The 129,383-nt window shown below is 44.2% G+C and overlaps 7 protein-coding genes and 2 long non-coding RNA genes across 17 annotated transcripts; 2 read left to right on the plus strand and 7 right to left on the minus strand.

The window, feature by feature from the left end:
- Nucleotides 1–14,289: 14,289 nt before the first annotated feature.
- Nucleotides 14,290–15,207, plus strand: LOC105885430 (olfactory receptor 7A17-like). The gene has a single exon (XM_012790342.1). It carries the CDS (start codon nt 14,290–14,292, stop codon nt 15,205–15,207), a length of 918 nt encoding a protein of 305 aa, XP_012645796.1.
- A 5,155-nt stretch (nt 15,208–20,362) lies between these two features.
- On the minus strand, nt 20,363–21,327 carry LOC142860996 (olfactory receptor 7A17-like). The gene has a single exon (XM_012790548.3). The coding sequence runs from the start codon at nt 21,313–21,315 to the stop codon at nt 20,386–20,388; it is 930 nt and encodes a 309-aa protein (XP_012646002.3). The 5' UTR covers nt 21,316–21,327; the 3' UTR covers nt 20,363–20,385.
- A 6,770-nt stretch (nt 21,328–28,097) lies between these two features.
- Nucleotides 28,098–37,963, minus strand: LOC105885539 (uncharacterized). Its single transcript, XM_075998385.1, has 5 exons — nt 37,921–37,963; nt 37,433–37,692; nt 32,218–32,344; nt 31,955–32,015; nt 28,098–31,542 (listed from the first exon to the last, which is right to left on the minus strand). Exons 1-5 carry the CDS (start codon nt 37,961–37,963, stop codon nt 30,393–30,395), a joined length of 1,641 nt encoding a protein of 546 aa, XP_075854500.1. The 3' UTR covers nt 28,098–30,392.
- A 267-nt stretch (nt 37,964–38,230) lies between these two features.
- LOC142860988 (uncharacterized) lies at nt 38,231–44,195 on the minus strand. The gene is made up of 3 exons (XR_002222584.2): nt 44,001–44,195; nt 41,007–41,124; nt 38,231–39,256 (listed from the first exon to the last, which is right to left on the minus strand). It is a non-coding gene; the product is annotated as an uncharacterized LOC142860988 (long non-coding RNA).
- Nucleotides 44,196–47,887: 3,692 nt separating this feature from the next.
- On the minus strand, nt 47,888–77,125 carry LOC109729229 (uncharacterized). 6 transcript variants are annotated; one of them, XM_020283926.2, is made up of 6 exons: nt 59,887–60,102; nt 58,051–58,104; nt 54,402–54,487; nt 53,057–53,183; nt 52,798–52,858; nt 47,888–52,543 (listed from the first exon to the last, which is right to left on the minus strand). In XM_020283926.2, exons 4-6 carry the CDS (start codon nt 53,088–53,090, stop codon nt 51,391–51,393), a joined length of 1,248 nt encoding a protein of 415 aa, XP_020139515.1. In that variant the 5' UTR covers nt 53,091–53,183; nt 54,402–54,487; nt 58,051–58,104; nt 59,887–60,102; the 3' UTR covers nt 47,888–51,390. The 6 variants fall into 6 exon arrangements, with proteins under 6 accessions (XP_020139515.1, XP_020139512.1, XP_020139514.1 ...); XM_020283923.2 differs by lacking the exon at nt 54,402–54,487; XM_020283925.2 differs by lacking the exons at nt 54,402–54,487; nt 58,051–58,104.
- A 4,747-nt stretch (nt 77,126–81,872) lies between these two features.
- On the minus strand, nt 81,873–91,056 carry LOC105885436 (uncharacterized). 2 transcript variants are annotated; one of them, XM_075998263.1, is made up of 5 exons: nt 90,862–91,056; nt 89,330–89,485; nt 87,056–87,182; nt 86,361–86,421; nt 81,873–85,699 (listed from the first exon to the last, which is right to left on the minus strand). In XM_075998263.1, the coding sequence occupies exons 2-5, from the start codon at nt 89,408–89,410 to the stop codon at nt 84,721–84,723; spliced, it is 1,248 nt and encodes a 415-aa protein (XP_075854378.1). In that variant the 5' UTR covers nt 89,411–89,485; nt 90,862–91,056; the 3' UTR covers nt 81,873–84,720. The 2 variants fall into 2 exon arrangements, with proteins under 2 accessions (XP_075854378.1, XP_075854379.1); XM_075998264.1 differs by lacking the exon at nt 89,330–89,485.
- A 5,786-nt stretch (nt 91,057–96,842) lies between these two features.
- LOC105885550 (uncharacterized) lies at nt 96,843–108,506 on the minus strand. Its single transcript, XM_075998262.1, is given in 6 exon segments — nt 96,843–98,564; nt 98,567–98,614; nt 98,617–99,788; nt 101,405–101,465; nt 101,671–101,797; nt 108,190–108,506. Coding segments are annotated over 6 exon segments (1,470 nt in total). The 5' UTR covers nt 108,193–108,506; the 3' UTR covers nt 96,843–98,505.
- Nucleotides 108,507–109,195: 689 nt separating this feature from the next.
- On the minus strand, nt 109,196–118,282 carry LOC109730011 (uncharacterized). Of its 3 annotated transcripts, XR_012915161.1 has the most exons (4): nt 118,113–118,282; nt 112,140–112,190; nt 110,262–110,336; nt 109,196–109,895 (listed from the first exon to the last, which is right to left on the minus strand). It is a non-coding gene; the product is annotated as an uncharacterized LOC109730011 (long non-coding RNA). The 3 variants fall into 3 exon arrangements; XR_012915160.1 differs by having other exon boundaries at nt 109,196–110,336; XR_002222587.2 differs by lacking the exons at nt 109,196–109,895; nt 110,262–110,336 and adding an exon at nt 110,842–111,486.
- Nucleotides 117,322–121,177, plus strand: ACP5 (acid phosphatase 5, tartrate resistant). Its single transcript, XM_012790558.2, has 6 exons — nt 117,322–117,493; nt 118,659–118,745; nt 118,969–119,229; nt 119,439–119,566; nt 119,693–120,038; nt 120,607–121,177. The coding sequence occupies exons 3-6, from the start codon at nt 118,969–118,971 to the stop codon at nt 120,847–120,849; spliced, it is 978 nt and encodes a 325-aa protein (XP_012646012.1). The 5' UTR covers nt 117,322–117,493; nt 118,659–118,745; the 3' UTR covers nt 120,850–121,177.
- Nucleotides 121,178–129,383: the final 8,206 nt, after the last annotated feature.

Raw genomic sequence — 129,383 nt, forward strand, 5'->3', positions numbered from 1 at the left:
TGTGCTATTTCCACATCTCAGCATCTCTCCATGGCTTTGACAGCCACAATACCGTGTTCTTCATCTTGAACTGGGTGATCTTTCAAGGGAGGGAGTCTGCTCAAGGACACCATCTGCTGTCCACCCTGCACTGCTTCTGCTGATATCAGAATTAAAGTGTCAATCCAACAACCAACATATAAGGTCTTGCTTATCCGGCTGCTGCCCACCTGATCCATCTTGTGTTTCATTTCCATCCTTTCTGTCTTCATTATTGGTCAAATATCAAGAACCATTTGTAATTTCCTAAACACATCTGAAAGCTTAATTAATTTCTACATTTGTCATTCTGTTGCCTCTTACTACTTCTCCAATGGAAGAATTCCACTCCTACTTCAAAGCCCGGGACAATAAGAGCTCATCTGTGAATCTTCCACTTACCTTCCCACAGGGCGAGTCAGCCACTTTAGGAATCACTTCACCATATGCTTTTCTTCAACCCCAGAACACAGTTTAGTGTCTACCACGCAGGAATTACTCAATAAACAAGTGTTGAATGACTGAAAAAGACAGTAGAATGAGGATAGATAGGTATTTATGTCAACAGAGTAGAAAAGAGAAACCATGAAACAAGAGGGAGTGCATTGGACAGGCGGAGAAACCATGATTGAGAACCAAAACCAGAGGTGACAGATGGAAAGAAAAAAGATATTTTAGTATATCTAGAATCTTCCTCCACAGCCAGGCATAGAAATATGGTAGGGCTTTCTATCACTAAATTTTCCTTTATGTGTTATCCTTGTTGATGCCTCTAAAGTTAACACCAATAAAAGGGTGCCCTGTGCCCTGGCACGTGCCCCAGAACCCGTGAAGATGCTTTGACTGGCCCAGATACTATCAGGGAATTATCTAAGTTCACTAATTAAGTTTTTTTCCTTGGTTGATGGATGAAGTTGAAAGTTCTGCCGCCCGGAAGGGCAGGCAGATGGAGCCACTGGGACATACTGTTGAGTTTTCTTCTCACCTGAGATTAGCAAATGAGAGGGTGTAGCAGAAGCACTTACAATTTCTGTGCCTTTGTGGTCTGAATTCCCATGAGTCTCATTAACGAAATATTCTTTTGGCTGTCTACTGCCTGAGAGATTTCAGTTCTCTGGAGGTAGAAGAGAAAAACAGAACGCAAAGGTGAGTGAGTTCTGGCCCGTAGGGGACAGCTCTGGAGCTCCCTGTACATCATTTTCCCCACTGGGCTCCTCCCTCCCAGGAGGAGGTAAACTTTCTTTCAGTGTGGTCCCTAGCATGCAAAGTATCCCGCAATGATTGCCTGCTCCATCTCTAGGATGCTTTTCCTTTTCCAAAGAGCAAAAGAACAACAGCTGCACATCGTTCCCTGACATCCTAGGGTTTTACCAAAATACTCTGGCCACACATGACTTCACACAGCCAGTTCATCACTGTATTTGGGGGGCATGAGGGTGGAACCTCTTTCCAGCTTTAGTGACGTATAATTGGCAAATAAAATTGTACATATTTTTAGGAGCTGGAGCCCATTCTTCTAAGTGAAGTATCACAAGAATGGAAAAACATGCACCATGTGTACTCATCATCAAATTGGTACTAATGGGTCAACACTTAAATGCACATATAGTAGCAACATTCACTGGGTGTCGGGCAGGTGGGAGGGGGAGGGGGGTGGGTAAATTCACACCTAATGGGTGTGGTGCACACCGTGTGGGGGATGGGCATGCTTGTAGCTCTGATTCTGGTGGGGCAAAGGCAATATATGTACCCTAAGCATTTATGCCCCCATAATATTCAGAAATAAAATTTTTACAAATGTACATATTTAAGGTATACAGTGTCATTATTTGATACGTGTATCTATTGTGAAATGATGATTACAATCAACTTAGTTAACACATCCATTACCTCACACGGTTACCTCTTCTCTGGTGAGAACACGTAAGATCTACTATCTTAGCAAATACCGTGTTTCCCCGAAAATAAGACAGGGTCTTACATTTATTTTTCCTCAAGAAGATACCCTAGGGCTTATTTTCAGGGGATGTGTTATTTTTTTTTTTAAGTACGGTACAACAATCTACATTTATTCAAATATAGTGAAGTCATCTTCTTCTGGAACATCATCATAACTCTCCAAACCCCGAATTCCATCCTGAATGTCTTGCGACTCTATTTCCTTTAGAACCATGGGCCCCAATCTCTCATGTTGAGCAACAGAGCTCTCATGGGGCAGATGGGAAGGGCTGCTCGTCTTCTTTCCCACTCTGCACGAAATGCACGGGTTGTGCAGATGCGCTGCGCAGCCACGCCCAGCACTAGGGCTTATTTTCGGGGTAGGGCTTCTAGTGCACAAATGCTTAGAAATCCTGCTAGGGCTTATTTTATGCATAGGTCTTATTTTCGGGGAAACACGGTATCAAGTACACAATATGCTATTAATATAGTCACCATGTACATTAGACCACCAAAACTTACTCATCTTATCACTGAAAGTCTCTACCATTTGACCAACATTTCTCCATGTCCCCAACTCCCAGCCCCAGGTAACCACCACTCTACTTTGTTTCTAGGAGTTTTTGTTGCATCTGTGCTCAGTCATGATGACAGAGCGGTTTTGGTTTTGCCTTGATCTTCATGATCAGAGTGACTTTTCCTGATGTTGATGGTCTATGAAGAAATTGTTAATGTTAAAGAACACCAAGACCCACCTGTGTGTACCTGGTCAGCTCCTGAATGTCACAGGGTTGCTTTTTATTTTCTCAGTAGCAAAATGACTGTAGATTTGGGATCATTATGTCTTGATAGCTTGTTCCTTTTGGGTCCTCCTCTATCTATGGTAATGCTGTTTAGCCCAGATTCTATATTGTCTGATATGACTACAGCTATCTCCCTATCTTTATTTTGACTGCTGTTTCTCTGACATATTTTTCCTTCGTTTCATTTTCAACTTTCTGTCTCATTTGCTTTTCTTTGCATCGTTAAAACAAGTTGCACTCTTTGTAAAATCCATTCTAAGAAATGGCGCTTTCTGGGTGCATAATGTGCTCTGTTTTTAAATAATTATTAATATAGTTCTACTATCTTATTTTAACTATGTATCATGTTTTCATTTGATTTCCTCTTTTCTGAGATAAATGTATTGAAGTCTGACATTCCCATCCAATTTCAAGAAGGTTAAAAAATAACACGCTCCCTCCTCCAATAAAAAGTGGTTATATAAACCTCTGAGTTTCCCACAGCGTTCCCGTGTTTCCTCAACTCTGGCCCTAGAAAGTTCTCATCTCGGTCTCTGGGTGTGTTTCTCAGGCTGATGCCGACAGCAACTGCCTTCTCAGTTGCAAGCAAGCAAAGACTTGCATTTTGTTGGGCAGTGATATTCTCACCCAAAATCGGATTTAAACAGCATTTCTTCCCTAAATATTGGAGGATCTTCTCCCTACCTCCTGTACTGTGTGTTGACGGGCAAAAGAGAAAGTGCTTCTGTGTTGAACTTTATCTGCCAGTCTCTGCTGTTTTCCTTCTGCCTTGAATTCCCCTGGAGCCAGAGATTGCAAATTTGCTGGCAAATCAGGGCAGAGTGTGCTAGTGGCTAGTCCATATTAAGGTGGCCACTGGTAGCTACATTTGAGTGGCCTGTTTTTTTATTGTTTCACTGTATTTTTAGTTTTAATGAGGTATAAAATTGGCAAATAAAAATTGTATATACTCAGGGTGTACAATGTGACATTTTGATATATATATATATATATACACACACACAGACACACATCGTAAAATGATTACAATCAAGCTGATTAACATATCCATCAACTCCTACAAATACCTTTTGTACATGTGCACAAGAACACTTAAGTTCTATTCTTAGCAAATTTCAAGTATATAATAAATTATTATTAACCGTGTTATGTCACCATGTTGTACATTATGTCTCCAGAACTTATTCATTTTATAACTCCAAATTCACCAACATCTCCCCATTCCTGCCACCTACCTCCTGACCTCTCATGATTTCCTCTTTTCCATTTTTGGTTTTAAATACATAAAATATATTTCTACTCTTTTTAACAATGTTGATCTGTTAATACCAATTTGATGGTGAGTACGTGTGGTGCTTGTTTCTCCATTCTTATGATATATGTTTTTTTTTAATTTAAAGAGGTTTTATTCTGAGCCAAATTTGAGGGTCATGGCCTGGACCCAGGCCCAAGAAGCCTTGGACAAGTGGACTCGCTGTGGTTGGGTTACAGTTTGGTTTTATACATTTCAGGGAGACAGAAATCACAGGTAAAGTCATAAATCAATACATGGAAGGCGTACATTGATTTGGCTCAAAAAAGTGGGACGTCTCAAAGCAGGGGCTTACAGGTTATAGGTGGGTTTAAAGACTCCTTGACTTGTAATTAGTTAAAGAAATGAAGCTTTTTGTCTAAAGGCTTGGAATTTTGTAACACCATAAATTTTTTAAAACAGGATTTAAAGTAGGACGGGTGGGGACAATCTCTTGTTGAGTGATGTCCTATGCATTTTAGGTGTTTAGCATTATCTCTTCACACACTGCCAAATATCCCACAGGCAAAATAATTTCTGGCTGAGAACCAGTGGCTCAGATTTTAGAAATGGAAACATCATGAACAAATTCCAGTTGAAGTCCCACCCCTTACTCTGTTAATAACCTTGGGCAGGAATTGAATACAGGCATTTATCCAATAAAATAAACCCATCCAAGCCCCATTCTGCAATGGAGAGTACAGTTCATGATGGTACTACTTCGTTGAATAAGCTTTACAAAAAATTAAATCATATAATCTCCATAAGATACTAGGCTCAGGTTATGGTATATAAAAAATTCTAAACATATCTCAATGTTTAATTTTAAAAATTAATGGCCAGGTGCGGTGGCTCATGCCTGTAATCCCAGCACTCTGGGAGGCTGAGGCAGGCGGATTGCTCAAGGTCAGAAGTTCGAAACCAGCCTGAGCAAGAGTGAGACCCCGTCTCTACTAAAAAAAAAAAAGAGAAAGAAATTAATTGGCCAACTAAAATATATAGAGAGAAAAAAATTAGCAGGGCATGGTGATGCATGCCTGTAGTCCCAGCTACTTGGGAGGCTGAGGCAGTAGGATTGCTTGAGCCCAGGAGTTTGAGGTTGCTGTGAGCTAGTCTGAAGCCACGGCACTCTAGCCTGGGCAAGACAGTAAGACTCTGTCTCAAAATAAAAAATTTATAATGAGGTCAAACTATCCCTATTTGCTGATGATATGATCCCACCCCTAGAAAACCCCAAAACACTTCTAGAATGGATAAATAAATTAAGTAAACTCTCAGGTTACAAAATAAATGTATGCAAATCAATAGTATTTCTATATACTAATAACAGTCAGCAAAGAGACAAATCAAGAACTCAATACCATCTACAATAGTTCAAAGAAAATAAAATATAGAGAAATAGACTTAACCAAAGAGCTGAAATAGTTCTACAAGGGGAACTCCAAAACATGGACAAGAGAAATCACAGATGATACAAAAATTTAAAAAAAAATGGAAAAACATCCCATGCTCATGGGTTAGAAGAATCAACATCATTAAAATGTCCATACTGCCCAAGTGATTTACAGATTCAATGCAATTCCCATAAGAATTCCAACATCATTTTTTCACAGATCTAGAAAATATAAACCTAAACTTCACATGGAACCACAAAGATCCTGGGTATCTACCCAAAGGAAAAGAAATCATTTTATCCAAAAGATATCTGCACTCAAATGTTTGTCTACTGCAGCACAATTCACAATTGCAAAGATCTGGAGCCAACTAAAGTGACTGTCAATTCATGAGTGGATAAAGAAAATGTGCTGTGTATATAATACCATGGAGTACTACTCAGCCATAAAAAAGGAATTAAATCATGTCTTTTACAGCAGCTTGGGTGGAACTGGAGACCAATATCCTAAGTGAAGCGTCTCAAGAATGGGAAAACAAATACCACAAGTGGGAGCTAAAGGAGGGGTACATATGGTGATAAATAGGTGTAACGGCCATTGGGAACTAAGAAGGGGGAGGGGGAGGGGGATGAGGGATAAAAATCTACATATCAGGTGCAATGACCACTATTCAGGGGACAGAAATCCCTGACTTCAGCATGATACAATTCCACCATGTAACAAAAATCACTCGTACCCCCTACATTTTTTTAAATTAAAAAGATAAAAAAATCTTATGATAAGGCACCAAAATGCCAGTTCTTAGCTTGTTCTAAATATGGAATTCCTAATTGTTTTGGCAAAAGTGTCGTGAAGCCAAGTAGGGGAATACTTGCGGTATTGCATCAAAAGAGCACAGATTTTCCTTTGTTGAAGAGGAGAAATGCAGTTTTCTGGAGCTATCAGGGGCTGCGTTCCCACCAGCAGTCAATGCTTTGAAGAACCTGGTCTCTTGGGAACAGAATGAGCAGGAAAACTTCTCTGTCCAGACCAATGTCCACAGGGAAATCAGGTGTTTACTGGCTGGAGTGACAAGAGGGAAATGTACCTAATTAGCAAATATAGGGAGCTGTGACTATCTGCTGTTGTCCGTCAGAGCATACAACCTTGGGCAAAATGGCACACAGTTGCTACTTAGGGAGTCTTGCTTCTGGCTAGAGTCTGTCCCTTCTTCCTTCTTGCTGTCTTGGCTGGGGCAGAGCCTAAGTTTCTATCATCGGCCTTCCAGACTAGAGCCCAGACTTCCGCACGGGGATTCTCCTCTCAGAATCCCCATCCAGGTGAGTCCGAGTTTCTGCAGGAAATGTTAAAAGAGAATGGAAGCCAACAATGTTTACCTGAGGTTACCTGACAGCCAATGCGACCTAGGTGAGAACCAAGAGATGGCTGCATTTGTTTGCTTGGTTGACCAATTAATGCATATTTAATTTATTTAACATGCTAGAAAGAGAAGTGTCTGTCAGACTCAGCAATGCAGAAATAATTATTGACAATTAAGTGATGAGTATTGCTTATTTTATTTTATTTTATTTTTGAGACAGAGTCTTGCTCTGTTCCCCGGGCTAGAGTGCCATGGCATCAGCCTAGCTCACAGCAACCTCCAACTCCTGGGCTCAAGCGATCCTCCTGCCTCAGCCTCCCGAGTAGCTGGGACTACAGGCATGCGCCACCATGCCCGGCTAATTTTTCTATTTTATTTTTAGTTGTCCAGCTAATTTCTTTCATTTTTAGTAGAGACAGGGTCTTGCTCTTGCTGAGGCTGGTCTCAAACTCCTGATCTCGAAAGATCCTCCCGCCTCAACTTCCCAGAGTGCTGGGATTACAGGCGTGAACCACCACGCCCAGCCAAGTGACAAGTATTGAAGTCCAACTGGTGAGACTGAAGAAGGAATGGGAGACGCATACTGTGACATCGGTAAAATTAGATCATATTCAAGGAGTTTTGCGGTTAAGATTAGATCATATTCGAGGAGTTTTGCAGTTAAGGGAGTAAGAAAATTGAGTGTGGACAGTTATGCGGTGAAGTGAGAGATTTTACTCTTAGAAAAAGTTTTAATATTGGGTGTATTTGAGTTTGTTCCTGTATTCATTAAAAGATCCAAACCAATGCATTGCTTGCAAATACTGCCTTGCCACAGTAGTTCATGAGTCCTACATCCATTTTGTGGTATCTATTCTTTTTTAATTTTTATTTTAGGATATTATGAGGGTACAAACATTTGATTACAATTTATGTCTTTGTCTCACCCAAGCGAGGATTAGAGGCATGCCCTTCCCTTCTACAATGCTTACTATGTCCATTAGTTGTGAATTTACCGCCCCCCAGCCCCCTAATCCCTGCAGAATATTACTACCGTGTGAGCACTATAATGTTGATCAGTCAGTGCCAATTTGATGGTGACTACATATGGAGCCTATTCTTCCAATCTTGTGAATTTTGTGGTATCTATTCTTATGCTGGGTATTTGGATGAAAAAAAAAATGCTTATTTAACAGATAAAAAGAAGTATTATAATAATAAGCTTTACTTTGCAATTGTTTCCTTTCTTGTGAGGCTGAGTACGTCTGTGAATTTGTTAGACATTTCCTTTCTCTACTGCAAATAGTCAGTGTGACAGCTTTGCTTTTATAAAGTGGGTTTGCAGTGTCTTTATTCTTGCTTTCGATTGCATTCTTTGAAGCATAAGAAGTGGAATTATTTACCCACTTGGCAGTTTGCCATTTGGTTCGTTTTTTGTATTTATAGATTTATTTGGAGGGGAACGTATGGAAAGTTTATCAGTTTTGTGTGGTCGGCTCTATCAGTTGGTCATATTGTATACATTTCCTGTCTCTCTGCTTTTTAGATAGGTTAGAATAGTTTTTAAAACTTTCTAGGCCGGGCGTGGTGGCTCACGCCTGTAATCCTAGCACTCTGGGAGGCCGAGGCGGGCGGATTGCTCGAGGTCAGGAGTTCGAAACCAGCCTGAGCAAGAGCGAGACCCCGTCTCTACTATAAAAATAGAAAGAAATTAATTGGCCAACTAATATATATATATATAATAAAAAAAAAAAATTAGCTGGGCATGGTGGCGCATGCCTGTAGTCCCAGCTACTCGGGAGGCTGAGGCAGAAGGATTGCTTGAGCCAGGAGATTGAGGTTGCTGTGAGCTAGGCTGACGCCATGGCACTCACTCTAGCCTAGGCAACAAAGCGAGACTCTGTCTCAAAAAAAAAAAAAAAAAAAAAAAAAAAAAAAAAAAAAAACTTTCTAAAAAAGTAACAAAAAAAAAAAAGAAAAAACTTTCTAAATTCTTAGTGGCAATAAATTGCCTTTTATATATATTTCCACCTTACTTCACACACCATTTTTATTACCAATTTTTTTTCCATTTTTGTGATCAGATATATATTTTCAAATAGTGGGCATCTTATGCTGCTATATAGAACATATTCTTTTGCATTTACCTCAAGATTTCCGAGCAAGTTTTAATTCATTTAAATTTATATAAGATGAAATGATAACTTTAAGATATTGATTACTCCACTGTTTTTAAAAAGTACATTTTTTATATTGTTTTATTTCCAAGTCTTTGCCAAGTTAATCTTGAATTAGAGACCCACAGTGATGTAACTAATAGCTGTTATTTTATATCTTTCCTTTGATCATTTATTTTAGGTTTTCATTCAGTTTTCTTTAATACAGTTTCGAATTCACTGTATGTCCTCGGGTTTTGTTTTCCCTGCCAGTCCTTTGATTTAAAATAGTCTTAATCTCTTAAGATGTGTTTCTGTAGAAATGCACAACTTCGTGAAACCCCAGCAGTGAGCTAAGCAGGTGAGGTCCTATCCCGCTTGGATTTCACACGATAATGGAATAGGCAGAGTGCGAGGAAATAAATGCAAGAGCGATGTAATGTCACCAGCGATTAGTCACATGGGTAGAGAGCATAGACTGTCCTGGCATGTGTAGACTTTTACAGAGTATCGTCCGAGGAGGCCGTTGCACGTTGAAAGAGAGACAGAACCACAACTAGATTGTGCCCATTGGATTTGCCAGAAAAGAGACCAAAACTCAAAGCCCAAGAAGAAAAAAATGCCACATTAAGAAAAATGAGACGCCTGTCATCCTAGCACTCTGGGAGGCCGAGGCGGGTGAATTGCTCGAGGTCAGGAGTTCGAAACCAGCCTGAGCAAGAGTGAGACCCCGTCTCTACTATAAATAGAAAGAAATTAATTGGCCAACTAATATATATATATATAGAAAAAATTAGCCGGGCATGGTGACGCATGCCTGTAGTCCCAGCTACCTGGGAGGCTGAGGCAGGAGGATCGCTTGAGCCCAGGAGTTTGAGGTTGCTGTGAGCGAGGCTGACGCCACGGCACTCACTCTAGCCTGGGCAACAAAGTGAGACTCTGTCTCAAAAAAAAAAACAAACAAAAAAACTATTCTTTCCTTTACTGCAGTGGATTCCAAACTTTATGAGTATGTCCCAGACTAAGAATTATCTTTTACATTGTGATCAAGCACATGTGCACACACAAATACACACACATGCACATACACGCACACAAAGGTTGAACAAAGACAGTATCATGAAACACTTTTGTAAGTACCCTTAACTATGTATGATGCACTCGAATATTTTCTTTTGCATTTTATTCATTCTATTCTGTTTAATTCTCACAAACCATTGTCGGACCCCCTAATAGGTCCTGCTCTCTGAATATGGAAAATATTTTGCTAGCATATTCTTCACATTTACATTAGCATCTCCCTAGTTCTTCTTTCTCTCTCCTCATCAGAAATTTCTGGGATACTCCATCCTCTCATTTGTTCATACAATGTATATTTATTCACCTTCCATTGCCAATGAAACTAAGTCAGGCGGTGAGGAGAGGGATATGTACATTTCTACATGGTTGGCAGCTCTCACAGTCTAGAAGTGAAAAAAGAAATGGAATTAAGTAGAGGCAACACCGTTGCAATCCATATGTCTACAGTAAGCCATGCTGCAAGTGTTGTTGAACTGTGAGATGTTAAAAAAAAAGTTCATGAAGGAGATGACTCCAGGCAGTATTGAAAGAATAAATTAAGTTTTCCAAAGGGAGTCAAGTTCAATATTTGAGAAATGAACGTGGGCGGGGGCAGAACAGTGTGAAATTTAAGCTAACGGGTCAGTCACAGGGACTGGGGGTTCGAAGCTACAGAACATTATTAAATACCTTCATTTTCCAGTGAGGAGTCATGGGGGGCTATGTCCAGAGTTTGGGTGATCATCTTTGTAATATAGAAAGATCTCTCTGGGTCAATGTGAATGTCTTTCCCATTGGTACCAGCCTGGGGTAGTTGGGAGAGACTCTAACAAACAACCCAAGTAAAAAAAAAAAAAAATGGGCAAATAATCTGAACAGACATTTCTCAAAAGAAGGCATACAAATCGCCAACAGATATACAAAAAAAAAAAAAAAAATCTTCAACATCACTAATCATCAGGGAAATGCAAATCAAAACCACAATGAGGTATCATCTCACCTCAGGATAGCTATTATCAAAAAGAGGAAAAAGAACAAATGCTAGTGAGGATGTAGAGAAACAGAAAGTTTTATGTACTGTTAGTGGGAATGTAAGTGAGTACTGCCACTGTAGACAACCATATGGAAGTTTCCAAAAAAAAAAAAAAAAACTACAAAGAGAACTACCCTGTGATCCAGCAATCCCACTACTGGGCATTTATACAAAAGAAAGGAAATCATAATTTAAAAGCTACATCTGCACCCCCGTGTTTATTGCAGCACTATTCACAGTAGCCTGGATAGGAAATCAGCCCAAGTGTCCAACAGCAGATGAATGGATAAAGAAAATGTGGTGTGTGTATCTATATATATATATGTACACAATGTTATACTATTCACCCATGAAAAGAATGAAATCCAATCATTCGTAGCAACGTGGGTGGAATTGGAGGACACTGTGTTAGGTGAAACAAACCAGGAACAAAAAGTTAAAAACACTGCATGTTCTCATTTATAGGCAGAAACCAAAAAAAGTTGATCTCGTAGAAATAAAAAGTAGAACAGAAGATTAACGAGCAGTTGGGAAGTGTAGGGGAAGGTTACTTTAATGGATAAAAAATTACAGGTAGATAGGAGGAAACAGTTCTGCTGTTTTATAGCAATGTAGGATGACCATAACTAACAATAAGATGAATATACTATATGCTTTCAAATAGCCAGAAGGAGGATATAGAATGTTCCCAACACAAAGAAATGACAAATCTTTGAGATGATGGATATACCAACCACTTTGATCTGATCATTATACATTGTATGTATGCAAACATCACTATGTACCCCATTAATATGTATAATTCTCATGTATCAATTAAAAATTAAAAATAATTTTAAAAAATATGTGGCTGAGTAGAACTCCATGATATACAAATACTGCATTTTATTAATTGACTCCTGTATTGATGAGTATTTGGGTTGCTTCCACATCTTTGCAATTGTGAATTGTGCTGCTATAAACATTCTAGTGCAGATGTCTTTTTTATAGAATGCCTTTTTTTCCCTTTGGGTAGATGCCCAGGAATTGAATTGCTGGGTCAAATGGTACTTCTACTTGCAGCTCTTTGAGGTATCTCCATGTTACTTTCCACAGAGGTTGTACTAGTTTGCAGTCCCACCAGACGTGTATGAGTGTTCTGACTCAGGTGGGGCAAAGGCAATATAAGTAAACTAAACATTTGTACCCCTGTAATATGCTGAAATAAAAAAATAAATTATGGCCAGGTGCAATGGTTCACGCCTGTAAACCTAGTTTTCTGGGAGGCTGGGGTGGGTGGATCACTCAAGGTCAGGAGTTCGAAACCAGCCTGAGCAAGAGCAAAACCCCGTCTCTACTAAAACTAGAAAGAAATTATTTGGCCAACTAAAAATATATAGAGAAAAAATTAGCCGGGCATGGTGGCGCATGCCTGTAGTCCCAGCTACTTGGGAGGCTGAGGCAGGAGGATCGCTTGAGCCCAGGAGTTTGAGGTTGCTGTGAGCTAGGCTGATGCCACGGCACTCCAGCCTGTGACTCTGTCTCTAAATAAATAAATAAATGAAAGATCTGGAATTGGAGAATGAGAGGTGGGAAAGGAATGATGACATTTGAGAAGTAGAAGGACAAAGTTAGCCTCATGTCATCATCACCAGTGATAACTGTTCATTTAACAGGAAGGAACTATGCTAAGCTTTTTAGATATATCGACTAAGTCTGTTGGCCGCCCCAGGGGATGGATACAACTATTCCCACTATATAGGAGAAGATACTCACATTGGGCCAGGGCAATATACGTAACCTAAACATTTGTACCTCCGTAATATGCTGAAATAAAAAAAAAAAAGAATACTTGGGTCTGCTCTACAAGTTCAAACAGCCACTATGTGGTAGATCTAAGATTCAAAACCTGGTTTTCTGATTCCCGTAAGATTTGCAGTTAATATCATTTATTAAAATCTTTGACTGTTTCATCTTTCCAAATTCTCTACTTTTGCCTATTTCCTTTTGTGAACTGGTGTGTTGACTCCTCTTGTTCATTTTCCTAATGCAGTGTGCAATCTGCAAGGTGACTTGACATTGTATAGACATCCCTCTTTTCTCTTTCAGATAAATTTCTTGTGCTTTATTACTTATTCTCCACATCAAGGGGATAAAACCAGAGTTGGAATGCCTGCAGAGCCCAGCAAACTTTCTCTTCCTTACAATTCCTCAGGGACCGCCTAAGTATATTAAGTATTTTTCCTCCTACCATGCTCATTTTAGCTTTCTGTTTATTAAGCAGATTTTTTAAATGCTTCTTTAAATCCAGGGCCCAAAATGGCCATATCATCATGGAGCATTGATGGGACATCCATGGGAGGTTATCTGGAATTTGCCTGTCTCTACATTCATCAGGGGAAATATCATCTGACGTTGACAGTTTGCCTTGCGTCCATTCTTTTCCTAATCAGCGTGGCTGGGGGTGAGAGGGACATGCTGGGAGCATGCTCCAGGAGGCTGTTGTGTGGTGTGTGTGTGTGTGTGTGTTTTGTGGGGCATGAACAGTCCTCAGAACAGGGGGACCTAATGTCATATATTCCCAAATGAGACTTTTATCTTTGCAATTGTGAATTGTGCTGCTACACACATTCGAGTGCAAGTGTCTTTTTTATAGGATGTCTTTTTTTTCCCTTTGGGTAGATGCCCAGTGGTGGGATTCCTGGATCAAATGGTAGTTCTACTTTTCGTCCTTTAAGGTATCTCCATGCTACTTTCCGTAGAGGTTGTACTAGTTTGCAGCCCCACCAGCAGTGTACGAGTGGTCCTATCTCTCCACATCCATACCACCATTTGGTTTTTTGGGGGGACTTTTTGATAAAAAGCCATTCTCACTGGAGTTAGGTGGTATCTCATTGTGGTTTTCATTTGCATTTCCCGGATGATTAGAGATGCTGAGCATTTTTTCATATGTTTGTTGGCCATTAGTTTATCTTCTTTTGAAAAGTTTCTGTTCATGTTTTTTGCCGACTTTTTACGTTGATCTAGGCAAAGAATTTATGAAGAAGACCCCAGAAGCAATCAAGGCAACAACAAAAATAAATAAATGGAAGCTGCCCAAATTAAAAAGCTTTGCACAGCCAAGGAAACAATCATTAGCATGAATAGACAACCTACAGAATGGGAGAAAATATTTGCATGCTATCCGTCTGATAAGGGGCTGTTAACTGGAATCTATAAAGAACTCAAGCAACTCAGCAAGAAAAAATCATGTTAGTTTTCTCTTCACTGATAGAACACATGGGACCAAGAAATAATACACGGATTTCAGAATTTTTTCTCCTGGGATTTTCAGAGGAACCAGAATTGCAGCCCCTCATATTTGGACTGTTCCTCACCATGTATTTGATCACCGTGTTTGGGAACCTGTTCATCATCCTGGCATTCATCTTAGACTCCCACCTCCGCACGCCCATGTACTTCTTCCTCTCTGTCCTGTCCTTTGTGGACATCTGTTTCACCTCCACGAGCATCCCGAAGATGCTGGTGAACATTCAGACGCAGAGTAAAGTCATTACTTATGCAGGCTGCATCACCCAGACGTACTTTTTGTTGCTTTTTGCAGGGTTAGATGACTTCCTCCTGACCGTGATGGCCTATGACCGGTTCGTGGCCATCTGTCACCCCTTGCGCTACACGGTCATCATGAACCCCAGGCTCTGTGGGCTGCTGGTTGTGGTGTCTGGTGTCATCAGCGCTCTGCATTCTCTGTTACAAAGCTTGATGGTGGCGCAGCTGTCCTTCTGCACACACATGGAAATCCCCCACTTCTTGTGTGAGCTTAATCAGGTGGTCCGCCTTGCCTGCTCTGATACATTTCTCAATGACATGGTGATTTATTTTGCAGCTGTGCTGCTGGCTGGTTGTCCCCTGGCTGGGATCGTCTACTCTTACTCTAAGATAGTTTCCTCCATACGGGCAATCTCCTCGGCCAAGGGGAAGTCCAAAGCCTTTTCCACCTGTGCATCCCACCTCTCGGTTGTCTCCTTGTTTTACTGCACAATCCTGGGGGTGTACCTCAGTTCTGCCGCAACCCACAACTCCCACTCCAGCACAACAGCCTCGGTGATGTACACGGTGGTCACCCCCATGCTGAACCCCTTCATCTACAGCCTGAGGAATAAAGACATAAAGAGGGCTCTGAAACGATTCATCTGAGGGAAGCTATAAAAGGACCAATTGTGTTGCAACTGAAGAAACAGCCGTGCTTGTAGAACTCAAAGCCTTGGAGCCAGAAACTGCGAAATTTTGATCAGATTGTGAAAGTAGAATCTAGTCCTTCTATTTATTTCCTGCAATTTCCACTTTTTTTTTTTACATTGACATCTCTATACAATTGAAATAACTTACTTCCTTAGGCTTTTTGTTCATTCTGATATCTGATAATTTTTTTTCTTTAGTTGTTTTCCTATTTTTTCCCCAATGTTATTCCCAACCTTGGATCAGAAATACCTGGAAATTCCTATTCATAAGACAACATGAATTTATTAAAGTATAATTTTTTCTCACATGGCATCTGTCATATCACCTTTCCTCTTTAAGTTTTACTAAAGGAATATTCATGAGTTGTACTGCTCCTTTAGAAAAAAATACACTTAGTAACTGAGGACACCTAAATAAATTTTTTTTCTCTCTTTTCATATTTTTTTTTACTTTTATTTTATTAATTCTTGCTTACCTCCAAGGTTCTGCTTGATGCCTAAATAATTTTATAGTGTAAGAAAATCTGAGACCATAGTTTTTTACTTGCACTTCTACTGCCATTTTTATAACCCTATTTTAACTGCTTTTCCTGAAATGTAGACTTTAACATACTAGTATTTTATAACTAGTCATTGAGTGTTAGTCTCTCGTTGGGGTCTTGTTCTCTTGCTCATGTCCACAAAGCTCACCACAGTCACTGGCAAAACTGGTTCTTTTTTTTTTTTTTTTTCAGCATATTATGGGGGTACAGATTTTAAGGTTTCAATAAATGCCCATTTCCCCCCTCCCCCCACAAGTCTGAGTCTCCAGCATAACCATCCCCCAGATGGTGCACATCTCACTCATTATATATGTATATACCTGTCCCCTCCCCCCTCCCACCTGCCCAATACCCTATTACTGCAGTACCTATGTGACCACTTAGGTGCTGCTCAGTTAATACCAATTTGCTGGTGAGTATATGTGGTGCTTGTTTTTCCATTCTTGGGAAACTTCACTTAATAGTATGGGTTCCAGCTCTAACCAGGAAAATATAAGATGTGCTATGTCACCATTGTTTCTTAGAGCTGAATAGTACTCCATGGTATACATATACCACATTTTAAAAACTGGTTCTTGATGGCATGTCTCCAAGTGGAGTCTACACAAAAGACAAATTTGAACAAGTAGCCTCACCCACTGTGGCTATAAAGTGGCAGAGGACCACAAAGGTGATGAAGCAAAGTTTTCAATCACATATTGCATTTTTTTTTTTTTTTTGAGACAGAGTCTCGCTTTCTTGCCTAGGCTAGAGTGAGTGCCGTGGCATCAGCCTAGCTTACAGCAACCTCAAACTCCTGGGCTCAAGCGATCCTCCTGCCTCAGCCTCCCGAGTAGCTGGGACTACAGGCACGAGCCACCATGCCCGGCTGATTTATATATATATATATATGTATTAGTTGGCCAATTAATTTCTTTCTATTTTTATAGTAGAGACGGGGTCTGGCTCTTGCTCAGGCTGGTTTCGAACTCCTGACCTCGAGCAATCCGCCCGCCTCGGCCTCCCAGAGAGCTAGGATTACAGGCGTGAGCCACCTCGCCCGGCCCACATATTGCATTATTATGCAAAATATTTCTTTTTCAAGTTGCACAGCCACCTGTTGGCATCCATGCGTGAGGGGTTTATTTAGTGGAGTGTAGGTTTGCTTGGTGGGTTTTATCTTTTTAATTGAATTATCGTCCCGTTTCTGCTTGAAAATGTCCAGTGCTACCTAAAAACATGGCTCTTTGTATTGCCATCAATGACATATCACCCCCCCTTTTCTAAATTTTGTCATCATCACAATGAATGAACAATACCAATACCATCCATTCTATTTCTCTCAGCCTCAGGAGCCTCCTCGATCTTCGTGATTAAAGGATGGCTCACAAGTGCGTTTGAATTCCAGGCCATTCACGTGACTCAGGGTCACAACTTTTCCTGCACAAACATGCGTTTCCTTCCAACTGCTCCTTGTTACCTGGGAGCAACTCTCCGTGTCGTCACTTTTGAATGCAGTTATCTGAAATAAAATTGAATCACACAGTAATTATGGACGCTGTCTTCAAATATCAGAACAAATGTCAAAAATAGAAATGGCAGATTATTATAACTGCCCCCAGTTCTGTTTGCTCCAATGATTGTATTAGTTAACTATTGCTGTGTAGGAAGACATCCTAAAATCAATTTGTTTAGCGTAATGCCATTAGTGTCTAATGGGACCAGGGGGGGGGAGTGGCCTCCCCAGGAGACTGTATTTAGCTGTGAGTCTCTGGGTTGTGTTTCTAAGGCTCATTCATGTTGTCACGTGTGCCAGTAGTGCACTTCTGTCCTGAGCCAATTTGTGGTCAGTTTATTCCATTTCAATGTTGAGGTTCGTGTTCTAGTTTACAGAAAAATAAGTTTAGATTGCTTCTAGATAATTGAGGCGAGTTTGGAGGGACATATGTGCTTCTGCAGGAACAAACTGTGACTCTGAGATAAGTCTCTATTCCCAGAGGCAATCATGGGCGGAAATTGAAGGTATTATATGAGTCATACTTTGATCATGAAGATTTGAGAGAATTTAGAGTATAAAAGTGAAAATAACACAACTGATGATGGTGTGAATACACATATTATTCACTTACCTGCACTCAAATGCTTATGAAAAAAATTTTAAAGGAGGATATATTTGTTAGAACAATGGAAGGAGCCATATTTGTGGGTAGCTCTGGAAAACTTTAAGTGGAAACAGCAAGATGATACAATGCAACAATATAGACTGTGACACCAAAACATTCACGTGGATGAACAAGCCTCATTACACATGGACACCAAGCTTCCACACTTTATTTTTATTTTTTTATTTTTATTTATTATTTATTTCTGAGACAGAGTCTCACTCTGTTGCCCGAGCTAGAGTGCTGTGGTGTTAGCCTCGCTCACAGCAACCTCAAACTCCTGTGCTCAAGCGATCCTCCTGCCTCAGCCTCCCAAGTAGCTGGGACTACAGGCATGCGCCACCATGCCCGGCTAATTTTTTCTATATATTTTTACTTGGCCAATTAATTTCTTTCTATGTTTAGTAGAGACGGGGTCTCGCTCTTGCTCAGGCTGGTTTCGAACTCCTGACCTTGAGCGATCTGCCGGCCGCGGCCTCCAAGAGTGCTGGGATTACAGGCCTGAGCCACCGCGCCCGGCCAGCTTCCACACTTTAATGAATAATGTGCATCATCAAAACAAATGTCCATAATAATCATACGTCTGACTGAAACTTTTGCTTATCATTATTAACGTCGTCTCTGAATCCAGGGCCATATGAAGTTGATTTATTGTACATTTTTCTTTCTGTATAGACTACATTGGGAATACGTATTTGATGAGCAAATTTTGTGTTCCTACTCTGTGCTACGGAATATAGCAAGCACTGTGGGTACAGAGCAGAATAAAAGACAGGTGCTAATCAGGACACTAAAATGTCATGACAGCTATAAAACACAGGATGAGCAGTCAGGTATGATAGAGGAAGGAGTGACAATCAAAACCACAATGAGGGCCGGGCGCGGTGGCTCACGCCTGTAATCCTAGCTCTTGGGAGGCCGAGGCAGGCGGATTGCTCAAGGTCAGGAGTTCAAAACCAGCCTGAGCAAGAGTGAGACCCCGTCTCTACTATAAATAGAAAGAAATTAATTGGCCAACTGATATATATATAAAAAATTAGCTGGGCATGGTGGCGCATGCCTGTAGTCCCAGCTACCCGGGAGGCTGAGGCAGAAGGATCACTCGAGCCCAGGAGTTTGAGGTTGCTGTGAGCTAGGCTGACGCCACGGCACTCACTCTAGCCTGGGCAACAAAGCGAGACTCTGTCTCAAAAAAAAAACAAAAACAAAAACAAAAAAAAACCACAATGAGACATCACTTGTCTCCAGGGAGAATGGCTTTTATCAAAAACAGCAAATGCTGGCATGGATGTGGAGAGATAGGAACACTCAAACACCCCTGGTGGGACTGCAAACTAGTACAACATCTGTGGATAGCAATATGGAGAAAGGTCAAAGGACTAAAAGTAGAACTACCATTTGATCCAGCAATCCCACCACTGGGTATTTATCCAAAGGGAAAAATGACATTCTATAAAAAAAAAATCTGCACTCAAATGTTTATAGCAGCACAATTCACAATTGCAAACATGTGAAAACAACCCAAGTGCCCATCAATACATGGGTGGATTAATAAAATGTGGTATATGTGTACCATGGAGTACTACTCAGCCATAAAATATGGTGATCTAGCACCTCTTGTATTATCCTGGATGGAGCCTAAGCCCATTCTTCTAAGTGAAGTATTATGAGAATGGAAAAACAAACATCACACGTACTCACCATTAAACTGGTACAAATCGATCACAACTTATGTGCACATATGGAGATAACATTCATAGGGTGTCAGGCAGGTGGGAGTGGGAAGGGCATGGGTAAATTCACACCTAGTGGGCATGATGCACACTAATTGGGTAATGAGCAAACTTATAACTTTGTCTCAAACTGTACAAAAGCAAATTATGTAACCAAAATATGTGTATCCCTGTAATATTCTGAAATTAAAAAAAAAAAAAGCCATATAGCAGAAAACAAAAAAGAAAATATCTGGGGGATGGGCATGCTTGAGGCTCTGACTTGGTGATGCAAAGACAATTTATGTGACCAAAGCATTTGTACCTCTGTAATATGCTGAAATAAAAACAGAAAGAGGCAGGAATGACAAACTCAAAAGTGAACATCTGTGGTATTAGATATTTGTCTACAATAAAATTATACAAATGATCTTATACTTGTCAAATGTGGTTGATTCTATAGGGATAATACAGTGTGAGATAAATAGGAATCTCCAAATTGTTTTGAACTGTAGTTTGAAAGTAACTTTGAGAAGATCAGTTGGATATCCATAGAGCAGGAATCTTTATATAAGAATAAATCCTATGAAGCAGTTAAGATCAAAGAAATTGAAACATGAGGAAATAAACAGAAGGAGCAAATTCTACTTGCACAATCTGAGTCATGAATCACCATTTCAGGCTCTAGGGCTTAGAGTACTGAAATCACACACACTTCTTGGAAAATGGTCTTTTTTTTTTACTGCTTCCCTCTGAAGAATTGTTTCAGAGCCCTCTTTATGTCTTTATTCCTCAGGCTGTAGATGAAGGGGTTCAGCATGGGGGTGACCACCGTGTACATCACCGAGGCTGGTGTGCTGGAGTGGGAGTTGTGGGTTGCGGCAGAACTGAGGTACACCCCCAGGATTGTGCAGTAAAACAAGGAGACAGCCGAGAGGTGGGATGCACAGGTGGAAAAGGCTTTGGACTTCCCCTTGGCCGAGGAGATTGCACGTATGGAAGAAACTATCTTAGAGTAAGAGTAGAGGATCCCAGTCAGGGAAACACCCCCCAGCAGGATAGCTGAGAAATACATCACCATGTCATTGAGAAAGGTGTCAGAACAGGCCAGGTGGATTATCTGATTCAGTTCACAGAAAAAGTGGGGGATTTCCAAGTCCGTACAGAAGGACAGCGGCAATACCATTAAGCTTTCTAAGGAGGAACTCAGGACACTCATGATCCAGGACACCAGGACCAGCAGCACACAGAGCCTGGAGTTCATGATGACCATGTAGTGCAGGGGGTGACAGATGGCCACAAACCGGTCATAGGCCATCACGGTCAGGAGGAAGCTCTCCAGCCCCGTAAAGAGTATGAAAAAGTACATCTGGGTGATGCAGCCTGCGTAGGAGATGGCTTTGCTCTGTGTCTGCACATTCACCAGCATCTTGGGGACAGTGGTGGAGACCAAGCAGATGTCAGAAAAGGACAGGTTGGAGAGGAAGAAGTACATGGGGGTGTGCAGGTGGGAGTCTGAGATTGTGGCCAGGATGATGAGCAGGTTCCCGAGCACGGTGGTCAGGTGCATGGACAGGAACAGCCCAAAGAGGACGGGCTGCAGTTCTGGATCCTCTGAAAATCCCAGCAGAAGAAATTCTGAAATGCGTGTGTCATTTTCTGGCTCCATCTGGTAATGATGGGAATACTAAGAGTGAGAAAGAGAGCATGACACATGCTTGCATTAGAAACCTGTCAGAAGTGCTATCACTTGTACTTTAAAGTCAAAAAGTTATTTTCTATTTTTAAATTTTTGTTACCTTTGACAAGTAAAATTGTAAGTATCTTGTGCAGCATGATGTTCTGAGGTATATAAAAATTGCGTAGTGGCTAACTCTAGCTATTAATTACTGACATCTCCATTGCCTCATGGAGTCATCATTTTTGAGGTGAAAATACTTAACATTCACTCCTTTAGAAGTTTTTGAGAATATAATATATCATCAACTATAGGTATCACAATGCTGTCCAGTAGGTCTCTTGGAATTACTCCTCTTATCTGACTGTGATTTTGTATCTACTGATCAACATCTCCCCACCCCTCACCCCAGCCCTCCCAGCCTCTGGTAACATCCATTCTACAGGAAGTTAATTTCTACGTTTTGTGCGAGGATCTGGTCCCTGTTAGGGGATCGCCTAGAATCTCTCAATAAGAATTTCTGCCCCACTCGCAGCCTTTCTCTGAGACTGTATATTCTAAAGGATTTTTCTTTCTTGTTTGTTTGTTTAGTGTGAGGCAGGGTCTCACTCTGTCACTGCTAGAGGGCAGTGGCCTCATCATAGCTCACTGTAGCCTCAAACTCCTGGGCTCAAGTGGTCCTCCTGCCTCAGCTTCCCAAAGTGCTAGGATTACAGGTGTGAACCGCCTCACCTGGCCTGTTTTCTAAAATTTTAATGAGAAAATCTTTCACACATTTGAGGAATATAAAGTAAATTTTGACACGTTCCAGGCACTGTCTAGACAATGAATGAACGATGCTATGAAACAAAAGTCCCTGCAATCTAACGGCCAGAGACAAAATACAAGCAAATAATAAAATTCACCACATGTTGCGTTAGATGGTGATGAATCCTACGAAGAAAAAGAAATAGATAAAAAGGAAACCATTGATTTTTTTTCTTTTCTTTCTTTCTTTCTTTTTTTTTTTTTACTGGGTATCTAGGAAAGAGCACCAGACAAGGTGACAATTCAACCAAGACCATGATGAAGACAGGATGGAGACACAATGCTCTCTGCAGAAGTGTGAGCGAGGCAGTAGAAATGACCATGAAAGACCCCAAGGAAACTGTTCCTTTCAGGTGTTCAAAGCCTCCAAGGAAGCCAGTGTGGTAGGGAAATGAGCAAGAGCAGAGTGATGACAGATGGTGTCTGAGGATGTCGAGGAATGAGGTGGCCTCCTGCCTATGAAACTTGAAGGCACAAGGAGTCCCTCTATCCAGACGTTGTTGCATTTGTACTTTATTAATATAGTTACAAAGGTGTCCCAGGAATTGCAATGCATGCCCCCTTTGTTTCCTGCTGTTGCCTTGAATCGTAGCCTTTATGGTATGAGAACCTCTGGAGCACAGAGCCCAGCTGCCCTTTCTCTGAAAGCTGCCCTAAGGCGTACACACACACACACACACACACACACACACACACACACACACACACCCTAATGCATCCATGCAGGCAGCACACCGTGCCCTCCCAGGGACATGTTACTCCCATGCTCTTCTAACTCCCGGTCACACTAGTAGAAAACAATGGAATATAGGCAAGTTGTCAATGTCAAATTATCTTTTCCTGAGAGAATAAAGAAATGGTGCTCAGAAATTCCATATGGGAGTTTGGACATCTCCCATATACATTTAACCTCGAGGCTTGATTTTGGTATGGCCGTTTTCTGCCTCGTGTTTAAAGAAATATTTTAAAAATCTGCCCAGTTAATAAAGAGAGAGAAGAATTAATTGGACCTCAAAGGGAGGGCGACCCAACAAACTCAGGTAGTCTGTAAGGGACAGTGAAGAAGAAATAACCTCCTTAGTTTGCAAGACATTCCAACTCCTGGCATATCCCCTAATGTCCAGCAAAAATATTAAAAGGCAAAGGTATGTTTGCTCCCATGATAGTTTCTTTGGCTGTGCAGAAGCTTTGTAATTTGAACAGGTCCCATTCATTTGCTTTTGTTGTTGCTGTGATTGCCTTTGGGGTCTTCTTCATAAATTCTTTGCCTAGGCCAATGTCTATGAGAGTATTCCCAACGTTTTCATCTAGAATTCTTATAATTTCATGCCTTAGGTTCAAGTCTGTTATCCATCATGAATTGATTTTTGTGAGAGGTAAAAGTTGTAGAAACAACCCAGGTGCCCATCAATACATGAATGGATTAATAAAATGTGGTATATGTATACCATGGTGTACTATTCAGCTACAAGAAGCAATGGTGATATAGCACCTCTTGTATTATCCTGGATACAGCTGGAACCCATTCTACTAAGTGAAGTATCTCAAGAATTGAAAAATAAGCACCATGTATACTCCCATCAAATTGGTTTTAACTGATGAACAATTAAGTGCACATATAGTAATAACATTCATCGGGTGTCAGGCAGATTGGAGGGAGGAGGAGTATGATGTGCACCATCTGGGGGATGGACATGTTTGAAGTTCTGACTCCGGGGGGAAAGGGAGGAAAGGCAACACACGTAACCTAAACATTTGTACCCCCACAATATGCTGGAATAAAAAAAGAAAAAAATATATGTAATTAATATGCACTACCTCACATTGTTATCATTTTTGTGGTGAGGACACATAGCATCCATTCTCTTAGCATTTTTCAAGAATAGTATTTTATCTTCGTTAAATATAGTCACCATGCTGTACAATAGATCTCTTGAACTTATTCTTCCTCACTGAAATCCTGTAACTTTTTACAAACATCTCCCATCCCTCCTTCCTCTCTTGCCCGAGCCTCTGATAACCACTATTCTACTCTCTAATTCTAAGACATCATGTCTTTTAGATTCCATATGAGTAAGATCATGCAGTACTTGTCTCTCTGAATGATTTCAGAAGGAGGCCAGTCCCTGCTAAGAAGGGAATGCAACCTAAACGAAGAGCCCAAGAGACCAAACTGTTGAGAAACAGCGTGGAGCTGAAGTTACCTCCAGACTCCGGGGCCCAGCCCACACGCTGAGCAGATTTTTGTTGATCTACTTGCCTTCACATGGAAACCATATCGGACCCCCTGACCTGATCGATTCCTGTGCATATTCCATATTTATTGATCACGCATGTTTTTCTATGGCCCGATAGATGATGCAGATGCTCTTCTCACTTTTCTTCATGGCATCATTTCTTTATTATTCTTGGGCTTTAGGTTTTGATCACTTTTTGACAAATCCAGTGAGCACACTCTAGTGTGTTCCAATGCACTGCATCTTAAAAACTAAAAGAAAAACTCCTTCACTTTACTGCACAACTCTGCACATATTCAATTTTCCTACCTACTTACTGCAAAACTCCTCAGCTATGTTCTAATTACAGGGAAAATACTTTGTAACTCCTCCTTCAGCCTCATCCAAATGGACTTCCATACTCATCACTTATTTGACAAGTATGATCCCTGCATTGCATTCTAAAAGAAACTTCTCCTTTTAACATCTTAAATAAATTAATGACAAAGTAATCAGTAGACTAGGGAAACAAACACATCAATCCGTCAGGTCTGGGTTAGATTGGTTTGGCTGTCAGGTGATCTTGGAAAAATGTTCTTGGTTTTCATTTTCTCTGAACCTTTCCTGCAGGGACTAGTGGGCTATCAGCTCACCTGTATCAGGTCCCTGAGAAGAAGATCTCTGTGTGGATTTCTGAGTTCTACCCTGGATGGTCAATGATGGACACTGAAGCTCTGTCCCCAAACAAGACAGTAGAAAGGACTGAAGCATTGGTCTTTAAGCCAGATGTAGGACTCCAAAATGAAAAGCACATCCCGTCCAGCCCAAGGTTGTACACTCTAAGGCACGAGAGCATAGGATCTATTTTGAGCTCTTTCAGCTCATTAGGTACATATCCCTCTTGTCACTCTAGCCCCTGAGCACCTGGTTTTCCTGTGGGACACTGGGTTGGGCAGAAAAAAAACTTTCCCTGCTCAGTCTGCGTTCCCAAGAGACCATTTTAGAAGTCAAGTGTATCCAGTCTTTATTTCTCCTTCTCTGTGAAATCTCCTGCTCTCCAAAGGGCTAAACTTTTTAGCACTTTTGCCCAATTTTTAGTTAAAATTTCCTCCTGGGCTCAAGCAATCCTCCTGCCTCAGCCCGCTGAGTAGCTGGGGCAACAGGTGCGTGCCTTCACACCCGGCTAATTTTTTTTTAATTATTTGTATGGATGGGGTCTTGCTATGCTTCTCACGCTGGTCTTGAACTCCTGGCCTCAAGCCACTTTCTTGCCTCGGCCTCCCAAAGTGCTGGGATTACAGGCGTGAGCCCCCATGCCCGTCCTGATACATTGTGTTTTTATGTTCGTTTGGGTCAAGATATTTTCCAATTTTTCTTTTGATTACTTCTTTGACCCATTAGTTTGAGAGTATGTTTAATTTCCACATATTTATGAATTTTCCAATTTCCCTTCTGATATGATGTCTAGTTTTATTTCACTGTGGTCAAAAAGGATACTTGGCTTGATTTCAAGATTGTTAAATTTGTGAAGTCTTGTTTTTGGAGAATGTTGTGTGTACTTGAAAAGAATGTGTATTCTGCTGTGTTGGGTGAAGTGCTTTGGGTGTGTTGGTTAGGTCTCTTTGGCCTGTAGTGTTGGTTAAGTCTCATATTTCTTTGTAGATTTTCTGTCTGGACCTTTCATCTGTTATTGCAAGTGAAGCATGTATATCTCCTACTGTCCTTGTATTGCTATCTCTATCTCCCTTTGATTCTTTCAGTGGTTGCTTTATTAATATTTATTTTTCTGATGTTTAGTGCATATATGTTTTTAATTCTTTTAACTTTGTGGCAATTGGACCCTTTTCTCACTATATATTGTCCTTCCTTTCCCTTGTGGCATTTTATTTGACCTAAAAGTTTATTTTATCTGATACTAGCATAATCATTCCTTTCTTTTGAATCTCTTTTTACAGCTCTTCAATGTCAGTGTAACCCAAACCCTAACCCATAAATCTAAAGTGAGTCTCCTGTAGACCACATACAGTAGGATCCTGTAATTTTTTTCTTCACTAAACTACCCTATGAGTTTTGTGGCTGGGGATGACTCCATTTAGATTTTTGATAGAGAAAGATTTATTATTGCCAATTTATTCATTGTTTTACATTTGTCCTCTAGTTCTTTTGTCCCTTTCCCTTTCTTGCTCTATCTTGTAATTCATTGATTTTGTTATAATCATACTCTGATTCTTTTGCCTTTTTTGTGTCTCTTCCATAGATTATATTTTGGTGACTATCATGAGGCTTACATAAAATGTATTGTAACAGTTGATCTTAAGGTGACCTTACAAGTTTAAACTCATACAAAAACTATAAATTTAACCCCTTTCATCATGCTTTATTTCAAAACTTCCATATTTCATCTTGTATATCAAGATACTTTTGTAATTATGGGAGTTTTTAAAAATACCTTTGTCTTTTGATACTGGAATTCAAAATGACTTACCTGCTGCTAGTATTCTTTCAGTTTGTTCTTTTTTATTTTTGAGAATGAATTTGAGATGTTTGATTTTCAGTCTTTGTTCCATTCTAACATAGTCACATAAGCCTCTTAAGTGTCCTCTAAGCAATGCTTTATCTGGTATAGAATGCAATTTTACACTTTTCCTTCCAAGTTCCTAAAAAGCACCTAGATACCATGTGCCTCACCTAGGGGCTCACATTCTATTCTCTAAGTAGAATGGTTTTCCCCCACTCTTAGCCTGGTGAGCTGCTCTCATATTCTTGGTCTTCTATGAAGCCTTTTTTGTGCTCACACATCTAACTGTGCATAGATCACCTCTTAGACTTCACAGTGTATCATGTGTATACTTGCCTGTTTTTTGAAGCAGGGAATATATGTGTTTTTGTATGTTGTTGGTATTTCTCAATTTTTTTTTTTTTGAATTAATAAATGAATTGAGGCCGGGCGTGGTGGCTCACGCCTGTAATCCTAGCACTCTGGGAGGCCGAGGCGGGCGGATTGCTCAAGGTCAGGAGTTCAAAACCAGCCTGAGCGAGACCCCGTCTCTACCATAAAAATAGAAATTAATTGGCCAACTAATATATATATATATAAAAATCAGCCGGGCATGGTGGCTTGTGCCTGTAGTCCCAGCTACTCGGGAGGCTGAGGCAGGAGGATCGCTTGAGCCCAGGAGTTTGAGGTTGCTGTGAGCTAGGCTGATGCCACGGCACTCACTCTAGCCTAGGCAAGAAAGCGAGACTCTGTCTCAAAAAAAAAAAAAATAAATAAATAAATAAAAAATAAATGAATTGAGATGGGGGAAGAATTGGAATTTTACAAAAATTGTAGTTTTATTCTCTGTCAGTAGAATTATTAGAAAACATTGGCTTTCTAATGGATTTTTAAAAGCAGCAGTCCTGGCCGAGGCGGGCGGATTGCTCGAGGTCGGGAGTTCAAAACCAGCCTGAGCAAGAGCGAGACCCCGTCTCTACTATAAATAGAAAGAAACTAATTGGCCAACTAATATATATAGAAAAAATTAGCCGGGCATGGTGGCGCATGCCTGTAGTCCCAGCTACTCGGGAGGCTGAGACAGAAGGATCGCTTGAGCCCAGGAGTCTGAGGTTGCTGTGAGCTAGGCTGACGCCACGGCACTCACTCTAGCCTAGGCAACAAAGTCAGACTCTGTCTCAAAAAAAAAAAAAAAAAAAAAAAAAAAAGCAGCAGTCCTGACTTTGCATATAAAGGAAGCAAAGAAAAGCGGACTTCAAAAGAATCTGTGATCACATCAATGTTTGAAAGGACATTTACTAACTAGTGGTCTAGTATAAGTGAATGATGACAGCAGTTTAAGTGAAATAGATGAGGCTGAAGGAGGGGGAAATCTGCAAGTTCTTTATTTCCTGTGAAGTAATGTTATCAGTGATAACTGTTCCTGGAAACAGAACAGTGTAGCCTCCCAAAGCTAGAGAATCTCAACTGTATCAATGCTCCTGAAAGATTAAGATGAAGACCAGTGACTTTGACAAGGAACAATTTCAATAAATAGTCAGTGTGGAATGCTGCCTGTGGGTATAAACAGACAATTCTTGAAAGAATTTTTGCTGGGAAAGGCAATAACAAAATGGGTGTTGAGTAAAGAAGATTGTGAGATTCAAAAGAGTTGTCTTTCATTTTTTATTTCAGATTTGAAGCTCTTAGAGTATATTTGTGTGCCATTGGAAATGATCCAGTAGAGAAGAACGTGTTGGCCGGGCAAGGTGGCTCACGCCTGTAATCCTAGCACTGGAGGCTGAGGCAGGAGGATCACTCAAGGTCAGGAGTTCAAGACCGGCCTGAGCAAGAGTGAGACCCTATCTCTACTAAAAATAGAAAGAAATTAGCCAGACAACTAAAAATATATAGAAAAAATTAGCCGGGCATGGTAGTGCATGCCTGTAGTCCCAGCTACTCAGGAGGCTGAGGCAGGAGGATCGCTTGAGCCCAGGAGTTTGGGTTTGCTGTGAGATAGGCTGATGCCACGGCACTCTAGCCCAGGCCATGGAGTGAGACTCCAGATCAAGAAAAAATTAGGATCAAGATAAAAATTCTGGCCGGGCGCGGTGGCTCACGCCTGTAATCTTAGCTCTCTGGGAGGCCGAGGCGGGCGGATTGCTCAAGGTCAGGAGTTCAAAACCAGCCTGAGCAAGAGTGAGACCTCGTCTCTACTATAAATAGAAAAAAATTAATTGGCCAACTGATATGTATATAAAAAATTAGCCGGGCATGGTAGCCCATGCCTGTAGTCCCAGCTACTCGGGAGGCTGAGGCAGGAGGATCGCTCGAGCCCAGGAGTGTGAGGTTGCTGTGAGCTAGGCTGACGCCACGGCACTCACTCTAGCCTGGACAACAAACCGAGACTCTGTCTCAAAAAAAAAAAAAAAAAAACAGTTAAGAAACTATTTTAAAGACATGTACAGAAATCTTAGTGGCCAAAAAAATACACATTGTTTTTACTCACAGAAAATGAAACATACTTTGAAATAAACTAAGGCATTGCATTCTGCTAAAAGTAAAAGGAGGCCGGGCGCGGTGGCTCACGCCTGTAATCCTAGCTCTCTGGGAGGCCGAGGCGGGCGGATTGCTCAAGGTCAGGAGTTCAAAACCAGCCTGAGCAAGAGTGAGACCTCGTCTCTACTATAAATAGAAAGAAACTAATTGGCCAACTGATATATATATAAAAAAAATTAGCCGGGCATGGTGGCGCATGCCTGTAGTCCCAGCTACTCGGAAGGCTGAGACAGAAGGATCGCTCGAGCCCAGGAGTTTGAGGTTGCTGTGAGCTAGGCTGACGCCACGGGACTCACTCTAGCCTGAGCAACAAAGTGAGACTCTGTCTCAAAAAAAAAAAAAGTAAAAGGAAACACTTGAAATTTCCAGATAAGAGGAAGGAAAGTTCTGGGTAAGGCCAGTCACTGCACAATGCAGCGGAGGAAGAGAAGTTCCCATTTAGCTGGTTTTGATGGCAGCGCTATAGCTGTCATGCTGAATCAGCAAGTGTCACTACCTGTACAAACAAAAGTGCTTGCAATAGAAATCACACTTTATGCCAATACAATATATAGACTAGGTGAGTTGAGCATCCTTAAGGAAAATGTAATGGTGGATGGATCTTAAATGTGCAGCCTATGGGGCATCTTTGGAAACCTACACCACTGAGAAAATGAAAGGCAAGTGATTTTGAGAATACCTTTGATTAGCAAGCAAGCCAAGTAATCAAGGAAAAGAGCTGGTAAGAGGTGTTCACATGGCCCATATGAATTGACTATCTCCCTGTATGGTGCCTCTAAAATGTAACTAATACCTTCCTCATGTCTGCCTCTGAAATCTTATGTAAGAAAGTCTATTTATGGACTGTGCCATGGAATCATCCAACTCCAATTGTAGGTTTTACTATAGTATCAGAGGTCGCTCTTCTCTACTCATAAGTCAGTTATCTCATGGGGCCTTTCTGCACTATGTTTGAAGAAAACTGGGACAACTGAATGCTTTCCCAATTCTTTACATTAATAGGATTTCTCTCATGTATTAATAGCATGAGCTCTTTCATGTTTTCGACAGGTACTGGAACGAATGAAGGCTTTCCCACATTGCTTACATTCATAGGGTTTCTCTCCAGTGTGAATCCTTCCATGTCTACGAAAGGAACAGATACAATGGAATAACTTCCCACACTGTGTACATTCATAAGGCTTCTCTCCAGTGCGAATCCTTTCATGTATTCGAATGGTCTTGATACAGCTGAAGGCTTTACCACAGTGCTTACATTCATAGGGTTTCTCTCCAGTGTGAATCCTTCCATGATATCGCAAAGAAGTGGAAGAACTGAAAGTTTTACCGCATTGCTTACATTCATGGGGTTTCTCTCCAGTGTGACTTCTTTCATGCCTTTGAAGTGAACCAGGAGAATAAAAGGCTTTCCCACATATCATACATTTGTGAGGTCTGTCTCCAGTGTGCATTCTCATGTGCCATCGAATGCTCTTCCGCTGAGCAAATGTTTTCCCACATTGCTCACATTCGTAAGGTTTTTCTCCAGTGTGCGTCCTTTCATGTACTTGAAAGGAACTGAAATAAATGAATCCTTTCCCACACTCCTTACATTCATATGGCTTCTCTCCTGTGTGAGTTATTTCATGTACTCGAACAGAACTAGACCTACGAAAAGCTTTACCACATTCTTTACATTTATATGGTTTCTCTCCAGTGTGAATTCTTTCATGTTTACGATACAAACTGAGATAAGCAAATGCTTTTCCACAAAGCATACATTTATGAGGTCCACCTCCACTGTGCGTTACCATATGTCTTTGAAAGCGTGTGGGAGAATTGAAGGTTTTTCCACATTCCTCACAATCATAGAACTTCTTTCCAGTAGGAGACCTTTCATGCGTTCCAAAGGAGTCCCAATAACTGAAGGCTTTCTCACATTGCTTATATGTATATGGTCTTTGTCTATATTCCTCATACTCAGATGGTTTGTGTCCTGTGTCAGCTCTGATAGCTTTATTTAAAGTTGAATGTCCAATGGAGACTTTTTTGCTTGCACTGCTTTCACATGGTTTTAATCCAGGAGTTTTCTTTTTCAGCATGTGATCTGAAACCCGATTCAACATTTCTCCACACTGACTACCTTTTTTCCTTATAAAGAGTCTCTCTCCAACAACACTTCTGTGGAAAATAAGAAGCGCATTATTAAGGCTTTGTTTATAAATTATTTTATTTATTAATAAGCATTATACTTGCATTTTTAACTTTCCCAAGGAAAGAGTAGGTTTTTGGTCCTTCATGAATTGTTTCAACATGAATAGACCGACCACATGCTCTGTAAAATGGCTAGTCCATACAAATTATAATAAAATAATATTTATGTAGGATTTCTTAATACTATCTCCAAGTAAACTATTTCAGAAACATCAAACATCTGTATCAAATTTAAATATATGTTTTCAGAGCAATTTTTCTAAGAATACATTAAAATGATGTTAGGATTATTAATTTTTATAGTTTTAAAAAAAAAATTTCCAGACATTTTAAAATTCTCTCCAGAGATATATTTATTTGTCCCCTGAATACAAATTACCTTAGATTTATCCTGGGATTTTTACACTCATCTTCCATGTTCTGGTCTTTCCACATTTTTCCTAAAATACACACCAGAAATATAGTCCTGAATTATTATAAATACAAAAGAAATATTAGATTCTACGTTCATGGTTCACTGTGGCCATGCCTGACTATGCACCAAAGTATTCTCTGTGCACATTCCAAATCACTGAACACCACTTATGAGCAAGAAAGTCTTGTTCTCTAAATCACTGAATGAGGGAATATTGTCACACTTACCTATAGAGGACAGGTTCCTCAATGTTTCCTGCATCACATCTCTATACAGATTCCTCTGAAAAGGATCCAGCAAAGCCCACTCCTCCAGGGTGAAGTTCACAGCCACATCCTCAAAGGTCACGGAGTCCTGAAACATCCCACATGTGTAGAGGAGGATGGGTGAGGCCCACAGCCCTGGGGACCTATACTCTATTGCTAAGAAGTTCACATAATGCTGTGGACTCCAAACATTTGTTCCATGACTTGGTCATGAGACTCTTGACTCTCCATCCATACTCACTTCCTCCCACACAGCAATTCTGATGCTAAAATGCAACTATTTGGCTATGTAACAGCAGAATACAAAAATGTGTCTTGTTGGTTAATCCAGGGAGAAAGATGTGTTGTTTGTGTCACCGCTAATGTCTCCTTGTTCAGTGGATCTGTGGCACCTGTCATAACAAAACCCTACTAGTTAGCATACAGAAAAAAGTTAGCATTAGCAATCCTGAGACTTTGCGTCTTTGATGATGCTTATTCAGAAAGTTTAACCTTTGATGGTATTTTGAACAGTATCTGACCATTGTAACTACTAAGAGAGTTGTAACTTACTGAAAGAGAAACCTATGAGCAGAAACTCTTGTGGGATAGGGTACTGGGCAGAAAAACCCCCATTATATTATTTGAATTCCCAAAGGCTCAATGGGGACAAGGCTGACAGGTAAAATGTCCAGGGCCCTAGTCTTAACAAAAAACAAAATATGACCAATCAAAATTAACAGATTTGAGGCCGGGCGCTGTGGCTCACGCCTGTAATCCTAGCTCTTGGGAGGCCGAGGCGGGCGGATTGCTCAAGGTCAGGAGTTCAAAACCAGCCTGAGCAAGAGCGAGACCCCGTCTCTACTATAAATAGAAAGAAATTAATTGGCCAACTGATATATATATAAAAAATTAGCCGGGCATGGTGGCACATGCCTGTAGTCCCAGCTACTCGGGAGGCTGAGGCAGAAGGATCACTCAAGCCCAGGAGTTTGAGGTTGCTGTGAGCTAGGCTGACGCCACGGCACTCACTCTAGCCTGGACAACAAAGCGAGACTCTGTCTCAAAAAAAAAAAAAAAAAAAAAAATTAACAGATTTGTGCTTCAGAGGACATTATCAACAGAGTGGAATAGGCAATACATGAAATTGGAGAAAGTACTGGCAAATCATGTGTCTGGCAAGGTATTAATAATAAGAACTGATTTTAAAGCTCCTAATTTTAAACCATAAAAAAAAATAGCCAAATAGCCAAACACCCCACATAAAAATTTTGGTGAACATGTGAAGAAACTGGATCCATGTCACTGTTCAAAGGAATATGAAATGGCTCAACCCCTGTGGTAAACAATATGGTGGTTCCTCAAAAATTAATGATAAAATTACTATGTATTCCAATAAGCCACATCTCAGTATATTTATATTCAAAAGAATTGAAAGCAGAATCTTGAAGAAAGTTATTTCAAAATCATTGTTTACACAGACAAGAGGTGGATCAACCCCAATGTCCATTGATGGAAGAATGGATAAACAAAATATGGCTATGCACATACATACAATGAGAAATAACTGAGTCTTACAAAATAACATCATGGCCCATGCAACAACATGCAAAAAACTTCAGGGTGGGACACCAAATAAAAAAAGCCAGTGATAAAAAGAAAAATGCAGTATTAGTCATTTTCGGTAAATTGTGTAAAGTAATTAAACTGAAAAATCAGGAAGTAGAATGGTAGCTGCCAATGCCTGAGAGGAAGAGGAAATGGGGAGTTGTGTTCAATGGGTATAAATTGTGATCATTACAAGATGAAAAATTTCTGAAGATGAGTCATACAATAAAATGAGTATGGTTAACACTACTCACTATCTATACACTTAAAAAGACTTAAGTTGGTAAAATTTTTATTATTATTATTATTTTTTGAGACAAGAGTCTTGCTCTGTTGCCCTGGGTAGAATGCAGTGGTATCATCATAGCTCACTGCAACTTCAAACTCCTGGGCTCAAGTGATCCTCCTGCCTCAGCCTCCCAAGTAGCTGGGACTACAGGCTAGCTGGGACTACAGACTCACACCAGGACACTTGGCTAATTGTTCTATTTTTAGTAGAGACTGGGTCTCTTTCTTGCTCATGCTGGTCTTGAACTCCTGACCTCACAATCCTCCTGCCTTGGCCTTCAAGAGTGCTAGGATTACAGGCATGACTACCACACTGGCCTTAGTTAGCAAATTTGTCACTGTTTTTTTACAACCTTGACAATAATAAATTATTGTTCTAAAGAACCAAATTGATTAAAAGATGGAGAAAAATTTGAACAATATTTCTCTGACATATTTACAAATAGTCAAAGCACAGGAAATAAAAAATAAATTTGTTACCCATCAAGACAAACATGCTGTGTTGTAGATGACAAATTCAAATATAGTAGGAATTGCTGATAAAGTGTATATATGAATTAAGCACCTCACCTTTAATTCATGTGTGTTCATTCTTGTCATTTCTACTTGGGGGCAGAAATAAGAACGTTATTGTCAACAAGATCAAATAACCTGAAATAACCCAAGTTCCATAGGCACTGCAATAGGTGAGTAAACTGGGTGACCCACGACTTCAGACTGCAGCAGTTTGCAACAAACAGATGCAAGAAAACCAGAAATAAACTGTATCAGCATAATATTAATGGCATATAAATGGCAATATTAAGTTACTGAAAGTTTGAAAGAGGTAAAACTCTGCATCTTGGTAAAGAGATGATAAAGCGGCCGGGCACGGTGGCTCATGCCTGTAATCCTAGCACTCTGGGAGGCCGAGACAGGCGGATTGCTCAATGTCAGGAGTTCAAAACCAGCCTGAGCAAGAGTGAGACCCCGTCTCTACTATAAATAGAAAGAAATTAATTGGCCAACTAATACATATAGAAAAAATTAGCCAGGCATGGTGGCACATGCCTGTAGTCCCAGCTACTCGGGAGGCTGAGGCAGTAGGATCGCTTGAGCCCAGGAGTTTGAGGTTGCTGTGAGCTAGGCTGATGCCACGGCATTCACTCTAGCCTGGGCAACAAAGTGAGACTCTGTCTCAAAAAAAAAAAAAAAAAAAAGAGATGATAAAGCTATAAAGAATAACAGAACAAATCACAAATTTGGTCACCTGTGGGTGCCAAACGGCAGTGAGATCAGGGAGATAGAACGGAACTGCTCTAGGACTACTGATTTCCCTAGGTGGTATGCCCTTGGGTATTTATATTCTTATTATTTCAACTTAGAATCACACAATTGATTTCAAGAACTCTATTTGCTTCTTCAGACCTTATCACACAATCCAATCTGCTTCAAATAATAAAATTCTTACACACAAATTACGGAAAACAATTCCTAAATGTTTGAGTAAAGACCAAATATAAGGCAGTGAGATTCTACAAAGGAAACCAAGAGGGAAGTGGCTCAGGGAGGCAGCCCACATAATCCCCAGTTCACAAGTGATTCCACAGTCCCATAGGTCAGGCGCATTCCCAAGCTTGGGACCCACCCTGACTGTGGCACACTCCAAGGCAGTGCCCAAGGAAATTTGAGGAGCCAGAAAACTTAATTCTACAGGGGGGAAAAAACTCACAAACTATAACTAACTAAATTCTTGTACCTCATAAACCAGGCTTGTATACAAAATGTTATGGTCCTGTTTTGCCTATATGAGAAAGAATTTCATTTTAAACTTTGGAGAATGAGTTCATTTTTCTGGAGTCTGTGTTTTCCCAAATGGCCATTCCCAGCCCTTTATTTGAATAAAGTCTTTAAAACTGGATTTTGACCTTTTCACTTACTTCAGGTTGACAAGTCCAAACAAGACAACTGCCTAACTGTAATCAATCAATCATTTAATCTGCATTGGTTCCTTATGAGCCTCATAAAAGCCTTTCCTTTAACCAGGGGTCCTCAAACTACAGCCCACAGGCCACATGTGGCCTGCCAGGACATTTATCCAGCCCACCGGGTGTTTTTGCCACCGCTGCCTGTCCTACTTAGCAGCCGACTGGTCCCAGGCCCCCAGTGCGCATGTGTAGAATGTGTGCTGCGCTCTCCAACAGCCCTCAAACGGTCTGAGGGACAGTGAACTGGCCCCGTTTAAAAAGTGTGAGGACCCCTGCTTTAACTTGTAAATGAAAAAAAATCCTAAGCACCCCCAACTGAGTGAACCGACCCCCTCTAGTCCTAGAGGACCCCAGGAAACTCTTAACACTGAGTTCCCTGCCCTGTTGGGAATGGTGGTCAGACATGTCTTGTTATACATCCTCCTTTTTGAAGCTTAGATAGGACTGACCCACATTAATGTTAAAACAGAGATCACAAGATTGACAAAACAAAGATTCCCTGTGGCAATAAGAAACCAAATTATAAACAAGACCTAAGGCCATGCAAGGCAGTGGTAATGTCTGTCATGCATTAGAAGCCACAAGATCTAGTTAAACTGCTCTTTTTTCAATGCTGGCATATCACTGGAAAGAGAAGAGACTCCCCTATCTTAAGCATCAATTCCTTGGGTGTCCAAATTTTCAGATAAAGCTTAATACCCTCAACCAATTGCCAACTAAAAATTGCTTCAACCCTACAGCTTGTAAATCCCCACTTCCAGATGTCCAGCCTTTAATCTGAACCAATGTATACCGTGCACGTACTGATTTATGATTTTACCTGCACTTTCCGACTCGCTGAAACGTATGAAACCAACCTGTTACCCGACCACCGTATTCAGGGTTCTTAGGTTTCTGCCCTTATTTTCTGCTCAGAATAAATGCATTCATTTTTGAGAGTTTGGGCTTTTTCCGTTAACAAGCCACGAGGCCTTAATTTAGTTTTTAAGAGCAGAAAGAAGTGACTGGGCACCCCACAGGCCGCAGCCCCTCCCACGCACGACCCCACACTCCGAGTCGGGACCCGGCCCGACGACCCTCCAGCCGTCACCGCACAGCCTGGGGACTCGCGGGGCTGCCCAGAGAGGGCTGCCGGGTCGGGGTGAAGTCGCCGCGGAGGGGCGGGATAGGGGGACGCCAAGGGGGCTGGCTCCCAGCCCCACCCTGTGGGGACAGAGGGACCGAGGGCCGACCGGGGGCGACTCGAGTCCGCAGACTACGGAGCGGACCGCGGGGAGGCCCAGGTCCCGCGACTGCAGCGAACGGTCGGATCCAAGCAGCCCCTGCTCCCTTACCCGGCCCCGCACGCTCCCCATTTCCCGGCCTCCAGGCGTCCCAGCGTCGCCTCTACGGCTCTTGCGACCAGTGCACGCCACAGGGGCGGCGACGGCGCGACAGAAGCTGGGGCGGAGGCACCTGAGGGCTCTCGGAGCAGCCGAGGCGGACCCCAAGCCCTGCGGGTGCGACCCACGCAGGAGTGGAGACAGGTTAAAGGTCGCCTCCTTCTTCCGGCGGTGCGTCGCATGGGCGGTTCGCGGGCCCGGTTTTAGCACCCCTGATTGGATGGGGCCTTCATGCCCCGCCCCCTAACGCCTGAGTGACGGCTGAGGCCGGAAACAGAAACCCGCGGAGACTGATCGACGGGTTCCAGCCACTGCCTGCCAAGCTCATCCGTCAGTGGATGTTTCCAGTTCAGTCCAACTTGCTCCAGGTTGCCAAGAGGGGCTCTGTGGTCTTTCTTACACCATGGACTGTGCCTGCCTCTCCCTCCGGGAGGTGATACGCGCCTGGAACGGAATTCCAGACTCGGTGTCCAGCGGCGCCATCCCTTTGCCTCAGGGCTGGAGGTGATCTGCGAACCGAGGGCGTTCTGGGCCTCGCAGCAGAACCGGCTCTGTGGCCCGGACCCCGGCGGAGTGGGGGACCCCAGTCTGTATGCGCGATGACTCCAGAGCTTCGCGTGGAACTGGGGTTGAAGGAAGAGCGGGTCGGTGGCACTGATGGGGTCGGGGATGAGGGTACTTGATGCCAGGAATAGTGACTTTTTTAGGACGTGGATGTTGGGAGGTCGGGCTGCAGCTATGGAAGGTGTAGGGGTAGGGGAAGGAGGCGCGAGAAAATGTTCAGAGCGTGGCCAAGACAGTTCAGGCTGAGAGGGAGGGACACCCTGGAGGGGATTAGGCTCAGGCCGCATAGTGGGGCCAGTCTGAGTATGTCGAGCAGACCCAGAGTGACTGGAGCTAGTGAGGGAGTTAGGAGGGTCCAGAGGAAGGGTTGGAGGCAGGAGTTAAGGGGCTGCAGTAGGCATGTTGTATGTGTCCTGTCAACCTGAAATAATGGAGAGGATCAGAATGCAGTTTCTTGGGTTTGTTTTTGTTTTTTACCTTTCAAACGAAGGCATAACAGAATCCAGTTTTAAAGAGTTTATTCAAGCGAGAAGTTGTGAATGGCCATTGAGGAAAACACAGACTTCAGAGAAATGGGCTCAGTGCTTGGAAGCTAAACGTTTTTGCTTACATAAGCAGAAAACAAATAAATCTATTATAACATTTTCTCTACAAGGCCGGTTTATGAGTTACAACAATTTGTTCTTTTCCAAGCTGCTTGTTTTATTTTCTTTCAGAAGGTTTCATTTCCTTCTCAATTTAATGCTAAGTATTTAATACTCCATGTTAAGATGTGACAGCCTTGAAATCCATGTGAGAAATGTACAAGGAAAATTAATCTATAATTGTTCCTACTCAACAAGGTTCTGTTGCCCACTGCATAGAACAAAGCCAATGCACTGAGGCAGCAGGGGTTGCAGTGGAGAAATACTTTCATATCGTATGTAGGGTACTGAGCAAAGAGGAGAAATTTTTTCTCACATCTGTCTTCTCCCCTGGAATTTTGGAGTCAGGGTTTTTAAAGATAGTTTATGGGACAAAAGGCTAGGGAACTGGGTTGCTGATTGGCTGGGGATGAGCTCATAGGGTTGAAGAAGACAACATAAACTGTCTTCTTGTGCTGAGTCAGTTCCTAGGCATAGGGTCCCAGGACCTGTTGAGTCAGTTCCTAAGTATGGTCTCTGGTCTGGTTGGCATCAGTTGGTCCCCTTGAACCCAGAGTCTGGAAAATATCTGAAAGACCAGTATTAGGTTTTACAACAGAGATGGTAATGTATAGATGTGAATAGGGAAGTTACCAATCTTATTATGATGGCAAGGGATATGTGACTCCTAAGGAGAAAGCAACTACAGGAAGTCAAGCTATGGAACAATGGCTGGTTAACTTTCAGCCGAGCCTGTACTTCTGTAGAAATCAGATGTCTACCACATGTCTTGCCTTATGGCACCATATTACATTAATATAGTGGAGTTCATAATAAAGATCAATAGTGAAGAGAGAATTGGTCTTCCTTGGCTCCCCTTAGTCATTTATAACATTTTACAAAACAGTGTAGGTAACGAAGAAGGCTAATCTCTAACCAGAGAAACAAAGGAGCCAGGTGACTCTGACCCCATAATCACATTGCTTTGAAGCTCCAAATAATTTACAGTTCCACCAGCTTAGATTTTGAATTACTCATTCTCTAAGAATAAATAAATTTGATGCTGGGCTTATTACTTTTGTTTGCGTGTTTTTAACATTTTCTCACATTCTGTGTCTATTCTATGTCTGTTCTCTTAGTAGACATTATTTTGTCTAGTCAGTGCAAATTACCTTAGATTTCTCTTGAGATTTTTGTGCTGATCTTCAGTGTTATGGTCTTTACATTTTTTTCTACAAAAAAACTATTATAAAATTATGAAAAAATTGTTAGATTCTACATTTATGATCCCCTACAACTGAGACACCAACACCCCACTATCGCATTTTCATACCTGCTAATCACAAGACCGTACACCTCCCAGCTTATCTATTTCAAAAAGCTAAGATAAGCAACATTTCAGCATCTTATCCAAGGCAGTTGATCCTACCACTTGCATGCTCATAACACCAGGAGAATGACCCATCATGACCCTTTGCTGCACTATACTACTCTACTCTTTGTCCCAGGAGGGGTTACCCTGCCATTTTTAAATCATGTAATGTAGATTTTAACATGATTTCTTGGCCGTGCACCATGGCTCATGCCTGTAATCCTAGCATTCTGGGAGGCCAAGGCAGGCGAACTGCTGGAGGTCAGGAGTTCGAAACCAGCCTGAGCAAAAGCGAGACCCTGTCTCTACCATAAATAGAAATTAATTGACCAACTAATGTGTGTGTGTATATATATATATGTATATATATATATATAGAGAGAGAGAGAGAGAGAGAAATTAGCCAGGCATGGTGGCGCATGCCTGTAGTCCCAGCTACTTGGGAGGCTGAAGCAGGAGGATTGCTTGAGCCCAGGAGTTTGAGGTTGCTGTGAGCTAGGCTGACACCACAGCACTCACTCTAGCCTAGGCAACAAAGTGAGACTCTGTCTCAAACAAACAAACAAACAAAAAAAACCATGATATCTTACTAAGCCCACACACCCTCCACATTTAATGACATTCACTTACCTCATGAATTATTCCTGTCACTCTCCATAAAACACCAGGAAGACCTACCCCCAGAGAGATAGCCAGAGAACTCTTCCTCCTGTGCTGTCTCCCTGTCTTGTGCTTGAGTATAATCCCCAATAATAAAGCCAAATAAAGCCATGTCTGGGAAAACTTGCTTGGCCTCATGTCAATTTCTACTGCATAGAGAGCCAAAGAACCGTGGTCAGTAACACAGCCATGCCTGATGTATTCACAAAAGTATTCACTGTCCACATTCCACACCATGGAAGAGTACTGACGAGAAAGAATTGCTTGTTCTCTAATTCACTGAGTGAAGGAATACTGTCATCCTTACCTATAGCTACCAGGTTCCTGAAGGCTTCCCACATCACATCTCTATAGAGATTCTTCTGAGAAGGATCCAGCAAAGCCCACTACTCCAGGGTGAAGTTCACAGCCACATCTTCAAAGTCCTAAAACATCCCACATATTCAGAATAAGATTGGTGAGATTGACAGCAGTGGGGACCTATATTGTACTCATAATAAGAAATTTACATGATAATGTAGACAGCAAACATTTCATGACTTGGTCATCACACTCTTATACTCCATATACGGTCACTTATTCCCATATACCAACTCTGACGCTAGAATTAAGCTATTGGGTAAAGCAACTGCAGAGTAGGAAAACATCTTTGTGGTGAATCCAGAAAGAAATATGTGTTACCTGGGTTGTCCTTAATGTCTCTCTGTGCAGGGGTCTGTACCACCTGTCATAACAAAGTTCTACTAATTGGCATGTAGACAAAGTTAGCATTAGCAATCCTGAGAGTGCATGAATATCCTTGAAAATGCTTGTTCACAACGTTTAGTCTTTGATAGTCTGGAAACCAGATTTTTGATGACACCTCACCAGCCTACCTGATAACAGAGCCAGAATTTCATTGAAACAGAAACCCATAAGCAGAAAGTTTTGTGAGAAACAGTTCAGGAGTAGGAAAATCTAAATGATAATTGATGAGTTGCTGAAGGCTGAACGGAGTATAAGGTTGACAAGTAGAAGAAAATCATCAGCCAGACGTGGTGACTCACACCTGTAATCCTACAACTCTGGGAAGCCGAGGTGGGAGGATCACTCAAGGTCAGGAGTTCAAAACCAGCCTGACTAAGAGCGAGACCCCTGTCTCTACTAAAAATACAAAGAAATTAATTGGTCAACTAACAATATATAGGAAAAATTAGCCAGGCATGGTGGCACATGCCTGTAGTCCCAGCTACTCAGGAGGCTGAGGCAGGAGGATTGCTTGAGCCCTGGAGTTTGAGGTTGCTGTGAGCTAGGCTGACACCACAGCACTCTAGCCAGGGCAACAGAGTGAGACTTTGTCTCAAAAAAAAAAAAAAGAAGAAGAAGAAGAAAATCATTTACCAAGAAAATCAGATATGATTTATCAATATTAAAAATATGTACACCAGAGGATATTATCAATCCAGGGAATAGGCAACCCATGAAAGTGGAAAAAATATGGGCAAATCGTGTATCTGGCACAGTCTAAATACAGAAAACATATGAAGAACTACCAAAAAAAAAAAAAATCAAACACCCCAAATTAAAATTTTAGCAAAGATGTCAAGAAAGTGGAACCCATTTTAGTGACCAAAGAAATGTGAAAAGGGTAAAATTCTATGGAAGAGAATATGGTGGTTCCTAAAACATGAATAATAAAATTACCATATATAATAGCAACTCATTTCCCATTGTTTACATTCAATTCAAAAGAAATGAAAGCAGAATCATGAAGAGATGTTTGAAACCATTGTTTGCAATAGCCAAGAAGTGGACCAACCCAAATATTCATTGATGGATGAATGGATAAACAAACTGAGGTAGACATATACCTTCAATACGATATTATTTACTCTTACAAAATAACATACTGATCCCAAATTTTCAGACAAAGCTTAAATACTCTCAGCCAACTGCCAACTGAAGACTCCCTAAACCCACCTGAGACGTACAAGCCCCTGCTTCAAGATAGCCTGCCTTTTAGGCCAAAGCAATGGATACTCTCCATGCACTGATTTATGACTGTACCTGCTATTCCTGTTTCTAAGAAATGTATAAAACTGTGAAAATTTTAAGTCTCAACCCCCACAGGCTGACTGAATGGACTCCCTCTGACTGAATGGACCCCTTTGTGGCCAAAGGAATATCCTAAAATTAAATTGTCTTCCAGGAGGAGGGAGGTCAGACATGCCTTATCATGCCCCTTTCCTTCTTGGAGACATCCATTGTAACCCACTAACAGGCCTAAGGGTATGCAAGACAACCTGCACGTCCTCAATTTACACAACCAATCTATGTCCCAAGGCTTATCTCTAGTAAACAGCTCCTATGTTGAAACATTCCAAGCCTTTAGACAAAGCTTCATGTCTTTAACCAATTACAAGCCAAAAAATCTTTAAACCCACCTATAACCTGTAGCCCCCCCCTTTCGAGATGTCCCACCTTTTGGGGCCAAACCAATGCATGCCTCCCACGTATTGATTTATGACTTTTCCTGTAAACCCCCCCCTCCCTGAAATGTATAAAAACCAAACTGCAACCCAGTCATATGGAGTCCACTTGCCCAAGGCCTCCTGGGAGTGGCTGCGGGTCACCGTCCTCAAATTTGGCTCAGAATAAATCTCTTTCAAATTATTTTACAGAGTTTGGCTTTTTTCCATTGACAATACCAAACTGTAATCCTATCAACTCGGGAACACTTACTGAAGCCTTCTAGGTCTTCCTCCCCACCCCACCCCCGACCCCATCCCCGTCCCCACCCCCCCAGCCTCAATCATTTATATTCAGCTCAGAATAAACCTCTTTAAATTATTTTACAGTTTGTTTGTTTTTCCATTAACAAACCACAAACTACAAAGGCAGAGTTTTTCTAATTCATGAATAGATGTTCGCTCAAGTCAACTTACTCATTTCTAACAGTGCTCCAGTTTAATTTTTAACGGCAGAAGGTAACAACTGGGGACCCCACCAGACAGCAACCCCGCCCCACGCGCGACCCCACACGCCGAGGCGGGACCCTCCCGCCGTCACCGCACAGTCTGGGGACGCGGGGCCGCCCGGACAGGGCGCCGGGCCGGGGTCGCCGCGCAGGGACCGGACAGGACGCCCGGGGGCCCGGCTGCCGGCCCGGCCCCACCCCGCGGGCCGGAGGGACCCCGAGGGACTCGGGTCCGCAGTCTCCGGAGCCGACCGCGGGGAGACCCGGGTCCAGCCACAGCCGGTTCCGACCGGTTCCAACCAGCGGGGGCTCCGCGTCCGGGGACGCCCGGCCCCGCACGCTCACCATTTCGGGCGACCTTCCAGGTGTCCCGGCGTCTTTTCTAGGCTCCCGCTGCCAGTGCGGGTCGCAGCGCGCGACAGAAGCTACGGCGGAAGCGCCTGGAGCCTCTCGGAGCACCTGAGCCCGGCCCGAGCGCGGCGGGCGCGACAACCCGCCCGAGACCGGAGAGGCTGGAGGTCGCCGCCTCCTTCCCGCGGCGCGTTTGAAGGGACGCCGCGCAGGCCCCGCCCCGGCGCCCCTGATTGGATGCTGCCCCAAGCCCCGCCCCCTGCGGCCTGAGTGACGGGACCGTGGACCTGCGAGCCATACTGACAGCTTCTAGCCTCAGCCTCCCTCAGCCCCAGCTCCCTCGCAGCCCAGCTCAGAAAACGTTTGCATTTCAGCCGAACCTCCTCGAGATTGCCCCGGGGGCCGTCCTCACTCCAGGGCGTGTCCCTGCCTCCTCCTCACGGAGGACGGGGCCAGAGTGTGCGCAGGGAATTCCAGACTCGGTGTCCAGGGCAGCGATCCTGTCCCCTCAGGGCAGGAGGGGAGCCCAGATTAGGCCAGGTGAGACTGCAACAGGACAGGGGGCCTGATGTCCTCCAGGGGTCGGGAATGTGGGATGGGGCACGGCCCGGGCTTCCCCACAGGCCCCTCCTCGCCCTCCTCACAGTGAGGAAGCGCTCCCTCCTCCAAGTCCTTCATTTTCACCAGCAGGAAACTCTCACCTGGAGTCAGTTTCAGCTTCAGACCTAAACGCACTGTCCAATTCATAAACGCTTCCTCCAGGAGACAGCCCAGACTGTTCTTTCTCTGAGCCTGACCTTGACAGATTTTCTTCATACATGAAAATTAGTCTGACTGCAGCGACCCTATGCAGGCCACAGCCAAGACACTGTCCAGAAAATGGCCCCCGGCTCCTGAACTTAAGGGTTTAGAGGTAGAGTCCCTGGTCATTGAGCACATCTAGGGGAACAAAGCACCCAAGATACAACTCCGGACACACAGAGGTCACGGTCAGAGTGACCCACTCACGAGATTCCCCTGCCACATCGAGATGATCCTTACTGAAAAGGTACAAACTGACCTTAAACCAGAAAAGGAGGTTGCACAGAAGCAAAAGATATCCCAAAAGAAACTGGAGAAACAAAAAACTTGTGGTGGCAATCACAGCAGCAACAAAAATAAATAAATGGGACATGATCAAGCTACAAAGCTTCTGCACAGCCAAAGAAATAGTCATGAAAGTAAACAGACAACCTACAGAATGGGAGAAAATTTTTGCATCCTATGCATCCGATAAGGGACTGATAACCAGAATATACTTAGAACTCACGAAAATTAGGAAGAAAAAATCAAATAACCCCATTAAAAAGTGGGCAAAAGACTTGAACAGAAATTTTTCTAAAGAAGACAGAAGAATGGCCAACAAACATATGAAGAAATGCTCAACATCTCTAATCATCAGGGAAATGCAAATTAAAACCACAATGAGATATCACTTAACCCCAGTGAGAATGGCCTTTATCAAAAAATCTCCAAACAATAAATGCTGGCGTGGTTGCGGAGAGAGAGGAACACTCCTACACTGCTGGTGGGACTGCAAACTAGTTCAACCTCTGTGGAAAGCAATATGGAGATACCTTAAAGCGATACAACTGAATCTACCATTTGATCCAGCAATCCCATTGCTGGGCATCTACCCAAATGATCCAGTGACACTCTACAAAAAAGACACCTGCACTCGAATGTTTATAGCAGCACAATTCATAATTGCAAGGCTGTGGAAACACCCCAAGTGCCCATCAATCAAAGAATGGATTAATAAAATGTGGTATATGTATACCATGGAGTACTATTCAGCTCTAAGAAACAATGGTGATATAGCACATCTTATATTTTCCTGGTTAGAGCTGGAACCCATACTACTAAGTGAAGTATCCCAAGAATGGAAAAACAAGCACCAGATATATTCTCCAGAAAACTGGTATTAACTGACTAACACCTAAGTGGACACATGGGTGCTACAGTAATAGGGTATTGGGGAGGTGGGAGGGGGGCGGGGGGCGGGTATATACATACATAATGAGTGAGATGTGCACCATCTGGGGGATGGTCATGATGGAGACTCAGACTTTTGGGGGGAGGGGGGGAAATGGGCATTTATTGAAACCTTAAAATCTGTACCCCCATAATATGCCAAAAAAAAAAAAAAAAAAAAACTTGTGGCACAAGAATAAATTCAGCATAAATTAAATGCAAATAAAGTTTAAACAAAAAACCAAAACCCCCCAAAAAACCCCACAAAATTGCAGACTGTACTAACTATGCCTTCATGATACCTCTATGATAAAGGTTGTTAAAAGCTTTTTGCATATAACTTTTTTGTATTAATTTGATCATGGTCTGACTGGTACAGTGTGTTAAAAAATTAAAATGCATATAGATACTCAGGAAGATAGTAAATGAGGGGAAAGAATGTAACTTATGTTCATTTTTCAAATTACTAAGGCCTGTTAGATAAAATTTTGTGCCGTTTCAAGTGAACTGGGTGAAAATCCGTTCTAACACAAATAAATAAGTTTTACCTGAAAAAACCACATATCAACCTAAGTTCATTTATCCTAAAAAGGATTTTTCCTATATTTTGATTTTGCTTCACAAAAAGGTAAAAATAGAAAACACATTTATCTAAAACTATCTCAAAAATCAATGTATTTTCCATATATAACCAGAATATCATATTCATAATTAATTATTCCCTAATATCAATTGATGGTATTAAAACCTTAATTATACAAAATTGAATTGCAAAAGGTAATATACTCCATTCTATGTAAAATATGTAAAAATGTAGAAATACATTTCCTCTTGTCCATTAAACACATAATAGAGTGTAACCTTGAAAATATTCATGATATTCTCTATGTGTATATAGCTCTCTCTGAAGGTAGCTCCAGAGTGAACAATGAGTCTTAAGATTGCCAAAATAACATTTCTAGTTGCTGAAACTCAGAAATGGCAGCTTTTCTAATCATAGACATCAAGACTCAAACAGGAAGCAACATCACTGTCTTTCAAAAGTGGTGACCTTCCCTGCTTATAAACACCCTTTGGGGCTGTGTGCTTATATTCTCTCTGTGGTGTTCCTTGGGCTCTTGAGGTTTGGTCAGATTGCTGCTCTGTTCTGTGATACCTGGGTTTAGGCTTTTCTGAAAAGGAGCTTGGCTGACACCTTCAAGTGTTTGGATTGCTCCATGCCATAGTCTAATATGTAAAACTAACATTCCCATGTTGCTGTTTACTCTGCAGTACTGGCCGAGGGCCATTGAAAAATTAGCATCAAGAGCATATTATATGCTGGGCACAGTGGCTCACACCTGTAATCCTAGCACTCTGGGAGGCTGAGGCAGGTGGATCATTGGAGCTCAGGAGTTTGAGACCAGCCTGAGCAAAAGTGAAACCCCATCTCTACTAAAAATAGAAAGAAATTAAGTGGCCAACTAAAAACATATAGATCCTAGCTCTTGGGAGGCCGAGGCGGGCGGATTGCTCAAGGTCAGGAGTTCAAAACCAGCCTGAGCAAGAGCGAGACCCCGTCTCTACTATAAACAGAAAGAAATTAATTGGCCAACTGATATATATATTAAAAAAAAATTAGCCGGGCATAGTGGCGCGTGCCTGTAGTCCCAGCTACTCGGGAGGCTGAGGCAGCAGGATCGCTCGAGCCCAGGAGTTTGAGGTTGCTGTGAGCTAGGCTGACGCCACGGCACTCACTCTAGCCTGGACAACAAAGTGAGACTCTGTCTCAAAAAAAAAAAAAAAACATATAGAAAAAATTAGCTGGGCACGGTGGTGCATGCCTGTAGTCTCAGCTACTTGGGAGGCTGAGGCAGGTCTGCTTGAGCCCAGGAGTTTGAGGTTGCTGTGAGCTAGGCTGATGCCACAGCACTCACTCTAGCCCGGACAACAGAGTGACTCTGTCTAAAAAAAAAGCATATTATCTGAGCAAGACTGGCTTGTTAGGAATAGTGATGAAGACTTTGTTCCTTCCTACGCTTGTTATTTGGACAAGTTATATAAACATATTGGTCTCACATGATACAGATTTTTTTTAAAAGACTATTATATATCTTTCTAAGGATTAAGTGAACTTAATTGAAGTATTTAATGAAAAACAGTGTTCAATACAGTTTAGGGTTTAGAGAATAAATAAGGCAAAAACAAGTCAAGAAGATTGGGAAGTGACCTCCCCTCACGAGGAAATGTCCTAAGGTGTTGGAGAGAGACCTGTCCTATACCTGCAACATGGAACAATGCTCCTCGGTGACCATGATGGATCAAGGGAAAAAAAAAAACAAACAGGTAATCATGTCTCTAAATTTAATAGAACATGTTCTAAATCACAATGGTGATCAAAATTCCCTTCCCCTAATTAATGTGAATGGTATGTAATTCTCATGAATTAGGTTTATGTCACTCCATTCCCCACCCCACTACCGCTAGAGTACAATAGAGCATCATTGTGGCTCATTGCAACCTCAAACTCCTGGGCTTAAGTGGTCCTGTTGCTTCAGCCTCCTGAGTAGTTGGGACTATAGATGTGCACCACCACACCCACCTAATTTTTCTATTTTGTAGATGACAAGGTCTCCCTCTTGCTCAGGCTGGTCTTGAACTGAACTCAAGTGATCCTTCCAGCTTGGCCTCCCAGAGTGCTAGGATTACAGGCAAGAGCCAATGCACCTGGTTCATACTCCATTCTTTCTGCCATCTAGGCAAGAATTACTATGATCAGGAAGGGTAGAATTAAACATTCAATACAGCTAAATTGAGATAAATGACTCACTTCTTTGAGTAGTGACGCTAAAACAAACATAAATTATGTAAGAAATTCTACTGAGAATCCTTACTGATACATTCTGCATTCATTTATGGCTTCCAGTCATATTTATTATAATCTCTTTGACAACAGGTATGGTATCTGGTGATCCTTGGCACGAGAGCACTCACAACAGCATGATTTAACTTTTGGGATTATGAGTAAATGAAAATTGAGGATCACGATAAAAATTTTATGTATATAAGCAAGAAAAGTAAAATTTACAGGACAAAAAACATATCTGAAATTTACATACAACATAATATGGAATCACAAGTCAAATGAATAACTTGGTAACATTTTCAACATGATCTGATCCAAGATGGTAATGGGACATTTTAACATAGCTTTCAGTAAATGAAAAAGACAATAACATCTGTTAGTACACAGGTTGTTAAAAACAGTTAAGAAACTATTTTTTAGAAACATGAACAGAAATCCTGGTGGGCAAATACATAGTTTTTAATCAGATATAATCAAACATAATGGAAAATGAAGTGAGACATTACAATTAGCTATGAATAACAGGAAACATTTGAAATTTCCTGATAAGAAGGTGCTTATTCTCTGATGAAACTACTTGAGGAGGGCAGTCACTCCACTATGCAGCAAAGGAACAGGCTCCCACTTACTTGGTTTGGATGGAGGCATTGTAGTTATCATGCTGACTTGAGAAAAGAGCCATTAACAATAGAAACAAAAGTGTTTGTGCAAATTACACCTTATACCAATCAATCAATAGACTTGGACAGTTGAGTATGAGATAATATTCCCACGTAGGACAGGCTCAATTGGTTCTCCAGTGCGGGAAGATCAGCTACTTCTCCCCATGAGAAATCGGGTACCTTAGGTAGACGTTGTCACAGAGAATAAGAAATTTATAGGAAATAGAATGGAAATAAAGGAATACAGAGAGATGAAGGTATACTTTTATAGATTTATATAAAGAAATTAGCATAAAAGAAGGGTACTCAGGGGTCCCCACTACATCCCAGTTGGCAGTAAAGACACGAGGGAAGTTTCACGTTGGTTTTATAAACATAGATATCAGTTACTGGTTGCCAAGGGTAACAGATTTACATCATAACGGGTAGTTCTGGTTCCAGGAGAAACACATTTACATAAAAATAACAACAGGTAGTTCGGTTTGGATTAAAACTTTTTTCAAAGGGCTTCTAAAAATTCCTATTCTATCTATGTGAACAAATGGATACAAAATCTTCAAGGACTAACTTCTAAGTTCTAAGAGATAGCTATCATTTAACAGAGGAGTAAAACAGAGATATAATGGCTCCATATTTCTTTTATCTAGTTATTGTGGATTGATGCAGTCAGGAGCAAGAAGGAAGCTCAGCTCTTTATGTTAATTTGCTCTTAGCCACAGGGGTTCACCTCTGCTCATTGTTCCAGCTCCTTTCGGCTCCTATCCCATGTTGCCATGTATATACCTGCCTGCTTTTTCAAGGACAGAGGAGTCACAGGTTTGAGATATCAGAAGCCTTCTTGGAATGCATCCCTACCAGAGCTCTGATAGCCCTCCCATGGCAAGGCAGCCCTTGATATGCAAACTAACAAGTTCACATATTCCTTCAGGGCAAAGCCATGCAAAACTCCTGAAATCAATTCTCTTTAATATAGCAATATTGGGCAATACAATAAAAAATTAATCTTACGAGCCACATCTCATTAATTTCTTAATCATCCTTCCTCAACACTGCAGTAAACATGTTATAATGCCGAAAGAAAAATCAAACTGTGCATGGACCTTTAATATGGATCTACTGGGGAAATCTTTGGAAACTTCAACCTCTGGCAAAATGAAAGTCAACTAATTTTGAACACACTTTTTTTTTTTTTTTTTTTTTTTTTTGTTTTTTGAGACAGAGTCTCGCTTTGTTGTCCAGGCTAGAGTGAGTGCCATGGCGTCAGCCTAGCTCACAGCAACCTCACACTCCTGGGCTCCAGCGATCCTTCTGCCTCAGCCTCCCAAGTAGCTGGGACTACAGGCATGCGCCACCATGCCCGGCTAATTTTGCATATACATATCAGTTGGCCAATTAATTTCTTTCTATTTATAGTAGAGACGGGGTCTCGCTCTTGCTCAGGCTGGTTTTGAACTCCTGACCTTGAGCAATCCGCCCACCTCAGCCTCCCAGAGAGCTAGGATTATAGGCGTGAGCCACCGTGCCTGGCCTGAACACACTCTTAATTGGCAAGCCAAGGAATCAGGAAAATAGGCTGGAAGCAGGGGTCTGCACAGCTTGTACAATCTGTCTGTCTCCCTGTATGGTGCCTCCAAAACATGATGAATGGCTTCTTCATTTCTCTCTTTGAAATTTCATGTCAGATACACTCCTGGTAAATTGTACCATGGAATTATTCAACTCCTTGATTTCATTGTCCTATTGCAATTCTCTCTTTTCAACTCAAAACTCAATTATCTCATATGATCTTTCTCTACTCGATTTTCCTATCCTTCAAAGGAACTGGGACAACTGCATGCTTTCCTAATTTCTTATAGGATTTCTCTCACGTATTAATGTTATGAGTTCTTTCATGCTTTAGACAGTAAGCAGAACAAATGAAAGCTTTCCCACATTCCCTACATGCATAGGGTTTTTCTCCAGTGTGAATTCTTTCATGTATTTGAATGTACCCAGAATAAGTAAAGGCTTTACCACAGTGCTTACATTGGTAGGGTTTTTCTCCAGTATGAGTTCGTTCATGTCTACGAAAGGAACTGACACAATGAAAGGCTTTCCCACATTGTTTACATTCATAGGGCTTCTCTCCAGTGTGAATTCTTTCATGTATTCGAATGTACATGGAACAAGTAAAGGCTTTACCACAATACTTACATTTATAGGGTTTTTCTCCAGTATGAGTTCGTTCATGTCTATGAAAAGAACCGACACAAGGAAAGGCTTTCCCACATTGTTTACATTCATAGGGCTTCTCTCCAGTGTGAGTTCTTTCATGTATTCGAATGTACATGGCAGACCTGAAGGTTTTCCCACATTGTTTACATTCATAAGGCTTCTCTCCAGTGTGAGTTCTTTCATGTATTCGAATGTACATGGCAGACCTGAAGGTTTTTCCACATTGTTTACATTTATAGGGCTTCTCTCCAGTGTGAGTCCTTTTATGATACTGCAAGGAAGTGGAACAACTGAAGGCTTTACCACATTGCTTACATTCATACGGTTTCTTCCCAGTGTGAGTTCTTTCATGTATAATACATACACTCAGAGAGTCCAAGGCTTTCCCACAAAACTTACATTTATAATGGCCATCTCCACTGTGCATTACCATGTGTTTTTGAATGCTTGTGAGAGAAATGAAGGTTTTCCCACATTCCTTACATTCATAGGGTTTCTTTTCTGTAGCAGGCCTTTCCTGTGTTTGAAAGGGGTGGCATGAACTGAAGGCTTTCCCACCTTGCTTGTGTTTATATGGCATCTCACCATATTCCTGATACTTATGTGGTTTGGGTCCAGTATCAGCTATGATGTGCCTATTATGGAATGAATGAACAATAGATATGTCTGCACGTGCACTGCTGTCACATGGTTTTATGCCACCAGGAGTTTTCTTATTCACCATATGATCTGGAACCAGGCTGAAGGTTTCTCCAAACTGACTACACTCTTTACTTTCAAAGAGTCTCTCTCCCAGAAAACTTCTGTAGAAAATGAAAAGCACGTTATTAAGGATTTGTGTGTGGTTTTTTATTTACTAATAAGTATAATACTTGTATTTTTAACATTATCAAGGAAAGTGAAGGTTTCAGAGAAAATTTTGCAGGTATAAATAAATCTGACACTGCACTTATTTGTTTTGTTTGCATGTTTTTAACATTTTCTGACATTCTAAGATTCTCTTGAGATACATGGCTTTGAGCACTTACTAACTTAGATTACTTAGAGCACTTACTACCTTAGATTTCTCCTGGGGTTTCTGTACTGATCTTCAATGTTCTGGTCTTTCCATTGTTTTCCTAAAATACATAGCCAGAAAAATAATTATTACAAAATGATGAAAAAATTATTACCTTCCACATTCACAGTACACTGCAGCCATGCCTGATTTATTCACCAAAGTATTCTTTCCCCATATTCAATGTCATTAGACAGTGCTGATGAGTTAAAACACTGATTCTTTAACTCACTGTGTGAAGGTATACTGTCATCCTTACCTATAGAGGCCAGGTTCCTCCGGGTTTCCCACATCACATCTCTGTAGAGATTCTTCTGAGAAGGATCCAGCAAAGCCCACTCCTCCAGGGTAAAGTTCACAGCCACGTCCTCAAACGCCACTGAGTCCTGAAACACCCCACATGCGTAGAGGAGGATGGGTGAGACCAACAAAATTGGGGACCTATACACTATTCCTAAGGTCACATGATGCTACAGACTCCAAACACTTCTTTTATGAGTTGGTCACCAGAATTTTACTCTCCATCTACACTCATTTCTACCCACACATCAATTCTGATACTAGACTTGAACTACTAGATAAAACAAAAGTACAATAAGAAAACATGATTTTTTTTTTTTTTTGCATCCAGTAAGAAAGATGTGTTGCCTGTGTCACCCCCAATTTCCCTTTATACAGTGGATCTGTAACACCTGGCTGGACACATTCAGGATGGTATGACCATATATTCTTCAATTTATTCACGGTGTCCTTTGAAGCACAAAAGCTTTAAATACTAATGTAGTCTAAACTATTTACTTTACCTTTGTTCCTAGCTCTTCTGTTGTCATATGATAGAATCTTTTTCATAAATATAAGAGAATGAAAATTTTGGAGTGACATGCTATGTAACATTAATAGGGTGATATTCTCCTTTGTTCCCATGGGAGGATGAGCTGGTGTATTTAATTCTGCAGGCTGGAACTGAAAGCTACTATACTATGGAGGATAAAACTATTTAAATTTGTACTATAACAGCATAATACTTCATTATGCTATATACTATAATACTCTTCATGTATGATAGCTGTGTATCATATAGAAATTATATATAATATATACTGATTAGCTCTAAAAACTACACCTACAAGGCTGGGCACGGTGGCTCACACCTGTAATCCTAGCTCTCTGGGAGGCTGAGGTGGGCAGATTGCTCGAGGTCAGGAGTTCGAAACCAGCCTGAGCAAGAGCGAGACCCCGTCTCTACTATAAATACAAAGAAATTAATTGGCCAACTAATATATATAAAAAAAAAATTAGCCGGGCATGGTGGTGCATGCCTGTAGTCCCAGCTACTCGGGCGGCTGAGGCAGGATTGCTTGAGCCCAGGAGTTGGAGGTTGCTGTGAGCTAGGCTGATGCCACGGCACTCACTCTAGCCTAGGCAACAAAGTGAGACTCTGTCTCAAAAAAAAAAAAACCACCTATAAAAACTCTGTGCATGCATATGTATGTGTATGTATGTATAAATAAACACTAGATACTACACTAGATAATGATAGCCTATACTATAATACTTTACAGAAATATCTCCTTTAAGGAGAAGTCAAAGCCTCAGTCACATACTTGCAAAGAGAATCCAGGAATGTGTCACAACATCTATACCCCATGAACATGTGGGATTTAATCCAGGAAAGCAGCATTGCTTTCACCTGTGAAAATCAATTCATGCAATTTATCATATTAACAGAATTAAAATCAAAACCCACAAGTACATTGTACTACATGCAGTAAAAGCTTGTGACGAACTTCAATATCCCTTCATGATAAAAATAATAAACTAGAAATAAGTGAAAACTCCGTCATCTATTATAAGGCATGTATTAAAAATGCATGACTACTACCATATTTGACAGTGAATATTAAAATTATAAATATAAAAATATTTATCCCAATGATGAGAAACAAACAAACATGTCTGCTTTAAACAATTCTATTCAACTTGGGAAGGGAGTTGAGACTAGGCTGACTGGGTCAGAAAATAAAATAAACGCCAGATTTATAAGGCATACACATGTAGCCCTCTGACAAAGGATTTGTCACTGAGTATACACATGTACAAATAGACACAGAAATAAAGATCCAAAATGGTCAACATGATTCCTGAGTAAAAAGGCTGACTACTGCCAGGTGTGGTGGCTCACGCCTGTAATCCTAACACTCTGGGAGGCCAAAGCAGGTGGATTGTTTGAGCTCAGGAGTTTGAGACCAGTCTGAGCAAGAGTGAGACCCTGTCTCTACTAAAAATAGAAAGAAATTAATGGCCAACTAAAAATATATAGAAAAAATTAGCCGGGCATTGTGGTGCATGCCTGTAGTCCCAGCTACTCAGAAGGCTGAGGCAGAATGATCGCCTGAGCCCAGGAGTTTGAGGTTGCTGTGAGCCAGGCTGACCCCATGGCACTCTAGCCTGGGCAACAGAGACTGTCTCAAAAAAACAACAACAACAAAAAAAAATTAGCAAAAGATCTAGAAATATACTTCGCCCAAGGAGACACACATATAGCAAACAAACACCACATGTGACTAGAGAAGAGCAAATTAAAACAATGAGGTATTATCAATTACCTGGTAGAGTGGCCAATATCTTAAACACTGACACCACCCAATACTAGGGAAAATGTGAAGTATCAGGAACTCTCATTCACTGCTGGTGTGAATGGAAAACATTTCATTCCCTTTTAAAGACACTGAGGCACACTGTTAAGATAACCAGGGTCTTGTCATATGACAAAGCAATCACACTCTTAATTATTGACCTAAGTAAGCTGAAAACTGATGTCTGCACAAAAGAATTCGCACAAACATTTTTAGCAGGTTTATTTATAACTGCTAAGAATTAGAAGCAACCAAGATATAAGCCTTTCTTTTCTCCATTTTTTAAGAAACAGGGGTCTCATGCTATCACACAAGCTGGTCTCACATTCCTGGCCTCAAGTAATCCTCCCACCTCAGCCTCCCCAGGAGCAGAGACTACACAGGCCATATATACCATACCTGACTCAGGATGAGCCTTTCAATAGGTAAATGGATAAGCAAACTGTGGTATGCCCATACAAGGGAATATTTATTCAGTGATAAGAAATGAGCTATAAAGCCACAAACACTTGGGGAGACTTTAAATGTATATTGTTATACGAAAGAAGCAAATCTGAAATAGCTACTAATAGTACCATTCCAAGTATATGATATTCTGGAAAATGCAAAACTCTCAGAGTAGTGAAAAACAACAGTGTTTGCCAGGGATTAAAGGGACTGACAAAATTGAGGGAGGGGACAGTGATGATTAGGGGGAGCACGGGTTATTTTCAGGGTAGTCAAAACTCTTCTGTATAAGACTGTGAGGGTAGATACATGACACGTGTACTTGTCAAAATGCTCAGACCCATAGAACACAAACAGTGAACCTTAAAATACCTATTTCAAGAACTCTGTTTGTTTCTTCAGACCTTATCACAAATTACACTCAGGTTCCAACCAAATAAAAATGTTAACATTCAAATAATGGAATCAAATTCGTAAAAGTTTGGGCAAAGAGCAATTATTAATATATAGCGGCAAGACTCTACAAAGGAAACAAAAAGGAAGCAGCTCAGGAAGGCAGCATGCATCACCCCCAGTTCACAAGGGACCCCACAATCCCTTAGCTGAACACATTCCCAAGCTTAGGACCCACCCTGACTGTGGAGATGGAGTCCAGGGTGGGGTGACATCAATGCAGTGCCTGAAATCTGAGCAGCCAGAAAACTGAATTCTGAGAGTTCCAAACATCCTACTATTCCCTCTTCACAGTGTGGAAATACTCCTTCAACCAGGGTGTCAATCCCCACCAGCGACCAGACACTCACCTGGAATGACTTGAAGGATCTGATTTATATATATATATATATATTTTTTTTTTTGAGACCAAATGCATGGTGTTTGCTGAACACCAACCAATTCTCCAAAACCAACTGTTTATCAAACAAGTCAATTCTGAAACCACCCAGAGTTAGCAGAGACCCCCACAATTTCCTAGCTGTTCCCACAACACAGCCCCCACTGCAGATGCCAATCACAAGTCCCAGGGGCCACCTGTAGTTCTGCATATAAATTGGGGACCCCCATGAGTCCCTCCTCAAGTTCAATAATTTCATAAAACCACTCACAGTTCACTTACATTTACCCATGTATTATAAAGGACACAGCTCAGCAACAGCCTAATGGAAGAGATGCCAGGTCCAAGGTAAGTGGCAGGGAACAAGGAATAGGGATGGTAAGTAATCCTGGCAATGGGTAAGATTGCAGAAATCTCCCCATCCTGGTGTCCTGTAAGAGCAGCCTACTGAAAAAAAAAATCCTTCCATTCTGACTTAGATCGTGTTCCCTTAGTTTCACCTACTACAAAGGCAGACCCAGACTAGAAATCCCCAGTTTTCACCTCCCAAAGGATGTGAATAGCTTTGTTTTTAGTGATCAGAAAATACCTGTTAACCAAATTTTAAGCTTCTCTCCTTCTTCCAGGCCCCTGAATGTTGATCCACCTTTGTCTGGGCCCAAAATACAACTCCTCTTACTGACTTCAGGGTCCAGGATCTGATTTTGCCCTGCTCCTCCACGTGCTTTCTAATCTTGTTACTCCCTGTGATAGAAATTCCTTTTCTGCCTAACCTTTGAGAAATTGTCCTTTAAAGTCATTCCTTATCTAACCCCAGATTTGATTCATTAGCAACATCTAGAAAAAGCCCCAGGACAACAATTAGAACCTCTGAAAGGGCCTCAATGACCCAGGACATCTGCCTGTGGGTCCCGAGCTTTCCAGACCTCTGAATTCTCTCAGTATAAAGGGCTCCTCCCAAGGGCAATGTGAGCAGCTGGCACACCTGCGGGGTAGACTTCCCAGGAAGAACCAACTGGGTCTGCAAAGACCTTCCTTTACAAGCTCAAGAATGGCCTGAGCTTGCGGTCACTGGGCTCAGGTGTCTTCTTCAAAGCAAAAATACCCAGTGTTTCAAGAATTCAGCAAAATCACCCAAAGCCAATTTATGTTTAGAAGTGGGAAGGAATGATAAGGCACTTAGATTTCATACCTCTACAGGGAAAGGAAAAGTATCTAACCCTTTCAGACAATAAACATATTGTGAAATTAAGTAATTCAAACTTAAAGTTTTGGAACTTTCAATGATTTTGAGCCTTAAGAGGAATGTGACTATGTGTTTCGAGTCACATAGCTTACCGCTGCAGCTTGTGCTTTTCCAATTATAGATTCACTCTCTTCCTTATTCTTGTTCTGTAAATGATTAAGAAAGACCAAATGGTGCCAGGGATAAGACCCTCTTAGGACCACTACCCCTTCAAAAGAAAAAAGAAAAGAAAAAAAAGACCACTACCCCCCCTTACAGAAAGTTAAAGCATTTTTATCATTCTGGAACTACTATTGGTTTTACATATCATACCTCCTGAATCTATCCTCCCTGTTTTGTTTCCTTTCACAATTTTCATCTCATTACCTTTATCTTATGTGTTTTTAGATCCCCATTGCACCTTCCAGCCTCAAATTTGGATTTTAAAAATAATCATCTATCCTAGGACTCGTGGAGGCCAAGGTGGGTGGATCGATTAAGTTCAGGAGTTCAAAACCAGCCTGAGCAAGAGCGAGGCCCCCATCTCTGCTAAAAATAGAAAGAAATTAGCCGGATAACTAAAAATATATAGACAAAATTAGCCGGGCATGGTGGCACATACCTGTAGTCCCAGCTACTTGGCAGAGTGAGGGAACAGGTTCGCTTGAGCCCAGGAGTTTGAGGGTGCTGTGAGCCAGGCTGACACCACGGTAATGAAGCATGGGCAACAGAACGAGGAAAGACAAGAAAAGAAAGAAAGAAAGACAAGAAAGACAGAAAGGCAGAGAGAGAGAGAAACTGGAATCTGATCCTTTCCATTATTTCAGGTTGACAAGTCCAAAACAGGCGACTACATAGCTGTCACCAACCAAGTATCTAATTTAGGTAGGTCCCTCTGCACCTTATAAAATCCTTTCCTTCAACCACAAACCATAAACCATGACTGGGTATTTCTCATTCATGAACAGATGTTTGCTCAAGTAAACCCATTAATCTTTTTTTATTTTTGAGACAGTCTCACTCTGTTGCCCGGGCTAGAGTGCCAAGGTGTCAGCCTAGCTCACAGCAACCTCACTCATGAGCTGAAGCAATCCTCCTGCCTCAGCCTCCTGAACAGCTGGGACTACAGGTACGACCCACCATTCTAAGTCCCATTATTCCAAGTCCCACTATTCCCGGCTAATCTTTTCTATTTTATTGTTTAGTTGTTTGGCTAATTTCTATTTTTAGTAGAGACAGGGTCTTGCTCTCGCTCAGGCTGGTCTGGAACTCCTGAGCTCCAACAATCGCCCGCCTCAGCCTCCCAGAGTGCTAGGATTACAGGTGTGAGCCACTGTGCCTGGCCCTTTTTCTTTTTTTTTTTTTTTTTTTGAGACAGAGCCTCGCTTTGTTGCCCAGGCTAGAGTGAGTGCCATGGCATCAGCCTAGCTCACAGCAACCTCAAACTCCTGGGCTCAAGCAATTCTGCCTCAGCCTCCCGAGTAGCTGGGACTACAGGCATGCGCCACCATGCCCGGCTAATTTTTTCTATATATTTTAATTGTCCAGCTCTTGGCCTTAAATCCCTCAATTTTTAACAGTGCTTCAGTTTAATTTTTAACAGGAGAAAGAAGGGACAGGGGACCCCACAGACCGCAGCGCCGCCCACGCACGACCCCACACGCCAAGTCCCGACCCCCCGCCACGACCCTCCCGCCGTCACCGCACACTCTGGGGACGCGGGGCCGCCCAGAGAGGGCGCCGGGCCCAGGGCGCCGCGCCGGGGCGAGACAGGACGCCCGGGGGCCGGCTGCCGGCCCAGCCCCACTCCAAGGGCCTGTGGGACCCAGGGCCGAGCTGTGACAGCGGTGACTCTGGCCCACAGACCTCGGGGCGGACCGCGGGGAAGCCCGGGTCCCGCCACAGCCGGTTCCGGCCGGTTCCAACCAGCTCCGGCCCCGCACACTCACCATTTCCGTGCTTCTGGGGTGACCTGGCGGCTTCCCTACGGCTCGCGCGACCAGTGCAGGTCACAGCGCAGGTGACCACGCCACACAAGCCGCGGCGGAGGCACCCGGGGCCTCTCTGAGCAGCGAGGCCCGAACCGGGGCGAGACCCGCACGAACAGCGAGCGGAGGGAGCCGAGACTGGAGACGCCTCCTTCCTTCCCGCCACGCACAGCGCGCAGGCCCCGCCCCGGCGCCCCTCATTGGATGTGGCTCCAGGCCCCGCCCCTGCAGCCTGAGTGACAGGGGAAGCCATGGGAACCGGGACCTGCGGATTCTGACCGGCAGGTTCCCCCTCCCCCCAGCCTCTCCCATCCCCCTCCCCCCCTGCGCCTGCTCACAGGCCGTTTCCATTTCAGCCCAGCCCGGGCCACGTTGCCAGAAGGGCCCCTGTGGTCCTCCTCACTCAGTGGGCTGTCCCTGTTCTTCCTCCTGGACCGGGTCACAAGTGTGTGCTGGGAATTCCAGACTCAGTGTCCGGGGGAGGGATCTGGTCACCTAGACCCGGCCAGGCCACACTGCAACAGGACAGAGGGCCCCATGTCCTCCAGGGGTTGGGAATTTAGGATGACACATGCCAGGGCTTCCTCACATACTCTGAGATCCCCTCGCTGTGTGGAATCGCTCCCTCCTAAAGGCGGGACCTTCATTTTCAGAAGCAGGAAACACTCGCCTGCAGTCAGTTTAGTCTTCTGACCTAAATACTGTTCATTCTGTGAACTAAAATAAAATTTTAAGGCTCACCGCACCCACACGGGCTGGCTAAATGGACCCCTTTGTGACCAAAGGAATATCCTAAAACTAAATTGTCTGGCAGGAGGAGGGAGGTCAAACATGCCTCATCATGCCCCCTCCCTTCTTGGAAACATCCTTTGTAACCCACTGACAGGCCTAAGGGTATGCAAGACAACCTGCAGGTCCTCAATTTACTCAACAAATCTATGTCCCTTGGCTTACCTCTGATAACAGCTCCTTATGTGACCAGGGGTCCTCAAACTTTTTAAACAGGTGGCCAGTTCACTGTCCTTCACACCACTGGAGAGTGTGCACTGTGTGCCTGGGACATGCCGGCTGCTAAGCAGGACAGGCAGCAGCGGAAAAACCCCAGAGGGCCTGAAAAATGTGCTAGGCAGCCGGCATGTGGCCCTTGGGCCATAGTTTGAGGACTCCTGCTTTAGACAAAGCTTCATGTCTTTGACCAATTATACACCAAAGAATCTTTAAACCCACCTGTAACTTCTAAGCTCCCCCCACCAGCTTCAAGATGGCCCACTTTGTCGGGCAAAACCAATGTATCCCTCCCACGTATTGATTTATGACTTTACCTGTAACCCCTGTCTCCCTGAAATGTATAAAACCAAACTGTGACCCAGCCACAGCGAGTCCACTTGCTCAAGGCTTCCTGGGAGTGGCTGCAGGTCATGGTCCTCAAATTTGGCTCAAAGTAAATGTCTTTAAAGTTATTTTACAGGCCGGGCGTGGTGGCTCAGGCCTGTAATCCTAGCACTCTGGGAGGCCAAGACGGGTGGATTGCTCAAGGTCAGGAGTTCGAAACCAGCCTGTGCAAGACCCCGTCTCTACTAAAAATAGAAAGAAATTAATTGACCAACTAAAAATATATATACATAAAATGAGCCGGGCATGGTGGTGCATGCCTGTAGTCCCATCTACTTGTAAGGCTGAGGCAGGAGGATCACTTGAGCCCCGGATATTGAGGTTGCTGTGAGCTAGGCTGATGCCACGGCACTCACTCTAGCCTGGGTAACAAAGTGAGACTCTGTCTCAAAAAATAAAAAATAAATTATTTTATAGAGTTTGGCTTTTTTTTTTTTCCGTTGACAGATTCATAAACCCTTTCTCCAGGAGACAATAAAAACTATTTTTTCTCTCAGAGTGGGCATCATAGATTTTCTTCAAACGTGGAAATTACAGCCTGACTGCAGCGACCCTATGCATGCCACAACCAAAATACTTTCCAGAAAACGGCCCCACACTCAGACACTGAACCCCCTAACTGCATCTGCATGTGGGTCCCCTGCTGTCCAGTGCTCCTGGGCTTCTCAGAGTCACATTCCTGCTGTGTCTGTCCTGGGCAGCTGGAGGCCCCGGCAGGGAGGCCAGGCTGCCCAGGGAGCCCAAGGGGAGCCCCATGTCCCTCCCTTTGCAGCCTCCAGAGTGCCCTCAGCTTGGAGCCCCTGGCCTCAGGCTCTGCTGCCCACTGCAGGGTATTCACCTGCTTCTTAAGAGGATAATGGTGTGTTAGTCTTTTCTTGTCGTTAATATAGCACAGGCACATGTTTTATCTCCCTGAACACTGGAATAGCACTCACTGGTTTTCAATTTGTACTTAAAAGCTATACAGGGATGTCATGGCGACCCCTGAGTACCCTCGCTTTACGCTACTTTCTTTATGTAAATCTATAAAACTATACCTTCGTCTCTCTGTGTTCTTTTATTTCCATTCCATTTCTTATTAATTCTTATACTCTGTGAAGACCCCACCTAAGGACCGGATTTCTCACAGATCTACCCACAACTTCTAGCTGTGCTAGGATTGGAAGGGCCTACTTGTGCAAACCACAGAAACATCACTACTAAGACAGCAGTAGCAAACTAAGCTATGTTAGAGTTCTTTTACTAATAAAAGCAATACACCTTGCTTAGTTAAGCTGATAGCTTTTCAACCACTAAAGAAAAAACAACATACACTTGAATTTACAGCTGCTGGCTTAAAGTTCATAATATCAGTAATGTAATATCTACCACTTAAGTGTTATATAGTGAGAATATATGACGTCAAGTTTGATATGCTCTAAATCCTTAGAAAAAAATGTAATATGAAATCAGCCCAACATTAGAACCATATTTGCCTAAAAGGAACAGATTTTTCTTAGCATGGATCTGAGTTCATTAAGAATGTTTACGCTAAAATCATATAGGAAAAGGACCACATTGTTACAAATGGTGAATGGGCCTTCTTGTGCATTTCGACTGCACAAGCTAATGCTGGCTAAAAATGCAGTAAACAGGCCCCAGTGTGCCCTCAGCTACCTCATCTGATATACATCTCGCTGAGATCTTAATGTCCAAAAGCTGTACCCTACATAACCCAAGGACAGAAATAAAGTATTCCATCTCTTGTGCTTTAGGTACAAACTGTAGTTTGCAACCATTTACCACAACAGCATTCTGACCTAAGGGACTTTTATTTATATTCACCAGTTGTAATCAAAGACATGTGGGCCGGGCACGGTGGCTCACCCCTGTAATCCTAGCACTCTGGGAGGCCGAGGCGGGTGGATCGCTCAAGATCAGGAGTTCAAAACCAGCCTGAGCAAGACCCCATCGCTACTAAAAATAGAAAGAAACTAATTGACCAACTAAAAATATATATAGAAAAAATTAGCTGGGCATGTTGGCCCATGCCTGTAGTCCCAGGTACTCGGGAGGCTGAGGCAGGAGGATCGCTCCAGCCCAGGAGTTTGAGGTTGCTGTGAGCTAGGTTGATGCCACAGCACTCACTCTAGCCTGAGTAACAAAGTGAGATTCTGTCTCAAAAAAAAAAAAAAAAAAAGAAAAGGCAACATGTGGTAAATCGCTATACAAAAATCATAGCAAAAAGTTAAAGATACAGGCCGGACGCATTGGCTCATGCCTGTAATACTAGCATTCTTCAAGGCCGAGGCAGGCGGATCGATCAAGGTCAGGAGTTCGAAACCAGCCTGAGCAGGAGCAAGACCCCGTCTGTACTAAAAATAGAAAGAAATTAATTGGCCAACTAAAAATATATAGAAAAAATTAGCCGGGTATGGTGGCACATGCCTGTGGTCCCAGCTACTCGGGAGGCTGAGGCAAGAGGATTGCTTGAGGCCAGGAGTTTGAGGTTGCTGTGAGCTAGGCTGACGCCACGGGACTCTAGCAGGGGCAACAGAGTGAGACTCTGTCTCAAAAAATAAAACTAAAAGTTAAAGATACAGAGGAAGATGAAATAAAGGTTGGAGATACGTGGGTGGGAAGATGTGGGGTAATAAAGGCTTTATGAAGAAGAAAGTTTTTGCTAGGTTAAAGGAAGAGTTGGATTTGGGAGCTGAATGCCAGGGGAGCAAAGAAGGGCATTCCAACAGAAGAGAAAAAGTGAAAAATCAAACCATAGAGACTGAAAAATGCAGGGCATGTTGGAGGAATGGGTATAAAACAAAGATGTGGACAGATAAGACATAAGGCTGAGGAAGGTCAGGTTTAATCAATCACACAGGATCCTGAATGTTGGCCTATGGAGCCAATGGGAGATATTAAAGTTTTTTCAACAAGTAAAATGATCAGAATTGCAATTTTAAAAGTGTTTGTTGGCTGGGGCAATGGCTCACGCCTGTAAGCCTAGCACTCTGGGAGGCCGAGGAAGGACGATCCTTTGAGCTCAGGAGTTCAAGGCCAGCCTAAGCAACAGCAAGACCCCATCTCTACTAAAAATAGAAAAATTAGCAGGGTGGGAGCCTGTAGTCCCAGCTACTCAGGAGGTTGAGGCAGGAGGATCAATTTAGCCCAGGAGTTTGAGGTTGCAGTGAGCTATGATGATGCCACTGCACTCCAGCCTGGGGTTACAGAGCTAGACTCTGTCTCAAAACAAAACAAAACAAAAGTCTTTGTTGGGACAGACATGGTGACTCAGGCCTATAATGCCAGCACTTTGGGAGGCTGAAGTAGTAGAATCCCTTGAGCTCAGGAGTTCAAGACCAGCCTGGGGAGCAAGCAAGATCCCATTTATACAAAATTTTTTAAAACATTAGCTGGGTATACTGGTGTGCACCTGTGTCCCTGCAACTGGTGAGGCTGAGGCAGGAGGATCGCTTGAGCCCAGGGGTTCAAGGCAGCAGTGGCTATGATCGGGCCACTGCACTCCTGCCTGGGTGACAGAGCAAGATCATGACTCATAAATGAATTAAATAAAATAAGTACATAAATTTGTCTGTCTTGGTTTTCTTTGCTACCTCCTCTTCTAGAATTAGAGAGTTCTAGAGAGTTCTAAAATTCTTTTCTTTCAGAGCATTCAGTTCATAATCATATACTCATTAGTTGGTCATCTTTCTGACATGAATAGCCTGACACGTAAGTGCACCACAAATATTAGCTAAATGAATAAAGAACAATTAGAATAACATAGCAGCAGTATGTAGTATGAAATACAGAAAAAGACATTAACCACAATGTTACTACTATGGCAAGATGAAGACCTGCAAGATGAAGATGAAGACCTGAACTATGTCATGAAAAAAATGAGGCTGGCCGGGCGCTGTGGCTCACGCCTGTAATCCTAGCTCTTGGGAGGCCGAGGCGGGCGGATTGCTCAAGGTCAGGAGTTCAAAACCAGCCTGAGCAAGAGCGAGACCCCGTCTCTACTATAAATAGAAAGAAATTAATTGGTCAACTGATATATATATATAAAAATTAGCCGGGCATGGTGGCGCATGCCTGTAGTCCCAGCTACCCGGGAGGCTGAGGCAGAAGGATCACTCGAGCCCAGGAGTTTGAGGTTGCTGTGAGCTAGGCTGACGCCACGGCACTCACTCTAGCCTGGGCAACAAAGTGAGACTCTGTCTCAAAAAAAAAAAAAATGAGGCTATAAATGGCAAGATACCCAATTTAGAGATGATTAGGTGAAGTGATGAGAAAGAAAAAAGAACCAGAAAGTTTTGAGCCACAGCCACTAGGGGGAAAAAGGGTGGGCAGGTTTTAGAAATGATTGACTGGAAATACATTTGAAAGTAGGTGCCAAATAGAAAAAAATGTTCCCCTTCCCTATACACCTTTCACCCGATAATCATCACAATCCCATTCCTCCTCTTATAGCTCCATTTCCGATGCCATTCTTTAGGACTCTGCTCTAGAAGTATCAGTTCCAGACCAAAGGTAAATGGTGTTTCACTCCAAACTTCAGACTTTGTAACTGAAGTTTACAAGACATATTGGTGCATACCCACTTCTGCTTACAGGAATGGAGCTTCCTCCCCGCCAGACTCAAAGGGCCCCACTTAGGAACGTTGCTGGGGACCTTGATGGCAACATTCCAAAAGCCACTGTGCACATTTGTATAATACATAGGATTGAGCAGACATTGCTGTCTTCCTGTACAAATACTGAGCTGCACTCTAAGAAACTACTGGTACCAGCATGCAGTGTGCTACCAGCACCCCATGGGGCCCAGCTGGCAGGTTCTGGATTTCATGCTATGGGCTGATTTCCAAAGGTTTCATGACATCCACTCTGGCCACTTTCCAATCCAGTTTCCTATATTCTGCTTGACATTATCTCCAAAAACTATTTATACTTGTAATAGGAATCTTCCTAAAATCTCACATTCAAGTGGGACACTTTCCAAAATTACTTTTAGGTTACTTGAAAATTTAGTCATGTGCTACAGTTGGATGGAAAACAAACAAAATAATCCCAGGACGTTTTGTGAGTCAAAACAAACAATAGTTCTGCCCACCAGATTTTCCTATGCTAGAGCAATGGATGTTTTAAGTACAAATTGAAAAACAGTGAGTGCTACTTCCAGGGTCAGGGAGACAAAACATGTGCATGTGCAACAAGAAAAGACTAAAAACACCATTATCCTCTTAGAACCAGACACCCTGCAGTGGTAGCAGAGGCTGAGGCCAGGGGCTCCAAGCTGAGGCCAGTCTGGAGGCTGCAAAGGGAGGGACATGGGGCTCCCCAGGCACCCTGGCCTCCCTGCCAGGGCCTCCAGCTGCCCAGGACAAACACAGCAGAGTGTGACTCTGAGAAGCCCCAGGGCACTGGACAGCAGGGGACCCACATGCAGATGCAGTTGCGGGACTCTTTCTGAGATTGCACATCAGCAGTGTGGGGCCATTTTCTGGAAACTATTTCTGTTGTGACATGCATAGGGTCGCTGCAGTCAGGCTGTAATTTCCATGTATGAAGAAAATCTATGATGGCCAGTCTCAGAGAAAAAATACTTTGGGTTGTCTCCTGGACAAAGGGCTTATGAATTTGTCAATGGGAAAAAAAGCCAAACTCCATAAAATAGTTTTAAAGAGACTTACTTTGATCCAAATTTGAGGACCATGACCTGGAGCCACTCCCAAGAAGCCTTGAGCAAGTGGACTTGCTGTGGCTGGTTTACAGTTCGGTTTTTTGTTTTGTTTTGTTTTTTTTGAGACAGAGTCTCACTTTTTGCCCAGGCTAGAGTGAGTGCTGTGGCATTAGCCTAGCTCACAGCAATCTCAAACTCCTGGCTCAAGCGATCCTCTGGCCTCAGCCTCTTGAGTTGCTGGGACTACAGGCATGTGCCACCATGCCTGCCTAATTTTTTCTATGTTTTTAGTTGTGCAGTTAATTTGTTTTTAGTAGATACACAGTCTCACTCTTGCTCAGGCTGGTCTTGAACTCCTGACCTTGAGCAATCTACCCGCCTCAGCCTCCCAGAGTGCTAGGATTACAGGGATGAGCCACCACACCTGGGCCTGCAGTTTGGTTTTATATATTTCAGGGAGACCGGGGTTACAGATAAAGTCATAAATCAATAAGCGGGAGGCATACATTGGTTTGGCCCGAAAAGGTGGGTCATCTTGAATGGGGGGGTGCTTACAGGTTATAGGTGGGTTTAAAGATTCTTTGGCTTATAATTGGTTAAAGACATGTAACTTTGTCTAAAGGATTGGAATGTTTCAACATAAGGAGCTGTCACCAGAGATGAGCCATGGGACAGAGATTTGTTGTGTAAATTGAGGACCTGCAGGTTGTCTTGCATACCCTGAGGCCTGTTAGTGGGTTACAAAGGATGTCTCCAAGAAGGGAGGGGGGCATGATGAGGCATGTTTGACCTCCCTCCTCTTGGCAGACAATTTAGTTTTAGCATATTCCTTTGGCCACAAGGGGTCCATTCAGCCAGCAGGTTGGGGGAGGTGAGCCATAAAATTTTATTTTAGTTCACAATTCCCCCCTTTTGGCCAAGATATGTCCGAGGTAGCATCTATGGCCAAATTTTTGTCCCATCGGTTCCCAAGGTGGTATGGCTGCCTGCCCTGGGTCTATCCAGTCCCTTGGTGGACCCTTATGATCAAGAGGACTGAAGAGCCAAAAGGAGGCTTACAGCCAATTAAGAATTTTAAGCTTACCAGGACTGGAGGTAAAGAGGCACTCATCAACACTTCAAAACCTTCTTGGTGAGACATAAGAGTAAAATCCAAAATGTCAAAGGCAAAGCTACAGAACTAATTTATCTAAAAGTATTGAGCCACTATATTCGTGGGTTTAGTGGTACACTTGTAGCAAATAGAAGCATCAGTAACATTTAAGCTAAGGGAATTTTAGATTTTTATTGTTTCACATTTTAGTCTCCTTAGCAATTTATACTAAGATGATTGATAAATTACTCATTATTTCTTTTTGTATAAAACCATAACTGATAAAAATTATACTCACTAAGTTCTGAGTCTATAGAAAGCAGGAAAAAAAAAAAACTTTTATGATTGGGATGGATATCTGCAGCATGTGGCCTGAAAACACAAAGTATTTCAGCTAGTATTCCTTTAGCTTCCATGTGCTCCTCCTTGATCTGGAGGGTCTAAACTAATTCCATCCCTCAGAATTGCCTCTTACCATCTGACACGCCCCCTCTTCCAAGATACTCCCTGAGCCTAGAGGGAGGATTTTGTTTTTCTTTTTTCTTTTTGTTTAGGGAGGATATTTGAACAGGGTTTTGGCAGATTCCATGGTTCTAAGGTCCCAGAGATCAGGTAAACTTGTTAAAAACTTGTCAAGACTCTGGAAAACAAAAGAATCACTACTATTTTAAATAAAGAGTCATTTTGTGAAAATTTAGTTCAGTCTCATGAGGTCTCAAGTTTCACATAGGTTTTATAATCACAGATATCAGTTATCCGTCACCAGGGGTAACAGATTTACATTATAACAGGTAGTTTGGTTGCCAGGAATAACAGATTTACATAACACATATGTCAGCCTCCAGGAGTAACAGATTTACATAACATGTATTTGGGTTCCAGGAGTAACAGATTTACATAATAACAGGTAGTTGGGTTTGAATTAAAATTTTTTTCAGAGGGCTTCTAAAAATTCCTATTCTATCTATGTGAACAAATGGTTACAAAATCTTTCAAGGACTACCTTCTAAGTTCTAAGAGACAGCTATCGTTTAACAGAAGGGTAACCAAGAGATACAGTGGCTCCATATTTCTTTTATCTAGTTACTGTGGATTGAGACAATCAGGAGCAAGAAAGAAGCTCAGCTCTTTCTGGTAATTTGCTCTTAGCCACAGGAGTTTGTCTCTGGGCTGGGCGCTCATTGTTCAGGCTCCCATCCCATGTCACCATGTATATACTTGCCTTGTCTTTTTCAAAGACAGGGAGGCATCACAGGTTTGAGATATCAGAAGCCTCTTGGAACACATGGCTACTGGAGCTCTGATGGTTCTCCAAAAGCAAAGCCAACCTGATATGCAAACTAACCAGTTCACACATTCCTTCAAGCTAAAGTCCTCCAAAACTCCTGAAATCAATTGTCTTTATTTTTTATTTTGCTTATCTGAGAATGTCTTAATTTCTCCTTCATATACAAAACTTAGTTTTGCAGGGAATAAGATTCTAGGCTGGGCAATTCTGTCTTTAATTTAGCAATATTGGGCGATACAACACAATAATAATCTTATGAGCCACAACTCATTAATTTCTCAATCATCTTTCCTCAGCACTCCAATAAACAGATTATAATGCCAAAAGAAAAATCAAACTTTGCAGAGACCTTTAGTGTGGACCATCTGGGGATATCTTTCTTCGGAAACTTCAACCTCTGCCAAAATGAAAGTCAAATAATTTTGAGCACACTCTTAATTGGCAACCCAAGGAATCAGGAAAATAGGCTGGAAGCAGGGGTCAGCGCAGCTTGTACAATCTCTCTGTCCCCCTGTATGGTGCCTCCAAAACATGACTAATGGCTTCTTCATTTCTCTTTGAAATTTCATGTCAGATACACTTCCTGGTAATTGTATCACGGAATTATTCAATTGTTTGATTTCATTGTCCTACATCAGTTCTCTCTGTCCAACTCAAAAGTCAGCCATCTCATATAGTGTTTCTCCACTCAATTTTTCTATGTTTGAAAGGAACTGGGATAACTGCTTTCCTAATTTCTTATACCATTTCTCTCATGTATTAATATTATGAGTTCTTTCATGCTTTCGACAGTAAGCAGAACAAATGAAAGCTTTCCCACATTCCCTACATGCATAAGGTTTCTCTCCAGTGTGAATTCTTTCATGTATTCGAGTGTACATGGAACAAGGGAAGGTTTTAGCACAATGCTTACATTGATAGGGTTTTTCTCCAGTATGAGTTCGTTCATGTCTACGAAAGGAACTGACACAACGAAAGGCTTTCCCACATTGTTTACATTCATAGGGCTTCTCTCCAGTGTGAATTCTTTCATGTATTCGAATGTACCTGGCAGACCTGAAGGTTTTCCCACATTGTTTACATTCATAGGGCTTCTCTCCAGTGTGAGTCCTTTTATGATACTGCAAGGAAGTGGAACAACTGAATGCTTTTTCACATTGCTTACATTCATAGGGTTTCTTTCCAGTGTGAGTTCTTTCATGTCTTTGAAATAAACTGGGAGAATAAAAGGCTCTCCGACATATCTTACATTTATGAGGTCTATCTCCAGTGTGCATACTCATGTGTCTTTGAAAGCTTATAAGACAAGATAATGCTTTCCCACATTGCTTACATTCATAGGGTTTCTCTCCAATGTGGGTCCTTTGATGTCTCCGAAAGGAACTAGGACGATTGAATGCTCTCCCACATTCTTTGCATTCATAAGGCTTCTCTCCCGTGTGAGTCCTTTCATGTCTCCGAAAGGAACTTGAAAACTTGAATGCTCTCCCACATTCTTTACATTCATAAGGCTTTTCTCCAGTGTGAGTTCTTTCATGTATTCGAACTGAACTGGACAAACTAAAGGCTTTACCACATTGTTTACATTCATACGGTTTCTCTCCAGTGTGAGTTCTTTCATGTATAATACATACACTCAGACAGTCCAAGGCTTTCCCACAAAACTTACATTTATAGCGGCCATCTCCACTGTGCATTACCATGTGTTTTCGAATGCTTGTGAGAGCAACGAAGGTTTTCCCACATTCTTTACATTCATAGGGTTTCTTTTCTGTAGGAGGCCTTTCATGTGTTTGAAAGGGGTGGTGTGAACTGAAGGCTTTCCCACGTTGCTTGTGTTTATATAGCATCTCACCATGTTCCTGATACTTATGTGGTTTGGGTCCATTATTAGCTTTGACGTGCCTATTACGCAATGAATGACCAATGGATATGTCTGCACGCACACTGCTTCCACATGGTTTTATGCTATGAGGAGTTTTCTTGTTCACCATATGATCTGGAACCAGGCTGAAGGTTTCTCCAAACCGATTACCTTCTTTACTTTCAAAGAGTCTCTCTCCAAGAAAACTTCTGTAGAAAATGAAAAGCACATTATTAAGGATTTGTGTGTGGTTTTTTATTTACTAATAAGTATAATACTTGTATTTTTAACATTATCAAGGAAAGTGAAGGTTTTAGAGAAAATTTTTCAGGTATAAATAAATTTGACACTGCACTTATTTGTTTTGTTTGCACGTTTTTAACATTTTCTGACATTCTAAAATTCTCTTGAGATATGTGGCTTTGACTTATGAGCACTTACTACCTTAGATTTCTCCTGGGGTTTTTGTACTGATCTTCAATGTTCTGGTCTTTCCATTGTTTTCCTAAAATACATAGCCAGAAAAATAATTATTACAAAATGATGAAAAAATTATTACCTTCCACATCCACAGTACACTGCAGCCATGCCTGATTTATTCACCAAAGTATTCTTTCCCCATATTCAATGTCATTAGATAGTGCTGATGAGCTAAAACACTGGCTCTCTAACTCACCGTGTGAAGGTATACTGTCATCCTTACCTATAGAGGCCAGGTTCCTCAAGGTTTCCCACATCACATCTCTATAGAGATTCTTCTGAGAAGGATCCAGCAAAGCCCACTCCTCCAGGGTAAAGTTCACAGCCACATCCTCAAAGGCCACTGAGTCCTGAAACATCCCACATGTGTAGAGGAGGATGGGTCAGACCAACAGAATTGGGGACCTATACTGTATTCCTAAGAAGGTCACATGATGCTGCAGACTCCAAACACTTCTTTTATGACATGGTCACCGGAGTTTTACTTTCCATCCACACTCATTTCTACCCACATATCAATTCTGATGCTAGACTTGAACTACTAGATAAACAAAAGTACAATAAGAAAACATGATTTTTTTTTTTGCATGAGTAAGAAAGATGTGTTGCCTGTGTCACCCCCAATTTCTCTTTGTACAGTGGATCTGTAACACCTGGCTGGACACATTCAGGGTGGCATGACCATATATTCTTTAATTTACTCACGGTGTCCTGTGAAGCACAAAAGCTTTAATGCTAATGTAGTCTAAACTATATACTTTTCCTTTGTTCCTAGCTCTTCTGTTGTCGTATCATGGAATCTTTTTCATAAATACAAGATAATGAAAATTTTGGGGTGGCACGCTATGTAACATCAATACAGTGATGTTTTGCTTTGTTCCCATGAGAAGATGAGCTAGTGTATTTAATTCTGCAGGTTGACATGGAACTGAAAGCTACTATACTATGGAGGATAAAACTATTTAAATTTGTACTATAACAGCATAATACTTCATTATGCTATATACTATAATACACTTCATGTATGATAGCTATGTATCATATATAAGTTATATATATCAATTACCTATAAAAGCTATTCCTATAGTAATCCTAGCACTCTGGGAGTCAGAGGCAGGCGGATTGCTCAAGGTCAGGAGTTTGAAACCAGCCTGAGCAAGAGCGAGACCCCGTCTCTACTATAAATACAAAGAAATTGATTGGCCAACTAATATATATAGAAAAAATTAGCAGGGCATGGTGGTGCATGCCTGTAGTCCCAGCTACTTGGGAATCTGAGGCAGCAGGATTTCTTGAGCCCAGGAGTTTGAGGTTGCTGTGTGCTAAGCTGACTCCACGGCACTCACTCTAGCCTGGGGCAACAAAGCGAAACTCTGTCTCAAAAAAAAAAAAAAAAAAACACTATACCTATGTTGGGGGCTGATTCTGGTGTTATGCCTTACACTAATCATTCACTACAGCCTGTAATGTACATGTGCTGCCTGATGCAGCAGTAGTCAGCATTTTCTTCAGACACGGTTACTGCCCAGCCTCTTCATAAGAGGCCCGAGTTGTTGCACATAAACAAATGCTCCTAACTCGCACACTGAGGGCCACCGTGGTGTGAGTCTGGAGGCCATGAGAACAAGAACAAGCAGAACTCTCCCAAGAACTGGCCCCCGATTGATGGTTGGTAGTCAATGATGGGTAAGACTCCTCATGGGGCGGCGACCTAAAACAGGCACAACCATGGGGGCCAGGGAGGAGCCACCGCCTGGGATTGAGACTAAGAAGCACTTCAAATGGCTGCATTGTTTTATGTTGCCTATCTCGGCCTTGGCTTTTGAGCTCTGTCCAGCACCTTAACTTTAGTCAAGGTTTTGAGGTCTGAGACCATGGGAAATTGTTCCCTTTTAAAACAACTCCAGAATTGACTGATATCACTGCTATGCTCAGATGCTCATGTACAAGGAACTAACCTTGGGTCTGGGGGGTATAAAAATAAATTGACCGGTGCATTGGTCACCCGAGTCATTGTCATGTCCATGTGTGTCTGTGTCGTTATTTTATGTTCTGTGTCATCTCCCATCCTGTAATTGGGCCACATCATACCTATAAAAACTCTGTGCAGACATATATATGTGTATGTGTATATATAAACACTAGATACTACACTAGATAATACTAGGCTACACTATAATACTTTACAGAAATATCTCCTTTAAGGAGAAGGAAAGGCCTCAGTCACATACTTGCAAAGAGAATCCAGGAATGTATCACAACATCTATACCCCATGATCATGTGGGATTTAATCCAGGAAAGCAACATTGCTTTCACCTGTGAAAATCAATTCATTCAATTTATCATATTGACAGAATTAAAATCAAAAACCCCAAGGACATTGTACTACATGCAGTAAAAGTATGTGACAAACTTAAACATCCCTTCATGATAAAAATACTGAATAAACTAGAAATAGATGAAAAGTCGCTCAATTTATTATAAGGCATGTATAAAAAATGCACGGCTACTACCACACTTGCTGATGAATATTAAATGCTTTATCCCAAAGATGAGAAACAGACAAGCATATCTGCTTTCAATAATCCTATTCAACTTGGGAAGGGAGGTGAGACTAGGCTGACCATGTCAGAAAATAAAAGCCAGATTTATAAGGCATACACATGTAGTCCTCTGACAAAGGCTTTGTCACTGAGTATACACATGTACAAATAGACACAGAAATACAGAAGATCCAAAATGGTCAGTATGATACCTAATTAAAAAGCTGACTACTGCCGGGTGTGGTGGCTCACACCTGTAATCCTAGCATTCTGGGAGGCCAAAGTAGGTGGATTGTTTGAGCTCAGGAGTTCGAGACCAGTCTGAGCAAGAGGGAGACCCTGTCTCTACTAAAAATAGAAAGAAATTAACTGGCCAACTAAAAATATATAGAAAAACTAGCCAGGCATGGTGACACATGCCTGTAATCCCAGCTACTCGGAAGACTGAAGCAGGAGGATCGCTTGAGCCCAGGAGTTGGAGGTTGCTGTGAGCTAGGCTGATGCCACAGCACTCTGGCCAGGACAACCAGAGTGAGACTCTGTTTGCAAAAAAAAACACAAAAAAACACTGACTACAAGATTTCCTATAAAGCCAAAGCAATCAAGACAGTGTGCAGTTTTGAAAGGAGTACAAAAATGCATCAATAGAACATAATAGAGAACCTGGTAATAAACCCACACTGATACAGAACATAATCTTTCATAAAAAAAAGCCACAGGCAGTTCAAAGGAAATACTATATATATAATCTTTTGAACATATGATAAAGGAATACGTGTATTACAATATGCAAGGAAATAAATTCGACACAGAATTTATAAGTGTCACAAACTTAACTCAAAAAGTGTCATTAACCTATATGGAAAATGCAAAGTTCAGAACTTCTAGAAGATAACAGTTGAAAATCAAGACCACCTTGAATGTGGCAAGAAGGTTTCACATACAAAACCAAAGGCAAGATCTGTGAATGAGAAAATTGATAAATTGATTTTATTCAAATTAAAACTTTGTTTTGCAAAAGACATGGTTAATAGCATGAAAGTCTGCTGACTGGGTCAAATTATTTCCAAAACACCTATCTTATAAAGGACTGCTATGCAAAATATACAAAGAATGCCTAAAACTCAAGAAGAAAACAGCCAACCTAATTAAAAAACTAGGAAAATGGCTGGGAGTGGTGGCTCATGCCTGTAATCCTAGGACTCTGAGAGGCCGGTGAATCACTCAAGATCAGGAGTTTGAAACCAGCCTGAGCAAGAGCAAGACCCAGTCTCTACTAAAAATAGAAAGAAAATTAATTGGCCAACTAAAATATATAGAAAAATATTAGCCGGGCATGGTGACACATGCTTGTAGTCCCAACTACTCAGAGACGGAGGCAGAAGGATTGCCTGAGCCCAGGAGTTTGAGGTTGCTGTGACCTAGGCTGATGCCACAGCGCTCTACCAAGGGCAACAGTGTTAGACTCTGTCTCAAAAAACAAAACAAAACAAAACAAACAAAAAAACCCTACCGGAATCTGATCCTTTTGATTATTTCAGATTGACAAGTCCAAAGAAGGCAACTATGTAACTGTCACCAACTAAGCATTTAATCTAGGTAGGTCCCTCTGGAACTTATAAAAGCCTTTCCTTCAACCACAAACCATAAACCATGACTGGGTGTTTCTCATTCATGAAACCCATTAATTTTTTTGTTGTTTTTGAGACGGAGTCTCACTCTGTAGCCCCGGCTTGAGTGTCATGCCGTCAGCCTAGCTCACAGCAACCTCAGACTCCTGGGCTCAAGCGATCCTCCTGCCTCAGCCTCCCGAGTGGCTGGGACTACAGGCTGGCGCCACCATGCCCGGCTATTTTTTTCTATATATTTTTAGTTGGCCAATTAATTTCTTTCTATTTTTTTTTTTTTTTTTTTTGAGACAGAGTCTCACTTTGTTGCCCAGGCTAGAGTGAGTGCCGTGGCGTCAGCCTGGCTCACAGCAACCTCAATCTCCGGGGCTCAGCGATCCTCCTGCCTCAGCCTCCCGAGTAGCTGGGACTACAGGCATGCGCCACCATGCCCGGCTAATTTTTTGTATATATATTTTTAGTTGGTCAATTAATTTATTTCTATTTTTGGTAGAGACAGGGTCTGTTCAGGCTGGTTTCGAACTCCTGACCTTGAGCAATCCGCCCGCCTCGGCCTCCCAAAGTGCTAGGATTACAGGCGTGAGCCACCGAGCCCGGCCTAATTTCTTTCTATATTTAGTAGAAATGGGGTCTCGCACTTGCTCAGGCTGGTTTCGAACTCCTGAGCTCGAGCAATCCTCCCGCCTCGGCCTCCCGGAGTGCTGGGATTGCAGGGTTGAGCCACCGCTCCTGGCCTTAAATCCATCAATTTTTAACAGTGCTTCAGTTTAATTTTTAACAGGAGAAAGAAGGGACAGGGGACCCCACAGACCGAGCGCCGCCCACGCACGACCCCACACGCCAAGTCCCGACCCTCCGCCACGACCCTCCCGCCGTCACCGCACTCTGGGGACGCGGGGACGCCCAGAGAGGGCGCCGGGCCCAGGGCGCCCCGAGGGGACCGGACAGGACGCCCAGGCCCGGCTGCCGGCCCAGCCCCACCCCGCGGGCCGCAGGGACCGAGCTGCGCTGGCGGTGACTGTGGCCCCCAGACTCCGGGGCGGACCGCGGGGAAGCCCGGTCCCGCCACAGCCGGTTCCGGCCGGTTCCAACCGGCCCCGGCCCCGCACACTCACCATTTCCGTGCTTCTGGGGTGACCTGGCGGCTTCCCTACGGCTCGCGCGACCAGTGCAGGTCACAGCGCAGGTGACCACGCCACACAAGCCGCGGCGGAGGCACCCGGGGCCCCTCTGAGCAGCGCGGCCCGAACCCGGGGCGCGACCCGCGCGAACAGCGAGCGGAGGGAGCCGAGACTGGAGACGCCTCCTTCCTTCCCGCCACGCACAGCGCGCAGGCCCCGCCCCGGCGCCCCTCATTGGATGTGGCTCCAGGCCCCGCCCCTGCAGCCTGAGTGACAGGGGAAGCCATGGGAACCGGGACCTGCGGATTCTGACCGGCAGGTTCCCCCCCGCCCCAGCCTCTCCCATCCCCCTCCCCCCCTGCGCCTGCTCACAGGCCGTTTCCATTTCAGCCCAGCTCGCGCCACGTTGCCAGAAGGGCCCCTGTGGTCCTCCTCACTCAGTGGGCTGTCCCTGTTCTTCCTCCTGGTCCGGGTCACAAGTGTGTGCTGGGAATTCCAGACTCGGTGTCCGGGGGAGGGATCTGGTCACCTAGACCCGGCCAGGCCACACTGCAACAGGACAGAGGGCCCCATGTCCTCCAGGCCTCGGGAATTTAGGATGACACATGCCAGGGCTTCCTCACATACTCTGAGATCCCCTCGCTGCGTGGAATCCCTCCCTCCTAAAGGCGGGCCCTTCATTTTCAGAAGCAGGAAACACTCGCCTGCAGTCAGTTTAGCCTTCTGACCTAAATACTGTTCAATTTGTGAACTAAAATAGAATTTTAAGACTCACCGCACCCCCACGGGCTGGCTAAATGGACCCCCTTGTGACCAAAGGAATATCCTAAAACTAAATTGTCTGGCAGGAGGAGGGAGGTCAGACATGCCTCATCATGCCCCCTCCCTTCTTGGAGACATTTTGTAACCCACTGACAGGCCTAAGGGTATGCAAGACAACCTCCAGGTCCTCAATTTACTCAACAAATGTCAGGACAGACACAGCAGGAGTGTGCCTCTGAGAAGCCCCAGAGCACTGGACAGCCTGTAAGCTCGAGTCTGGAGTCAAACCCAGAGCAGCTGCAGACCATGAAGCACATTGTTATGGGGACCACTCGTCCAGAACCCTACATCAGCTTTGGGCCTCCAGGCACCGGGAAGACTGTCACAGTAGTGGAGACCGTTAAGCAGGTGGGGCTTGAGTGTAGACCTGGGGCCCTGCATGCTGACTCCCCAGCACCAAGTGTTGTTCCCAGGCTCTAGCTCCCTCCAGCTGCCTGAATGCTGCTTCTGAGCAGCCACCAAAAAGGAGGTGAGGGTTAGGGTCAGTGTGGCTATTGAGTACTGTTGTGTGAGTTGGGCACTGCACAATTCTATGTCCCATGGCTTACCTCTGATAACAGCTCCTTTTGTTGAAACATTTCAAGCCTTTAGACAAAGCTTCATGTCTTTAGCCAATTATAAGCCAAAGAATCTTTAAAGCTACCTGTAACTTGCAAGCTCCCCCCCTCGAGCTTCGAGATGGCCCACCTAACCAATGTATGCCTCCCACGTATTGATTCATGACTTTACCTGTAACCCGTCTCCCTGAAATGTATAAAACCAAACTATAACCTAACCATAGTAAGTCTACTTGCTCAAGGCTTCTTGGAAGTGGCTCCTGGTCATGGTCCTCAAATTTGGCTCAAAGTAAATACCTTAAAATTATTTTACACAATCTGGCTTTTTTCCCCATAGATAAATTCATAAACCCTTTCTCCAGGAGACAATCCAAATTATTTTTTCTCTGAGACTGGCTGTTAAAGATTTTCTTCATACATGGAAATTACAGCCTGACTGCAGTGACCCTATGCATGTCACAACAGAAATACTTTCCAGAAAATGGCCCCACACTCCTGATGTCCAACCTCAGAAACAATGAACCCCCCAACCACACCTGTTCGTGGGTCCCCTACTGTCCAGTGCCCTGGGACTTCTCAGAGTCACACTCTGCTGTGTCTGTCCTGGGCAGCTGGAGGCCCTGGCAGGGAGGCCAGGCTGCCTGGGGAGCCCAAGGGGAGCCCCGTGTCCCTCCCTTTGCAGCCTCCAGACTGGCCTCAGCTTGGAGCCCCTGGCCTCAGGCTCTGCTGCCCACTGCAGGGTGTTCACCTGCTTCCTAAGAGGATAATGGTGTTTTAGTCTTTTCTCGTCGTTAATATAGCACATGCGCATGTTTTCTCTCCCTGAACACTGGAATAGCACTCATTGTTTTTCAATTTGTACTTACAACATCCATTGCTCTAGCATAGAAAAATCTGGTGGGCAGAACTACTGTTTGTTTTCACTCAAAACGTCCTGGGATTATTTTGTTTGTTTCCCATCCAATTGCAGCACATGACTAAATTTTCAGATAACTAAAAGTAATTTTGGAAAGTGTCCCACTTGAATGTGAGATTTTAGGAGGATTCCTATTACAAGTATAAATAGTTTTTGGAGATAATGTCAAGCAGAATATAGGAAACTGGATTGGAAAGTGGCCAGAGTGGATGTCACGAAGCCTTTGGAAATCAGCCCATAGCATGAAATCCAGAACCTGCCAGCTGGGCCCCATGGGGTGCTGGTAGCACACTGCATGCTGGTACCAGTAGTTTCTTAGAGTGCAGCTCAGTATTTGTACAGGAAGACAGCAATGTCTGCTCAATCCTATGTATTATACAAATGTGCACAGTGGCTTTTGGAATGTTGCCATCAAGGTCCCCAGCAACATTCCTAAGTGGGGCCCTTTGAGTCTGGTGGGGAGGAAGCTTCATTCCTATAAGCAGAAGTGGGTATGCAACAATATGTCTTGTAAACTTCAGTTACAAAGTCTGAAGTTTGGAGTGAAACACCATTTACCTTTGGTCTGGAACTGATACTTCTAGAGCAGAGTCCTAAAGAATGGCATCAGAAATGGAGCTATAAGAGGAGGAATGGGATTGTGATGATTTTCGGGTGAAAGGTGTATAGGGAAGGGGAACATTTTTTTCTATTTGGCACCTGCTTTCAAATGTATTTCCAGTCAATCATTTCCAAAACCTGCCCACCCTTTTTCCCCCTAGTGGCTGTGGCTCAAAACTTTCTGGTTCTTTTTTCTTCCTCATCACTTCACCTAATCATCTCTAAATTGGTTATCTTGCCATTTATAGCCTCATTTTTTTCAAGACATAGTTCAGGTCTTCATCTTCATCTTGCAGGTCTTCATCTTGCCATAGCAGCAACCTCGTGGTTAATGTCTTTTTCTGTATTCCATACTCCATACTGCTGCTATGTTATTATAATTGTTCTTTATTCATTTAGCTAATATTTGTGGTGCACTTACGTGCCAGGCTATTCATGTCAGAAAGATGACCAACTAATGAGTATATGATTATGAACTGAATGCTCTGAAAGAAAAGAATTCTAGAACTCTCTAGAACTCTCTAATTCTAGAAGAGGAGGTAGCAAAGAAAACCAAGACAGACAAACTTATGTATTTATTTTCATTCATTCATTCATTTATGAGTCAGGATCTTGCTCTTTCACCTAGGCAGGAGTGCAGTGGCACAATCATAGCTCACTGCCGTGTTGAACCCCTGGGCTCAAGCGATCCTCCTGCCTCAGCCTCCCCAGTTGCAAGGGACACAGTTGCACGCCAGTATACCCAGCTAATGTTTTAAAAAAATTTTGTAGAAATGGGGTCTTGCTTGTTCCCCAGGCTGGTCTTGAACTCCTAAGCTCCAGCAATTTTCCACTTCAGCCTCCCAAAGTGCTGGCATTACAGGCATGAGTCACCGTGTCTGCCCCAACAAAGACTTTTTTTGAGACAGTCTCACTCTGTTAGCCAGCTAGAGTGCAGTGGCATCATCATAGCTCACTGCAACCTCAAACTCCTAGGCTCAATCTTCCTGCCTCTACCTCCTGAGTAGCTGGGAGTACAGGCTCCCGCCCTGTTTATTTTTCTATTTTTAGTAGAGATGGGATCTTGCTCTTGCTCAGGCTGGTCTTGAACTCCTGAGCTCAAAGGATCCTCCTGCCTCAGCCTCCCAGAATAGTAGGCTTACAGGCGTGACCCACTGCCCCAGCCAAAGACTTTTAAAATTGCAATTCTGATCATTTTACTTCTTGTTGAAAAAGCTTTAATTCCTCCCATTGGCTCCATAGGCCAACATTCAAGATCCTGTGTGACTGATTAAACCTGACCTTCCTCAGCCTTATTTCTTATCTGTCCACATCTTTGTTTTACACCCATTCCTCCAACATGCCCTGAATTTTTCATTTTCTATGGTTTGATTTTTCACTGTTCTGTTTTGTTGGAATGCTCTTGTTTCCCTGGCATTCAGCTCCCAAATCTAGCTCTTCCTTTAAACTAGCAAAAAATTTCTTCATTTTTAATCAACTCAGATGCATGCTAAGAAAACTGTTCGTTTTAGGCAAGTATGGTTCTAATGTTGGGCTGATTTCATATTACATTTCTTTCTAAGAATTTACAGCATATCAAACTTGACATCATATATTCTCACTATATATTGCTAAAGTGGTAGATGATATTTTACAATATTGTGAACTTTAAAGCCAGCAGCTCTTAATTCAAGTGTATGTTGTTTTTTCATTAGTGGTTGAAAAGCTATCAGCTTAACTAAGCAAGGTGTATTGCTTTTATTAGTAGAAGAACTCTAACATAGCTTAGTTTGCTACTGCTGTCTTAGTAGTGATGTTTCTGTGGTTTGCACAAGTAGGCCCTTCCAATCCCAGCAGAGCTACAATTACAGGCAAATCTGTGGGAAGATCAGCTACTTCTCCCCGCAAGAAATCAGGTCCCTTAGGTAGGGGTCATCACAGAGGATAAGAAATTAATAGGAAATAGAATGGGGATAAAAGAATACACAGAGACAAAGGTATAGTTTTATAGATTTATATAAAGAAATTAGCGTAAAGCGAGGGTACTCAGGGGTCCCCATGACAACCAGGTCAGTTGTTGGGCCAGGAGCAAAGTTTCACAAAGGTTTTATAATCACAAATACCAGTTATCGGTTGTCAGGGGTAACAGATTTACATCATAACAGATGGTTCGGTTGCCAGGGGTAACAGATTTACATAACAGGTAGTTTGGGTTCCAGGAGTAACAGATCTACATAAACATAATAACAGGTAGTTGGGTTTGGATTAAAGGTTTTTACAAAGGGCTTCTAAAAATTCCTATTCTATCTATGTGAACAAATGGTTACAAAATCTTTCAAGGACTAACTTCTAAGTGATAACTATTATTTAACAGAAGAGTAATACAGACATATAGGGGCTCCATATTTCTTTTATCTAGTTATTGTGGATTGAGACAGACAGGCACAAGCAGGAAGCTCAGCTCTTTATGCTAATTTGCTCTTAGCCGCAGGGGTACGTCTCTGGGCTGGGCGCTCATTGTTCAGGATCCCATCCCAAGTCCCCAAGTATAAACCTGCCTTGTCTTTCAAGAACAGGGAGACGCCACAGGATAGAGATATCAGAAGCCTCCTAGAAGGCATAGCATTGATACCTGGAACTCTGATATTCCTCCCTAGGCGAGGCAGCTTTCATATGCAAACTAACCAGTTCATATATTTCTTCAGGGCAAAGCCCTACAAAACTCCTGAAATCAATTCTGTCTTCAATATAGCAATGTTGGGCGATACAATAATATAATAATCTTATGAGCCACCTCTCATTAATTTCTCAATCATCTTTCCTCAACAAGAAATCTAGGCAATGTGGCTTTCACATGAGTTTCATAACACTATCTGACAGAGTGGTAAGTGCAGGGCAGTGTCTGCCAATAATCTTTTCCTTATGGAGCCTTTGATAACAAATTCAGTTTTAACAAGGTCCTGTTGCGGTAAGTGACATAATGGTTAAGTGACATTTTCTTCCAAAAATAAATCTATATGTTATACTGAATTGTTTCATCTGAAATGCTAGATTTCAAAGTATTACTGACATAATTTTTTTTTTTTTTTTTTTGAGACAGAGTCTCACTTTGTTGCCCAGGCTAGAGTGAGTGCTATGGTGTCAGCCTAGCTCACAGCAACCTCAATCTCCTGGGCTCAAGTGATCCTTCTGCCTCAGCCTCCAGAGTAGCTGGGACTACAGGCATGCGCCACCATGTCCAGCTAATTTCTTTTGGTATACATATTTTCAGTTGGTCAATTAATTTCTATTTTTGGTAGAGACAGGGTCTCGTTCAGGCTGGTTTCCAACTCCTGACCTTGAGTGATCCACCAGCCTTGACCTCCCAGAGTGCTAGGATTATAGGTGTGAGCCACCACACCCAGTCTTCTTTTCTTGGCACATAATATTTTACATATTTATGGAGTACATGTGAGTATTGCACATGCACAAAATGTACAATGATCAAATCAGGGTATTTGGTGTACCAATCATCTCTGGGATCTATCATTTCTCTATACTGGTAACATTTCAAAGTCCTCTCTTCCAACTACTTTGAAATATAAAATATATTTTTCCTAATTATAGTCACCCTAGTCTAGGGCTTTCAAACATTAGAACTTATTCCTTCAATCTAAATAAGGAATAAATTTGTATATAGTCACCAATGTCTCTTCATTTCCCCCTTCCACTCTCACATTCTATTCTCTATATCGCGGGGATCAAGCTTTTTAGCTCCCACATGAGTGAGAACAGGCAGTATTTGTCTAGGCACACCTGGCATATTGCACTTAACATGATCACCTCCAGTTCCGCCCACATTGCTGGAAATGACGTGATTTCATTCTTTTTTTTTTAGGATCCAATAGTATTCCATTGTGTATATTCTACACATTCTTTATCCACTTGTCCACTGATGGACACTTAAGTTGACTACACACCTTTGCTATTGTGAATAGTGCTGAGATAAACATGCAAGTTCAAGTACCCCTTTTTTTCTTTTTTTTTTGAGACAGAGTCTTATTCTGTTGCCTAGGCTAGAATGCTGTGGCATCAGCCTAGCTCACAGCAACCTCAAACTCCTGGGCTCAAGCGATCCTCTTGCCTCAGCCTCCTGAGTAACTGGTACTACAGGCATGCGCCACCATGCCCAGCTAATTTTTTCTATATATATTTTTAGTTGGCCAATTAATTTCTATTTTTAGTAGAGACAGGGTCTCACTCTTGCTCAGGCTGATTTCGAACTCCTGACCTTGAGTAATCCTCCCGCCTCAGCCTCCCAGAGTGCTAGGATTACAGGAGTGAGCCACCATGTGCAACCTATTTTATTTTTTTAAGACAGACAATCCTTTCAGGTATTTATAAGTAAATGAAAATACTGAAGGACTTCCCACATATTCTATCGTCATAGACTTTTCTTCAAGTGAGTCCTTTCTTGTCTATGAAAGGAACTGAAATAACGGAATGCTTTCTCACACTCCATACATTCATAGGGTTTGCAACCCTTTAATATTTATGACAGGCACTGGAACAATTGAATAGTTTCCCATATTTCTTACATTCACGTGGTTTCTCTCCAGTATGAATTCTTTCATGTATTCTAAAGCAACTGGAATGACTGACGGCTTTGCCATATTGCTTACATTCATACGGTTTCTCTCCAGTGGGAGTGCTTTTATGTCTTTGAAATGAACTGGGAGATTCAAAGCTTTTCCCACATATCTTACATTTATGAGGTCAATCTGCAGTGTGTTATCATGTGTCTTTGAAAGCTTCTCAGATAAGAAAATGCTTTCCCACATTACCCACATTACTTACTATCATAGGGTTTTTACCCAGTGTGGGACTTTTCATGTTTATGAAGGGCACTGGAACAACTGAATGGTTTCCCACATTTCTTACATTCATATGGCTTCTCTCCAGTATGAATTCTTTCATGTACTGTAAAGTAACTGGAACGACTGAAGGCTTTGCCACACTGCTTACATTCATAGGGTTTCTCTCCAGTGTGAGCCCTTTCATGTCTTTGAAATGAACTGGGAGAATCAAAGGTTTTCCCACACACTTTACATTTAAGAGGTCCGTCTCCAGTATGTGTTATCATGTGCCTTCTAAAGCACGTGCGGAAAGAAAATGCTCTCCCACATTGCTTACATTTATAGGGTTTTTCTCCAGTGTGACTCCTTTCATGTTCTTGAACAAAAAAGGCACAACTAAAGGCTTTCCCACACTGTTTACATTTATAGGGTTTCTCTCCACTGTGAGCTCTTTCATGTTGTACGTAGGAATGGAAATTAGTGAAGGCTTTAGAACACTGTTCACACTCATATACTTTGTCTCCGGTATGAGATCTGTTATGTATACGAAATAAACAATACAAATTAAAGGTTTTCTCACACAACTTACATTTAAAAGGTCCATCTCTACTGGACCTTATCTTGTGTTTTTGAAGGTTTGCACGGACAGTGAAGGTTTTTCCACATTCCTTACAATCAAAGGATTTCTCTCCAGTGTGAGGCCTTTCATGTGTTTGAAAGGAGGGGCCGTAACTGAAGGGTTTCTCACATTGTTTACGTGTATCTGGCTTCTCTCCGTATTCCTGAAACTCATATGGTTTGTGTCTAGTGTCCGCTCTGATGCAGCGATTAACAGATGAATGACCATTGCTGCCTCCTCCACACACACGGCTTTCACCTGGTTTTACTCCAGAAACAGTTTTCTTGTTCACAATATCATCTGGAATCTGACTCAAGGTGTCTCCATCTTGACTTCCTTCTTTACTTTCAAAAAATCTCTCTACCATAAGACTTCTGTATAAAATGAGAAACACATTATTAAGGGTTTGTTTATAAATGATCTCATCTTTCTTAACAGATATTTACATTTTCAACATTATAGTGGAACATGTAGGCTCGACCCATTGTTTCAATTATTTAAACATGAATAAACTGAATACTGTGCAAGGTAAATGCAGCTCTTATCAAGATAATGATATTTATATGAGGTTTCTTTCTTTATTTTTTGAGACAGGGTCTCATTCTGTTGCCTAGGATAGAGAAGAGTACATTGGCATCATCACAGGTCACTGCAACCTCAAACTCCTGGACTCTAGCAACCTTCCAGCCTCAGTCTCCCAAGTAGCTAGGACTACAGGTGCCCACCACCACACCAGGCTCATTTTTTTACATTTTGTAGAGATAGGGTCTTGCTTTGTTGCTCAGCCTGATCTTGAATTCCCAGCCTCAAGCCATTCTCCCGCCTCAGGCTCCCAAAGTGCTAGGATTATAGTTTCCAAGGGAACTATATCGCAAACATTGGATATCTATGTCACATATAAGTTTGGGGAAAAATTTTCTAAAAACAAATAATGTTTAAGCAGGGCTTATTCTTCTTCTCTGCTTGTTTTTAAGATTTCTTGTCATTCTAGGATTCTCTCTAGGGACAAGGATTTCTTCTGTGAGTGCAAATTACCTTAGATTTCTCCTGGGATTTTTGTACTCATCTTCAATATTCTGGTCTTCCCATTTTATTCCTAAAATGTAGATCCATAAATAACATTACTACAAAATTATAAGAACTCTGTCAGATTTTTATTCATGGTACATTTCAGCCATGCATGACTTATCAACAAAGTACAGCTGACCCTTAAACAACAAGAGTGTGACCACACAGGTCCACCTATACTAGGATTTTTTTCAGCCTCTGCCATCCCTAAGACAGCAAGACCAACCTCTCCTTTTCTTCAGCTTACTCAAGGTGAAGAAAAATAAGAACGAAAACCTTAATGATGATCCACTTACACTTAAAGAATAGTAAATTTAGTTTCCCTTCCTAAAGATTTTCTTTTTAACATTTTCTTTTCTCCAGCTTCCTTTACTGTAAGAATACAGAATCAAATACATATAACATACAAAATATGTGTTAATCAATTGTTTATGTTATTGGTAAGGCTGCCTGTCAACAGAAGGCTTTAAGCAGTAAAGTTCTAGCGGCAGTCAAAAGGTATATGAGAATTACAACTGCTTAGGAATTCAGCACCCCAAACCCTTGAGTTGTTCAGGGGTCAACTGCTTTAATGTTCTATATTGCAAATCATTAAATAGCAATGATGACCAAGAAACACTTGTTTGCTAACTGACTAAATGAGAAAATGATGTCATCCTTACCTACATAGGCCAGGTTCCTGAAGGTTTCCTGCATCACATCTCTGTAAAGATTCTTCTGTGAAGAACCTAGCAAAGCCCACTCTTCCCAAGTGAAGGTCACAGCCACATCTTCAAAGGTCACTGAGTCCTAAACACCCCATGTGTGTAGAGGAAGAAGGTTAAAACTCAGCACTGGGGATCTATACTCACTTCAGAAGAACTTCACATAATACTGTAGTTTCCCAACATTTATTCTATGACTTGGGAATCCGACCACTACTCTCTGTAAATACTCATTTGCTACCACACCACAATTTTGATGCTGGAATTGAACATGTTCAGTAAAGTCACAGCTGAATAGGAGCATGCCTCTTGTTGAGTTATGGGAGTGAGATGATCTGCCTGGATCACCCTTAATATCTATTTGTACAATGGGTCTGTAGTTCCTGTCTTGAAAAAGTCCAACTGCCTGTTATACAGAAGAGAGTTAACATTAGCAGTCCTGAGACTGCACATCCTTACAAATGCTTGTTCACAGAGTTCAGGCATTGATGTTATCTAGGCATGGGATTTAGGGATGGGCCCTACCAATGTAACTAAAAACAGGAGCTGACAGTGGTTAGACTGTTTACATAAACAACATGGTATTTGCTAAGCTCCGGTCTTCCCTAAGAGGTTGGAATTTTAAAAGCTTGGCAGAAGGACCCTACCTGAAATTGAATCAACAACTCATAAATGTCCCAAGAAAAAGCAACAGGCCCAGATGGTTTCACTGGTGAATTCTGCCAAACATTGAACAAATGAAACCAATTCTATACAATATCCTCCAGGAAACAGAAGCTGAGGTAACACTTCCTACTTCATATCATAAGGCCAACATTGCTCTAATACCAAAACTAGACAGACGTTACAGACATTTTCTCTCCCATGTGAAGATATAACGGGAAGACTGCCATCTGCAAACCAGGAAGCAGGTCCTTAGAAGAGATCTGGCCTGCTTGAACTTGGATTCGCACCCTCTACACGTTTGAGAAATGTTTCTTTCTTGCTTAAGGCATGCAGTATATGGCAATCTGTTAGAGCAGTTGTAACTTGACTAAGATAGAGAAGCTCTTTCTCAAACACACATCAAGGTTTTGAAGTCTACAGTAATCAGGAGAACATGGAATTAGCAGAGTGATGGATACATAAACCAATGGAAAATGGCCAATCTGAAATAAGAGCATCTACTTAAGGGACAAGAACCTATGGTGGAGCAGGTATTGCCAGGCAGTGACAGAAATGAGAGACAGTTCAACACAAGGGACAGGAATAAATGATTACCTACAGAATAATGAATCGTGTACTCATCATCTCCAAATATGATAATCAATTAATTATAGGTTTGACTGTTGTAGAGAATTCTTATAGTTTTATGTTATCTTGGCATCCATTTTATTTATTATTTTTCACCCAGGCTGGAGTGCAGTAGTGTGATCATAGCTCATAGCAGCCTCAAACTCCTGCCTCAGCCTCCAGAGTAGATAGAACTACAGGCATGAGCCACCACACCCAGCTAACTTTTTCTATTCTTAGTAGAGACAGGGTCTGGGGCTTGCTCAGGGTGGTCTTGAACTCCTGACCTCAAGCGATCCTCCCACCTCAGTCTCCCAGAGTGCTAGGATTACAGGTGTGAGCCACCTTGCCTGGCCTCATTTATATATATATATATGTGTGTGTGTGTGTGTATATACATATATTTATTTATTAGCATCAGAGGTACCACACTGAAACATCCATTTTAAAGATGGGTTTAATTTTCTCATACCAGGTAAAGAGTTTTTATCACCTTTGACAGTTTCCAGTTCACTACCTCCTCCTACTTCCTCAATGTGGCTGATCCAGACATCTGCCTTATACAACCATGTCCTTGTCACCACCTCCTTGTGGGACAACTTGATACAAACATACTTGACTTACCCCACTGTCCCCCACAACCCACAGGTACTGCAGCTATGCAGCAGTGACCACCTGTGAGTCACAGTGTGACGCCAGAGAACTCATGCCTGCTTCTTCTATTCCAATTATTAATAGAACTCACCAGGGAAAATCTTCTTGGGCAATATCCTGGAGCCCAATAAAGGCCAAGGCCCAAGGGCTCCCCTTCCACTCTTGCCCCTCTTCCATCAGTTGTTTGTGCAGGTCCCAGATAGCTCCTCAATACCTCCTGGCTTACAACACACGCTACCCTCCCTTCTCTCTGGAATCTCTAATTAACACACAGTTTCTGTTACTTCCTGTGTTTTCTTGACTTACCTCCTGTGTCTCACCTGACCCACACACCTGAACTGAATTTCTATCCAGCTCAGGGCTCTCTCGGTAGGATTGTCTTGGCATTCACCATTTTGGTAGGAATAAATGGAAACTGGTCAGACAAGAGCCACAAGGAATTTTCCAGCGTGAACAAGTTTCCTGTGAGAGGGAAACTTGGTCATCAGTCTGATACTTAGGTATTAGGTCCTCTGCCAGGATTTAAAAAAAAATCCTGGGAAAGGTACAATGTAAACATCCACAACCAACTCCTGCTGGAGCCCCAGCACAGCAGGGCTAGTGTTCACAGTTAATTCCAGAGAGAGGGAGACACCTCAAGTTCAAATTAGAAAAACATACACCACCTGTGAAAAAGAAATAGAAAACTGGCCAGTTGTGGTGGCTCATGCCTGTAGTCCTAGCTCTCTGGGAAGGTGAGGCAGGAGGATCACTGGAGCTCAAGTGTTCGAGACGACTCTGGGCTACACCACCCTGACTCTACCAAAAACAAAAAGAACTAGTCGGGCGTGGTGGCACGAGCCCACCTACTTGTGAGGCTGAAGCAGGAGGATCGCTATGAGCTATGAAAAAGTAGAGAAGAAAGAGAAGGAAGAGGCTGGGCACGGTGGCTCATGCCTGTAATCAATCCTAGCACTCTGAGAGGCCGAGGCGTCCGGATTGCTCGAGGTCAGGAGTTCGAAACCAGCCTGAGCAAGAGCGAGACCCGTCTCTACTATAAATAGAAAGAAATTAATTGGCCAACTAATATACATAGAAAAAATTAGCCGGGCATGGTGACACATGCCTGTAGTCCCAGCTGCTTAGGAGGCTGGGGCATAAGGATTGCTTGAGCCCAGGAGTCTGAGGTTGCTGTGAGCTAGGCTGACGCCACAGCACTCACTCTAGCCTGGGCAACAAAGCCAGACTCTGTCTCAAAAAAAAAAAAAAAGAGAGAGAGAGAAGGAAGACAAGAGAAAGAAAAAGAAACGAAACAAAAGAAAGCCTAGGGACAGAGATACTGTTGCCCTGAATTGAGCAGTGGAAGTTAGCATTACGAAACGCTGGGAAGGAGCTGGAACCAGCCCTAGGAGGCGTTGGCTTGGGTGGACAGGGCGGTGGATTTGAGAGCCTGCCTTCCGCACTTTTGGAAGACTGAGGGGAAACGTTCGCCATTTGGAACAAAAAAGAGACGGAGGGCTCCGCAGGCCGCAGCGCCGCCCACGCACGACCCCCACACTCCGACTCGGCCCCTCCCCCAGGACCCTCCCGCTGCCACATCACAGCCTGGGGACGCGCGGGGCTGCGGGCGCGGGGCCGCCCCGAGAGGGCGCCGGGGCCGGGGTCGCCGCGCAGGGACCGGACGGGACGCCCGGGGGCCCGGCTGCCGGCCCGGCCCCACCCCGCCGGCCGGAGGGCCCGAGGGCCGAGCAGCGCCCGCGGCGACTCCAGTCCACAGACGCCAGAGCGGACCGCAGAGAGGCCCTGGTCCACTACAGCCCCGCCTCCCAGTCTGGGGACGCCCAGCCACGCACACTCACCATTTCCCAGCTTCCAGGTGCTTCAGGGGCTCCTCTGGCTCCCGCTGCCAGTTCAGGTCACAGTGCGACAAGCGCTGCCACAGACCCACCCGGAGCGCCTCAGAGTGCAGAGCCGGAACCCAAGCGCCGGGCTGGGGAAGGGGAATCCGGGGCCTTTTGAACCTCGCCGCGCCCTCCCGGCGTCCTCCGGGCGAGGCGTCTGATTGACAGATCTCACGACCCCGCCCTGCTGTCCCTGATTGGACAGTCCTCCAGGTCCCGCCCCCTGGGGAACTGAGTGACAGAAGAAACGTTCCTACACTAAGTGGAGCCAGATGACCGGTTCCAGACACAGCCCGTTGGCCGGGCGGGCTTCCTCCCTTCCCTGTGACCTCACCCCCTCCCAGGGGACATTTGTATTTAAGCAGAATTTCCATATAGTACTCAGTGGCCCTTTGCTGTTTCTTCCTGGAGAGGTGTCACTGGTGTGTGCAGAAAATTCCACATTCACTGTCCAAATGGAGCCATCTTTTGCCTTAGAGCGGGGAGTGGTGCCCAGGCCACACCTGGCCTCCAGGAGTCAGGAATTTGAGATGAGGCTGTTGGCAGCCTGGCCAAGGCTTCCTTACACCTTCTCTCTCAATCTAATCATTTTCAGCCAGGGAAATAAAAACACACCAAAAACAGAATAAAATGATTAAATGTATGGAAAAACTGGAATTGCATGGCTACAATATTTTATAAAGGACTCAAAAGAAATGTGAACTAGCACAGATAGGCAGCCTGCTGCACCCACAGTTCACAAGCAAACCCCCATTCAGGAGATCAAACATAGTCCCAAACCTGGGAGCCAGGTCCTGACTGCTGAAATGGACCCCAGAATGTATTAGAACCTGGTGATGGGGCAGGGACACTTAAGAATTTAACTCTGGGAACTCAACATACCCTCCTGTCCCCTCTACAGAGTGTGTATTATCTCCTAAACAGAGAGATTCGTTCACTTGGAGGATGTAAGTCAATAGATGTAGCCATGTTGGCTATAGTAAAGGGGCTTAATTACTTGACACAAATAAAGAGTACACTAGTGATAATTCCCAAAGCAGTGTGTCCCAGAACAAGAAGGTTGGCCTGGTTTTATAGTCAGAGGGTAATGAAGCATGATCTGATAGAGTCTGAGGATCTCTTGATGCCAAAAGTTGGAGACCAGCCAGGGTAACATAGTGAGAACCCTGTCTCTACTAAAAATTATCAAGATCTGGTGGCATGTGCCTGTAGTCCTAGCTACTGGGAAAACTGAGCCAAGAGGATTGCTTGAGCTGAGGAGTTTGAGCCTGCAATGAGCTATGATGATGCCATTGCACTCTAGCCCAGGCAACAGAGACCCTGTGTCAAAATAAAATACAATAAAATTCATTTGGAGTTTCTAGGGAACTCTAGTACCAAACAATCTTGAAAGAGAACAATGTGGGAGGACTCACAATTCCTGATTTCACAACTTATTACTAAACTAGAGTAATCAAAGGAGCATGGGACTGGCATAAGGACAGACAGGCCAATGGAATAGAACAGACAGCCTAGAAATAAACACTCACATATATAGTCAAATGAATTTTGACAACAGTGCCAAGATAATTCAATAGAGAAGGCACCATGTTTTACAAAATGATGTTGGGAAAACTGCATGTCTACATGCAAAATAATAAAAGTGGACCACCCTTTATATCATGTATGAATGTCAACACTTATTGGGAGGATGACTTGAGCCCAGGAGCTGCAGAGCAGCCTAAGCAAGAGCCAGACTCCTGTATCCACTAAAAACAAAATACAAAAATTAGCCATAGTGGTGCGCGCCTGTAGTCCCACCTACTGGAGAGGCTGAGGTAGGAGGATTGATTGCTTGAGCCCAAGGTTACAGTGAGCCATGATGATGCCACTGCATTCTGGTCAGGATGACAGAGAGAGATTCTGCCTCAAAAAGAAAAGAAATGCACGTCTCAGGCTTTATACCTGACCTGTTGAATTTGAAGATCTGCAGTTTTCTCTGAAAGTACGAGAGCATCTTACAAGCTTGTCCCTCGTCAGGATTCAGCCATAAGGGTATTTTATATTTCTCAGGTCTGGGACATTTGAATCATCAGCGAGTCCAAGGCTGGGGGGACCCAGGTGAACGCTAATGGGATGGTCTAACACTGGGAAACAAGTCAAGTGAGACAGTCCCTGATGGCATGGCGGAGGACGCTACTGAAATGCAAGGGCAGGCCCTACTGGGCAGTCGCCACGTGCACCACCACACTCACAGGGCCTATGGCCGTCGTCGCGCATGCGCACTGCGACTCCGCCGAAGGGCTCGTGTTTGAGTATGCGCGCACAGTAACAAGCATCCCAAGAAGGCGGGGCCGGCCGTGGTGGGCGGAGCGATGGAGAATGAGAAGTGACGAGCTTCTGCCAGAACCCGGAAGTCGGTGTCTGCTAGGTGAACAGCTTAATGTGCACAGGCACGTGCTGATGAGAGCGTCGGGCAGGCAGGCATTGGAGCCACATGGTGGAGTTATTATTGCGTTTTGGGTGGACGTGGGCCATCTTCCTGGTTTACAGGTGGATCCCTTCCTGCTGCATCCTCACATGGAAGAGAAACACACAGTGTTATCTCTCCACTCTTCTTAGTAGGCCGCTAATCCCATCATGAGGTCCTTCGCTCATTGACTCACATATCTCCCAAAGGCCCCATGTCCAAATACCATCACGCTGGGGTAACAGACTTCAAAATACGTATTTAGGGGTAGACTAAATTCAGTAAAGAGGTAAATAGAGGGGAGTTCAGAAAAGGGGCTTCTGGCTTATGTAAGCAGATTGGACGTTATGGATTAGATGGTGAGCAACCTTCAACAGCAAAGAGAGGCATAATTTCAGAGTGCCAGAGAAAAGAGACACTGAGGTAGCTGTATATTTGCATGGAGAAACAAAAAGTGATGCCATGGCAACCATCTGGGAAATTGCCATAATTATCAAGGAAAAAGAAATGAAAACTTTTAAAAATTGGCAGTGAAAATTAAAAACAATGCTTTTAAACAAGAACAGACTCAATTAAAAGCTATAAATTAGGAATTCTATCATGATAGAAACTATGTGTTGGGCAGCTTTATTTTCCCCAGACCTTACAGATGTTCAGTGAATACTGGCTGGAAAAATGAGCACAGCCTTGTGGTAAGTCAAGTTCTAAGAACCGAACTTTCCTAAAACTTCATTTAATTTTAAAACCTAACTTAGCTTATGAGTAACGATGCACCTGTATATTTATTGTTCAAACATGGACACTCGTGACAAGAAGAGGTGCTCTGAAAAATTATGGAGGGATTACATGAATACTCAAGAGCTTATCCCTGGCTAAGTAGGATACATAATTAGATGACTTCAGACAGTTTTGTACATTATAAAAGGGCCTACTTGGAGAACTTGCATGTCTCAAATAGTGGACTGTCAGAATAGTAGCCATTATTCCATCTTCCTTGCCATTCAATTATTTATGAGTTGCATCAATAATCTTTCTGTACACAACCAAGTTGCTTCTTTCTTAGTGGTTCTCAAGAATTAAATTTAACATTGTGGCATTCAAAATATATATGCATCTTTTTTTTTAGTACTTGTAACCATGCTCTTACATATACAGTGTGTAAAAGATTCAAAAGACTTATAGAAACTCATAAAGACAGTGAATGAAAGAATATAACTTATGTTCACATTTGAAATTGTTATGTCCTTTTCAATAAAATTTCATGAATTGGGTGTTAATTTGTTGGTGCAGGAATGAATTCACAAGTTTTTCTCTTAAAAACATCATATTTTCAACATAAGTTCATTAATCCTACGGATTTTTTTTTCTTGTTTCTTTTCTGACCTTGCTTTATGAGAAACTGAGAATATAAAAATGTGTATCTAAAAATGTAAGGCAGTTTTCATATGTCAAGAACTGAAATAAAATATGAACAATATAACAAGAATATCATATTCACACCTAATAATTCCTTAATATCAATTGAAAGAGTAACATGAAGTGTCACTAATTGTATAAAATTTAACTGTGAGAGGTAAAAGACTCCCTTTCGTGTGGAAAATGTAATGTGGAAATACACTTCATTTTGTCCAGCGTAATGTGCACAGGCATGCACATTAAACATAGGAGAAAATGTAACCTTGAAAATAGTTGCCAAAATAACTTTTGATTCTAAATTGCTGAAACTCACAAATTGTAGCATTGCTTTTCTAATCAGCTGCAGACCAGAATGTGCCATAGACAAAGTATCAGGACTCAGGCAGGAAGAGGTGGCTCATGCCTGTAATCCTAGCACTCTGGGAGGCTAAGGCGGGAGGATCGCTCAAGGTCAGGAGTTTGAAACCAGCCTGAGCAAGAGCAAGACCCCGTCTCTACTATAAATAGAAATTAATTGGCCAACTAAAAATATATAGAAAAACTCAGCCAGGCATGGTGGCACATGCCTGTAGTCCCAGCTACTCAGGAGGCTGAGGCAGGAGGATTGCTTGAGCCCAGGAGTTCGAGGTTGCTGTGAGCTAGGCTGATGCCAGGGCACTCTAGCCCAGGCAACAGAGTGAGACTGTCTCAAAAAAGTATCAGGACTCAAATAGAACACAACATTACTGCCTTCCAAAAGTGGTGAGCTTCCTGGCTTATGAACACTCTTTGGGCCAGTGCTTCAATGTCCTCTCTGGGGTGATCCTTGGGGTTTTGTGAAGCATCAAGGCACTCCCACAGTCAAGGCCAACAATGAGGCTTTCAGCTGTGTCCTGTTATGTCCCTCACCCTGTGCTTCCATCATCCCTTACCCTTGATTGGCCATCCCAAAACAGCCACATGCATCCTTTGGAAAATCATATTTGTGGTCTTGTTGATGGTGGTGTTTCTACTCTGTAGCAAGCGCTATCACTGTGGATTTGGCTCTCAAGGGAGAAAGATGAGACAATGGTTGGTATCAGAAGCATCCTACTCTGACAATGCCACCTCCTCGATTCACTTGACTCTCGGTACAATCTGACAATGAATCCACCCTTCACTCACGTGGACACATTATCTGGGCCTGGATATGTGATCTCCATACAGTCAGGGCTTGGTCACTGATTGCTGCTTTCCTGTGATACCTGGACTCTGAGGAGTTTCAACAAGGATTACCTGGACAGGAGGTTGCCGGATAATTTCAATGAACAGTTTGGACCATTCCATGCCAGTGTATAGATATAAAAATAACTTTTGCATATTGCTTTTTGCTCTACAATGCTGGCATAAAAGAGCAGTTGCCAAATTAGGATAAAGAGCATATTGTCTGAGCAAGAAAGGCTTGATTGGAATAGTGATGCTAACGTCATTGCTTCGTAGGCTTGTATTGTGACAATTTAACTAAACATATTGGCCTCATTAGACTCATTAAGTAGATCTGTTGTAAAGTACTACATATTAATAGCTTGCTAAGGAATAAGTAAATTTATATATTTTAACTGAGGTATACAATGGGAAACAGTGTTTGATACATCATAGGAGATATTTCAGTGTTCAGGGAATAAGAAAGGCAAAAACGAGTCCAGAAGTTTGGGAGTTGGCCTCCCCTCACCACAAGGTCAAGTCTTATGCTGTTGAAGAGACACATGTCATACATCTGCAACATGAAACAATCCTCTTTGGCCAGGCACAGTGGCTCACACCTGTAATCCCAGCACTCTGGGAGGCCGAGGCAGGAGGATCGCTCAAGCTTAGGAGTTCAAAACCAGCCTGAGCAAGAGTGAGACACTGTCTCTACTAAAAATAGAAAGAAACTAATTGGCCAACTAAAAATATATAGAAAAAATTAGCCAGGCATGGTGTTGCATGCCTGTAGTCCCAGCTACTTGGGAGGCTGAGGCAGAAGGATCTCCTAAGCCCAGGAGTTTGAGGTTGCTGTGAGCTAGGCTGACTCCACGGCACTCTAGCCTGAGCAACAGAGCAAGACTCTGTCTCTAAAAAAAAAAAAGAAACAATCCTCTTCGATGAATATGATGGATGATCAAGACAAAAACAAGGGCCATGTCTATAAAACTGGTTAATATCAGGCCATTATTAATGGGAAAATATTTTTTAAATAAAAATAAAAACTGGTGGAAGAGAACATATTTCAAATCACAAAGGAGACAAAAATTCCTCTCTTCTCAATAATATGACTGACTGGTATTTCTCATGACTTAGGTTTACCTCCACTCTATGCCTTCTCCCTTCTAGATAAGAACTATTGTGATTACCAAGGATAGAATTAAGTTTACCTCTTCACTGCATGCAATACAGAAAAATGACTTCCTTCCTTGAATAAGAAAGAATCAACCTAAAATAAGAACAAATCCTATAAGTAATTCTTCTGAGCATCTCTTACTGATACAGCACACATTCATTTATGGTTTGTGGTCATAATTATCACTATAATTTATTACGCCCTTTTTGCAACAGGTATGGTGTTTAGCAAGAAGGCACACACAACAATATGATTTAACTTTTGGTATTATGAGTACATGAGACATTACTATCAAGATAAAAGGTGTAACTATATAAGCATGAAAAGTAAAATTTACATGAGAAAAAAAAAATCCTGAAGTTGTATGCACATAATATGGACTTCATAATGTCTTACAAATAACTTGCTAAAATTATAAACTTGATCTGATCCAACACTGAAAACAGTTAATAAACTATTTCTAAGAAACATGCACAAAAATCTTGTTTGAATAAAAAATACATATTGTTTTTAATCACATACAAACATAATTGAAATTAAACTGAGACATTACATTCAGCTGTGACAGGAAACACCCACAGTCTTAAAGATATGAAGATAGTTAATTCTTACATGAAAGTACAGGGTGAGACCAGTCACCATATAGAGGAACAAGCTCCCATCTAGTTGGTTTTGATGGCAGCATTGTCGCTGTCATGCTGAATCAAGAACAGTCATTACCAGAATGAACAAAGGTGTTTACTATACAAATTAGACTTTATATCAATTCACTTTATATACTAGGGGAGTCAGAGTATCCAAGAATATATTCCCAACCATGACAGTCTAAATTGGTTGCCTATACACACACATTATAATGTCTGAAAAAAACCAGAGTGTAGATGGATATCCAATGTGGGGCTGGGCATGGTGGTGCACACCTATAATCCCACCTACTCAGTGGTCTGAAGTGGGAGGATCACTTGGAGGCCAGGAGTCCAAGGATATTCAGTGTGGGGCTTCTAGAGACATGTGGAAACCTACATCTCCAAGAAAATGGAAATCAAGTAGTTTTGAGGATATTCTTCATTGGCAAGCAAAAGAATCAGGAAAAATCGGCTAGAAGCAGGTATCTGCACAGCCTGTATGAATCCAGTTGTCTCCTTGGATGGTGTCTCCAAACCGTAACTAATGCCTTCTTCACTTCTGATTTCCAAATCTCATGGAAGATAGTTACTAGTGAATTGTATCAAGGAATCATAAATGCAATGGATTCTGGGAAATTTAGTTCCTAACACTACCAACATTGACATAAGACAATCCAGAGATCTAACTCTAACTCTAGATTTTACTGTTCTATCACATCTCTCTTAATACAAAGCTGATTATCTCTTCTTCCACTGTGAATCTTTTCATGTATTCAAAAGAAACTGAGAGGATGGAAGGTTTTCTCAAATTCCTTACTTTCATAGGGTTTCATTCAGTGTAACTCCTTTCATGGCTATGAAAGGAACTGGGACAACTGAAGGGTTAGCATTAGGGTCCTCATAGGGTTTTTCTCCAGTATGAGTTCTTTCATGTATTCGATAGTAAGTGGAACGACTGAAGGCTTTCCCACATTGCTTACATTCATACGGTTTCTCTCCAGTATGAGTTCTTTCATGAATTCGAAAGTAACTGGAACGACTGAAGGCTTTCCCACATTTTGTACATTTATAGGGTTTCTCTCCAGTGTGAATTCGTTCATGTTTTCTAAAGGAACTGGAACAACTGAAGGCTTTCCCACAATCCTTACATTCATAGGGTTTCTCTCCAGTGTGCGTTCTTTCATGTATTCGAAATGAACTGGGAAAATCAAAGGCTTTGCCACATACCTTACATTTATAAGGTCCATTGCCAGTGTGCTTTATCATGTGTCTTCGAACACTTGCAAGACAAGTCAAGGCCTTCCCACATTCCTTACATTCAAAAAGTTTCTCTCCAGTGTGAGTCCTTTCATGACTTCGAACCGAACTGGCACATCTAAAGGCTTTACCACATTGTTTACATTCATAGGGTTTCTCTCCAGTGTGAGTCCTTTCATGTATTCGAATGTACTTGGAACAACTGAAGGCTTTACCACATTGCTTACACTCATAGGGTTTATCTCCAGTGTGAGTCCTTTCATGTATTCGGATATAACTGGAACAACTGAAGGCTTTACCACATTGCTTGCATTCGTAGGGTTTCTCTCCAGTGTGACTTCTTTCATGTATACGAAACAAACTGGGATAATCAAAGGCTTTCCCACACACCTTACATTTATAAGGTACACCGCCATTGTGTGTCACCATGTGTCTTCGAATGCTTACGAGGGAAATGAAGGTTTCTCCACATTCCATACAATCATAGGGTTTCCCTCCAGACTGAGTCCTTTCACGTACTGGAAAGGAGTGACGATAATTGAAGGCTTTTTCACACTGCTTACGTTTATATGGCTTCTCTCCATATTCCTGATATTCATTTGGTTTCCTTCCACTGTCAGCTCTGATGTGCCTATTAAGGGATGAATGATTCATGCCAACTTCTCCACACACACTGCTTCTGAGTGGTTTTACTGCAGGAGGAGTCTTCTTGTTCAGAACGTGATCTGGAACCTGGATGAAGGTTTCTCCACATTGACTACCTTCCTTACGTTCACACAGTCTCTCTGGAATATGAGTGCTGTAAAAAAATAAGAAGCACATTATTAATGGTGTGTTTATAAATGATTTTATATTTATTAATAGGTATTAGACTTATATTTTTAATATTATCTGGGAAAGTATAGGTTTTATGCCCTGTCTCAATTGTTGGAACATGAATGGACTAAATACTGCAAGATGTCATGACCATACCTATTATCAAAATATGGTATTCAAGCTGGGTGCAGTAGTTCACACCTGCAATCCTAGCACTTGGAGGTTGAGGTGGGAAGACAGCTTGAGGCCAAGAATTCAAGAGCAGCCTGAGCAACATAGTAAGACCTCATCTCTACAAAAAATAGGAAAATTAGCAGGGCATGGTGGCACATGCCTGTAGTTCCAGCTACTCAGGAAGCTAAGGCAGGAGGATCACTTGAGCCCAGGAATTTGAGGTTACAGTGAGCTATGATGACATCACTGCACATTAGTCTGGGCAACAAAGCAAGACCCTGTCTCAAAAAAAAATATATATATATATACATATATATATATATATATATAGTCATGTAAGGTTTCTTAATACTGTCTACAACTAAACTATCTTGCAAATACTGAACGCCTATGTCTCACTTAAATATATATTTTTGAGAAATTTTTCCAATAAAAAATAAATGTGAAGCTGGGCTTATCTGTTATGTCGTCTTGTTTTTTTTTGTTTGTTTTTTTTTTGAGACAGTGTCTCACTTTGCCCAGGCTAGAATGAGTGCCATGGCATCAGCCTAGCTCACAGCAACCTCAAACTCCTGGGTTCAAGTGATCCTACTGCCTCAGCCTCCCGAGTAGCTGAGACTACAGGCATGCGCCACCATGCCCGGCTAGTTTTTTCTATATATATATTAGTTGGCCAATTAATTTCTTTCTATTTGTAGTAGAGACGGGGTCTCGCTCTTGCTCAGGCTGGTTTCAAACTCCTGACCTTGAGCAATCCGCCTGCCTCGGCCTCTCAGAGTGCTAGGATTACAGGCGTGAGCCACCGCGCCCGGCCTCGTCTTGTTTTTAAAACTATCTAAGGTAGGCATCCTCAAACTATGGCCCGCAGGCCACATGTGGGTGTTTTTGCCCATTTGTTTTTTTACTTCAAAATAAGATATGTACAGTGTGCACAGGAATTTTTTCATAGTTTTTTTTTAAACTATAGTCCGGCCGTCCAACTGTCTGAGGAACAGTGAACTGGCCCCTTGTTTAAAAAGTTTGAGTACCCCTGATCTAAGGCCAGATGCAGTGGCTCATGCCTGTAATCCTAGTACTCTGGGAGGCCAAGGCAGGAAGATTGCTTGAGCTCCAGAGTTCAAGACCAGCCTGAGCAAGAGTGAGACCCCATCTTTACTAAAAATAGAAAAAATTAGCCAGGCGTGGTGGCATGCACCTATAGTCCCAGCTACTCAGGAGGCTGAGGCAGAAGGATCGCTTGAGCTCAGGAGTTTGAGATTGCAAAAGTGCTATGAGCTAGGCTGATGCCATGGCACTCTAGCCTGGGCAAAAGAGCAAGAGTCTGTCTCAAAAAATAAAAGAATAAAAAAATTTTAAAAAGTAAAAATATCTGACCTTCTACAATTCTCTTGAGGAAATTTGCTTTCTTTTGTGAGTGCAAATTACCTTTGATTTCTCCTGGGATTTTTGTACTTCTCTTCAATGTTCTGATCTTCCAATTTTTCTCCTAAAATGTAGACCCAGAAATGTCATTATTAATTAGCACAAGATTATAGGAAATTATTACAGTCTATGTTCATGGTACACTGTGGCCATGCCTGATCTATTAACCAAAGCATTCCCTTTCCACATTCCAAATCATTGAACAGAACTAATGAGCAAGAAGCACTTGTTCTCTAATTTATCAAGTGAAAGAATGTTGCCATCCTTACCTATAGAGGCCAGATTCCTGAAGGTTTCTTGCATCACATCTCTGTACAGATTCTTTTGGGAAGGATCCAGCAAAGCCCACTCCTCCAGGGTGAAGTTCACAGCCACATCCTCAAAGACCAGCGAATCCTGAAACATCCCACATGTATAGGATGGATGGGTGAGACTGACAGCACTAGGGACCTATTTTTTATTACCAAGAAGTTCACATGACGCTGTGGACTCCCAACATTTATTCCATGACTTGGTTGTAAGACTTACTCTCTGTCTACACTCACTTCTGTAACTAGACTAGAACTGAAGTAGTTAGTAAAACAGCAGAATAGAAACATGCCCCTTCTTGGTCGGTGCATGGGTGCACGGGGGCCCCCCAATGTCTCTTTGTACAATGGGTCTATAGCACCTGTCATAACAAAGATGTAGTAAGTGTGCAGAGAAACATTAACATTTGCAGTCCTCAGACTGTGTATCCTTAGAAATGCTTGTCCACAAAGCTTGACTTTTGATCTGGGAACTAGATTTTGGACAGGATCCCCCCAACCTAAATGACAAGAGCGTCATAACTTACTGGAAGAGAATCCCATAGCAAACTGCCTGTGGGAAGCAGTACAGGGATAGCAAAACCTTGAATTGTAAGTGATGAATTACTGAAGGCTGAGTGTGGACACATTAAGAGGGAAAAATCCAGAAGGCCCAATCTTAGTGGGCGGGCATCTCGACCAATTTATGAGCTTTACCTCCAGAGACTCTTATCAGTTCTCACAGGGAAAATCAGAGAAAAATCACTTCCTTTTTCCTGCAGGAGGAGGGGAAGAGTGGCCATTATGAAATATGCCCAGAGAATTCTGTTCTTCTTAAGTACTGCCTTCAAAACAAACTATTTCCCAAAAGCCTACCAACTGCAATGTTACCAGAGCCAAACCTCCTGGGACAAGGGGAATATCTAATTCCACTCCCTTCTATCCTTCCTGCCTCAACAAAGGAGGGGTGAGGATGAGAAATGCTTATGAAAGTCATAACCCAGGGACACAGGGTTCCTAAAATGAGGCCAAATTATAGGCCAATGAAATGCTTCCCACCTCCCCATACCTCACCTCACCTCCATATCAGACAACTGAAAGACTGCCTCACACCATATTAAAGAACCAACTAATGGGGTGACATGAAGTGGACAATTACTAGGAACACATATTCTACCAAGAATGATTCATGGAGAAATAGAAAATCTGAGTAGATCTACAACCAATAAAAGAGATCGACACATGAATCAAAATATCCCCAACAAAAAAACCCAGGACCAAATAGTTTCACTGCTACCAAATATTTAAGGAAGAATTAATACCAATTCTCCTCAAATTCTTCCAAAAAATAAAAGAGGAGGGAACACATCGAAGTTCATTCTATGAGGCCAAAATTATGCTGACAACAAAGATATACAAAGACATAACAAGAAAGAAAAAAGCAGACAAATGGCCCTTATCAATACTGATGCAAAAATTCTCAAATAAGTACTCAATGGTACAATAATCAAAACAGCTTGGTACTGTCATAAAGGCAGGGTTATAGATCATTAGAATAGAATATATAGCCCAGAAAAATACCCACACGTGAATGGCAATATGATTTTTTTTTTAGACAAAGTCTCACTCTGTTGCCCAGGCTAAAGTGCCATAGCATCAGCCTAGCTCACAGCAACCTCAAACTCCTGGGCTCAAGCAATCCTCCTGCCTCAGCCTTCTGAGTAGCTGGGTCTACAGGCATGTGCCACCATGCCGGCTAATTTTTTCTATATATATTTTTAGTTGGACAGCTAATTTCTTTCTATGTTTTTTTAGTAGAAACAGGGTCTCGCTCTTGCTCAGGTTGGTCTCAAACTCCTGACCTCAAGCGATCCTCCTGCCTTGGCCTCCCAGAGTGCTAGGATTACATGCATGAGCCACCACACCCAGCCGAGATTAATACTTTTGTAAGAAGAACCAGGAGAGCTTGTATCCTCTCTCCTCTCTGCCACGTGCGGACACAAGAAGATGGCCATCTGCAAACCAGGAAGCAGGCCCTTACCAGACACCTGATCTGCTAGAACTTTGAACTTGGACTTTGCAGCCTCCAGAACTGTGAGAAATAAATGTTATTTGAGCCACCCAGTCTACGATAATTTGATATAGCAGCCCAAAGTGACTCTTTAGCACTTCCTCTACCAAAACATCCAGGCTTTGAAATCTACACTAATCAAGACAGAATGCTGGCCTGGCGCGGTGGCTCATGCCTGTAATCCTAGCTCTCTGGGAGGCCGAGGCGGGCGGATTGCTCGAGGTCAGGAGTTCAAAACCAGCCTGAGCAAGAGCGAGACCCCGTCTCTACTATAAATAGAAAGAAACTAATTGGCCAACTAATATATATAGAAAAAATTAGCCGGGCATGGTGGCACATGCCTGTAGTCCCAGCTACTTGGGAGGCTGAGACAGAAGGATCGCTTGAGCCCAGGAGTTGGAGGTTGCTGTGAGCTAGGCTGACGCCACGGCACTCACTCTAGCCTGAGCAACAAAGCGAGACTCTGTCTCAAAAAAAAAAAAAAAAAAAAAAGACAGAATGCCATCAGCAGAGAGATGGGCAGAAAGAGCAGTGGAAAATAGCACATTCTAAAACCAAGGCATTTAAGGTACATAAACCCATGACAAAGCAGTTGTCCCATGGAATAAAGAAGTATCCCAAAAAGACATACTGTATACATCCACAACCAAATCTCCTAGAGCCCTGTCAAGATAGAGCTAGAGTTTATAATAAGTCTCTTGAAAGAGATCTCAAAAGCACATTAGAAAAAAAAATAAAACACTTGTGTAAGATAAAAGCGGAACCTTAGCCGGGCGTGGTGGCTCACGCCTATAATCCTAGCACTCTGGGAGGCCGAGGCAGGCAGATAGCTCGAAGTCTGGAGTTCGAAACCAGCCTGAGCAAGAGTGAGACCTGGTCTCTACTATAAATAGAAAGAAATTAATTGGTCAACTAATATATAGAGAAAAAATTAGCCGGGCATGGTGGCACATGCCTGTAGTCCCAGCTACTTGGGAGGCTGAGGCAGGAGGATTGCTTGAGTCCAGGAGTTTGAGGTTGCTGTGAGCTAGGCTGACGCCACAGCACTCACTCTAGCCTGGGCAACAAAGTGAGAATCTGTCTCAAAAAAAAAAAAAAAAAAAGCAGAACCTTCAGGAGACACAAGCAAATGTTTATGAGTTCACAGCAGGGAAAGTTTTCGTACATGAGAAAATAAATAGGCCCCAAAGGAAGACACTGACAAACTCAAGTCTATGCAAATTAAGAACAATCCATCAAAATGTAGAATGGAGTAAAAAGATAAACCATAATCTGGGAAAAAATATTTGCAATCCCTACAAATGAAAAAGGAAGACTGTTCGGAGTATGTTAAAACAAAAAACCCCAAAGCAATAAACCTACAAAGGAATTAAGCATAAGAATATGACTAGATGTTATTTCATAGAAGATGAAAGACCACATAGGAAAAATACTCAACCAATAGAAACCAGTAAAAAGCAATAAATAATCACACGGAGATTGTTTAATACCAGATGGACAAAAATAAATGAGTTAGATAACTTTGAGTGTTGGTAAAATACAAGAATAAACACACATGCGTGAAAGATGAGATAGTTAATTCATACATACAATCTGACATCATTCCTAGTAAATTTGAATTTATCCATAGTCTACAACCCAGAAATTTTTCCCCAATGTGTAAAAAACTGATGACATATTATCACTGGGGACAAAAACAAGAATGACATGGTCAACTAATTTAAAGTAAACCTGAAACATCTCAAGTCCCATAAGCAATGGAATGGGTGAGTAAACTGGGTGAACTACAGCCTCATACAGCAGTATTTTTGTAACAGAGGCAAACAACCACAAAAAAAAACCTTTCAGCATAATATTAATGATATATCCATGATAATATTAACCTACTAAAATTTTTAAAAAGCAAACACCAAGCAAAACACTCAGTTTCATAATTCATAGATGGTAAAACTATAAAGATAACCCCAAAAACTGAGGATCTGGTCATCTGTGGGTACAAAAAAGAGGTGACATCAGGACACACCGGAACTGCCCAAGGCCTATTTATTCACCTGGGTAGTAGGACCCTGGGTGTTTATATTCTTATTAATTAAATGAAGTATAAAACAAATCATTTTATTTCCCAAACTATCTTTGCTTATTCAGACCTTATGACTCGATCCACTTAGATTTTCAAGGAAGACAGTGAAAATATGACACTGAAATTATGGAATAAAATTCTTGAACGCTTAGGCAAACTGAGATTATATGGCAGCAAGATTCTATAAAGGAATCAAAAGAGAAACAGCTCAGAGAAGCAGCCAAGTTTCACCCACAGTTCACAAGGGAAGTCATATTCAGAAGGTGACACGTGTTCTCAAGCTTGGGGATCAGCAGGCAACCTCGCCTGTCATGACCCCTCTGAAGAACGGGCTGACCTCAGGGTAAAAAAAGTCTCTGACCTAGGATCTGATTTTGTACCCTCCTCCTGCCCTCTCCCTCCTGCCTTCTTTCTAATCTTGTTCCCTTCTCCCTATCAAAGAAAACCCTCTTCTGCCAAACCTTTGAGATGCCTGCAGATCTTATACTTGGTGGTTTCAGTCTTTTGCAGTATTCCTTCGTCATGAATTCATTCTTTACCTAAATCCAGATGTGTTTCATTTGACAATGTCTAAGAAACAGCACCAGGATAATAACAATTACAACCTCGGACAGGGCATCCCCCCCGAACCCCATCTGCCTGTGGTCACCCAGCTTTCCAGAGCTCGAAGCTTCTCCCAGTATAAAGAAAGGGCTCCTCCCAAGGTCACTGTGAGCAGCCGAGACACCAGCAGGGAGACTCCCCAGGAAGAACCAACTGGGTCTGCAATGACCTCCCTTCACAGGCTCAACTTGGCCTGAACTTGCAGCCACTGGCCTCAGGCTTCTGTTCCCAGGCAAAGCTACTCACTTACTTTTAAAGGAGAAAATGCCCAGTGTTTAAAGAATCCAGCAAAATCACTCAAACTTAGATTTGTGGGGGTATTTTTGTGTTTTTTTTTTTGAGACAGAGTCTCACTCTGTTGCCTGGGCTAGAGTGCAGTGGCCTCAGCCAGTGCGGTGGCTCACGCCTGTAATCCTAGCACTCTGGGAGGCTGAGGCGGGCGGATAGCTCAGGGTCAGGAGTTCGAAACCACCCTGAGCAAGAGCAAGACCTTGTCTCTACTATAATTAGAAAGAAATTAATTGGCCAACTAATATATATATAGAAAAAATTAGCCGGGCATGGTGGCACATGCCTGTAGTCCCAGCTACTCAGGAGGCTGAGGCAGGAGGATCGCTTGAGCCCAGGAGTCTGAGGTTGCTGTGAGCTAGGCTGACGCCATGGCACTCCCTCTAGCCTGGGCAACAAAGTGAGACTCTGTCTCAAAAAAATAAAATAAAATTTTACTTTTTCTTTTTTCTTTTCACCATATACGACCTGAAGATCAAATGAAAAAAACAATTTTTTTTTTTTTTTGAGACAGAGTCTCACTTTGTTGCCCAGGCTAGAGTGAGTGCCATGGTGTCAGCCTAGCTCACAGCAACCTCAGACTCCTGGGCTCAAGCGATCCTCCTGCCTCAGCCTCCCGAGTAGCTGGGACTACAGGCATGAGCCACCATGCCCGGCTAATTTTTTCTATATATATCAGTTGGCCAATTAATTTCTTTCTATTTATAGTAGAGACGGGGTCTCGCTCTTGCTCTGGCTGGCTTCGAACTCCTGACCTTGAGCGATCCGCCCCGCCTCGGCCTCCCAGCAAGTGAAATTTTTAATAAATTACCTATTTATAAGGAAATGCAATTTAGGCTTAACAAACCACAACCTCCAATAAACCCTTTTGACCACACAGTCAAAAAAACTGCCACCAGGCTGGACCAGCGAAGGCGACCTGCCCCACAGCGAGCCGCGCAGGGCGGAACGGGGTGGGCTTCCTCGCGCGCCGTGCAGAGGCGTCCCCCGCAGGCCCTGCGACGGCCCCCAAACCACGACTGGCGTCCCTCCTTGGCGAGCCGCCGTTTGCTCAAATAAACTCGCTAATGTTTGACGCCGCCTGGGTTTCGCTTGCAACAGCAGAAGGCAGGGACTGGGACGCCCGACACGGCAGCGCCGCCCCCGCGCGACCCCACACCCCGCGTGGGGACCCTCCCCGGCGACCCTCCCGCGGCCACCGCACCACCCGGGGACACGCGGGGCCGGGCCCGGGGTCCCCGCGCGGGGGCCGGACAGGACACCCCGGGGGCCCGATCGCCGGCCCGGCCCCACCCTCCGAGGGCCGCAGGCACCGAGGGCCGAGCTGCGCCGGCGGCCACTCGGGTCCGCAGACTCTGTAGCGGACCGCGGGGAGGCCCGGGTCCCGCCACAGCCGGTTCCAGCCGGTTCCCATCACCCCCTCCTCCCCGCCTGGGGACGCCCGGCCCCGCACACTCACCATCTCCCGGCTCCCGGGGTGTGTCCCGGCGTCCTCCCTGCGGCTCCCGCGGCCGGTGCTGCGGCGACTGCAGCAGAGACACCGGGGACTCCCGGGGAAACGGAGTCAGGAGCCCGAGGGGGGCGGGCGCGAGAAACAAAGGCTCGGCGGGGTGGCGCCAGGCCCCGCCCTCCACCGGGGGGGCGTGTCTGATTAGACAGTCCGCGGGGCCCCGCCCACCTCTCCTGATTGGGTAGCGCGTCGGGCCCCGCCCCCCGAGGCCTGAGTGACGTGAGCGGCGACCGGAAACGCAGCGGTGTGGAGCGGCGTTGACAGGCTGCAGCCCCTGCCGCTCAGTCCCCGCTCCCTCCCCGCACCCCGCCGCAGGGCTATTTGCGTTTGAGCGGAACTCGCTCCTCCAGGCTCCCCGGAGCTGGCCTTGTCGTCTCCCTGCACCCAGTGGGCCCTTCCTTCTTCTTCTTCCTCTTGGACACGGGGTCCCAAGGGCGTGCAGGGAATTCCAGACTCGCTGTGCAATGAATGGAGCCACCGTGGCCTTGTCCGAGCGGGAAGGGAGCCCAGACCCGGCCAGCCGGGGAAGACCGGGAAGGCCAGGTGCCGTCCGGGGGCCAGGAATGTGGGATGAGGCGTGCCCAGGAGGACACGCCCTTCTGTCCCTGAACAAAAGCCTGCACGTGGGATAAAGGACGCTCTCTGTGGGGTGGAGACCCGAAGTAACGTGCGGTATGAGGAGTCGTGTCGTCGCATCTGCCCCGTGAGAGCTCGTGAGGGACTGGGGCCCATCGCTCTGAAGGAAATAGAGTCACAAGAATTTCAGGATGGGATTCGGGGTTTGGAGAGTGATGACGATGTTCCAGAAGAAGACGACTTCACTATATTTGAATAAATGTAGATTGTTGTACCGTACTTAAAAAACACACACACACATCCCCTGAAAATAAGCCCTAGGGTGTCTTCTTGAGGAAAAATAAATATAAGACCCTGCCTTATTTTGGGGGAAGCACAGTAGTAGGATCAGCTCGGCACTCAGGGGGCTGAAGGGAACATTTATTTGTTTGTTTTTTATTTTATTTATTTATTTTTTTTTGAGACAGAGTCTCTGTTGCCCAGGCTAGAGTGAGTGCTGTGGCGTCAGCCTAGCTCACAGCAACCTCAAACTCCTGGGCTCAAGCAATCCTCCTGCCTCAGCCTCCCGAGTAGCTGGGACTACAGGCATGCACCACCATGCCAGGCTAATTTTTTCTATATATATATATTAGTTGGCCAATTAATTTCTTTCTATTTATAGTAGAGACAGGGTCTCCCTGTTGCTCAGGCTGGTTTCGAACTCCTGACCTCCAGCGATGCTCCCGCCTCCGCCTCCCAGAGTGCTAGGATTGCAGGCGTGAGCCACCGCGCCCGGCCTGGTTTATTCTTTAGAAAAGAAACGGGATCTGCAGGTCAGGCTGCGGCCACGCGGGGGCAGCAGCGGACAAGTCAAAGCGTCGGAAGCGGCGCCCCGGCTGGTGGAGCCGCGCACCTGCCCCAAGCCTCCCTGGCCAGGACCGCCGCCCCGCCCCGCACCGTCCCCCGTTGTAAAAGAGGGGGTACCATGACCCAGCTTCACCCACTTAACCCACCTTCTCAGCGGCCAACACCCCGCAACCCAACAACTGGTGGAATTCGGGGCTTGGAGAGTGATGATGATGTTGCAGAAGACGACTTAACTACATTTGAATAAATGTAAAATGAATAAATTGTTGTACCGTACTTAAAAAAAAAAAAAACACATCCCCTGAAAATAAGCCCTAGGGTGTCTTCTTGAGGAAAAATAAATATAAGACCCTGTCTTATTACAGAAAACCTAAGTCACATCAGTCCCTCCCTCCTCCCTCCAGAACCCTCCATGGCTCCCACCTTACCAGGGGTAAAAGCCATCTTCCCTGCAAACCCAAAGCCCCACAGATCTGCGCCACCCACCCCCTCCTCACTTCCCTGCCTTCATCCCTGCCCTTCTTCCCCCCTGCTCACTCTGTTCCAGCCACAAAAGCCTGAAATCAAACAAACTCACCACAGTGCTTGGATTTTCTCACCTTTGGGGCCTAGAAAATTCCATTTGTGTGGTTCCTTTGTAAATGTGTAGTCGGCAGGTGGCTCAGGCCTGTAACCTGGAGGTGGGAAGATGGCTTGAGGCCAGGAGTTAGAAACCAGCCTGGGCAATATAGTGAGACCCTGTCTATCCAAAAAAACTTTCCTTTTCTCTTTCTTTCTTTCTTTCTTTCTTTCTTTCTTTCTTTCTTTCTTTCTTTCTTTCTTTCTTTCTTTTTTTTTTTTTTTTTTTTTTTTTTTTGAGACAGAGTCTCACTTTGTTGTCCAGGCTAGAGTGAGTGCCGTGGCGTCAGCCTAGCTCACAGCAACCTCAAACTCCTGGGCTCGAGTGATCCTCCTGCCTCAGCCTCCCGAGTAGCTGGGACTACAGGCATGCGCCACTATGCCCGGCTAATTTTTATATATATATATATATATCAGTTGGCCAATTAATTTCTTTCTGTTTATAGTAGAGACGGGGTCTCGCTCTTGCTCAGGCTGGTTTTGAACTCCCGACCTTGAGCAATCCGCCCGCCTCGGCCTCCCAAGAGCTAGGATTACAGGCGTGAGCCACAGCACCCGGCCTCTTTCTTTCTTTCTTTCTTTCTTTCTTTCTTTCTTTCTTTCTTTCTTTCTTTCTTTCTTTCTTTCTTTCCTTCCTTCCTTCCTTCCTTCCTTCCTTCCTTCCTTCCTTCCTTCCTTCCTTCCTTCCTTCCTTCTTTCTTTCTTTCTTTCTTTCTTTTTTTTTGCGACAGAGTCTCACTCTGTTGCCCGGGCTAGAGTGAGTGCCGTGGCGTCAGCCCAGCTCACAGCAACCTCAAACTCCTGGGCTCAAGTGATCCTCCCGCCCCGGCCTCCCAAGTAGCTGGGATTCCAAGAGCCGGCCGCTGCGCCTGGCTCCTACTTTTTAATTTGGTTTCTGTTTGCACCATCATTTCTTCTTGGTGTGTACTGACCAGAGTACGTGTAGTTTGGAACCAAGATATAGTGATATAGACAGACAGGTAGGCTTAGAAACAGATACAGATAGCTTTTATCAACCTAAGATAATCAAAAAGGTGAGATACTCATTCAAAGAGAGTTGATTCAATCACAAAGGTAGAGGACTGTGGTCTTGTGCAGGCTTGAAGGTGCCTTGAAGCATTCACACTTTTGCAGAAGTTGTTTGTCAGGGACTCTCACTGGTCCACAGAAAGGTCATTGGCTCGGGAGTGGCCATACCTTGTGGAACTGCGTGACATTTACAGGCAGAGTGTGGGATTTTATGGTCACCTGGCTGCAGTCTAGAGAACTGCATAGCAAGTGGCTTCAAGAGGTGATTATTTAGCACAAAGGGGAGTGAGAGGTGACTGCTGTTACTTTTATTTTTTTTTTTAGAGACAGCGTCTGGCTCTGTCGCCCAGGCTACAGTGCAGTGGCATCAACATAGCCCCCTGCAGCCTTGAACTCCTGGACTCAAGCAGGAGCCCCTCCGACAGTGCTGGGTTTATAGGTGTGAGCCACCCTGCCAGGCCCTGCTGTTACATTTTTAATGCCTTTCTGGCCCTGATCATTTAAAGGGCCTTACGTTGCTCAGATAAAAAGATTTCTTTCTTTCTCAATGTTTGATAGATCTGTGTCCCTGGCTTGTTTTATGCCAAGCCCATCTTGTAAAAACATGACTCGGACTCCATCCCCAAACCTGTCCAAACCTGTCACCCTCCTTAACTCTTGTTCCCGTGGCTGCTGTAGTCCCTGCTCCCCACCTCCTGACCCCTCCCACCAGGGCCCCATCTTGGGCTTTTGTCACATCACAGGGACCCGTCTCGGTGCCCACCTGTGTGCCCCTCCCCACCCAAGCTGTGCTGGTCAGAAGTAATGTTTAACCCCGAGACCTTACTCACCCTCTATGAGAGTGCATAGTTGTCCATTAACATCTGCTTTCATGGGTGCTCCTGGGGGGAAGGGTGAGGTCAGGGTACCCAACAGCGGTAGAGGCCAGGGAGTGGGGGAGGGGAGCTAACTGAATCAAGGTAGCAGGGGTCCCGGTGCAGTGGCTCAGGCCTATAGTCCCAGCACTTTGGGAGGCCGAGGAAGGAGGATCACTTGAGTGAGGCCAGGAATTTGAGACCAGCCTGGACAACACAGTGACACCCTATCTCTGCAAAAAACAAATTTAAACATTATCCAGGTATGATGGTGCATGCCTGTAGTCCCAGCTACTCAGGAGGCTGAGGCGGGAGGATTGCTCAAACCCAGGAGTTTGAGGCTGCAGTGAGCTATGATGACGCCACTGCACTCCAGCCTGGGCCACAGAGCGAGACCCAGTTGGTAAGTTCTGGGGGGGCATTCCTCCCTTCTTTAGGACACCCCCTGCATCAACGTGAGAGCCTATCTCTAAAAAAAAAAAAAAAAAAAAAAAAATCCAGTTTTAGCAAAGAATCCTGCTCAGTGAGTTTAGTGATAACCCCTACTTTCCGGATCTGATCAGTTTCTTCCTCACCCTCCATCACCCCCCAGGGGATGTCTGGTCGCCTGCCCTGGCCAGTGTCCTCAGCAAGAATGCCGTTGGGTTGGTTCAGCCAGAATCCCCCTCACACCTGATGTTTCCTCTTAGTAATTTTCCATCCACTGCCCCCCACCCTGCGGCCTGGCTCTAAGTTCCCACTCCCTGACCCCCCTGCGTTCAGAGTGGAGCCTAATGGCTCCCCCTAACTGCAAGACCCCAGGCAGCAAGACCACCTATCCTGATGTTCCTGAACAAAATCGTCCTTACCCAGCTTCAGCAAGTGTCATTGAATAATTTTTTCTTTAACAGGAGACAGACGGAAAACAAGATAAACAAGCCTGTGGTTTGTCCGGCAGTGATACGAGATTCTGAGAAGATCCCAGGGTGGTGGTGCAAGAGCCAGCTACTCGGGAGGCTGAGGCCGGAGGATCTGATCACTAGAGGCCAAGAGTTCAAGGTTGCAGTGAGCTATTCCAGCCACTGCACTCCAGCCTGGGTGACACAGACAGACCTGGTTTCTTAAAAAAAAAAAATTGCATGGTGGCTGAAATTTTTTAACCACAATTAAAAATAATAAATTATTGTTCCCATGAAATTTGGAAGCATATGTGCAAAAATCATTTTTACATTTTATTTTTTATTTTTTTTATTTATTTATTTTTTTCTGAGACAGAGTCTCGCTTTGTTGCCCAGGCTAGAGTGAGTGCCGTGGCGTCAGCCTCCCTCACAGCAACCTCAAACTCCTGGGCTCAAGTGATCCTTCTGCCTCAGCCTCCCGAGTAGCTGGGACTACAGGCATGTGCCACCATGCCCGGCTCATTTTTTCTATATATATCAGTTGGCCAATTAATTTCTTTCTATTTATAGTAGAGACGGGGTCTCGCTCTTGCTCAGGCTGGTTTTGAACTCCTGACCTTGAGCAATCCGCCCGCCTCGGCCTCCCAAGAGCTAGGATTACAGGCGTGAGCCACAGCGCCCGGCCACATTTTATTTTTAATAAATCATTGTGTTTGACTGAAAAATAAAAGAATAATAAATTATTGTAACAAACAAGCAAGCAAGCACATTGATTATTTATATTTTTGAGACAGGGTCTCACTCTGTTGCCCGGCTGGAGTGCAATGGCATGATCATAGCTCACTGCAGCCTCCAATTCTTGATCCTCCTGCTTCAGCCTCCCAAGTAGCTGGGACTACAGGTGCACATGACCACACCCGGCTAATTTTTTCTATTTTTAGTAGAGACCAAGTCTTACTCTTGCTCGGGCTGGTCTCGAACACCTGACCTCAAGCGATCATGCCCACCTAGCTCTCCCAGAGTACTAGGATTACAGGTGTGAGCCACTCTGCCCAGCCCAAACACATTGATTTTAAAATGGGCAGAACTGGCTGGGCACAGTGAAAGGCGCATGTAGTCCCAGCTACTGAGCAGGGAAGCTGAGTTGGGAGGATCACTTGGGCCCAGGAGTCCAGACCAGCCTGGGCGACGTGGGGAGATGTCTTAAAAGAAAAAGAAGGCCAGACATGGTGGCTCACACCTGTAATCCTAGCACTCTGGGAGGCCGAGGCAGGAGGATCCTTGGAGCTCAGGAATTTGAAACCAGCCTGAGCAACAGCAAGACCCTGTCTCTACTAAAAATAGAAAGAAATTAGCTGGACAACTAAAAATATATAGAAAAAAAAATTAGCCGGGCATGGTGGCACATGCCTGTGGTCCCAGCTACTTGGGAGGCTGAGGCAGGAGGATCGCTTGAACCCAGGAGTTGGAGGTTGCTGTGAGCTAGGCTGACGCCATGGCACTCTAGTCTGGGCAACAGAGTGAGACTCTCTCTTAAAAAAAAAAAAAAAAAAAAAAGGAAAAGAAAATTTAGGCAAGATGAGTTGGAGGCAACGCTGGGGGCAGGGTGGGGCATTTTACACAAGTTAAAGAACTTGAACACAATGGGGGAGGGAGTTTCCTGGTGTCTGGGGAAGGAATAGCCCTCCAGCCAGGTGGAACAGCAAGTGCCAAGGCCCTGGGGTCAGAGTGTGTATTCAAGCAAGGAGGAGGAGTTCAGAGGAGCTGGGATTAGGGAGAGAAAGGGGAGAGGGGAGAGGGGAGGAGGAAAGGGAAGAGGTGGGGTAAGAGGAGGAGGAGGGGGCAGGACCCAGAAAAATGGCGGAAGGAGGAACTCAAGCATGGGACTAATGTCTGGGATTGACCGTTGGTGTTGGGAAAACAGGCAGGGGTGGAGGTGGAGGGAGACTTTGAGTCAAATTCTGAGCCACCCCCACAGAAAACCAGCAGGAGAGAGCTCCCCTGGGTGAACAGAGAGAGAAGAGTTTATTCAAAACCCTGGAGGAGCACGCATCTGCAGTCCCAGCTACTCAGGAGGCTGAGGAGGGAGGATCGCTTGAGCTCAGGAGTGGAGGTGGCAGTGAGCTGTGATCCAGCTGGGGCGACAGAGTGAGACCTTGTCTCTAAAAACAAGAACCCTGCCCTGGTAGAACACCAGAGCTACGGCAGCCAAAAATCCACAAATTTTCATTACACGCCTTGCGCAAGACCTGGTTTATTTAATGTAATCCTGTGCACATACTTTTGTGCTTCTTCAATTAAAAAAAAAAATACAAAAAAGTGCTAACGCAAATTAAAAAGTTATAAAATAGAACCACATGTATCCCATTTTTTCTGAAGACAAACATAGGTGTAGGAAAATGAATGGACACTTTCTCCAGGCAGGGGTATTCCTGCCTATAATAACCGTTTTCTTCGTACATTTCAGCATTTGCCAACTTTTTTATGAAGACCATATAGCACAATAAGATCATACATATTACGATTTTGTGTGATCTCAAAGTATAGGAAACATAGAAGCTAATCCCTGAAACACCCCTTTACCTACCACATGAAGAAGCAAATGCTAATATTTGGTCATAATTGCTTCAGATATTTATTTCCCCTTTTTCATGAAAGAAAACAGAAGGGATCTACTTAATGACCCCTTCCCAACCCCCTTTATCTTCTAGCCCCAACTCCTCTTCCCTCTTTTTCTCCCCAGAAAAATAACCACCCTGAATTTAGAGTGACTTTGTTCCCTGTGTTAATATTTTGTTTTCTTTCGTTTCGTTTTTTTCACTGGCAGGATCAACTAGGTTTTTCTTTTTTTTAGTTTCTTTTACACTTTATTTTTTTATTTTTATTTATTTTTTTTATTTTAGCATATTATGGGGAGGTTTTCCTTTTTTTAGCGATGGGCTGTCACCATATTCCCCAGGCTGGTCTCAAACTTAGGGGCTCAAGTGATCATTCCCCCCTCCTCCCCCTCAGTCTCCCACTGGGCTGTGTTTACATTTTGACTACAGATATTTAAGGAGGAGGTCTGCATTTATTCCAGTGGCAAAATCACTAACTAGGCTTTTCAGGAGAAAATCCAAACAGGACATAAAGTATAAAATGGAAAGGGAACATCCATCCCCCTCACCCCAGCAAACCACCCCCACCGCCAGAAAAGAAAGGAATTAACAGCTGGAATATAAATTCTTTTGGCAGTTCAAGCCCAGCAGGGCAGATTTTTTTGTTTGTTGTCCGTTTGTTTTTGAGACAGAGTCTTGCTCTGTGACCCCAGGGGTAGAGTGCAGTGGCCTCATCATAGCTCACTGCAACCTCAAACTCCTGGACTCACGCTATCCTCCTGCCTCAGCCTCCCCAGTAGCTGGGACTACAGGCATGCGCCACGATGCCCAGCTAATTTTTCTATTTTTTGTAGATATGAGGTCTCACTCTTGCTCAGGCTGGTCTTGAACTCCTCAGCTCAAGTGATCCTCCTACCTCGGCCTCCCAGATTGCTAGTATTACAGGTGTGAGCCACAGCGCCCAGCCAAAGGGCAGGTTTTTGTGTCTTTTTCACTGCTGTGTCACTCTATTTGGCATACAGTTGGTGCTCAATAAATATTGGATAGTTTTTGGGGGGTTGTTTGTTTGTTTGTTTGTTTTTTGAGAAAGGGTCTTGCTGTATTGCCTGAGCTAGAGTACATGGTGTGATCATAACTCGCTGCAGCCTCCAACTCCTGGGCTCAAGCGATCCTCCTGCCTCAGCCTCCCAAGTGGCTGGGACTATGGGCAGTCGCCACTGCTCCTGCTTAACTCTTGCTCAGGCTGGTCTCCAACTCTTGAGTTCAAGCAATCCTCCTGCCTCGGGCTCCCATCAGTGCGAGGATTACAGGCCTGAGCCACAGCACCTGGCCTATTATTTGGAATTCTTTGCAAGGAAACTTTGACGCTTCTCCTAATCACACCCATTTTAAAGACCAGGAAAGTGAGGCTGAAAATGACAGACCATCTTACAAAAGCCTGGTCCAGCCTGTGTGGCCGAGGGTCCCCCCAGAGCTCTGGGGCAGGTAAGTGTGGCAGGCAGGTGGTGGCCCCTGCTGGCGTCGGGGGACAGGGGGATGAAATCGGGTCGCCCCCAAGCTGGAGCTGCAGCCCAATCCGAGGGGCCGGGCGGCTCCCTGGGCTCCATGAGCCCATTTTGCAGATCCGGAGCCTGCGCCCGGGGGCGTGGCCGTGCTGGGTGGCCGCGCGGGGTTCCGGGGCGGGGAAGCCGGGGCGCCCGCCCTCCCCGCCGGGGCTCACCTGGGCCGGCCGGGCCGCGGGCAGGACGGGCGGCCGCCGCCCTCTCGAAGCCGGGCCGCCCTGCTCGCCGGCGCCCGCGGATCTGCAGCCGGGCTGCTCCGGCCACCGGCCCCGTGCCCGCCCCGCCGACGGCAGGTGAGACCCGCCCAGCCCTCGGCGGCGCCGCGGCCCGGGGGACGGGTCTCCGCCTTCCCTCGTCACCCACTTCCTTCCTGGTTGTCGCCGCTGTCGGGGCTCTCGGTGGGGGGACAAACAGCAAGCCCGAGCGCTGTGTGACCCGCGGCAAGTCGCCGCCCCTCTCTGAGCCATTGTCCTCGGAGTTGAATGAGGGCTCCGGCAGGGACCGGAGTGACTCGTCCCGGGTGTGCACGGGACGTGTCGCACCCCGCCCAGCGCAGGGGAGGCGGGCGGGCAGATGCGGAGCAGGCCAGATTGGCAGCAGGTGCAGGGCCACCACTGCCAGCGCTGAGGTCCCCTCCCCTGGGAGCCTGCGGGCCCAGGGAGGGGGTGGGGGCCTGCTGGTAGCCACTTTGGGTGTGAGGGTCAAAAGGCGTGGTCACATGGCTTGTCACCAGCTGCTCCTGCGTGGGAATTGGGGGTGGGGGAGGGGACTTCCCGGAAAAGTGGGGCTGCTGCTGTCTGCGTGGTTCCGCGGGCGGCGGGGGAGGGGTGGCAGGGGGAAGACGGGGACACACACACCGTCCCACGCTCAGACGTTGTCAAATACGGGACACACACCAGACACGCAACTCACCCGAAAGACACGACACGGATGCAAGCGCACGGGCTCTCATTCACTTGGGGACGGGAGGCCCCATCCACAGAGATTCCCACCCGGTGCCACACGACAGCTGGGCCAGGAGTCACCGGCGGGCCACACAGGCCTTGCAGGCCCAGCACACAGGACTGCAGGGACACAGGCGGTGTCCCAGGCAGGCCAGGCGTGCTCAGCGGCACACAGGAAACAGACACGCCCAGATGCCCGCAGACAGACACGTAGTCGGAGAATGAGGACACACGAGATGTGCCTTGGGCACGCCACACGGCAGCCACGGCCATGCACGCAGCCGCGCACACGCAGTCAGGCAGACGTGCGTAGACACACGGGACACCTTGGGCCCACAGCACAGACGAGCCCCTGCTGGCCGCAGACCCGGAGGCCGTGGGGGCCAGACCTCTGCCCTGATCCCGTGTCCAGCGCTGGGGAAGTCCACGGCTCACATGACCCAAAGGGGAGGGCTCCCGGGACAGTCCTTGGAGAAACTGCATCATCCTCCCTGATGATCTGCTTCCCCGCCAGGAAATAAAGGCTCAGCGACAGCCAGTTGTGCCCTGGAGCCCACTCGCCTCTCGGAGTCCCCACTGACCGGCTTGTGCCTTCCCCAGGGTGAGTGCTGGGCAGGTCTGCGTGGGGGACAGCGGAGTGGGCCTGCAGGGCCACCCTTCCTGGCCCCTCCTCGGAAGATCCCCCCGCCAGCTCGCACAGCTGTGTCCCAGGAGCTAGGGCCCGAGGTCCTCCCCTCTCTGAGAGCAGGGCAGGTGGGGCACCTCAAGGGCTCGCTGTCCCTGTCACAGCCTGGGGCACACAGCACTCGTCTCTCCCCTCCCAGATGGACACGCGGCCGGCGCTGCTCGTCCTGCAAGCCTTGCTGCTGCTCCCCGTGCCCGGCAGTGCCGCCCCTGCCCTGCGCTTTGTGGCCGTGGGTGACTGGGGAGGTGTCCCCAACGCCCCGTTCCACACGGCCCGGGAAATGGCCAATGCCAAGGAGATCGCCAGGACCGTGCAGACCCTGGGAGCAGACTTCATCCTGTCCCTGGGGGACAACTTTTACTTCACCGGCGTGCAGGATGCTAATGACAAGAGGTTCCAGGTCTGTGCCCAACAGAACGGGGACAGAGGGGACAGTGAGGAGAAGCCACCTGACCTGGTGACCTTCCTCTGGAGAGGGGAGAGGGAAGCCAATGGGGCACCTTTGGGCACCTGGAACACGCCCTTCTTCCCGGCCCCTGAGTTGGGGACACCATCAGGGTAGCTGCTGACCCCAGAGGACGGGGTGGGGACCTCTTCTGTCTGCTCCAGGAGACCTTTGAGGATGTGTTCTCCGACCGCTCTCTCCGCAACGTGCCCTGGTACGTGCTGGCCGGAAACCACGACCACCTCGGCAACGTCTCGGCGCAGATCGCGTACTCCAAGGTCTCCAAGCGCTGGTGAGCCCCCAGCTCCACGCCCTCCCCAGCCCACGCTCCGCGCGACACAAGGACCCTGTGGCTTGCGCTGCCCGTGGGGCTTCTGTGCCCCAGATGTGCACCTCGACCTCTAACCCCCCCCCACAGGAACTTCCCCAGCCCCTACTACCGCCTGCGCTTCAAGATCCCACGCACCAACGTGTCTGTGGCCATCTTCATGCTGGACACGGTGACGATATGTGGCAACTCGGACGACTTCCTCAGCCAGCAGCCCGAGAGGCCCCGAGACCTGGATCTGGCCCGCACGCAGCTGTCCTGGCTCAAGAAGCAGCTGGCGGCGGCCAAGGAGGACTACGTGCTGGTGGCCGGCCACTACCCCGTGTGGTCCATAGCCGAACACGGGCCCACCCGCTGCCTGGTCAAGCAACTTCAGCCGCTCCTGGCCACATACGGGGTCACTGCCTACCTGTGTGGCCATGATCACAACCTGCAGGTGAGGGTCCTGGGGCTGGGGCGGGAAGGCAGGGGACAGGGTCCCCATCCTGGCCAATGTCCACAAGGCTGGGGTCCTCCTACTGTTTGGGGGCCTCCGGTGGCCTCCTGAATGTCTATACTCTCTGTCGCCTTGCGTAGAGCGCAGTGGTGTCATTGTAGCTCACTGCAACCTTGAGTTCCTGCCTCAGCCTCCCGAGTAGCTGGGACTACAGGTGCGTGCCACCACGCTTGGCTAATTTTTCTATTTTTAGTAGAGATGGGGTCTCACTCCTGGCTTGACCTCCCAGAGTGCTAGGATTACAGGCATGAAGCCACCGTGCCTGGCCTCTTCTTCAAATTCCATCTGTCTAACCGGAGACTTTTGCGACGTCTCCCCAAAGCCAGCAAAGTGTTCTGCCTGTGAAATAGGATTAACATATCCTACAAGTTGGGAAACTGAGGCCAGGAGGGCTTATGTACCTCAAGTGACCCTGGGGTCAGGGCCAGACCTGGCTTCGGACCCGAGGCCCCTGGTCAGCCCTCATTGGAGGCTGGGGGCCCCACCGACCCGTGTCCTCTGTCCCCAGTACCTGCAGGATGAGAACGGCGTGGGCTACGTGCTGAGCGGGGCTGGCAACTTCATGGACCCCTCAAAGCGACACCAGCGCAAGGTCCCCAACGGCTACCTGCGCTTCCACTATGGGGCCGAGGACTCGCTGGGTGGCTTTGCCTACGTGGAGATGAGCCCTAAAGAGATGAGTGTCACGTACATCGAGGCCTCGGGCAAGTCCCTGTTCAAGACCAGCCTGCCGAGACGACCGCGGCCCTGAACCCCGACAGGAGCCCGGCCCTGAGGCCTGAGGCAGAGGGGGCTCCCCATTGCTGGGTGGCGGGGCCCCGCGGGGACCTTGGGGCTGCCTTTGTCTTGGGTCTGTGGCAATGCAGCAGAGCACTGTGGCGCCACGTGGTCCCAGTGGCACAGATGCCCACGTGTGTGAAACACGCATGGCCACGCGTCCCAGTCGCAGCGTCACACCCGTGGCTGCAGCTCGCCTCGGCTGAGTTTCGGGGACTGGGGGGCGGGGAGGGAAAGCTGCCTCCTGAATCCAGCATCTTTCTGTCACTGACACTCAATAAAAGAATAGTTGCCAAGGCCGAGAGAGTGCCACGCGTGCGGTGTCTTCTGCGCGTCCGTCCCTCAGCCCCGTGCGTGACCCACCGGCCACCCAGGGATGCTATTTTGCATAAAAACCAAGCAGAAAGAAGGGTACAACCAAAGCACGGCTTCCTGGGGAACCAGATCTGCAGTGTCCCCAGTGTGCTCCTCCCCACAGTCAACCACCATCAATCAGTTCCTTCCCTTCTACAGTTGATGTTTCCATAATAAAAACATTCCCTTTGTAAAAAAAAAAAAGAAAAAAAAATTTTTTTTTTTTTTGAGACAGAGTCTCACTGTGTTGCCTGGGCTAGAGTGAGTGCCGTGGCATCAGCCTAGCTCACAGCAATCTCAGACTCCTGGGCTCACGCGATCCTCCTGCCTCAGCCTCCCGAGTAGCTGGGACAACACGCATGTGCCACCATGCCCGGCTAATTTTTTCTATATATATTAGTTGGCCAATTAATTTCTTTCTATTTATAGTAGAGACAGGGTCGCACTCTTGCTCAGGCTGGTTTCGAACTCCTGATCTTGAGCGAACCTCCCACCTCGGCCTCCCAGAGTGCTAGGATTACAGGTGTGAGCCACTGTGCCTGGCCAAAAAATAAATTTTTTTCGAGGTGGGGGCATGCAGAGGGTCTCTCTATGTTCCCCAGGCTGGAGGGCAGTGGCTGCAGCTCCAAGCTCCTGGGCTCCAGCGATCCTCCCACCTCAGCCTCCCGAGGAGCTGGCACTACAGGTGTGCCACTGCAAAAAACGGTCCCATTCTGTACACCAAAGCGACAAAACCATACACAGAGTGCTGCACCTGTTCCTTCTACTGAACCACAACTTTTCAACCGAACACTCGCGTTTGTTGATTTGAATATGGAACCAGTAGTGCGTTCACATCGTTCAAACACCTAAAGTTTGTAGAAGGATGGGACCTCTGACCCCCTCCCTGTCGCTGTTCATCCTAGTCCTTCTGTGTCTCCTAATAGGAAATAGCTTTCTACATAAATGCCTTGGGTTTCCTGTGTTTTCTTCAGCATTTTTTGTAAAACAAATGAAAGCAAATGGCGATTTTTTTCCCCCTCCACTTTCTCATTGAATTGCAGCTTGCTTTTTTTTTTCTCCCCAGAGACAGGGTCTCGCTCTGTCGCCCAGGCTAGAGTGCGGTGACACATCGATTATAGCTCACTGCAGACTTGAACTCCTGGGATCAAGTGATCCTCCCAAAGCCTCAGGATTGTAGGCGTGAGCCGGCTCACGCCTGTAATCCTAGCACTCTGGAAGGCCGAGGTGGGAGGATTGCTTGAACTCAGGAGTTTGAAACCAGCCTGAGCAAGAGCGAGACCCCATCTCTACTATAAATAGAAAGAAATTAATTGGCCAACTAATATACATAGAAAAAATTAGCCGGGGATGGTGGTGCATGCCTGTAGTCCCAGCTACTCAGGAGGCTGAGGCAGGAGGATTGCTTGAGCCCAGGAGTTTGAGGTTGCTGTGAGCTAGGCTGACGCCATGGCACTCACTCTAGCCTGGGCAACAAAGTGAGACTCTGTGTCAAAATAAATAAATAAACAACTGCAGCTGGGGGCAGTTGCTCATGCCTGTAGCCTGTAGTCCCAGCACTTTGGGAGGCTGAGGTGGGAGGACCGCTTGAGGCCAGGAGTTCAAGGCTGCAGTGAGCTATGATGGTGCCACTGCACTCCAGCCTGGGTGACAGAGGGAGACTCTGTCTCTAAAAAAAAAAAAAATGTAACCAAAGTTACTTCTGAGAAGAGGGACTTAGAGGAAGTGGCACCTTCCACTTGCTACTTTGTAGATGTTGAAACTGTTGCATTTGTTACAAGGTGCATGTGACTATTATACTTTAAGCAAAGCCATCTCACTGAAATGCCAGCCCTGAGTTTGTTCCAGCTGACAGTTCCCACCACTTCTGCTCCTGACCCAGGACGCAGGGGCCAAAATCATCCTCGTTTCTCAAAGGACATTATAGAAGCTTGGACCATTTGGGTTTGGTTTTTTCTTTTTTTCTTTTTTTTGCTTTGTTTTGCTTTTGGTGCAATATTTATCTTAGATAGGACAGATTAAGCGATGTTCCCAGGGTCATGCCTAGGAAGTGACAGGTCCTTAATCTCAACCACAGCTGTCTAGGGAGCTCAGGGCCACTGACTCAGAGGCTCCGGGCAGACAGGGGTCTGACTCAGAGATCACCTTAGCCCAACGTCCCTGTTCCCAGGGCCCAGAGCACAAAAAGAAGAAGTGACACATTCATTGTCACACAGGGAATAAGTGTCATGGATGGGGATTGTAACCCAGGCCAGCTCCTCCACACCAACCAAGCACTTCTAGCAAGCACCAAGGACTAGCTACTTGGGAGGCTGAGGCAGGAGGATCATCAGAGCCCAGGAGTTTGAGGCTACAGTGAGCTACAATCAAGCTACTGCACTCCAGCCTGGGCAACAGAGTGAGATCCCCAAAAACCAACATGACGTAAGTTTTCAAGGTGACATTGCATTGCAACGTCACAGAAAAAAAAGTGTTATTTGCCTTGTCAATTTGCCTGCAAGAAGACAAATCCTGAATGCCACTTTAGACCATGTATTATTATAATCTAAAATAAATTCCCGAGGAATCAAATATTTCAGTATAGAAATACATCACAGGGGCCGGGCGCCGTGGCTCACGCCTGTAATCCTAGCACTCTGGGAGGCCGAGGCGGGCGGATTGCTCAAGGTCAGGAGTTTGAAACCAGCCTGAGCAAGAGCAAAACCCCATCTCTACTATAAATAGAAAGAAATTAATTGGCCAACTAATATATAGAGAAAAAATTAGCTGGGCATGGTGGCGCATACCTGTGGTCCCAGCTACTCGGGAGGCTGAGGCAGGATCGCTTGAGCCCAGGAGTTTGAGGTTGCTGTGAGCTAGGCTGACGCCATGGCACTCACTCTAGCCTGGGCAACAAAGTGAGACTCTGTCTCAAAAAAAAAAAAGGATTAAGGCCGGGCGTGGTGGCTCACGCCTGTAATCCTAGCACTTTGGGAGGCCGAGGCGGGCGGATTGCTCAAGGTCAGGAGTTCAAAACCAGCCTGAGCAAGAGCGAGACCCCGTCTCTACCAAAACTAGAAATAAATTAATTGACCAACTAAAAATATATATACAAAAAATTAGCCGGGCATGGTGGCGCATGCCTGTAGTCCCAGCTACTCAGGAGGCTGAGGCAGTAGGATTGCTGAGCCCCGGAGATTGAGGTTGCTGTGAGCCAGGCTGACGCCACGGCACTCACTCTAGCCTGGGCAACAAAGTGAGACTCTGTCTCAAAAAAAAAAAAAAAAGGATTAAAAAAAAAAGAAAAGAAGTACATCACAGGAAAAGGTAAAAATGGACATCCACACAAAGACCTGAGGAGGGGAGGCAAGATCTCTTCTCTGGGTCTAAGAAGCAAACTGACACAAGACAGATTAACAGGAAAAAATTATTTATTTATTTTATTTATTTATTTTTTTGAGACAGAGTCTCACTTTGTTGCCCAGGCTAGAGTGAGTGCCGTGGCATCAGCCTAGCTCACAGCAACCTCAAACTCCTGGGCTCAAGCGATCCTGCTGCCTCAGCCTCCCGAGTAGCTGGGACTACAGGCATGCGCCACCATGCCCGGCTAATTTTTTTCTATATATATTAGTTGGCCAATTAATTTCTTTCTATTTATAGTAGAGACGGGGGTCTCACTCTTGCTCAGGCTGGTTTCGAACTCCTGACCTCGAGCAATCCTCCCGCCTCGGCCTCCCAGAGTGCTGCGATTACAGGCATGAGCCACCGTGCCCAGCCGAAAAAATTATTTAATGGTATACATTAGCCCTCAAAATGAATCGAAGACCCAAAGATGCAGTTAGAGGCAAACACGTAGGTACTGAATTGGACAAAGAGTAGTAAATTATGAAAACGTGATAAGACAAAAGGGCAGTTAATGGTGGAAAAATAACTAGAAAGACAAAAGTTAGTTTAACAAGGTTTGTTTTGTACAGATTTTTCTCTGCCCTGACTCCCTGTCTTCTGATGAAAAGAATATTACTTTTCACCTGGGACAGAGAGAACATCTTTCACATCCTGTTTTCAGGAAGAAAAGAGGGAGGTCAGAGTGTCCCCCTTGTGCTTGCTGTATTTCAAGTGCCTTTGGCTCAAAATAATCTGTATGCCAAAGTGGCACATCTTGGAGTGGCATCTTCTGCCACCCTTCACCTGAAAGGCTGTGATGGCTCATGGCTCATAGCAGCTCCATTCATAATTGCAAAAAGATAAACAAAGTGTGACACATCCAATAACTCAATAACAAAAGTGAACAAGCCAGGCATGGTGGCTCACATGTGTAATCCTAGCACTCTGGGTGGCCAAGGTGGGAGGACCGCTTGAGGTTGGGAATCCATGACCAGCCTGAGCAAAAGCGAGACCCCATCTCTACTAAAAATAGAAAAATTAGCCGGGCGTGGTGGCGCATGCCTGTAGTCTCAGCTACTCGGGAGGCTGAGGCAGGAGGATCGCTTGAGCCCAGGAGTTTGAGGTTGCTGTGAGGTATGATGACACCACTGCACCCTAGCCTGGGTGACAGAGTGAGACTCTGTCTCAAGCAAACAAACAAGATAATAATAATAAAAGGGAACAAACTGCTGATATATACAACAACATGGATGGGTCTACTATGGTGAGTAAAGGAAGCCAAAGTCAAAACGCTGCATGTTGTATGATTCTGTGTCTATGGCTTCCTGAAAACTACAAAGCAATAGGAACCAAAAACAGATCAGCTGGGGCCAGGGTCTAGAGATAAGGGAAGTAGCACAAGGGAGCACGAGGAATTTTCTTGGGGTGATGGATATGCTCGCTGAATGTGGGGTTTCATGGTGCACATGTATGCCAAAGCATGCAATTCCATAGTTTAAATATGAGCAGTTTATGCTTGGTCAATTAAGTCTCAACAAAGCTGGGAAGGAAGGAAAGGAAAGAAGGGAGGGAGGAAGGAAGGAGGGAGGGAAGGAGGGAAGGGAGCAAGGGATGGAGGGAGGAGAGAAAGAAAGAAAACCAATGTGGCAGCGGTGGCTCACGCCTGTAATCCTAGCACTCTGGGAGGCCGAGGCGGGCGGATTGCTTGAGATCAGGAGTTCGAAACCAGCTTGAGCAAGAGTGAGAGCCCATCTCTACTATAAATAGAAAAGAAATTAATTGGCCAAGTAATATATAGAAAAAATTAGCCTGGCATGATGGCGCATACCTGTAGTCCCAGCTTACCCAGGAGGCTGAGGCAGGAGGATCACTTGAGCCCAGGAGTTTAAGGTTGCTGTGAGCTAGGCTGAGGCCACGGCACTCACTCTAGCCTGGGCAACAAAGCGAGACTCTGTCTCATAAAAAGAAAAGAAAAGAAAACTAATGTGGCAACCATCAGCGAAATAAAAAAACAAATACGTCCTGAAACCCAGAAATGTCATTTTTGAAAAACTAACCTTCACATTGAAAGATCCAGTCTCAAGGATGTTGGTCCAAGGACTTGTCCTGCATTATCACAGTGGCAAAAACCCGAAAGCTCCTGGGATTGTCCATCGGTAGGATAATGGTTGAATATACTATGGCAGGGTCGCACTATATACAAGAGTCGCGTGTATGCGTATGGACTGCTGCCAGGTGCAGGGTGACTGTATAACACGGTTTCATGCTGTGTGTGTCCCAGTTTGTACCAGCACTGAAAATGTCGTCCAGGAGGGCAGTTCCAAGGATTACACCTGGCAAATCCAAGGGTAACATTGCCCCCTAGGGGACATCTTGGAGATTCCTCTACAGATAGTCCCTGACTTATGATGGTTCTACTTAAGGTTTTTGAATTTTACAATGGGCTTAGCCAGATCTTAAGTCAAGGAGCATCTGTATTTGAAATACATCTCATTACAAATTATTTTCCTGGGCACTCTAACGAAACAGCTCTTATCAGCGACCAAACACTTGCCAAACTCAATTGTTCAATTATCTTTCCTCATCTTCCTCAAACGGCTGACCACTCTCCCCATCTCGAAATACCTTCTTCTAGAGGTTTCTAGACGGGGACTCGCATCTCCTTCTCAGTCTCTTGCAGGATTCTTCTGTGACAGACCCTGGTCTCCTGAGCCCTCTTCTTTTGCTATACTTTGCTCCTCACAGGGTCTTGCTATGTTGCCCAGGCGGGTCTCAAACTCCTGGCTTCAAGTGATCATCCCAATTTGGCCTCCCAAAGTGCTGGGATTATAGGCGTGAGCCACTGTGCTGGGTCTCAGGCTAGAGACAGAGTCTCACTTTGTTGCCCAGGCTAGAGTGTCGTGGCATCAGCCTAGCTCACAGCAACCTCAATCTCCTGGGCTCAAGCGATCCTTCTGCCTCAGCCTCCCGAGTAGCTGGGACTACAGGCATGCACCACCACACCCAGCTAATTTTTTGTATATATATTTTTAGTTGGTCATTTAATTTCTTTCTATTTTTAGTAGAGACGGGGTCTCGCTCAGGCTGGTTTCGAACTCCTGACCTCGAGCAATCCGCCCGCCTCGGCCTCCCAGAATGCCAGGATTACAGGCGTGAGCCACCTCGCCCAGCCCTCAAACTAGTTTATTTATTTTATTTTTTTTTATTTTTTATTTTTTTTAGTCTTTCTACCTGAAGCTGAAAACCTCAAACTAGTTTAGAAACCTCCTCTAGCATTATATGCTCTGAGACCTACACACCCTTTTCTGCTTCACTGAAGAGTGTCCTAAATGATCCTGTTTGTAATATTTAAGTCCAGACTCTTCACAAAATTGTGGGAATTTTGGGTCTTGCCCTACTCTTCCTCCCAGCTCCAAAAACAGAGCTTGGCTTCATCCATTAATAATACCCTTACCACATATACTCACCAGCAAATTGGTATTAACTGAACAGCACCTAAGTGGTCACATAGGTACTGCAGTAATAGGGTATTGGGCAGGTGGGAGGGGGAGGGGGCGGGTATATACATATATAATGAGTGAGATGTGCACCATCTGGGGGATGGTCATGCTGGAGACTCAGACTTGTGTGTGGGGGGGAAATGGGCATTTATTGAAACCTTAAAATCAGTACCTCCATAATATGCCGAAATAAAAAAAAAAAAATAGGCCGGGCGCGGTGGCTCACGCCTGTAATCCTAGCACTCTGGGAGGCCGAGGCGGGTGGATTGCTCAAGGTCAGGAGTTCAAAACCAGCCTGAGCGAGACCCCGTCTCTACCATAAAAATAGAAAGAAATTAATTGGCCAACTAATATATATATATATAAAAATCAGCCGGGCATGGTGGCTTGTGCCTGTAGTCCCAGCTACTTGGGAGGCTGAGGCAGGAGGATGGCTTGAGCCCAGGAGTTTAAGGTTGCTGTGAGCTAGGCTGACGCCACGGCACTCACTCTAGCCTAGGCAAGAAAGCGAGACTCTGTCTCAAAAAAAAAAAATAAATAAAATAATAATATTACCCTAGTCTGGGCCAGCACCACCTCTCATCCAACTACTGCTATGGCTTTGGAACTAGTCTCCCAGTCCCCTCTTCCAACTATCCTCCACTCAGCAGCAGAAGTGACCTTTCTTAAAACACAAACCAAACGTCACTCCTCTGCTCAAAAATTTAATACAAGTCCTAAACATGGCCCACAGGGCCCCACGTGATCTGACCTCTGTCTGCCTATCCAACCTGATTTATTATATCCTGGACACTCAAAGTGTGGTCCGCAGACCAGCTACGTGGATGGCACTTGGGAGCGAATTAGAAATGCAGACTCTCAGGCCCCCCTCCTAGACCTGCTGGATGAGAATCTGAATTTTTTTTTGTTTTAGACAGTCTCACTCTGTTGCCCTGGCTAGAGTGCCATGGCGTCAGCCTAGCTCACAGCAACCTCAAACTCCTCAAACTCAAGCAATCCTTCTGCCTCAGCCTCCCGAGTAGCTGGGACTACAGGCATGTGTCACCATGCCCGGCTAATTTTTTTATATATTTTTAGTTGGCCAATTAATTTCTTTCTATTTTTAGTAGAGACGGGGTTCTCGCTCCTGCTCAGGCTGGTTTCGAACTCCTGACCTTGAGCGATCCTCCCGCCTAGGCCTTCCAGAGTGCTAGGATTACAGGCGTGAGCCACCACGCCCAGCCCAGAACCTGAATTTTAAAAAGATTAGAACGGAGGGAGTGTCCCAGGTGGGGAAACCTAGGTGTGCTGG

The sequence above is a fragment of the Microcebus murinus genome, chromosome 27, assembly GCF_040939455.1.
Source record: "Microcebus murinus isolate Inina chromosome 27, M.murinus_Inina_mat1.0, whole genome shotgun sequence".
In the NCBI taxonomy this organism is placed as follows: Eukaryota; Metazoa; Chordata; class Mammalia; order Primates; family Cheirogaleidae; genus Microcebus; species Microcebus murinus.

Excerpts from the sequence above, each read along its gene's own strand:
- ACP5 (XM_012790558.2), top strand. The coding sequence starts at position 118,969 with ATGGACACGCGGCCGGCGCTGCTCGTCCTGCAAGCCTTGCTGCTGCTC. Across the intron at positions 119,230-119,438 it reads CTAATGACAAGAGGTTCCAG|GAGACCTTTGAGGATGTGTT; the intron begins GTCTGTGCCCAA and ends TGTCTGCTCCAG. Across the intron at positions 120,039-120,606 it reads GCCATGATCACAACCTGCAG|TACCTGCAGGATGAGAACGG; the intron begins GTGAGGGTCCTG and ends CTCTGTCCCCAG.
- LOC109729229 (XM_075998303.1), bottom strand. The coding sequence starts at position 72,063 with ATGTTTCAGGACTCAGTGGCCTTTGAGGATGTGGCTGTGAACTTTACC. Across the intron at positions 71,730-71,927 it reads GAGGAACCTGGCCTCTATAG|GAAAACAATGGAAAGACCAG; the intron begins GTAAGGATGACA and ends TATGTATTTTAG. Across the intron at positions 71,434-71,668 it reads AACCCCAGGAGAAATCTAAG|AAGTTTTCTTGGAGAGAGAC; the intron begins GTAGTAAGTGCT and ends CATTTTCTACAG.
- LOC105885436 (XM_075998263.1), bottom strand. The coding sequence starts at position 89,410 with ATGCCAAGACAATCCTACCGAGAGAGCCCTGAGCTGGATAGAAATTCA. Across the intron at positions 87,183-89,329 it reads GGTCAGGTGAGACACAGGAG|GACTCAGTGACCTTTGAAGA; the intron begins GTAAGTCAAGAA and ends TGGGGTGTTTAG. Across the intron at positions 85,700-86,360 it reads AATCCCAGGAGAAATCTAAG|AAGTCTTATGGTAGAGAGAT; the intron begins GTAATTTGCACT and ends CATTTTATACAG.
- LOC142860996 (XM_012790548.3), bottom strand. The coding sequence starts at position 21,315 with ATGGAGCCAGAAAATGACACACGCATTTCAGAATTTCTTCTGCTGGGA.
- LOC105885539 (XM_075998385.1), bottom strand. The coding sequence starts at position 37,963 with ATGGCGCCGCTGGACACCGAGTCTGGAATTCCGTTCCAGGCGC. Across the intron at positions 32,345-37,432 it reads TGGGGAGCGTGCGGGGCCGG|GACTCCGTGACCTTTGAGGA; the intron begins GTAAGGGAGCAG and ends GGGATGTTTCAG. Across the intron at positions 31,543-31,954 it reads AATCCCAGGATAAATCTAAG|AAGTGTTGTTGGAGAGAGAC; the intron begins GTAATTTGTATT and ends TATTTTCCACAG.
- LOC105885430 (XM_012790342.1), top strand. The coding sequence starts at position 14,290 with ATGGGACCAAGAAATAATACACGGATTTCAGAATTTTTTCTCCTGGGA.